Below are 117,897 nucleotides of genomic sequence, written 5' to 3'. Positions count from 1 at the left end.
GGTGTGTTTATTAGGGAGAGAGCATTTATTAGAATCAGTATGGCAATGAAATTTAGACAGTGATAGACTGGTGACGGAACAAAAAAGTTATAAAAGGCCTAATAGAATTTGATATTATTTAGTTGAAAATGGCAAGTGTATGCCTGGGTATAGTTTAGTGATTGTAGCTTGTAGATTTAACCATATTTTGCATTTGTACATTGTTTATTAATATAGTTATTGTTATATAGAAGAGTGTATTATGTTTAGGTGTTTTATTTTCTTTCTTATTCTGTAACTTAAGTGCCTTTATGATTGATATATTTGTTTTTAACTCAGGTTTAGTAATGGTGATATTTTGTTTATTTGAAAACAAATGACCAGATATTTTTTTTCATTTGATTGTTAAATTTTTTGGGTTTTTTATGCAAATTTTTAGTCATGTTTGGTCATATCTCAGCAGTCAGTCCACTTAACTAACTTTCCAGGATAACTAACCAGTTACCCTGGATAACTAACAAGTTACCAATTCCTGCACATATGACAGACTACTAATTCCACATGATTTCTGAATCAGCAGTAAGAGAAATGACTATTAAACACAATGTCCCCAGATAAATTGTTCTGAGAAAATTTCACCCCATCCCAGGATCAAACCAGCGACCATTGGATTAATAATCCCATGCTTTCCCTTTTGAGCTTAGTGGGCGAAAAGTTTTTACTAATGTATTTAGGTTTGATTGTGTTGCATTCCTAATTCACGCTTTCTAAGATTTGAAATGATTAAATATACATGCATTTGGTGATAAACATACAATTGGCATTGGCAAGTTAACAGTGTATTATATATAAAGTTTTTCTGATTGATATATTTTAAGATAGCATACATAATGACAGTCATATTGTTTTGTCATTAGGATTATCGTCATTTATTTTAAACACAAACTTTTTCTCTTTCTTTGATTATTTTGTTACATATCTAAATGTCTGTGTTAGATTTATTGTTATGTTTTCATGATTTGCATTTATTATATAAAGGTGCAATATATATTTACATATTACTGATAATGTTTTGTTTACATATATGTTTTCTTCCGAACAAAAATGAAAAGAAAGACACAATTATTCAAGTATATGTTTACATATTAATTATATGTTTACATAATAAGTATTTGTTTACATATTGTTCAAAAAAGTGATGATTTATCTGTAGTGTCTTACCCACCATTGCAAAGTGATCGTACATAATGGGATGTGCATTCTGGCACAAAACAGACGCATGGTTGTTGATAAAATGAGTAATGTTAAAGCATGTAAAGTTATGCCAAGTTACTCAAAATTTAGACAAAATTTTAAGGTGCAGATATGTCAATGTTTTAACCAACATTGTGAACTGTATGACATTTAGAATGTTTTTGAATGTTTTATACCTAAAGAGTTATAAGAAATTTTAATTATTGTATGTGTTGGAAACGCAATCCAGCGATCTTAGAGCTAACAAAATTTAATACACCCGAACCGAATTGTCAAGGTCTGAATCATAATAATCTGAGTGGATTGAATCATTGTTACAGCCAAAGGTATGTTGAAGATTGCCGATTATGTGGAAATTAAAATGTATCTGATATGACATACATGTACATTGATACCATTTGCTGAAAGAAAGATTCTTTTTATGAATGAAAATAAAATCGTTTTTGTGTTTTTTGTTTTTATTGAAATGATTATGTAAGATGTTTTTATGGAATTTGAGAAGCCTATACTGTCACACTAAAGAGGAAATTAAATTTTTTATCTTTTTTCCTACAGGAAAGCAATCTCATTCTGTTTTTGTTAATCAAATTTGAACAACTGAAGAGAGAAAAAATGATTATATGTGAAAAAAAAAATATGTACAGTGTAATAATGCCAGCAGCTTGCATTTCATCAAATGTCTATATATTTGTTATATACATGTATAATGAAAGGGTCTTATTTCCCATACTGACAGAGTACCATATTTATTAATTAGAGATTAAATTATTATTTCTACAGTTTTATTTGTTTACGAAAAAAGTATTATTTTTTTCTCTGACAAAGGTTGTTAAAAGAGTTACTGTTCAAGTTGAATTTACTGTTCATTTTTAGAAGGTTGATGAAATATATTATTTTTGAGGTTGTAAAACAATTATGTTTGATATAAAATAAGATTTTTGTTCAAACTAAATTGGACAGTATTTTCTGATATCAAGTAAACAACAAATTTTATCCATGTAGCATTTACTTCAAGTATCATAGCATTTATCAAAGAATTGCTAAAACAGCAAAATTTGTAACATACATGACATATTTCATACTTTTTTAGCTCGACCTAACGAAGTATATGGAGCGCTGTCCTACTCGCCCCGGCGTCCGCGTCCAGATTTCAGATTAAAGTTTTGGTGCAGTAAAATATTTTTCACAATAACTTTTTCATTTCTTAAGGTATCAACTTCAAACTTCAAATATATGTTCCTTATCATCAACCCAATCTTATGTGACAAGGTTCATAACTCTAGCACCAATATTTTCAGATTTATCTCCCCTTGAACTTAGAATTTTTCTTAAAAAATATTTTTTTTACTGTAACTTCTTTATTTCTTAAGGGATCAACCTCATACTTGAAATATATATGTACCTTATCATCATCCTGATCTTATGTGACAAGGTTCATAACTCTAGCACCAATATTTTCAGATTTATCTCCCCTTGAATTTAGAATTTTCCTTAAAAAATACTATGTTTTACTGTTGCTTCTTTATTTCTAAAGGGATCAACTTCATACTCCAAATAAATGTACCTTATCATCATCCACATGTTATGTGACAAGGTTCAGAACTCTAGCACCAATATTGCAAGAATAATCTCCCCATCAGCTTAGATTTTTTACTAGAAAAATGTTATTTTTTACTATAACTTTTTTAGTTTTAAAGGTATCTACCTCAAACTTCAAATACTTATTCCTTATAATCAATTATATTTTATGTGACAATGTTCATAACTCTTGAAGTAATTTTTTAACAGATTTATCTCTCTTTGACTTAGGATTTTCTTTAAGAAATATTATAACTTGTTACTTTTTAAGGTATCTACTTCAAACTTCAAAATATACTTCTTAATCAATACATACATGTTGTGTGTGACAAGGTACATAACTCTCTAGCATCACTATTTCTAGAAATTATTTCCCTTGATCTTGGAATTTCATTTTTAACAAATGTTATTTTTTTTACTTTAACTTCATACATAATTATACATAATTGATTTTTCTTTCATAGTTTTGTCCTCCTTACTGCGTCCAGTATTTTATTAGTCGAGCTTTGCTGACTCCTGTGACAGCTCTTGTTGTACTTTTTAGAGTGCAATGTTTAAATTTTTGCATTGAACTTTTATTTTTAAAGAGTTTTAGTATTTACAATTAGTTTATTTACAATTAGGCACAGTTTTTCTTTTTTCTAACGATGTGATAAAACTTTGTGCATTTATTTAGAAGCAGGGTTCTATAATAGTTTTTCTTCTTTTTCCAGTTGGTTGGTTGACCCTTTTGAGCATTTAATTTATAGAAGCCTGTGATGATTTCTAATATCAGTAGTTAGAGACATGTGACCATTTTTACATATGTAGGATGTTTAATGTCCAACATTTATTAAAGGGGACTCAACTGAGATTTTCTTATGTATAATGGGGACTGGAAATAAGTTTTTCAGTTAATGTTCTATTTGACCAATGGTATTGGGTCTTTAGTGAATAACTTGTTGCAAAAAATTTTCAGAGGTCTTTGTTTTCCCTGTTTTTTTTCTAGAATAATTTTTCTACTTGTGAAAAATAACTCAAAAATAAAAAGCAATTTGCAATGCTTTTCACTCAAATTGGGCTAAAGATAGCACAAAATTACCATTTTCAATTTATTTCTGAAAATGTTTCTTTTTGTTTTAAGTGCCACTGTGCTGACCTTATAAGAAATTCAAATTTTGTGCTTTTAGGCTTTTGCACTGATTAAGTATATTACCATGTATTTATATCTTTTTAGTATTAAGTATTTTCTACCATGCATGAAATCATCTAAAAGAATGTTACTGATTTGGTGAATCCATATTGGCTTTGCTATTTGACTGAGGGCTGTGGCATTAGAACAAGGTCCTGCTTCTTAATAACATAAAAATGTTGTATTTTGGTATGAGCCCAGTTTTTTTCAGTATTGGCTGTTATATTTATATCGGTACTAACCATTTTGTACTTGCCTTGTGTTAAAGTATATTGGCTTCATAGCTATTTTATAACAGGCAGGGCAGGAAAAGCTGTTACAAGATTGTATATTTTTCATAGTTAATAAAAATAGAGATAGACCTTACATGTTTGTTAACATTACGAGACTCCTCTTTAAGTATCCTAGTTTCTTGGTTTATTAACATTTTTGGAAATCTTGCAGAAGTTTTGGAAAAACACCTGTATATGTAAATATGTCCCTGTAATTAAAGTTCCTATGAACCGGAACTTTTCTTCAAGTTTGATTAGATGAAACAATACATTAGTGGACCTAATTTTTGGTTGATTTAGTGGTAAGTTTTTAAGTTATAATAGAGAACAATGTACACATGTATGTTCTAGTATCCCATATCAAAGTACTATCAATTATTGATACTGAGAATTATTTTTATTTTATATTTTTTGTTTTGAGGTTTCTTATTTTTTACTGTTGAAATGAACATCCTAGCCTGTAGTCATATATTTACACACATGTATATTATAGGTACTTTTGTATCCCCTATGTAAAGTTCAAATAATTAAAATTAAAAATAAACAGAAAACCCTTTTATGTGTGTTTTACTGTTACTACCATAAGGCAGTGATATTCTTATCAGCGGGTGAATACCTAGGACAAATGTTTTTCAAATAAAAAAAGTTATTTTTCCCCAAAACCTGGAACAAAAAAGGGGCCGATTTTTATATATTTCCCTCCCTTGTAAAAAGGGGCCCAGCCTTTTTAAAGGGGTTCAGTTTTGGGAAAAATTATAAATATACTTGACAAAATAGGGAAAAAAAAAATAGACAGCTGATTTATGTGTTTGGGTCAAATTCTGTTAAAACATATGCACCCAAAAATTTTAAAATTATGACACCAATATTTTTAATTTTTTTATGAAGACAAATTAAAATTTAAGAGTTTTTTATCTAAATAAAAATGCCCCTGCAAAAAGGGAGGGCCCAAGGGGGGGTTTAAAAATTTGAAATGTGAAAAACATCTAAATGTCAATTTTAAATGTTTTTTTTTAACCCTAAAACTAGTTGAAGAATAGGGAGAGCTATTGTACTTGCCTTGCCCTGGCGTCACACTTTAGTTAAATTTGTTGTATGGTGTCTCCAAAACTACTGAATGTGTAGACAAAAATGGCCTTGTCTATATGTGGACAAAAATGGCCTTGTCAGTATGTGACATAATGTCCAAAAAAAGGTCTTTTCTATATGTTGGCCAAACTGGCCTTGTCTATATGTGGAGCAAAAATGGCCTTGTCTATATGTGGACAAAAATGGCCTTGTCTATATGTGGACAACAATGGCCTTGTCTATATGTGGACAAAATGGCCTTGTCTATATGTGGACAACAATGGCCTTGTCTATATGTGGACAACAATGGCCTTGTCTATATGTAGACAAAATGGCCTTGTCTATATGTGGACAACAATGGCCTTGTCTATATGTGGACAAAATGGCCTTGTCTATATGTGGACAACAATGGCCTTGTCTATATGTGGACAACAATGGCCTTGTCTATATGTAGACAAAATGGCCTTGTCTATATGTGGACAAAAATGGCCTTGTCAGTATGTCCAGGAAAAAAGTTCTTTTCTATATTTTGGGCAAAAAAGGCCTTTTCTATATGTGGAGCAAGAATGTCCTTGTCTATATGTTGAACAAACTGCCTTGTCTATACATGTATGTGAAGCAAAAAAGGTCTTGTCTATATGCGGAGCAAAATGGGCTTGTCTATATGCGGAGCAATAATGGGCTTGTCTATATTCGGAGCAAAAATGGGCTTGTCTGTATGGAGCAAAAAAAGGCTTATCTTCTAAGTGGAGCAAAAATTGGCTTATCTATATGTGTAGCAAAAATGAGCTTGTCTATATGTGAAGCAGAAATGGGCTTATCTATATGTGGAGCAAAATGGGCTTGTCTATATGTGGAGCAAAACTGGGCTTATCTGTATGTGGAGCAAAAATGGGCTTATCTGTATGTAAAACAAAAGTGGGCTTATCTGTATGTGGAGCAAAAATGGGCTTATCTGTATGTGGAGCAAAAGTGGGCTTATCTGTATGTGGAGCAATAGTGGGCTTATCTGTATGTGGAGCAAAAATGGGCTCGTCTATATGTGGAGCAAAAATGGGCTTATCTGTATGTGGAGCAAAAATGGGCTTATCTGTATGTGGAGCAAAAATGGGCTTGTCTATACATGAAGTACAAATTGTCTTGTCTATATGCAGAACAAAAACAGCCATTTTCTTACATGGAGCACAAATGGCCTTGCCTATATGCAGAACAAAAACAGCCTTTTCTTACATGGAGTACAAATGGCCTTGTCTATGCGTGGACCAAAAAACGGGTTTGTTTATATGCAGAGCAAAAGGCCCTTAAGAGTGTCAGAAAATTTGGTTTTGCACAACGTCTCAATAAAGTAAATTTTGAACCAAATGTTATGAATATCAATAATTCTTCAAGCAGTTTAGTATAAAACTAGAAATGTGTCCATAGGACACGGGTGCCCCCACCGCGCCACTGTTCTGTCAATCTTTTTACTAAGTCAAGGGAAATAACTGAACCTACAAATACTGGAAATAAATCCCCCACAAGCGAAACCCCAGGGCAAATCTAAATATGCTGAGCAACCTGCCCATAAGGTTTCATGACTACGTCAAATCCCTTTTTGAGTAACTTGCGACACAAGTTGAAAATTGCAAAAATTTTCTAAGTGAAGGGCAACAACTCTAAAAATACTATATAAATCTCGACAAAAATACCTGGTGCACAGCTGCACATGCTGATTAATATTCCTGTAAAGTTACATCACTCTAAGTCAAATACTTTTTGAGTTACATGCGACACATGTTGAAAATTGCAAAATTTTACTAAGTCAAGGGCAATAACTCTGAAAATACTACAAATAACCAGACGAAAATATCAAGGTGCACAACTACACATGCTGATCAACATTCCTGTTAAGTTTCATGACTCTAGGTTAAATACTTTTTGAGTTTAATGCGACACAAGTTGAAAATTGCAAAATTTTACTAAGTCAAGGGCAATAACTCTGAAAATACTAAAAATATCCAGACGAAAATATCCAGGTGCACAACAACACATGCTGATCAACATTCCTGTAAAGTTTCATGACTCTAGGTCAAATACTTTTTGAGTTACATGCGACACAAGTTGAAAATTGCAAAATTTTACTAAGCCAAGGGCAATAACTCTAAAAATATCCAGACCAAATTACCCAGGTGCACAACTTCACATGCTGATCAACATTCCTGTAAAGTTTCATGACTCTAGGTCAAATACTTTTTGAGTTACGTGCGACACAAAAGTGAACGGACGGAATGGCGGACGGACAAGGGTAAATCTAAATGCCCGCCATCACTAACGTGGGTGCACAGAAAAACATATCAGCATTCTGATGGAACTATTCAAAGTGTCTCGTTTTTCAACATTCTGTTGTTTATTGATAATAGATCTAAACATTTTAACTCATAAATCTGTGCAAAAAAAGATATCTTAAGAGTATTTATTCATTGAATAGCATAATTATTTCAAAACAGATTCTTGAAAATGATGTAACATAAATGAATCTAAACAAAAAAGCATAAGACAAATACATGTAGTATATATTTAATTTATAATAATTTGTTACACTGTTATTAAATGACAGCATAAAATAGTCTTCATCAGTTGGTAAAATATGAAATGCACATAATAACAATTCCATCAAGAATATACATAATTATGTAGTTTATATAAAAATTTCTGGTATATCTAACAGAACATATCAAAATAAAATATGAATTTGCAATCACTTGCAAAGTACAGATGAAATGTCTTACACAAAACTGGTAATGTTAACTAACCTCTTACTTGTTCATTAAACTTAATACATGTACATAAATATCAAACATAACTAATTATAAATAATACCATAGATTTCACCTGATGAGACGGAATAAACAACACTTTATGCAGTGTCATTTTCACCCTTAACACACTAAATATCTTAAAAGGACTTGTCCATCTTTCACAACGAACAAGAAATTAGTACTGACTGAAAAGCAAACGGTGTAGACCACGATCAGATAGAACAAATGTACTTTCAGGTGAAACAGACGTTAGTCTACACTGAATCTGTTGTTGTCAGCAAGCTAAAAACTAATATATGTATACTATGCATCTTGCCAAAGTAGTCAGTCTTACATTATGAGATCTTTTATACAGTAATAACTATGTATTAATAGTAATGCAAGAAATAGTCTCTTTATAAAATATAGTCTCTCTACACAAATCATGATGTTGCTTGGAAATAACCACAAATTAATTGAAATTTTCAGCTTCATAAATATATTGCAGATATTTGTTACATGCTTTTAAGTAGATTACCAATCATGACAGTACCAACAATAGTCAGACAAGCTTGAATAGCCCTGCAGTCTATTGACTGCTCTTTGGTACAGAGCTGGAACTGAAACCTTAAAACAAGAGCTGTCAGTAGGACAGCAACGCTCGACTATTCTTAGTGCTTGACAGTAAAAAAAATGCTTGATACAGCTACTTCCTCCTGTTTACAGGTTGGGGTCATGATGGTGAACAAGTGTACAAAGTTTCAAAGCCATATGTCAATGGACTTTGAAAATATTTGAACTATTACAAAAACTTTAACATAAATTCAAAGTCGAAAAAGGGGCATAATCCTGTCAAAATGCTTGATAGAGTTACCTCCTCCTGTTTACAGATGGGGTCATGATGTTGAACAAGTGTGCAAAGTTTTAAAGCCATATGTCAATGGACTTTGAAAATATTTGAACTATTACAAAAACTTTAACATAAGTGGTTACGCCGACGCGGACGCCGACGCTCGGGTGACTGCAATAGCTCTATTTATTCTTATCGAATAGTCGAGCTAAAAATAGCAATGGATAGTTTAAAGTTAATACAGCCCAAGTCCATTCTATATGTGTAGGGGTTAAAGGGTGCACAACAAGTCATCAAGTATCAGGACTGTTCTATTTCAACTTCTGATTGTATTGTCTCCACTTCCTCATATACCATCTGACTTGTGTCAGCCTGTGGAATACATATTGTCTGTGCTTCAAACTGCTGCGCCTCCCCGTCTGGCAGTAGAGTCTGGTACACCACGTTACTACCTATGTCCGACATCTCATAGTTAATATTGCTATTATCTGTGGCTATCACTAACTGACCGTTTTGTAATGCACTTTCCAGATCGAAATGATCGGCTGTGATAACATTTGACATGTTACCTTCGTTGATTATCAGGTTAACTCCTTGGGAGACTTCCATTTCATTTTGGCCATCATTTGAAATATCTTCAAAGTGGTTTTGATTATATTCTGTTTGATCCCTGTTACTATAGTATGTATAAGAAGGTTTCGGCTCGTGAACAATGTTATGAACTACTTTCTCGTGCCTCTGTAAATGGTGCTTCTGTCTGAAGGCATATCCGCAAACTTCACATTTAAATGTACGCTTTGATCCATGACCTTGAATATGGGCATCACACATGACCTTTGAACGAAAGCGCCATGTGCAGCCTGCAATCGAGCAACCAAAAGGTCTAGCCGGGTCGTGAACTTGTTTATGTTTCTTCAACGTTGATTTATCACTGTATGCCTGCCCACATATTTCACATATCAGACTATTGCCACTATGAATTTGACGATGTTTGTGAATAGCAATGTTAACGGCTGATTCAAAATCACACTCCGGACATTTATACGGCTCTTTCTCTTCATGCGATTTCAAATGCTGAATAAGATTTCTCTGTGTTTTAAACGTTTTGGAACATAATGCACATAGAAAATCTTTGTTTCGTTTGTGACTTTGTAAATGCATCCGCCAATATCGTAACCTATTAAACACTTTCCCGCACTGTTCACAAGGATATTCTCCAAGCATATCTTGTGTCTCAACCCCACGCATTCTCTTATTTGGCTTTTCAGCCGTTTCCAATGCTATATACTCTGTCATTTTCATCAGTTTCCCATTTTCTGTACCAAGATGCAATGGAGTTATTAAAGCGGCACCAGATAGCAGCTCCTTATCGTGATCTTCTCTCATATGTCTGCACATACTATTTCTCCACCGTACAACATATGTACAAAACAAGCATTTAAACTGATCTTTCCCAACATGCATGCTCTTCACATTCTTTCCCCCTTTTGTTACAAAATATATAAAATAAAAATCGGGCATATCTAACTCTTGTGGAATCTTTCCTGGAACAGGTGCTAATTTTCCTCGCTTTTTAAAATTTCTGGTACAGTAAGCCAAGCTTTTAGAAGGGGACACATTTCTAGTTACAACATGATCTTTTTTATTAATTTCATCAGTTTTAGAATTTTCCACTTCACTTTCCTTTAAGGAATCAATACACTCATTAGAAAAGTTTTCTTGATTACCAATTTGTTCATTTGTCAATGGTACAATGGTCTGCAATGAATCTTTTTGAGATGAATGTGATATTTCACCTGTGAATAAATCTATTTTATTAGCAACATAACTGTCAGTAATCGATGAAACTCCATTCAAGCTAGCTGTCTTCTGATCTTTTTTTCCTGGCACTACTTGCCTATAAGCTTCAGTTCTGTTATGAGAAACTGGTTTATGAAAACTTTCTACATAAGTGGTTTGCTTTCTATCTAAATCACTGCTTTTATCAAAGTAAAAATGTTTAACAACTTTCTCATTGTCCTGATTATTGTGACTGTAATTTGATTGTAATAAATCATTCAGTGATGAAGATGATGGTGACTCTGTTAATGATAATCTTTCATCTGATTGCGTAGAAGAGACTGATGTTAAAGCTGAACCTGTCGGAGGTCCCATGACCAGTATAACAGAAGAGCTGGTCAAATTCACAGATCCGGAGAGAGTTGGTGAACTAACCAATAATGAAGAGCCTGGCACAATTGTGTTGTTGTAAACAACAGATTCAGAAGATATACATGAAACATCTTGTGTGTGGTATGAGCTAGTCAATGATTCTGCACTGACAAGTGTTGTAGGCTCATTCACTTTTGTAGCTTCATGCAATTTTTCAATATTGTCCACAAAGCTGTTACTGTATCCCAAATTGACATTACAGCTTAGACCATTTGGTAAACTGATTTCTGCTGTTGTTTCTATCTGTTCAGTAGCACCATCCAATAGAGATACTCCAGTTTCTAATTGAATTTTTGACTTCCCTCTTACTTTCTTTGCTGTACCTTTAAGTTTAACTATGTTCTTCAGCCTTTCAACTTGTACATCTGGCTTTTCTAATGTTGTATCAAATACAATATTGTGTTTACGACGGTAATGTTCATATAAGGCAGTCTGTCTTGAGAAACCAAGCTGACACACTTCACAGCCTCTCCCCTTTCCACGGTCAACATCTGAAAACAAGTGTCACAAAACATAATTTTCATTGTTTTTTTTAGAACTTTCTTGTTTACTTTGGAATTAGAATTTTTCAACTACATGTAAACATTGCCTATAATTGATACTTAAAGGACTTTTTAGTTGAAGAAAAATTAATAATACATATTTTATAGATGTATTCCAAAACATTGTAAACTGCATTGAAATTTTTTATCATTTGCTATTTTCTACATAGTTATATCATTTTATTTTATATAAACCTTGAAGGATAAAATATCATGTCCTAGTGCAAACTACTGTAAAACTGTCCAAGGGAGAACCCTGACTGTTTTGACTAATATCAATATGTACATAGAATTATTTTTAACAAGGAGTATGAAAATAAATGTGTTTTTTTTATGAACATAATTCAATACTTACGCGTAATCTTATGTTGTAAAAACTTCATCACAGAGTCACATGTTACTTCACATACCCCACACTTCAGCTGGTCCCCGTCTGTAATAATCGGAATAGTTGTTTATTTCAAAATACATGTATATTATAAATGTCAGTGATTTTTCTAATTCAATTGGGAAGAGGCCTTAGCTTCTAGATTTTGGGAAACTTATTGCTAAATTTGCTAATTTGGGAAGTAAAAAAAAAAAACAGCTTTAAGTTCAGATGTTTGTGAAAACTGCATGACTTTAAAGAAAATTTCAATTGGGAAGAGGCCTTTTATCAGAGTCTGCAATATAAGCAGGAAAATCACTGATATTATATCAGTAAATAATTGAAAATGAGGGATAATAGCAAACACATCAATTATGCATAAAATATTTTAAATCCTTACCAAGCAGAACACTTGCTGAATTGCTCTCATTTGTTGACATGCTTCAAATATGTATGTTCTCGATAATGATCTGCCAAACTAAGCAGTATGAGAATTTCCGGTCATGTTGCTGCACTATCAGGCCAACACTGCTTTAATATTTCATTCTTTGTTAGTTTTGTCTTTTGAACAGTTTTGTTTTCAGATAACAAATTTCAACTTTAATCACAAATTTCACTTTTAAAATATGTTTAAAATGTTACAAAATTTTATGTTTTACAACTTTATTCGCTTTTACTTGAATTTATTTCACATAATTAAAGAGAACTCATTAAAATGTTTTAACAAGTTCATTTAACAGTTGTGGTACAAATGGGGTGTTTACATTAAAGGGAAACAACTCAAAATAAGATTATTGTTATTCTCGTATAGTTCCGTACCTTACCGAACAATTTTCTTTTGGTGACATTCATTTTTATTGATATTTTTGGTGACAAATTTTCTTTGTGTTTCACCAGGAACGTTTATATATCATATCCTAACATATCACAGAGTAAGTGAATACTGCCCGTTGCTTGGTGCCGTAATGTAACCAGCAACTTGCAGCATCGGTGACACAGCATAGTTCCTTTTTTAAAATAATTTTATTGCACGAAATAGGTTATAAATATAAAATATACTATGGAATGCCGGTAGGGACCTGCCAATTTTCTTATTTGCTAATTGCCGATTTGCTTATTTGCCAATGGCTGATAGGTTTAACAACAAATCTGCTTATTTGCCAATTGCTGAGTTGCTAATTTGCTTATTTGTTAACCGCTGGTTACGTATTTGCTTATTTGCTAAATGGCAATAGTTTACACTGTGCCGGAAATATATGGAAAATCTGACAACAGACAACCAGTTGAGTCAAATCTGTTAACTTTTACTAAAAGTATTTTTGTAAATTCAGTGTTTTTCCAAGAATACTGTTGGTCAATGAATTTAGTTGCAGTGATGCCTACGCAAATATATGTCTACAACTGATGGCTGACATGTCGATCCTTGAGAACACAGCCGTTTTGAAAAAAAATTCATATTTCAACATCTATAATAATATTATTATTGATGTTTAAATATGAAATTTTTTCAAAACGGCTTATATTAAGCTTTTTTGATATATATGATCAGTACATGTGCTGGGATTGACAAATATGCATTTTATTTGGATTTTAAAAGCGTTTTGAGCTCCAAACCCCAAGTGTCTGTGGACCGAGCTGGGAGATCGATCTCAAATGTTTATAACCGCGAGTCCGTGCATGTCATGTCCGTTTTTGCAAACAAACAAAAAGGTGAGCGTTGCTCAAATTGCCCCATACGCGGCGATTTTTTTCACTGCACGAGTGAGTGTCGGGATAAATATATAATGTTCACATTTGACAAGACTTAGTGAGTCAAACATCCTGTTCGGTAAGCTGGTAAGCTCAATATAGGTTCAACTTTGGATTGTGAATCAGGCGACCCGGATTCGATTCCCGGACCGGGCAGGTCACTCTCGTTGTGATTGATCATGAAATTCTTTCTTAGGCCATTCGCAATGTACCTCTGCTCTGGCATGAACAGAAGATCAGTTCCTTTAGAAAGTGGAGGCAACAAGTATTAGTTAACTGCTTGCCAGCCTGACTGGCTGAGCTGCGCTCTGGTAAATTCAATGTGGCTTGCTGTCGTGATCCGGAGGTTATACTGCCCGCACTTCCACCGTGCAGTGCGTCAAACATACGTCGACAATGTATTTATGCCATGCGTCATTTAATTACGTTTTGGAACGAAATACTGAAATAATTGAGGCTCGCTTAAGAAAATATGAAACTGAAGATTGACGAATTTCTACATGCTTCGTTTTTACGGTGTTTCAAATATGGAAATTTGTCAGTAAAAATATATATGTAAAAATGCAGACCGACGGAAATTGTCACCATGTGTGATTTCATCGTAATAGTGTGTCAACTTTTCGAGATGTCGACTAAGTCCGGGAACTTTATTACAATACCTGTTTGTGTACGAAGGCAAATAATTTAATAATTTTAAAATGTAGAAAGCTTTTTTAAAAGATATAAAGCTTTCTGCATATCTTATGAAATATTCTGATAAAATTTATCAACTGCTACAGTAGAATAATACTGTTTCAATACTCTTATGTTCGATCACGGATTTTTATAAATCCGTGGTTCGATTAATGTAAAAAGTCTAACGCACATATAGATATTAACGTATTATCATGGAGCTAAATATAATATAAGATATTGTGTTAGATGTGGTATTACTAAACAAAATAGAATGTTCCGAAACAAAATATTATTCTGCTGTTACTTTGTATAAGTAGGGTTTTAATCGTTTGGCCTGGGACTTTGAATGATTTTGTGCATGTTCGTTCGCTTTAAAACAATTTACCACCGTATTTATTTCATACAAGCATTTTGAAGTTTCTTTTTTTTTAATTCGAATATTTTAATTTTTTTGTAGCGATACAGTCTCACATCGCAATTCCGTTTCGCACATTTTGGCTGCATTTTCAGGGATAAAATGCCGTTAAAATGTATATTCATTTCTGGTGAAATGCTGAAGATGTTTAATGTCGTTTAAGACGTTTCTTTTTTTTTAAAGAAAAACTTGATTCTGTAGATTAGTGTAAATAATCATGTATGTTAAAACTGGGACTAATAATGTAATTATGTGTATCTTTTTGTCCAAGGTTAAAATATATTACACAAATAGCTCGAATGTTAAAGTACATCTTTTGTTGTGAGTTACATTTGAGCCGCGTCACGACAAAACCAACATAATGGGTTTGCGACCAGCATGGATCCAGACCAGCCTGTGCATCTGCGCTGTCTGATCAGGATCCATGCTGTTCGCTTACAAACTGTATAACAAGTAGAGAAACTGATAGCGAACAGTATGGATTCTGATCAGACTGCGCGGATGCGCAGGCTGGTCTGGATCCATGCTTTTTTTTTTTTTTTGGAACCACGTTTAAGGCCCGTTTATTTTACATTTCCTTTTTACATAATACATTCATTTTACATATTTCAATTAATTATGTTACATAACATACGTTACAAACTAATATATATGTTGTTGTAGACATTTTAAATAATTTCAAAGAGCATATAAACGTGAATCTCTTTAAGAAAAAGTTAAGAAAAAGGATATTATATTTTTAACAAGATAAAGTTTTGTTAAATCAATTTTTAAAGATTTCCTTGAGTCAGTTGAAAAAATGCTGAAAAATTTGGGGAGGTGCTAAAATATAAAAGTATAATTTGCAAGAGAAAAAAGTGTAGTAAACAAAAACATATTTTTCCAACAAACTACGATAAGATAAAAAAAAAGGTAATATTAAGAAAGAAAGAAAGGCTGCTTTGGTAATATACTTCTGACATATCATCAATCAGTTCTTATAACATTATTAGAAAGTTATTCCATTTTCTGTTGAAATCATCAAGAGAATCATTTTGAAATGCTATGTATTTTTCTAAAGATATTCTATCAATCAATTTTCTTTTAAACACAAGATTATTTGGTAATTTCTTTTTTGTTTTACAACTATATATATAATATTTGGCAAATAAGAGAATATATGATAAAATTTTATTTTGTGAATGAAAAAAGGACAAAAAATTGTCTTGGGTTGCATGTATACCAATTTCTACCAACCATTTGAACAATTCATTCCAGAAAATTTGTGTTTGTTGACAGGTCCAAAATATATGTTCTATGCTATCTATTTCCATATTACAAAAATCACAAAGGCTAGATTCCACTAATTTACATCTAAAGAGAAATTTGTTAGTTGCAATATTTCTATGTAAGAAATCAAAATAAAAATTTTGCAAAATATTATCCTTACAAATATCAAACGCATTTAAATATATTTGTTGCCAATTGAAATTTTTATCTGGAAATTCTGCCTCCCATTTTAACTGGGATTTTAGTTTTTCATTCTGGTATTTTAGCCTTCTTTCTTTTTGAACCTGTGTTAATTTTTTATTTAGGAGATGTGTTTCTGTTTTTTCTAAAAAGCTCATAAATATTTATTTCCTCAGTTGTTACAGAAAGAATGATATTATCTAATTTTCTTTTCCAACATGTTGGAATTGAAGAGATAAGTCTATGGTAATTTAAAAACTCAGTATTAGGGATGTTATATTCAGTTTTTAATTGATTAAAAGTTTTAAATTTTTTTGCGTTTGTATCATAGATATCTTTTACATGGTATATATTTTTGTTTTTCCACTGTCTGAAATAGAGAAGGCTATTGTTATTTTTTATGTTTGAATTTTGCCAAATAATTTGTTCTGAAATATTTTTCGGATTTTCATTAAAATTGATTTCACTCCAAGCTACTAATACTTCGTGTATAAATTTATTTTTGATTTTAAATTTCAATATATCTTTTGTGTTTATATTGCATTTAAATAAAGATATTCCACCTAAATGATTAATATTTTTCTTTATTATTTCTTTCCATAACCCATTATTTGAATCGTTTATTATTCTTTTTATCCAGTTCGATTTTATTGAGTTCAAAAATATAGGAATGTCAATCATATTTAGACCTCCGTTTTTGTATTCCTGTATTATCACATCCCGTTTGACTTTATCCCTTTTTGAGCTCCATATAAATTCATAACATTGTTGTTTAATTGTATTTACAGTATTATTTGGAGGATTAGGTAGAACAGAAAACAGAAAAGTTAATTTTGGAATTATTAATGATTTCAATACTGAGATATTACCAATTGTTGTGAGATGTCTAGCTTTCCATCTGTTTATGTCTATTTGGAATTGAGATAATCTGTTATCATAATTTAATTTGAGGATATGGTCAGTTTTTGAATGAAATGTTATTCCTAGTGTTTTTACACTTTCTGATGTCCATGAAATATTACTATATTTTTTTCTACAATATATAAGGTCGTGCTGGTTTCGCAGTGGGCCTATTCTTAGAGCTGTACATTTACTGTAATTAAGATTTAGACCTGAGATGAATGAAAATTGTTCAAATATATTTAACATTTCTTTGTAGCTGTTATTTGTACCATCTAATAATATTGTTGCATCATCAGCAAACATGCTGTTTTTTACTTCTATATCAAATATTTTAAATCCTTTAATATTTGTATTCTCTCTTATTGCTATGGAGAGGAGTTCAATTGCTAAAATAAAAATGTAAGGAGATAAAGGACAGCCTTGTCGGACTCCTTGTCTGATATTAAATGAGTCCGACAAGAAACCATTGTAAAGAATACAACTTGTTGGATTTTTGTATAACAATTTTACCCACATTTTTAAATTTGGTCCAAAGTTAAATAGATCGAGGGTTTTTAAAATAAAATTATGATTCAAACTATCGAAAGCTTTTTCAAAATCAGCAAAAAATAATATTCCAGGTTTTTCGTTTTGTTCTGCGTACTCGATTACATCATATATCAATCTTATATTTTCACCAATGTATCTGCCTTTAATAAATCCAGTTTGGCTATTGTCGATCAAGTTATTTAGTACACGTTTAATTCTATTAGCAATTACTTTACTCAGTATTTTATAGTCAACGTTTAATAAACTTATTGGCCGCCAGTTTGAAAGAAGTGATAACTCTTTTTTTGGTTTTGGGATTAAGGTAATTAAACTCTGTGCCTGCAACTGACTTAAAGATTCGGTTTCGAATGAATAATTAAGAGAATTTATTAGATCTTTTTTAATTTCATTCCAAAACATTTTATAAAATTCAACGTTTATACCATCTGATCCAGGACTTTTCCCATTTTTCATGGTTTTAATTGCTTCGATACACTCTTCTTCTGTAATAATTCCTTCACATAATACTTGCTCGTTTTCGTTTAGTTTAGGGATTTTATTTTCATCATAAAAGTCATATGTTGAGTCTCTTTGCATCTTTTCACTGTACAGACTTTCATAATATTTTTTTTGCTCCTTTAGAATTTCATTTTGGTTTGACGTAACATTACCATTGACATTTAGATTATTAATAAGTTTTCTTTCAGCATTTCTAGTCTCTAAGTTTTTTAGCAATTTAATGTTTTTTTCACTGTTGTCTAATTTAAAACTTTTTATTCTTGTTATGATTCCATTGATATTTTCATTATTAAACTGTTCTTATTCTGATTTTTTTCAGTTCTTAATTTCTAATTAAATTTTCGTCAAAATTGCAGGCTATCTCAGTTTCAAGTTTTTCGATTTCTGTCGTAAGTTTTTGAATTTGTTCTGTTTCTGTTTTCTTTTTATATTTTGAAAATCGTATAATTTCATTTCGTATTGTACTTTTAATAACTTCCCATCTGACTAAAGGGTTGGTGTCTGTATTAAGAGAACGTATTTCAGTTATGGCATTTTTAATTCTGTCTTTAAATTCCATATTTAAAAGTAAACTATTGTTAAGTTTAAAAACACCAGGTCCTCTCACTATAGGATCAAAATTTAAAGTTACATATGCTATTGAGTGATCAGATTTAAAACTAGGCTTTATACCGGATTTTTCAACAATATTTACCAAATCATTTGAAACAACAAAATAATCTAATCTACACGCTATATTTAATATCCATTCTGATCGCAAACCCATTATGTTGGTTTTGTCGTGACGCGGCTCAAATTTTAATAAAGACTCGAGAAGACAATGTTAAACAAATATAAATTCATTCCAGCATCGACTTTACAATTTGTCAAAGATAAAAATCAATTTTATCTAATTGTTTCAGTCCATGTTAAAGCAAGTTTACCAGCATTACCACTTGACAAATCTCCGACAGTCGCTGTCACTTGTGCTCCACAAATATTTGCTAAGCTTCTGAAAAGCCACAACAATCCAAGAGATGTTTAAATTACCGCCAATTGTTATAGTGCCATAAAATTGATATTATTTTGTTTGACTTTCATTCTGTAACGAGAGATTTTGGTGCGTTGTTATTGTTGCTGTTGATGATAATGATGATGATAATGATGATGATGATGATGATAATGATGATGATGATGATGATAATAATTATAATAATAATAATAATAATAATAATAATAATAATAATAATAATGATAATAATAATAATAATAATAATAATAATAATAATAATAATGATAATAATAATAATAATAAAAATAATAATAATAGTAATTGTGATCATTCTAATATATTTCTTCTTCATATCATCATAGCCATCTTTTTTATAATCATCATCATCATCATCATCATCATCATCATAGCAGTTTTATCGCATTCAACAGATATATGAACATTGCTTTTCTTTGTAATATATTTATTGCGACTGAATGTAAAATGAAATATAGATTTTTGTGTTATTAGTTTACTAATGCAAGGGTCTCAGCCAAATCTATAAGACCGACCACTTGCTACTAGTATATTAACTTTATTTTCATTTTTTTATTATATATAGTAAGTAATAGAAAATTATGTCTCATCCAATTTTACTATAAACGAATATAGCCTGTTTTCCAGATATAACTCAGAATTATTTTAGATAATATGTTTAAGACTAACTAGTATACACAGCCATTAGTTCATAACTATATAAACAGATGTCTTCCTTCATTTTTACAGAGACATAGATAGTTATCTTTGTCTTTGATTTTTATGCGGTATACAATTCATTTCAAGATATAAATTTAAAAGGATTATCTTCATAACCGCACTTAAAATACGTTTCATTAACGATAATTTTACATTTATAATGTATTACATACGCCATTTCAATTCATGTTCCGATGTTTACATGTCCGTCATACGCTAAGTGTCAATAGATAGAACGATTTTTAAATAAATCTTTGTTGTTTATGAAATCATGTATATCATCAATATGTGACCGGCAATAAAATAAAATTTATGCAAATCCCTAGACACATTATCACAGTGTGTTATACGCGAGTTACCGATATGTCATCAAATAAATGGACATCTATTGCTGTTAACTGTACAATGAAATATCGTTTTTATATCAACAGTTTGTTATAATGTGATAAACCATCGCGTTCTGGCGTTCTGTCTTTGTTACAATACCACTTGATACTTTATCTGTCTCATTTTGATGGCAAGAATTTGATTTTTTTAGTATCGGTTAACAGTTGCTATAAAACATTTTGACGCGGCTTTTTAAATGTACTTTTAAACTACATACCAGTATGTGTATACATTGTTATTAACTTATATACATGCAATTAAAGAAATAATTGGATATTAATTGGATTTTCCAAGAACAAAATAGAAAAGAGGTGATATTTGAGAAACGATGCTGAATAGTAATAACGAATGAATACGAGAATATTAATAAACATTACTAATTGAATATCACACATGGACGACGAGTTTAGTTCCCGAAGAGTTAATGGACCATGCAGAAAGAAACTCACGAAGTCACGCGAGATTAACAATAAATTAAGGAAAACAAACATATTAGAAATCTTTTATTCCAAAGCAAATTTTTTAGTAATAAATCTTAGTTAATTTTCGTTATTCGCCACCATTGTTGTTGTTGTATTCTGGAATTATAGAGCCAGTGTTAAAGTTTTGTTGAAATTCTGTAGAAGACATCAATAAAGAAAGCACTGGTAATTTAGTTCTCTTGTTCGTGACTTTTCACGCGGGAATACCATGAATATATCTGTTAACAAATTACTATGAAAAAGGAATTAGTCAAGTTTCCAATACGGACTTTGAAGCCGTCTGTATCTAAAATATACTGGATGATTCTTACTAATCGATAACCTCTCTTGAATAGAATTGCACGTTTCCATGGAAACGTAACAGGTAACACACGTAAACTCTTCATTATGAAGTGAAAAAGACAAAATGACACTAATGAAAACCTGGAATATAGAAATGACAATACAGTTGCCGGTTTGATGAATAATGGCGGGCTTTTTTCCCACAATGTCGTCTGCCCACACGAAATAAAGGTTAGACATTTTTATTGAGATTACTATGAAATTAATATTGTATAAAGTAAATCAGAGTTCTACGATCATAGATAGCAATTAAGCAGGAAGAAGGGTTATCGAGATATTGCGAAACGTATGGAGTTCAATTTTGTCCATAAAATTAGATTGAATAATATTAAATTGTTATAATGCATATACATTTATAAACCACTTTACAAATTACATTGACTATTTTTGGCACTTTTGTCTTGAGAATGAAAATGGAAAGAAAGAGAGAGAAAAAACACATTATTTATAAATGTACTATAAGTTTCTACTTTGATCTTAAGCGCTTTTTAAGACTTGTACATCGCATATAGCAAGTCATTCTATATAATTATCATACATGTATATCGGAGCGTAAAATATAGAATTATTAAATCGACATAATATAAGAATAATGATCAGGTGAGTGAACGTGGCATTGTAACAATGAATTGAAACTTCACCTATAATCTGATGTTCAAAGCATCAAGCGATCTCACTCGGACAATTCATAAGGTTGGCACGAAAGCGCTTGATTAATAACATAATGTGATTTTATTCATCGATGTTTGCGTTGCCTTTATAGTTGAATTCCTAAGGGCAACTTTGATATGAATAGGAATAAAAAACGACTTAGCATAAAAATTATTATATTTTTATACTGTATATAAAAGGACCTTGATGTTTATTTGTATTCTATTGATTCCAATTTCTTTTTACTACAATAGATTCGCTGTATTCTAAAACGCGTAGTTAATCGTTCGTATAAACCGACCGACCAACCGACCGACCGACCAACCAAGTACCCGACCGATCAAGCGACCGACCAAGTGACAGACCGAGTGACCGACCGACCGAATTCTATAATGAAACTGTGTATATACAAATGGAACAAAAGTAACAGAAGTTAATTAAGTAACTAACCTAATTATATATTATCGCGAAAAAGGCACCGGGCAGCATATTTTAAACAGGTGAGAAATCAGTAGAAAAAAAAAACTTTTCTGCTGACGATTAAATATATACCTTTAATATACAAATGGACGCACCTATAAGTAAATAATTACTATTTTGGCCACAATTGAGGGATGAAAATGTTGAAGTTACAGGTCTAGCAATTAACATAATCAAAGGCTCGTGTTCATATAAACATAAAAATAGGATAAACATCAACTAACTCTATTCTCTAATGTATACTTTCACAATCAAGTTTAATTTTCAGAAAAATAAGAAGGTTATCGCAGCATCATGAATTTTTTTGAAAATGTATTGATGTTGACATTAAGTAGTTGCACAGCAAAGAACTTTTTTCTTTAAATTTCTGGATGGGAATACAAACTGAAAACACCATTTAATCCACATCAGGATTAACGGTAAGACCAACGACACATCAGAACATTAATAAAAGCACAGAAGACGCTTGTTTGTTTGTTTGCTTGTTCATTTTACGCTTTTTCCCAACAGTATTTCAGTCATATAGGCGGGTAGTTTCCTAACCATCGTTCCTGGAGAGTTACACCAGTACTAGACTACCTTCCTCCGCGCTAAACTACCAAAGCATCTCCCGGGGATCGAACCCACGCCAGAGAGGTCTGAATTTGTTTGGGTCTCAGAATGTCAGAAAGGTGAAGGTTGTGAGATTATAAACCAATTTGTTTTTGTATACATGTAGTTGTATATATGCTTTCCAGTGTTTTAACTGAAGTAAATTGGCTATAAGACTAACTGCAACACTGATATTCAATTCAATGTTTATTTGACTTAAAAATTAAAAATAGAAATGAGTTGCCTTAACTGAGATTTTAACTCCAGACCTATCGATTCCTAAGCCAGCGTGCAAACCCCTCGGCCACGGTGAAGTTATATGTTAACGGCCTGAAGAAAACCATATTATTCTAAATTAGGGTTTGTAACTCTTATTATTTCGACGCTAAACCTGTTGTTTAACACAGATGTAAATAATCATGGAGCTTATTATAAGCATGTATATCTATTAAGAATAAAACAATTTTAGAAATCTTCGACAATTCGGGAACTATTTTGCTTGAAAATTAATGCGCCTGTCATTTGACAATCTTTACGCAGTGATCTCCCCTGAATTTTTTCGGCGTTAGTGTACATATAAAGGGACGTAACCGCTTCAAAAAAGCGGTCTTATTTCAGCATTTGCAATTAACAGCATCATGATCTGAAATTTCGCTACCATTATTTGTTTGGTCTGACGACCCAAACAAATAAAAACAACACTTAAAATACAGTTTTTATCTTTAAAAAATCACCATTTTATGTCATAATATACATACTGCTGTAGTGACCACTTGACATATCAGCAAATAAATAATTAGGAAAGAATAGCTTTGAATTTTAATCCTGAACTTGATTATATCAGAAATAGAAGTCTCAAAAGAAGGAAGAAGAAAATTGATTGAAGATTTTTATTGATAATTCAAAGATTAATGATAATTCAAAGTTTAATGATAATTTAAAGTTTGATGATAACTTAAAGTTTAATGATAATTTAAAGTTTAATGATAATCTAAAGTTTAATGATAATTTAAAGCGAATTGGAACATAATTTCAGGTCTGTAATACCACCATTAATTATGTTGATAGTATAAGTATCATACGTGATAATTAACCACAAAGAAATTGTATATGAAATGTTGTTGGTTAGTGTGACATAATATGACATCTATAAATAGCAGATAAATGTTCATTTTATATTTGAGCCGTGTCACGACAAAACCAACATAATGGGTTTGCGACCAGCATGGATCCATGCTGTTCGCTATCAGTTTCTCTACTTGTTTTAGGGTTAGTAAGCGAACAGCATGGATCCTGATCAGACTGCGCGGATGCGCAGGCTGGTCTGGATCCAAGCTGGTCGCAAACCCATTATGTTGGTTTTGTCGTGGCACGGCTCATTTGTGTGTATGTATATAATTATGTGATAATTGTATATGTGTGTATGCATATGTATATGTGTGTATGTATATGTATGTTGTTTCACGAAATCGTTCTTATTATTTTATCAATTATGTCAAAATATAATTATGTGTATCTTAATTTACTTTTATTAATGTCTTGTAGATATTGTACAACGCCATTGAATATGTTTTATACGTAGAAATAGGCGTTTAATCAATTTATCAAATTTCAAGTTAAATCACTTAGCACTTTATAAACATTTCGTGTTTTTTTTTTCAATAAAGATTTTAAAAAAAATATCCAAACGATAAATTTTTTATCGGCTTTTATCAATATTTTGAAATACTTATATGCCCCCATAGTAGACCGATCCACTTTAATAAAACAAGGTAATTAATGCTGGTAATCCAAATGAAACTGATATGTTGCTTTTAGATTTAGTGTACTAATTTGATACTAAAGTGCATGTCCTTATATCCGTTGTTTGTTTAATATAGTGAATTCTCCTGGTTACTGATTGCATTTTATTGCTTAAACGCCCATGTTGTTTCTATATAAAAGCATGGAATCTAATTGTCAGGAACTTGTAGTAAAAAGCTATACAATTTTCGTCAATAAAATGAGAGCCCTGTTTGTACTGACACATTGATATCATTTAATGTTTAGTTTCTAGCGTGTTAAAGGTCCATTATGCCTCAGATATACTATCATTTTTATTTCTCAAAAACATTTTATGTTTGGTATTTTGTTACAGTTTTCGAAACATTACTCATTCGCCACATATATTTGCTTCTTTTGTGCTACATTAGCTATTGGGTATATTCATAGTGAATTTGCATTTTGTATGGAAGTTCAAAATACTACTTTGTTTAGAATTTGCTACCTTTGTGGCGCATTACTGCACGTTCAACTCTACTATCTTCATGTGTTAAACATCTAACATACTCTAATTCTATTATTTTTAAACACAACAGCCTTTATGACATTTCTAAAGAATTTTAAAACATATATGGATTTCTTATTAATTAGGCATGATGAGCCTTTAAAAGTTCTGAGACATAGTGCACCTTTAAATAAAGTACAAAAAGGGATAATCCTCTCATTTTCTTATTATTAATTGATGTCTGTAACTCTTTTATTCTGTTACTTAAGCACCATTAAGTTGTGTGACTATGTCAATGTGACACGAAAACTTCAGCGAAAAACTCAGATACTGTTTCGTGTATTGTTTCAAACATGAGCAAGCACCTGAGTAGAATTACCGGTCTTTTATGTGGGACACAGTACGTGTGGCAATACCACGTGACGTTGACGTCATTTTCGGCATCATTTCCAAGACAAATGTTGCTAGATTCGGAAAAGAAAATAGCTGTAAATATTTTGGGATAGCTTAAAGTCACTGGCAGGATTCGAACCCGTGCTTTATTTCACACAAGTACATGCATATGAAAAGAACCGTAAGGGTTTCCTAAAACTAGACGGATGACTTCCGCACAAACACATTAAAAAGTCTACAGCCGTTGGCGGGATCAAATCCACACCGAATAGGGAATCATGATTTGTCCATGTTTATTCAGTTTTAATATTGTATCCACGTATTAATGTATTCAGTTATCTCATTTTGATAAATACAAAATCACAATACCCATTTTCAGGCTGATATCAGATAAAAATGTTCGTTCAAGAAATATGTGAAGAGTGACCATCTGCCACTGTCACCGAAGGTGTCTTATCTACTTTAAGAAGCCGTCCTTATCATCCATTGGAAGACGGAATAAACCACACTCAACAATGTGTGACCAACATAAGTCCCCGAGCAGGAACACTAACAGAAGCAATAAAAGTGATAGCAAAACACCACTTATACAGGTGATTAACGTTTTTGTTGTTGTTTTTTCTCAAGAATAACGCTTGTTTTAACCAGATGTTTCAGGGATTGCAAAACGTAAATGGAATTACAAACCATGATATTGTTTCAGTTTCTTACATGAAAAACTACAGGATAATTGTTTTTGATATAAGAACACTTTAAGGATACTTGATCTATGCAAGGAGACAAAATTCATTTATATATGCAACTATAGTCACTAGTTTATGGACAAGACTCGATGTGGTCAATAGAGCGAAATTGTTCGAACTTGGACAAAATGGCGGCACTGTCGTCAAACAAGATCGCCTGTGCTCTATTTACGTCCGCGTGAGTTTTTATAATATTTATAATTGTGTATGTGTCTGAATAAAAAAAGTCACGTACAAAATGTAAATATTTTGAGGTCTGACACTTGACGATTTTTGTCCGTGTTTTTATTGCTTATTTATTCAATCGACAAATTTCAAATGTAAACTTCACATTGGATCGAAAGTCCTCTGAATTTTTGAATCGTGTTTATTTTCTTTTAAAATAATTATACACTGTTTAATATGTAACTCTTGTTTGTTTCTTTAATATGCAAAGTGTAAAGAAACTATCATACGGGTTCTCGGATTTGAGTCACATCTGAAGCAATACAAGTTACTGTAGTAATTAAAGCAGAAAATGGAACTAGCAAACGCCTGCAGATGCATGTGAAGTCAGACAGTGTACGTTACCAATAGATAACCTCCCGAAATCTCTTCATTGAAACCAAACTGTATACAAATACTTTAAATAAAAAACCCAACTTTACCCATCAATATCAAAACGTTTTTTTTCTTAACAAGGTGACTGAAGTATTCCACCCTGATGACACAGACGCTGACAATGTTGTAAGTCCACGCCGTCTAAACCGCACTGATATCCCAACTATTGGTATCGACAATCTGTCCTTTGATCCGTGTGAAGACCATTTACAACATGTACATGAAGACTATCAGAACCAAAGGGAACTTGCCGATGTTCACACGCCCCTTCCAAACGTTCCATTTGTGTTTGCTTCTAACAGAAGGGGGAGTAACTCTAATGTGTTTGTGTTTGATCCAGACTGTGTTAGCTTATATTCTAGAAGAGGAAGTGGTACATCACGGAGAGGTAGTGCCACGGCTGGTATTGATAAATCAAGTCTAGCTGTTCCAACTTTAAGACGTAAGTAAAAATGTCTTAAATTTATATTAAATCTCCCTTTCCATGGACACTTTTGTTTGCGTGTAGAATGTTTCATAAAATTAGATCTTTACAAATTTGAGACCTTTTGCCTGCAGTTTTTGCAATTTTCAAACAACATTTCCAACCGTTTTAAATTGCAAAAAAAATGTATTAACTGTTATGTTGCACGGTAGACAGTTTATATATATTTTGTTGACCAAAATAACAACCGGCATCACTTTTTCTTACCAGCCACGACTACGTCTACGCCGATGGATGTTACTAGTATATTTCCGATCCTTAAAGATTGTTCAGCACGACATAATTGTTGTACTTGTGTGTTATTTTAGTTTTTTTCTATTCGGCATCTTTCTTATTGGGTGGTTCCAGTATTCCTAACTTGAATACTGTTGAATCACCCTTAGGATATGTGGCCTGCTTTTTAAATTTGTCTTTTGACGTCATATCTGTGATATGCAGGCTTCATAACCTTAGATCCCCTTTCAAAATTCCATTTTCGCCCATTGTTTTCTCGTTTAGGGCACATGCATTTTTTTACTTGGGGACCATATGCCGCTTTTCATGGAATGGCACTAATGTGTCACATTGAAGGTTTTATGATAACCGCCATATGAACACATTTGCGTTCTAAATTTTACCAGTTCATTTTATATGTTTAATTCTGCTAAAGACGGTGATAAGGGGCGTGGACGGTAGTTTGCACTTTACAGTACCGTTCATGATCAGGCTCAGTCAATCCGAGATTGCCACATTGTCAATTTTGCCGTGTTGGACTTTCTTTACGGATTCTTATTTCTCTCTATTTTATTTGACAAAGACCACACATTTACGACTGCAAGGACGACTTTGACCACAATGATTCCGAACACGACTATGACTCAAATTGCTTGATTTTATTGCCGAGAACTTTAAGCGTAATTTGTACAAACACGAATTTATTGAAATTTAAAGAATATGAATACGGCAATTTCAATAGCAAATAAAACGTCCTTTTTTATTCTAGTGGTCTTTATATATACACAAGGGAAACAACTATGTAGAAAATGAAACTGTCAACAAAATATCAAAGTTACTAAAAAAATATTTCTAATAGATCTGTCAAGTGTATTAAAGACATTAATACACGTCACAGACGGGTCTGAAAGTGATAATCGGACCTTAAATGAATAAGCCCATCGGGCTAAAGCCTGCGGCCCTCACGCCATTATGCACATTTTCGGGCCATTATCGCTTAATGGCGTACAATGTGTTAACCTCTAAATATACGTCGTACGCTATTTACGTCGTAAGCCGACGTAAACTACATTCATCGTAAGCTGCATGCGTTGTAGGCTACATACGTCGTAAGCTACATACGCCGTAAGCTGTAAACGTCGTAAGCTGTATACGACGTAAGCTACATACGTCGTAAGCTGTATACGTTGTAAGCTGTATACGTTGTAAGCTGTATACGTTGTAAGCTGTTCGCGTTGTAAGCTGTAAACGTCGTAAGCTGTAAACGTCGTAAGCTATATACGTTGTAAGCTACAGACGTCGTAGGCTACATTCGTCGTAAGCTGTAGATGTTGTAAGCTGTAAACGTCGTAAGCTGTATACGTCGTAGGCTACATTCGTCGTAAGCTGTAGATGTTGTAAGCTGTAAACGTCGTAAGCTGTATACGTCGTAGGCTACATTCGTCGTAAGCTGTAGATGTTGTAAGCTGTAAATGTCGTAAGCTGTATACGTCGTAGGCTACATTCGTCGTAAGCTGTAGATGTTGTAAGCTGTAAACGTCGTAAGCTGTATACGTCGTAGGCTACATTCGTCGTAAGCTGTAGATGTTGTAAGCTGTAAACGTCGTAAGCTGTATACGTCGTAGGCTACATTCGTCGTAAGCTGTAGATGTTGTAAGCTGTAAACGTCGTAAGCTGTATACGTCGTAGGCTACATTCGTCGTAAGCTGTATACATTGTTAGCTGTAAACGTCGTAAGCTGTATACGTCGTCAGCTACATATGCCGTAAGCTGTATGCGTTGTAAGCAACATACGTCGTAAGCTATATACGTCGTAAGCTACATACGTTGTAAGCTATATACGTCGTAAGCTACATACGTTGTAAGCTTTATACGTTGCAACATTGCTTGTCTAGTCGCTCCTTTATTGTAATGTGAGCAATTTTCTAACTCAAGCATACTCTCTTGCGCATCGGTCGAATTTTCCACAAACGTTCATTTTCTTAACGGTAGTGTATTTAATTAGCTGCCAAGGGAGCGTAGCGCAAGCATAGGTTGCTTTTGCACAAGTGTTATAGTGTTTCTTAACATAAAGTATTTGTGCATTGGATTTGAAACTTAAGAGATTTCAATATCAAAATACAAGTTTTGAGCTTTTAACAGAAAAGAGTCAAGTCAAACTGCACGGTGGTGCAGGGTGTCATGGCGCTATACAGACATGCGGTTCCGGCAATTTGGGGTGAATGTCCTTTTTAAATGTAATGTTATTATGAAGGACAGCATATGACAAAGTTATGCATACAATTTAAAAAAGAAGTAAATCTCAAGTTAGACTCGAGTTTCATATGTCGTTGATTTTGCACGGAACATCTTGTCCAAATTATGTTTGTTTGGTTAGCTTTACGGCGATTTGTAATATAATTTTGGTCGAGCTTTCCTGACTAACTTACAAGTTATTATTGAATTGTCCAAAAGCAACCGGCTAATAATTTCACAAGATTGACAGACAAATGCATTTTATACCCAATATCCGGTTGTGACGAAAAGGGCAGGACAGTTGTGCGAGAACTGAAAATCATTTACCAAGAACAGTAAATCAGACCAAATTTATTCAACTGTTCCGTCCGTGTTATCCTCCTTATACATTTAAAAAAATATATACTCTATTAAGCTACACTTGCATTTGGTTGAAGAATTATATTCTCTTTACTACTTATTGCCTATAGAGGAATAATGTATAATTTTTTAAGTATTTAGATGTTTTTTCTCTTCATCGTATTATTTAAGATATAATTATATTTAAGACTTTCGAAGTACAAGTATACAGTAAAGCAAAATGATTTATGCCTTCATTGTCATTAAATCGAGTTCTTTTAAAAGTACGTTTTCAACATTCGTCAAGAAAATGTTATATATCATATGTAATTAAAAGCTTATAGAACTGTAATGCACAATTCAAATAGTCCCCGAGATTTGAACATCTGTTACAAGCATGTATGGAGTCGTGTGTTGTCGTTTCAAAAGAGAAAACGATCAATACCTACATATACTGGAAGCAATATACATTATGTATATTTAGTGACATCGTTCATATTGATTTGTATATCGCACAAAAATTTGATTCAGATTGTTATTAAATTTCATTATATTTATAGGCAATTAATTAGACACTGATCATATGATACTGTCAAGTTGATGATTAAGGTTATAAAGTTCTTTGCTCAATGTGAAATGGAGAATATGGCGTACAATGAGGGTCAAAAGTATAATATCAGTTAAAAAGAGAAAAAATGTTTAAAAATGTTATTTCATCCTTTCATTATTTGAATTTCGCTTACCATTTTTTTTTATTTTCTTGAAAAACGCTGGTAGATATTCTGTATCTGCAACATGTCAAGCTTCCGGTCGATTTATCTTTATTTATCGTGTCCTTAAAGGTCATACAGGGAAATGCGAAATGTTCGAATTATTTTACAATGCAGGTGATATATATATATATATATATATAATATATATATATATATATATATATATATATATATATATATATATATATATATATATATATATATATATATATATATATATATATATATATATATATATATATATATATAACAACAATGTACATATATATTTGTATAAGTGTTTTCTACTACGGCGTCGGACTAGTATTCTCAGTATGCTTGCCGCGTGGGTTCAAACCCCATTAGGAGCAGGCCATTGTTTCCTTTAGCAAGAATCTTTACACTGAGCAAATTGGCTCCATGAACAGATGCGAGAGTTTGTCTATAAGCTTACAGCTACACAAACGACCTAAAATATATTCTGTGTAAAATAAAGACTTGTTATAATTGAGTTTTACTATCATAAGTATGTTTATTTATTTATTTATTTATTTATTTATTTATTTATTTATTTATTTATTTATTTATTTATTTATTTATTTATTTATTTATTTATTTATTATTCTTTTCCACTTTGATCAGCTTTTAATTAAATACATGTATATTGTATAAACTAAAGCCGTCCATATGGCACATACGTCGAAAATAACAGGGACGGCATAAGCCGTCCCTATGTCAGTGAAAGGGTTAAGCAAATTTTCTTTAAAAAAAAAAAATGGAAATTGCTCCATTAATTGGGAGAAATCAAAGTTTTTTTTACCTGATTTGACTTGTTAGCACAGTCGTTGATATTATTAGTTATAAAGATCATTGACAGCTTATATGGCCCTTTATAAACGGCTATTTGTAAATATAACCCGAGCCGCTAGGCGAGGGTTATATTGCAAATAGCCGCTTATATACGGCCATATACCCTGTCAACAATCTCTATAACGAATTTATAATACAATACGCATCATTTTTTAGTGAAAAAGTAAGATTTTCTTCACAAATCGACAGCAACCGTGTATATAAAACTATATAAACGTCACGATTATCCAATGAAAAGTGACGTTACAAACGTGCAGTATTATAAAGTTTATACGATTATCAACGTGAAGTATTATAAATAACGTACTCACATGTAGAGAACGTGTTTATTATATCACAATCTAATATTGTCATATATACAGTGTAACTTCTGAAAACCGAACACTTGTGGGACTAGCCAAAAAGTTCGGAATTTGGAAGTTTCCGGAATTCAGAAGTTCGAAATTATCTGAACAAGTAACATTGAACATCAAATGATAAATGATATAGGAACTTTATAAATTCACAAAATGGCAAAATTGTATGACTTTTTAAAAGTTATATTACTACATGTAAATTGTATATTAAATTTATTATCACCTAGATACAAAAGCATAATTTCATGATGTACCAGCAATCAATTAAGTAAATGTTTTGTTGTTCATCACAATATACTTCTCATTTTCGATTTGTCCCACTTTAATCAAGACATATAATGACATGCCTGACAAGTTGTGATTGTAATAGGTGTCAAGATAAATGGTTTTTGCTGATATTTTGAAGGTTTTACGATCTCAATTATAAAGTATTCCTTCACACCTTTTTAAATTTCCGGATTTTGGAAGTAAATTTGAATTGATATAACTCATATAACCTAATCTTGTCATATATATATAATGATATGGTCAACGCACGGGGTATGTTGGTTATATATCTTAACCAAATCTTGTCATATATATATATATATATTGATATGGTCATCGCACGGGGTATGTTGGTTATATATCTTAACCAAATCTTGTCATATATATATATATATTGATATGGTCATCGCACGGGGTATGTTGGTTATATATCTTAACCAAATCTTGTCATATATATAATTGTATGGTCATCGTACGGGGTAAATTGGTTATATATCTTAACCAAATCTTGTCATATATATAATGATATGGTCATCGTAAGGGGTATATTGGTTATATATCTTTACCAAATCTTGTCATATATATAATGATATGGTCATCGTACGGGGTATATTGGTTATATATCTTAACCAAATCTTGTCATATATATAATGATATGGTCATCGTACGGGGTATATTGGTAATATATTACACGATTCCAATACTTTGAAATAAAGACATCATTGAATATTCATTGTATAGAACAAATATTTCAACATATTCCTATTATTAATATAGATAAAGCGTTTCCCTTGTATTCATTACATTTTAATCAAAACCTATCCTTCTCAAATAGAAACCATTCATTATCTAAAACGAGCATTAAATGCTTTTATTCTCAAAGGGGCTATTTGAAATACATTGTAAATATTGCTTGCAAAATTAATACGTGAATCAATTGTTTAAAGTGTTCTTGGTTTATTGTAAACACTGCTTAATATAGAATCACTTAATCGCCTCATATGACCAACGATCATCGTGAAACATAGGGAAAAGATTAGGGCCAGAGATTTTTTTTACATTTTTTGTCACCAAACATATTTAGGAAGGGAGACTTGCACATGTTTCTGACTATGTCTTTATTATTATCGCTCGTCAGTTACTAGTACTTTGATAAAGGCCCATTATACCCAAGAAATGCAATCATTTTTATTCCTCAAAATTTGTTTATTTTTGGGATGTTGAGGGGAACTGGTATTTTGTATGGAATTCAAAATACTACTTTGTTTACATTATGCTTCCTTTAAGACATGTAACTGCATGTTTGGAGCTACTTTTTAAGTTGTAAAACATCAAAAATACTCTTGATACATTACTTTACAGATGTTTGACCTTTTTAAAAAAAAATGGATTTCCGACGCATAATGTGTCTTTAATACATTATGTAGTAATATCTTGTGTTGTAATTATTTTAACGTAAGGTGTCTTTAATATTTTGCAAAATTCTATAAAAAAATACAATCAAGGTAGTAAGTTTCCATTCAAAAAAGTATTACGAGCAGTGAAAAAGACCATTTCCTTATTATCACAGGTTACATATCTTGAAAATTAAACTTTAATATAGTAAGATTTATTCTGTTAGATTTGCAAATAAAATCTCTTGAAATCTTGTTTCTTTTTTTTATCATCTTTTTGGTTAATACAATTCCAGCCTTATAGTTTAGTTCTATGTGACGATGTCACTAACGGAGCACCATACACTTTATATACACATAGAAGAGCTTAGCATCACACAAATCATGAATTGTTACGGCACTATTGTAAGATATATTAAAGGACATACCATTGCAATTTTCAAAACGAAAGAGAATACAAAATTGTAGATACATAGATATATCTTATCTCGCAATCTACTCTCTCATGCATATTTTGTCAATAGCAGTGTGAGAAACAAATACAATAAAATAGCTTAGCCTGGAAAAGATATCATTTCTGAAAACACAATTTATATTGATTGGCGCGTTGCTTTTCCCGGACAATTGTTCGGTGAATTACTTAAGATAAGTTGACTTCTGGGATTTGTTGAAGGATACGTAATATTCGTATAAACGATTTTCCGAATGTGTATAAACGGATTAACGGATTTGTTTCCATTTATCAAAACGTTGTTTTAACTGAATGAATGAGTTAGTGACATTTTTATTTCATCGTTTATGGATATGTTAGCGGAAGATGAAATTATTTGCGACATGAAGTGTGGCCTGAAAATGTGCTTTGGATTAATGCTGAAATAAGCTTAGAGATGGTGAGGAATAATTCACCCTAATATACATGTTCAAGTCGATGGTTATTTGATAAAATTTAGAGAAGGATGTAGAAATATGTTAATGACTCTTTAAAGAGGGCTAGATTACGCGGAGTTCGATAAAGTACATAATTATGTTCAGCACATTGCACTTACAGTCAATCAGAAAATAAAATAGAATATATAAAGTGAATCTCAAGTTTCTGTAAAACTATTTGTCGATTCCAAGTCACTGTGACGAAATAGTTTAAGGAAGGGATTAGTAAAAACTTAATTTCTGGACCCGAAAAGAACGATCTGAACCCGAAACCTGGAGGTTCCGTTAAAGGGACCTCTGATGATTTGGACGACTCTAATGAAGGCCTTTTGGCGTACAGATTCTAAAAAGAAAGAGTACCGTTCCGTAAGCATGGTTGCCTCGGCCTGGCATTCTGAAGATGAGGACGACATAAATGACGTCATACCTTTGCACGATTTCGAGACTGTTCAACAACCGCTATTGTCACCGGAAACTGGTATGTTTGCACGCTAAGTATACGTTTTTGTGGAAGGTTGATAGGTTTTCAAAAATTTAAGATTTGAAATTCAATACCTTTCTTCATATACGTTTTTAAGATTGGCGTGATTGCTGTTCTAAATCAGAGTAATTATGTTTTACGCTTACTGTTGTAGTAATAAATGCTTATCAGAACAAATTATTTGTCTCATGCTAAATGGAGACACAAGTTTGTCTGGTAAAAAGCTGTTATTGCCTTATTGATTCCGACATAAAATAGACAGTCAATTTTCTTAACTGTTGAGATGTTATCTGCATAAATCAATATTATCCCATTATTTCGTAGCATCAAAAATTGACATATTCCATCAAACCAAGATAATAAAGCCATATAAATTCTGTCCTGCTATATAAAGAAATAATTCGGTCAATTTTACCGTCTTCTGAATTATTGCTATACTTATTCATAAGATATTTCGTGACAAGATTGATTAACTTGGAAATATTTATTAAGAACGCGGTATACATTTGTATTTCCAAAATTATATTTTGTCTTTGGCTATATAATACATGTGTATGGTACGTACAAGACGCGTTAGGCTGTAAAATATTTTTGTTGCTTTTTTATTTTAATATGAAAAAGGTTACCTTTGTATAGTAGATCTACCTTGATTATTTCTGTATGGGCTAGATACAAGTTTAGTTTATACAGAATTTAATTTATTTCGATTGCGTAAAAAGCTTTTAGTACACGTTCAAATTCGTTCCTGACACTAACCTGTACTGAGCAATGATTTTCAATGAGTTTCTGGCTCAAGAAAACAACACCTTGGTCATGACTGGGAATGAACCCAGGCGGCTACTGATAATTAGATTACTTTTCCGACGTGTTAACCACTCGTCCGTGAAGCAACTAAACATGCAAGACTGACGTATGACAGAAAAATAATAGCCAATAGTTCTACAGTTCAATTAAAATGCTATATTTCTTCTCTCCGGTCTATGATCATTTAATTATGTATGGTTTCTTTTTAAAAACATTTTTAATTTTTTTTTAAATTTAATTTTGAGTTATTATTTTCTTATGTGGACACTAACCTCTCGTGACAATACTTTTTACAATCAATATAACTAGTTAACACCAAAGATTGCAAAGGTACTGTGACCAGATAACAAAATACTATACTACATATAAATAATGCTACAACAACTTTAGATTCAGTATCACAATCTGTTTAACACATTTACCACTAGAAATATTGTTTTTGTACTATCATGGCAAATTATGTATTCAGAATTTATTTATTTATCCAGAAGTGTACGAAACAGAGACACATATCATTATGTATGGCAACATCCGCTTAAATAGTTATTTTCTAAAATCGTATATTTTTGTGATTCGTATGTTTTGAAATACAAAAATAGATATAATGATATAATGTCCTTGAACGAACACCTGTTGCAAGGAGATATACATCTTATCATATTAGCAACATATTTGTAGAAACGTTGATTGATTGATATATTAATTGATTAATTGGGTAATATTTTGATTGATTGATTGATTGATTGTTTTGCATGTATTAAAGCTGTTAAACCTAACCGCCGATGGGAATATTAAGATTGTGCTTGTGGCATTGATATTCGTTCTGTAGTTTGATATAAGATATTCATTCCTTTGCTAATTCATAGTTTCAATATATGATCATATAAAACATGTATTTTTACGATGCAAATTTCAGAAAAGCTAGTTTTCATAGAAGGTAACACTTTAGGTGCATATATCTCCCTCTCAGACATATGGCTTGTGATTTATCACAATTTTATAATGGTTTCCCCTGGAAATGTAATGCTCAACTTGTAATTATCATCATATAAATCATTGTATATATGTAGATATATAAACAAAACATATCATACGCGAGGTTAACAACAACCGGTGAAGACATTTCAAAATCTTGAATTCTAGGGTTCATCCTCATCAATCCACCATTTCAACTTCATGAATTCGCGATTTCAACGTCCACAATTCACGAATTCATGAATTCAAGATTTCAATTTCATTTATTCAAGGTTTCAATTTCAAAAATTCACTATTTCAAATTTACGATATTAATTTTACGAATTCAAGTTCATGAATTTACGTTTTAAACCTCACGATTTCAACTTTGTGAATATACGATTTAAACTTCGAGAAATAATGAAATCTTGAACACGTTAAGTTGAACTCGTGAATTTGTGAAATTGAAATCGTGAATTCATGAAGTTGAGCTCACGAATCCCGTATGTTGAAAACGTGAATTTACAAAAAAGTAATAACAGTGAATTCAACGAAGATGAAATCGGGAATTCATAAAGTTAAAATGTCGCCTAACGGTCTTTCTTACGAGATAAAGGTACTGTATTACAAACAAAAATGTTTTCCATTTCCCCTCTTTAATCTTTCATTACAGGTTAAGTTTTAAATACAAAATCTGAATCTTATCTCAGTAACATTACACCAGTCATTCATAATTTAATATATTCCTATATAACATATTCATTGTAAAGAATATATCTACTTATAATATTTTGATAAAATACTCCATAGCAACACATATAATTCTGTCATATCGTACGAGTATCTAGCAATATTATTCTCAAAGGGGCTATTTAAAACACATTGTTAATATTGCTTGGCAAAATTAATACGCGGATCAATTGTTTGAAGCCTTTTGTTTATTGTTATCAGTTATGAATATAGACTCACTTTAATATATCAGCTCTTATATCAAGCCAACATCGTTTAACATAAGGAAAATGTATTAGGCCAAATATTTAAAATCGTTCTATAAAACAACATAATGCATTTGTTATGTATTGATATAGTGCGTATTTTTATAAGAATTACAAAACAATCATTTACGCACAAAGTTATATTTTTAACGTGGGCAATAAGTACCTTATATAATACCTTATAAGTACCTTAATAAACTTATTAATTAATTAATGTATCGATACGTTTGTTACAGAATGGTACAAATTTGGTCAAGTAGTACATCCTAAAAACTGTACTTAAGCCTTGATAAGTAGAATAACAGTCTATAAACTGCTTAATTCCTGCCATTGATTTGCCAACTATGCATTTTTTTTGAATTGCCCATTATCAATTTTTGAAATAAAACGATAGAAACTTGAACCTAGCCAGCGAGAAGTATAGAGTCTAGCCAGATTGTACGGATGTGCCAGTTGGTCTGGCTTTATACTGGTGGCGATAGCTTATCACTTTCAGCTCAAGCAGGGTAAAAGTCGTGGACTAAATGCTTGGTCCTAGTTGTCTTTGAACACTAATCTTATCTTAAAGGGACTCCACTGAGGCTTTTGGACATGACAGCACTGAAAATGATTTTTCGATATAAATCTTTCATCGGATATAGATTTAGACCAGTAACTTGTGTGCATAATTTCAGGTCATCTGCTCACGTCATTTTTACAGAATGATTATTGAAATCGTAAATATGACCCAGAATTGAAAAGCGTTGTGCTACAACGCTTTTCACTTAAATCGGGCTAAGAGTGGCTCAAAAAGACAGTTTTCAATTTATTTCAGAATGAATTTCTAAATAAACTTTGGCAGTCAGTTTATTTCAGAATGAATTTCTAAATAATTTTTTAGCAGTCTGGTAGTTTTGTTTTAAGTGCCCCAGTTGACCTATGTAAGATATTCATATTTTACGGTTTTAGACCTCAGTGGAGTGCCTTTAACATACTAGTACTTTAATATGTAATCACACACAATCACATGATGATTCGGAAACAATTCTATTGAAAATATAATACTTGAAAAAGTGGCAATCTAAGGGTGTGTGTGTTGTTTTTCTCTCTCAATAATTGGCATTATTAGTACTATTGGTACTATTATTTATCATTTTCTCTAGATATTCGTGGCGGAACTCCTAATGACACACTGTACTTTTTAACAAAGTTGAATGAGCTCTCTATGGAAAAGTTTACGGAACTGTACCTTAAATAAGTGGTCGTTAGATCTATATAGTACTCTTAATCACAGACCGAAGAAAGTAACACTTTTATTACAATCTCCTCTCATGCATGTTTTGTCAATAGCAGTGTGAGAAAACAAATACAATAAAATAGCTTAGCCTGAAAAAGATATCATTTCTGAAAACACAATTTATATTGATTGGCGCGTTGCTTTTCCCCGGACAATTGTTCGGTGAATTACTTAAGAACAAGTTGGCTCTTGGGATTTGTTTGGAGAAATGTAATCTTCGTATAAACGATTTTCCAAATGTGTTGAAATAGATCTGCACTCATACTCATTATGTAACCGCTGTTGTATTTGAACGTATGTGTAAGTGACATCTTTTTCGATCAATTGCGGAAATATTGTCAGTAATCACTGATTTAACAACCATTCTTAGTGTAATTTGACATCGGGCTACCGAGTAATCACCGGGATTAATGTTGTTATAGATTGCTTGGCATCATTCAAAACCCATATGTGTCACCAGGATTTTAATTGATGTGTTAAAAATGACCGAGAATCAAGTAGGAGTACGTTAATGAATTCTACTACTAAAGTGAGGAAGAAATTTATAGAATCTTAATATGTGGCATTACCAGATGCTGTCGGACAGAACTTAGTTAGACTGACATAAAATCTAATCTAATTTTCAAGCCTTATACGGTGACGTAAAGTGGCGGAAATTCTCTCGAGATTCTTGATCGAAGACTTTAAGAGACGAATATTAATTAAAGTTTTTTATACCGGACCAAATAGATTTGACCACGAGACCTGGAGGTTCCGTTAAAGGGACCTCTGATGATTTGGACGACTCTAATGAAGGCCTTTTGGCGTGGAGATTCTAAAAAGAAAGAGTACCGCTCCGTAAGCATGGTTGCCTCAGCTCGGCATTCTGAAGATGATGACGACATAAATGATGTCATCTCTTTACATGAGTTTGAAACCGTTCAACAACCACTATTGTCACCAGAAATTGGTATGGCTTCTATATAAATGCTTGTGTTTTTATTAGTATGCTGATCTTTGTTTTGTTGTTGTTTTTTTATTGAAAAAAGGGGGGAAACACTGTTATTTAGTTTCTTTTGCCTAAAATATCCGACTTTCATTAAGATTATGTTCTTAGTTTTAAGCGTATTGTATTTATAAAAAATGGACACTGAAACATAGAAACATATTTATAACTGTCAAGTCCGATCTCTTTGACTGGTGTCATATGGAAAGAGACACACAAAAATTCCTTCAAGGTTTTTCTGTTGCCTTATTAATTATTATACAAAAAAGTTACTCTATCATTAATGATGTCATGCTCATCTATTTAATGCGTTTAAAATTGACTATTTTCATGAGATAGGAACGTATCTATCAAGTTATACACAATTTGTAAATACGATCTCCATCTTCTGTTATTTCTATTTATTACCATGATCAACAAAAGGTATATTCTAGAGACCTGCCACTTAAAGGCACATTATGCCTAAGAAATAAATAAAAAAAACAAGAGTTATACAATTGAAGTTTTAAAGCAAGTTTTATTACTTAAAGAAAGTAGAACAAGAAGTGAAATTATTTGTGATAATAGTCTGGTATCTCATATCCGGTAATAAAACAGTGACTAGACGACTTTTATCTTTCATATTTTATGTAAATTTCACGAGCGTTTTTTCATATATGTATAAAAGCAACATAAAAGTTTTGTATGGTACAATTCAGGTTGAATAAGCATTCAGTTTTCCGCGAAAACTGACCTGATCACCTTCATAGACTAGATATATATGATCCTATACTTGTATGTTATGGTTCAATTCTTACATTAATGTCATTTTAACCCCCATCGTCGGATATCCACGGCCGAACCATTAACATTATCATGTAAATCAACCGTGGATATCCGACGATTTTTAACCCTCAACTTGCAGAAGCCGGAAGTGATTAGTCTTTGCCACCAGTATAGAGCCAGACCAGCCTATACATCCATGCAGTCTGAAAAAGTTCTACACTGCTGTTATTATGATTTTTTTTGTATTTTATTATGGAAATTCCTAGAACTTTGAATGAAATGATCCAAGGTCAAAGCAGGGTAAATCCATTACACAGGTTAAGGGTTATTATGCATGGTTGGAGAAAGAATCGGATGATGCGGTAAAATTCGTCTGAATGATTTCCATCTTGACGTATTGACAAAACATCATAAAGTACACATGTCAAGAATTAAATTTGAAACATTACCAAAAAAAAACTTATCTGGAAGGACCAAATCCAAAAGAGCAAGGCGTCAATCATCCTTATTAACTTGTCCCGAAATAAAAGCATTTTAGTTCGAATTTCTGTGTTGTAGCATTTTTTCATGAGGAGGCATGTATTGATAATCCTAACATACATTGTCCTGTTTGGAGGAATTAGAAAAAAGTTAGGATATATTTATTTGAATTGAAAATATGTGAAATTTTGAAATGAAACATTTTATTATTTTTAAAGGAACTCCATTGACGTCAAAAGGCCTAAAACGTAAATTTTAATTTTTTTTTATCTAGATCAAGCGAATCATCTAAACTGGAAAAATCTGCAAAAGGATAATAAAGACATTCACTCCGAATTATATTGAAAATCGATTTTTAGTCCGATTTAATTGAAAAGGGTTGCAACACTTTTCATTTTTGGGTCATTTTGCACAATAAAAATGATCATTCTGGAAAAAACGAGGTGAGGGTATGATCTGAAAATTTGCACACAAGTTGTAAGTTCGGACCCACATCAAATGGTACACAAACTTCGGTGAAATATTTCCAGTACTATTATGTCAAAAACCTCAGTTGAATCCCTTTTAAGAGTCCAGTGCGTATAATATTATAGTTAATCAATATTAGTTTCATGTGTATCACGGACCAAAAGTATATTTTACATACATGTATATGACTCTTTCTTTATTATGTTAGATAATAATTTCTATAATTCTGTTTTCCATTAAAATTGACATTGTGAGCATTTACCATCTGGTAACCATGGAGACAACCATGGACACTGTTAATATGTAGAGTCACAGCTGTTGAGAAGGAATTAATTGGTACATAAGAAATAATAAAATGTACACTTGTCAGTCTGACACTCGTATATCTTCCTCTTCAAGAACATTGTATTTATAATAGTGTTTTAAAACGGTATTTTCATAAAGAACGATTCTTTATGTTCTATTAATTGATTTGTAATGAAATTCAATCCCACGTTTCCACATATTAACAAGATATGGATTCATACTTGACATTAAAGAAAAGATTCTTTTTATAGCTTTTCGTACAATATCTTAATTAAGATTAACCCGTATTTTTGATATGGTACATTTCGAAGTTTTCCTTTAATCCGTATAGAAGAGGATACACGTTATACTGTTAAAAGATCCTGTTTAAACTCAAATTTTTATGGTTTGTATCAAAAGTATAATGCTCAAATGAAGATTTATCGATATTTTAAGTTCCAAAAAGCATCATTTGTAAAGGTATTACCGAATTTACATTTCATGTTAATAAAGGGAGGTAATTAGAAATTTATTTTCTATAAAGTCTAAAACAAATTTTTGAATAAGAAATAAATACATATTTTTTTTATAATTACATGTAATCTGGACAAATATTTGCAGTACATATTTAACATATTCTTCTATGTTTTTTTAAAATTGTTTGAGAAGCTTAATTATATACATATATAAAACATATATAAAACACCACTTAAGTTTTGTAACAACCTTAATTACAACATTGGAGAATGTTTCCCTTACAGATTCACCGGGGTATATCCAGTTACGCAGGAATGTGCACATAATGCAGGAATTGTGCAAAAGTAACGCAGCATTGTGCAATTTAGTGTCTAAAACGAGCACCGCGATAAGTAAATGGACCAATATTTTTATTGTACACCAAATTGGAAGAAATGAGTTAGGGCATACGGTTGCTGGGACTTTATACATTAAACCTCATCAGAAATATTTCCATGATTATTTTTCAAGATCATAAGTGAAAATGACAACCTGACTAGCGTATTGATGGCGATTTTTAGTTTCGTTGATATCTTTAAATACAATAACGTACATATAACATAATGATCTTTTTATATTCGGTGTACCTGAGACATTTTCTAATCTACTGTGTCATATTACATTAAATTTAGCAGATAAAACGTAACTGAAAGCATTTTTTACGAGGTAACGCCGAGTTCGTGAATGAAGCACTGAAACAACGGCAGTTATCACATTAAAAGTAGCTAAATCGTACTTTATCAGCTTCTTTCTCTTGTAGTTTGACAAACGTCTTGGGTATACAGAATATGAAAAAATAATGTGTTAAATGTACATATTTATTTGTCGAAACACAAAAGACACCGTCAAAACGGTAATCAGGTTGTCTTTCTCACGAATGATCTAAGAAAGTAAACAAATTCCTGAAAAAATTGTATTGCTTGTTAAAGTATAATGTAGAAGCAGTCGTATGCGCTAATTCATTTCTTTAGATTTGATTTAGAATAAAATATTTTGGTTCGTTTACGAACTGTGTTATGCGTTTTGACAATAGCGTTGCACAGATTCGGCGTAACTTTTACGATAATTGCACATTCCTGCGTTACTGGATATGCGCCACCGACAAATTTCATTACAATTAGGCCTTGAAAGAGTAGGGAAGGTTATCACTCATCATTGACAAATAAAAACAACTTCATTAGACTGTTACCCTATTAACAAATTCATATTTGAAAAATCATAAAAGCTTAGAAGCTTTTCACGGTCTCTGTAAGGTCACTTCCGGTTCAGCGTTTGTTTAACTCCGGTGTATTCTCAGAATCATATCCGGTTACAGCGTTGTTTTAAATTGGTCGACATATAAAAGGTTTTGATTTTGATCCACCCTAGACTGTCGTTATTGTCATTTGATTGTATTTACTCTGCTGGAATTGATAGGCTCGCCATTAATATTTATTCTGTAAGTATTGTCTAAAAGCTTTCACTTATTCTTTTTGTATTTTTATGTTTTGGTTGACTTTTTCATAGGCCAGCAAAAGGTGTTTAATGGTACGGTTATGGAAATTGTAGCTATCATTTTTCATGTAGATCAATTGATGGTTAGAAGAAATAAAAACGGTGCGCTGTTAGATTCTATGATTTATAAAATATGGAGGTAAAGGAATGTCAGTTAGGTATATCCATATTTTTTTCTTTTTCATCTTTTCAAAATAATGTAAACTAACAGAAATTTAGGAATAAACAATGAATTACATAATTATACACTTAAAATGTACTGATCTGTTTAATACGTAAAAGTATGTGACTAGATGGATTCTGCATGGTGTTTAAAGGTATATTTTATTTATTTTTGTAGAAAAAATAAAGATAAACATTACACTTTTTTTTCAACCAGTTGATTTTTATACATATAAAAGCGTATTGAGATATTACATACATGTAATATTTTGGAATATCTTTTTATTCTATTTTAAGCAATATGAAAAATAAAACTTGATTTTGCTGTTATGTGACGCCAGATCTCTTTCATGAGTTTATCATTGACAGAGAAAAGTTTTTTTTAAAGCAGTTTACGAGAAATAACTATCACTCCCTTAAAGTGGATAGGTCTACAATGAACGCAAATGCCATAAGTATATCAAATATTGATAAAAAAAAAACAATAGAAATATATCATTTTGATATTTTTATGAAGTGTTTCTTGGAAAAAAAATGTGAAGGAGAAAAGATTCAAATTGAAAATGTATATGAGAAATAAGGATATATTGTTCTGGAACAATTTATTATCTTCTTAATATAGATATGTAATATTGGATCATGTATTTTAATGATTACCAACAGCATCCATATATATAATTATTTTGTGATTTATTGTCATGCATTATACTAAATACTAAAAACATAGTAATATATGATATAACAGACCTTCTATTACAGGTCAATTCGCTTTAAAGACACGTTAGGCATCAAAAATCACTGTGTTTTTGTTTTTAGAAATTCTTTAGAATGGTCAAATATGTGTTTAATAATATTTGTATAATATATTTAGAGTATGTAAGCTGGTTAATAACTGAATAAAGTAAGGGCTGAATATGCAGTTATGTGTCCTGAAGATTGCAAAATCTAAACAAAGTATAGTATTTTGACTTCCATACAAAAACCATTTCACTGTAATTTTACCAATTTCCAAAGAGCAAAAGAAGCAAAGGTTAATCTATATGGAAAATGGAAACTTTTTGGAAACTGTAACAAGATACTAAAACTAAAAAGATTTTGAGAAATGAAAATGATAACATTTTGTAAAAGATTACACATGACCATTTATTTCGTGTTTATGTTTTTTTTTTCATCGACATTTTGATATTTTTATTAGTTTGATTATTATTAGTGTCTATGCTATTTTGGAAGCACGACTGCATTACAGAACTCTGATAGAGATAGATAAACTTTGTAGACTGTGTCCAGGTATGAATGTGTTATATAATTATCGCAGACTGGAATTTTTCTTGTGACTAAGAAATGTTAGGTTAAAAAATGTACGAGAACAAGACAACCAAATATTTTATCGTAGAAATTCAGAAACGCCTTCGCTCTTACAGGTCCATTTATCATGTAAATGAAGGAAAATTAGACGTTCGCATGCATATGACAAACATATCATATTTGTCTAGTCCGTAATAATGATTTGTTAATACTTTGATTTTTTTTTGGAAAGATTTTTATGCCTATTTAAGGAAATTGACGTTATTCATTTATGTTATTTTCAAAACAATATTTGTATCATGGACTTATTGTTTGTGCTAAAATGTGTATCTCTGCTTGAATATATTTTTGATGTTCCGTTCCTTCTCATATTGACTGTACGGTATAATTCGCGTGGTTGTTATCTGCGAATCATCCGAGTCTTATATGGTTTTGAAAAAAGACAAAAAGACGTATGATTTACTGTGGAATGAAAATATTATTTTACGAGCCCTCAACAAAAATACAGAGTACATTTACATTCCGTGACATCTTCGGAACCCATTTTAAAGTTCTTGCTTTGTAGCAAAACATTTTTATTTATATATTTGTCAAATGGAAAGGCATTGCTTCCTTATCTTAGTACACACTTATTGGACTTCAAAATTGTCTGATTTAATGTAGTGAATGTGCATTTTAAGTTATTCATTACGATAAAATTAAATCCTGCATAAAATAGACTGTCTCCATCTAAAATGGCTCAGTTTTGCATTAGACAAATCACATCGGTGTAAAAGCTGTTGCATTTTTATCAAACATCTGAATTTTATATCTATCCATCAATTTATACCTAGAAAAAGTTCGTTTTGAAGAAATTCATTTATATTTTTAATTTATTTGTATTGTATTTTTAGTTGCTTTAACGAGATCGTAGTTTCCAACTCCCAAACATTTAATAACCGTTATTTTTTATATTGTAACTTAGGCATTAAGGGGATCTGATCCATTACTAAATCTTAAAAAAAAAAAAAAAAAAAAAAAAAAAAAAAGCACACGTGACCTCGCCATTCTTCATCAATAAATAAATTATGTGTATTAACTGATAAAGGAAAAAAAACAGTACATTATTGTATATCATTGAAAGTATTAAAATGATAATATAGCAAACTACTTTGCCTATTTCTTAGCAATGCAGAAGTATAACGACTTCTGTCTGCCCCAAGTTTAGAAACCTTAAGATATCTCATACGGTCAATCTCGTGTTTCCTTGAGCAAAAACTTTACTTTCAATGCTTTGTACTGGTTGGATCCAGGTACAGATTCGATAGTGTTGTAACAACTTTAACCGAACTACATTGTAAAATAAATTTGCATAAACTAATCTGGTGACGATGTTGTGTCCATATTGTCAAGATGGTGTCGTGGTGCTAAACTTTTAGAAATGTCTGAAACTTTTAAAGTTTTTGCTCAAATTAAGGCCTTTTTTGTTGATACATTTCTTATTGAAAGTTTTAATATCGTTTAATTGGGATATCCAAGGCAATACGAGCATGTGAACACTTTCTTTCTTTCTTTTTTTCTTTCTCTTTCTTTCTTTCTTTCTTTCTTTCTTTCTGTCTTTCTTTCTTTTAAATCTGTGAACTTATTCTCAGGAGAAATAACCTGTTCGGAATTATCTGCTTAGAAGTTGGTCAATCATGCTAAGGATAAGCAAACAAATGACCTTTGGTGATATTTTGTATTGGACAAATCATTGAGATCACTTACAGTTTGTTTGTATTTACACGATGATCGATTTATCAAGTCTGTAGCTAGCGTCAAGCTTCTCTTGTCTTTTTTTACGAGGTCATCCGACCATCCATGTTGTGATATTGATCGGTGTTAATGTTTGTTTTCTGGCAGACGACAATCTGGTTACTCTAATCTTATGTCCGGTATAGATACCGAGAAACAAATGGCATTTATCAAAGCCAATGCATTTCATTAATAAATATTATTGTAAAAACGGAGTATTAGATACATGTAGTTTGTTTAAAAAAAATATTTTTTTTAAATGAAATCGAGAAAACATGTTTGTAGTTGTTTTATAAAAAGCACTCAATAAAAATAGCTAATCAAATTTAAAAAAGAAAAAGAAAAAAGGTGAATTTTTATCGAGGACACTATGGTAATATCCAGCTATACTGACCAGAATGCCTTTCCTTATCAAAAAGTGAAATATTTATAAATTCAGTACTTAACCCTCTTTTGATGTCATTACCAACATATTTGAATGGTTAATATTTCTATTTTCAGAGATTCGGACAAATGACTTCTACGACAGCAACACACTATTACCAGGCTACAATGACACATCCACAGACTCGAACCTGCCACCACGAAGTCCCGGACTGGTTAGCACCCACAGTGCTTGGAGTGAACTGCTAAACATAAACCCTGGAACATCTAGACGATCTTCTGAAGGCGGTATCAGTGATTTTTCACGGTAATATTTCAATTCTACACAGTAAAATCATAAAACACTCTTAAAATAATGCATAAGGCACGTGAAACAACTGATTTTATATGCTAGCATGTTACAACAATTGATTTTATGCACAATCAATGAACAAGCATGAAACACAAACGCTTCTCTGGCAGATGAATGTTTCCTTTAAAAATATTGATATAAGATTTGAAAAACAACAACAACAGTTACTCGAGTGGCGGCGTCTGACTAGTAATCTAAGGATTGCTGGCAACGTGGGTTCAAATCCCGTCCGGGCCAAGAGTAAGTAAATTAACACTCATTGCTGAGTACTGAGTACTGGTTAGTTCCAGGATTGGATTCGAGAGTGTTTAAATAAGCAAACTAAAATAGATTAGTATAAACTAAACAAAATGGCTACATATATATCATATTATAGAATTCTGCTGTTGTTTGAATGGAATGTGTGATCATGGAATTAATTTATCACTGTTTTATACCTTTTAAAAACATAAAATTATTTCTGTACAAGAACTTTTGCAGGAAATGAATGCCAAATTTTTTTGTAGCTATACATGTGTTTTTTTGTTTGTTTTTTTCGTTTTTGGTTGTTTTGCTTTACATTCAAGAACATACATGCCAGATATATTATAAACGTATTTAAAAAAAAACCAATCTAAGTTAATACTATCAATAAATTAAAACAAGTTATTTATTTGCTTTAGTGATTTCGTTGCATGAAACATTATAATATTGTAAAATGAGATTTTGAAGGGTAACACAAATTTGACACTTAATTATCTGAAAAATAATTTCATTTAATCAATCATCTGATCTCTTTTTGGCGATTAAACGAAAATAAAACCCTTACAAAATCTGCTTTTACAAGATTTTATTTTTTTGACGTAATTTTGCTTATGATTTTTTTAATAGCACTAGAAAAAGTAATATTATATGTACAAAATCTGTTTTGAGAAATGTGATTTTTTTTCTCACTTCGTTGGTATGTTTATATGAAATGAAACTAAACTTAATCCTAGATTTATTGACAATAACAAACATGTTAGTTATGTATCCAGATTTACGATAATTTCCATGAAAATTTTAAAAATGTATTTCAAAATAAACTATTTTGAAGTGAAAAAAGAAAGAAAGTTACACATTTCAAACTACACAATCCGCGGTAATTACTAAAAGAGGTCAAAATATGCAAAACATTAACGCTTCTGCGTTAGTGACGCAGTAGAAATGTGGTGACAAATACTGCATAATTAGTCATTAATCGTACATAATATGTAAAATTTTTCTTGAATCTGGTATCTTTTAACTTTTCTTAAAATCTAAGTACATTTTTGTCAAATTTAATTGTTCTTGAAATATTTTGGCATTCAGCTTTAGATAATATGAAATGAAACTTAATCTTAGTTTTGCAGAACCTTATTAACATTTTAATAGTAGCACTTCCTTGTCAAATATGTAGATATTATTAAACTCCTTGATTAGCAATATGTGCGTAAAATGTCATAGTTTGCCTTGAAACATTGAAATAATAAAAATATATGGATTGTCAGAATGGATATTGACGTACAATTTAGATACTAAAATATGTTATTTCCAAACGTTCTAGGTCAATTTCTATACCATCAGCAACGAGGTAAGACTTAATATCCGAGCCCTTTCTGTCTTTCTTTAAAAACTTAACATGTCCATTTATCTCACATTCATAGCCATTTAAGAATAACTTCCATCTGAGAGATTTTACTTGTCGTTTTTGCGCAAGTACTTACGACACGCTTTTATCAGTTTATTTGGTCAATGTTATCACAAAATAAACTTATAAAGCAAATTTGTTGTAAAACATTTATCTCATCTTATTTGTAGTGATAAAGGTCACTCATATATGTCTTTGCACGCTGTCATGTACCATCATACACTCATACACTGTTTTGTTCCATCACACGCCACATGTGTCATTTTACGCAATCGTGTGCCATTATACTACATCATGTGCCATTATACACCATCATAAGCCGTCATATACCATTATGTACCACCATCCGCCATTGTGTGCAATCATACGCCATCATGTATCATCACACGCCATCATATACCATCACACGCCATCATGTATCATCATATGCCATCATGTACCATCGCATACCACATGTGTCATCATGTATCATCAAATGCCCTCATGTACCATCATACGCCACATATGCCATCATACGCCATCATGTATCATTACATGCCATCATGTACCATCACAGGCCACATGTGTCATCATGTATCATCACACGCCATCATATACCATCACACGCCATCATGTATCATCATATGCCATCATGTACCATCACAGGCCACATGTGTCATCATGTATCATCACATGCCATCATGTACCATCATACGCCACATATGCCATCATACGCCATCATGTACCATCACACACCACATGTGTCATCATACGCCATCATGTATCATCAAACGCCATCATGTATCATCAAACGCCATCATGTACCATCCAAGCCATCATGTATCATCACACGCCACATGTACTATCATACGCCACATATGCCATCATACGCCATCATGTATCATCACATGCCATCATGTACCATCACACGCCATCATGTACCATCTAAGCCATTATGTATCATTACACGCCATCATGTACCATCACACGCCATTATGTACCATCAAACGCTTTCATGTATCATCACACGCTATCATGTACAATCATAAGCCATCATGTACCATCACACGCTTTCATGTACAATCATAAGCCATCATGTACCATCACACGCCATCATGTACCATCACACGCCATCATGTAATATCAACGCCGTCATGATTCTTAACACGCTATAACACTGACACAATTTTAGTTTTGTGCTCTTTATAGTTGTCATGTTGTTTTAATGTTTAATGTATACCTATCCAATATTTGCGGAACGAATAAAACATGCATATATCTTTATTTTTATAGACTGTAATACCCTTTTGTATCATAGTTTGGAGACCTTTCTGTTGAAAATGTGTCAGGGTTAAATCGTTTACATATACATGCACAGTGCGTTAACTGGAGTGTGGGTATTAGTTACCAGCACTCCAGAGCATGCCCATTGATTGGCTCATTTTTGTTGGGGTTTACATATTGTGACGGCAGTGAAAGTGAAATCGACAGAAATGTCATATTTAGATGCTCGTTCATTGGGTTCATTTTTGCCGGGGTTTCATATTGTAACAACAGGGAACGTGTTTTTATGTTTGACTATGATACAAAAGAGAAAGAACACCAAAACACTCGGTAATCTGATTAATACTCGGGGGGCTACGCCCCCTCGTACAAATCAGATAACCTCGGGTTTCGGTGCTCTTTCTATTACTTATCTTATTCCAATAGTGACTCCCATTTTAAGATTGATTACGACCGTTTTTATGTTATTTCAAAATTGACTATGAACGCGTTTATGTCATTTCAAAATTTACTTGGATAAGATATTCTTATATCTCATTTCATGACTGACTGTGATACCCTGATATCTTATTTCAAGATTGACTAAGATACCCTGATATCTCATTTCAATTTTGATTGTGATACCCTGTATATCATTTTAGGAGTAATCTTCTACACAACAAACGCTTTGTAGCTCATTTCATTATCGTCAGTGAATAGAAAATGTTTAGCCGGCCTGAACTATTGACCCTTAAAATTGAGCTTATATTACATGACTTTTATCATCTTCACCATTTTTTTATATAAGTCTTTTTTGTTTTGCTTTTTGATATCGCAAATATTAATTTACTGCACTCACCTTTCTGTCTCCTCCCGTTCTTTGGTCTCGTTTTTGCTCGGTGACCTAATGAGTTTCTCGCTTTTGTCCGGTGTCATTTGAGAACCTTGCTTCTGTCCGGTGCCCTACTGAGTACCTCGGTTTTGCTAGGTGCCATACTTCTGTTCAGCGCCTTACTCTGAGTACCTCGCTTGTGTCAAGTGCCTTACTGAGTACTTCACTTCTCTCCGAAGCCTTATTTATTACATCGCTTCTATTCAGTGCCTTACTCTGAGTACCTCGCTTCTGTTCAGTGCCCTATCGAGAACCACACTTGTGTTTGTTGCCTTACTGTTCCTTTGTTAGACGTCCTTCTGAGTACATTTCCGTTGAGGCATGTTTGACTATAGGCTTTGTCGAGGACAGCATTTGCTTTCCCATGTTGATCTTTGTGCTCATATTTATTTGTTATTTATCGTGCTTTTTATCCGAACCTTGTTTTAATCTACCTATTAGCTATACGGTGTTTTTGAGAAGTACCCTCCCCCTTTGTTTTATCACGTATCATTTAATATGTTCCCTTTATTGTATCTTATTTTTGTGATTGAAAGCGTCCTTTGATCAACTCAAAGAAAACAGTACAAATGCGTCAAGAATGATATTTTTTTCTAATATAACGAATCATCATAATTTTATATTGCCAAAATCTAACCACCTTTAAATTTTGTAAGTACACTTCTTGCAATAAACGAGTCTGTTAAAGGAAATTCAAAATTCAATCTGAATTGGTAAATTTTATGCAAAATTAAATTTAACTTTAGGCCATCATTTATATTTCTCTCAGGAATTATTTTAGCGTCATATATTCCGCAATTAAGTGAAATCGGAGATAGAAAAGATGCAAATGCAGTTTCTGGTAGTTAATTGCAAATGTTGGGACGCCATGGAAATCGATAAAACGAGAAATTAACCCTATTTTATTGTAATATTCAACGTCAGATATTGTTAGTACTGTCACAATTTGAATTTTAACTTAATTTTGTAATATCCTTACGGCTTTAACGGAATAAAAGATACAAATTTGCATGTTTCAATGGCACAAATTTGTTTTCCTGGCTGCGTGCCACACTGCCTGATTTGATTGCAAATTTGATTCAACTAGATTCCATGATTTAAATACAGTTTAAAACACGTATAAAAACCAATTTTGTGTCTAGAAGACATTGCTTTGGAAATGAAAAGTAGTAATTTTATTTATTTGTTAATTTATTATTTATTCATTTATTTATTTATTTACATTTCAAAATTTTACAGTGTGTCGAATGTTAGCAGCAGCCTATCTGAACACCTGCGGAATTTGGTTAGAGCGTTCTCCAGCCGTACCGAGAAGGTCAAAGAGTGCACACTGCAGCCACCGAGTCCGTCATCACTGTCGGATTACGCCGGCTCGGATGCTTTATCAGGTTGGTGCATATACTCAATACCAGTACCAAGAAAACATTATGTATTACTTAATTGATTACTAAATTGCAAATGAATCGTATACCATTTAACAAGGTCTGGCCCGAAATGTTCATGGTCCGAAATGTCCATGGTCCGAAATGTCCATTATATAAGTCTACTTAAATAAAGGATGATCCTATAAAAATTTCTTCCAGATAACGAATTAACTTAACATAAAAACTATTGTCGAATGTTAAATTCATGATGGCTATGTTTGAAAGGTTATTTGCTAAAATCTTATTAAAAAACATGAAAGCTACAAAATACATGTGATTTTGACGTCAAAAAACAAGTTCAAATGTATTCCATGCTAAGATTTAATTACTCCTGCATGAATATGCGTAGCTTTAAATTTGGAACAGTTGATTAAAAGGGGATTGCAATATCAAAATATAAAAAACCGAGCTATCACATATACATCACTTACACCATTCGATTCGTTTCATATTTATGCTTACTAGTTGTTTCAATAAAGGGAGATACATGTAGTACACTGAAAAACATATTATGCGACCGCGGTTATCTCTCTTTCAGTGTATTGTACATTCATTTATGTAGCTCCAGTACATACATATTGTTTGATCATATATTAAATATTTTGAATTCGAAAGATTGCATATATTTCCCAGTTTGAGTTTCGTCGTTATATGATGACCGGATGTGTGCAAACTTTAGTAGAAACACGTTTCCTATCCAGTAATTTCTACGTCAAAACCGCATCATTTAGCAATTCTTAGTTCATTTCGTGGGTCAAAAATCATTTAAATCACAAAATATGTGGCGCCATTTCGTTGTTCGATTACTATAGATTATAGAACTGGAAGCCCACCGACTCGGACAGTTTGGGATCTGTTATTTTTCTTTATTTCTCATCTGGGTAGTGATATATTTGAGATTTGAAAAAAGTCGTCTGCTGGGAGCCTTACATTCTGCTGGCATTAAATATTCTAACGTTGTAGATACAATATGGCTAAAGTGACTAATAAAAACACTTTGTAAAATTAAGAAATATTTTGTTTTGTAGCGAATATGACATGGTTGAAGGATTTTTTTATTTTGATAATTATCAGTTGATTTTTTTTGTTACACGTATATGTTTCTTTTTATTCAAACTTTCATTTTAAGAAATTCATGTATTGACCTGTCTTTTTGGTGTTTCCCAAAGCCATGTTTGGTTTGCTATAATTTTGGTAAGATGTGGAATGCACTTAGTTTTCGGAATGGATACCAAGAATAATTCTAATCTCTGAAAAAAATAGATATAAATGTTCAAAAAGTCAGGACTTGGATAAACCGTCAATATGCGATAATCATAGATTAGCTCCACACCAGGCATGCTCCGTATTAATGCATTCATATCAAAACTCTTTAGGTGCCAAATGTTTTAAACAGGGATTCCCCGAGCATACGTAAATAAAATGAGCAAATGAAAATCGTTTCTTTAAACTAAAATCTTATGTAAAACAACCAGAAAAATAATGAGCCGTACTTGAGGGGAAATTATTCTTATAATTAGAAGTGTCTCTTTCATATCTCACTCAACCTTGTCATCGGTTAACCATTTTTAGCTAATGATGAAGATAACGAGAATATAGACATCTATATAGAATGCCAACTGAATATTGTCGGAGAAAAATTGACTTTTCGACCTTTTCGGATGATAGTGTCAAGGCAATAGGATTACGGTGATAGATTGTAAGCGGCCATGACCCTATCAGTCATTTTATAGAAATTGAGCTATCTTTATGTAATTAACATGTCGCATATACAAATTGTTGGTCGTCAATTTTGTCGAAACGTCGATATTAGATATATATGCTTTATGGCAAATGATTTAATAAGAGTTAAATTACAAACATTTTAACTATATATGATATAGGACTTGATAAGTATGTATAATTTGTGTAAAAATATGTGAAATGTTATAATAATTATGTCAACAAATTGCTTATTTTCCTGTCTATCATTTATCAGTAATTGAACTGAATGAAAAATATCATATTCATGTATACACATGTACATTGCACTCGACAGAAAATCCATAGAAACTACAATGTATATACTCATTGTCTTGCTTGAATTAGATAATTATCTTCCGGGAGAATAAAGAAATGTTTTTGTGAAATTAATAACTTAAAGTTGACATAAGGTACACGTTATATAAAGTTTTGCATCTTCTCTATTCGTAAATTGTCTTGAAAATGTACATCTGATAAGGAAAAACGAAGCAAGCCGCAGAGCAGAAGGGGAATTCATTTCCCAATGTTGATTGTTGTTCTGTTTTTTGTTTGTTTTTTTTTTTTGAAATCTTTGTTGTCTACAGTTCGTGCCATCAATGAATTGTATAAATATTTTCTTTTCTGAACGAAACTTTTAAATAACTTATACCGCCGGTATGCATCCACTCATTAAAGCTGTTTGGTTCTTTTATATGAGATGTGTGTTTCAGAACTAATACATCTTATTCAGTTATCATTTTTTCTAGACAACTTGCAATAAATCATTTACTTTATGTACAACAAATTACTCTGGTATTGCATGCTCACAAAGTTTTATTCCAATCTTCCATTGAAAATGAACTTTTTCAGCAATTGATATACCCTAATAAAACTAGAGAACCCACTAGTCGCCTGCTTTATGAGAGCTATAGAATCTGCCAAAAGACAAAAATAATTTCATAAATGGAGAAAGGTATGGGCCAGGTTTTGAGAATAAGCTTTATTAGTGGTTCTATTCCTTCATTCCTATACAAGTAGCGTGTCCGGGCAATGTAGCATTGTCACTGAAGAAGGAAACATGTTCCACACCATGATCGCTTTGTCGCCTTGTACAATTGTTTGTGATCCACTGTTGGTACAAATTCTTACAAAAATACTTATCGGTGACATTTCATCATATCGAATCAATAACTTTAAAAGCAGGACCATGTATAGAAAATAAGTTGGAATGCAAAACTATTCGCCGAGTGTGAGATACATGCTCATTTTCAAAGCAGAAAATAGAGTGTTGTAGATATTTTGAATGACCATTTATCTGATGAATGATATAACACTCTTTTATGTGCTTTTAAATATATGCAATATCGGATCAATGCTCAGCAAATAACAAATGTTCAAGGTAATTGAATTGCCCATATTAAACTAAGATACTTTGCAAACCTGGTCAAACTAATGCACACAGGTTCAGCATCAGTTATAGGTCTAGAGAAACAATATTTGGTGTAGACGCAATAACTGTTATGTATAAATATGTGACTGACATCGCTTCCTGTTCATTATACCATAAATGTGGTATTCAGAGAGAACAAATCGTATTTACTTCCAGTTCCCAAGCTCTTTTAAGTTAGTTCTTCATCTGATACCTACTAGAGTGAAAATAAAAATCTACATAGTAATTGTGCCTTTTAATATTTCTTAAGTCTGGAAATATCACACACTACATACAAAAACGTGTTTTAACTCTTATATTTAAACTCGAATTTTCTAAGTTCTAATGAAAGAGGAAATTCCAAAGCTTCTGTGAGTATTTATTACCACACCGACTATATTTACAAGCAGTGTTATTATATATATAAACGTATTTAAACAGCTATGACTCTATTGGTATAGAATTGTTTTCTTTGAGATGATGATTTTGATTAAATATGAATTGGAATAACTTCATGTTTCTTTTGAGATTTTATTGAAGTTGCATAAATAGTGAAACATCCCTTTTGCTAAAGAGTTAAAGGATAAGATACACATGGTTTTCCTTATCTACGAACAATGATTTATTTCTCTTCTTTTTACTTTTACCAGACAAAGAAAAATACTGGCCAGTAATCGATCTTGATTATTTCTTTCAATCGATCATATCCAATAGAAATGAAAAGACATTTGCTGTTTTGTTCTTGTTTTCAACGGACCCTCGTATTTTATCCCACCGTTAATGGAGGTTTTTATGGTCAGGTTATAGAAGTTTTATGAACTGCTCGGCATTTTAGAAATTTTATTAGTTAATACCTTTTATAAACTTCCATCACTGCAATATTGTTACCATGGCATATGACTTGCTTTAAGTATAATGATAGAGATTCTCCCCAATTTCCGAAAAGATAAATTTATATATAGGCCTATTTGGAGAGGTATTAGATTGATTGTCACCCGGGAATTCTATTGAGGATTTTGTAATTATATTCCTTAGGCCGAACAGAATGTGTCACGTGGATGAGGTTAAATTATCTGAGATTTCCGTTTTCATTACTTTAGTGTTCACTCCAGAACGTCAATCCATGATGTGGATTTTAAGATACGAACAGATAAAACTAGAGCAGGTTCTCTAGGGTGCAGTAAGGCACTGATTATTTGAATATAGGCAAAGGCTGACTCTCTGTGGGTTTGTCAACTCTTTAAACACCGCATTTTTGGATTATTAGAAATAACAAGTGAAAAAGAGCAGATGTAGACCTATTTTGATTATGGTAAGAACTGTGGTTCTGTAACATATCACGATAAATGATTTGTAATAAAGGTCGCCATGTTGGAGCTGTGAAACTAGCCGGCTGCCAAAAATCTATAAGTACTGATGGAATTTGTTATTATAGAGAGGGAGATGTTACGTTAGGGTTTACTTTGGCTAGAATAGTCAATGAAAGAATTGTGCAATATCTGAATGTAAAGTTTTGTAGTTCCTTTTCTGTGTGAATCAGAAGTGTTATTCAATTGGAATCGATGTTTTAATTTTTCAATTGGTTTTATTTGGAAAATTTATTTCAATATTGGATGCGATTCAAATTTTAAGAAAATTATTACAACCATAATGGAAGGACAAATGAATATATCTTTCAAGCAGACGATGGATTTAAAATTAAAGTTGGTTAAATGAATTTTGATTTAAAGGTAAACGTGTCGTTATTATGTTGATTGAATGAGCATGTAGTAATCTTATTTTTTTCTAAAGAGGAGAAGGAAAATGTTTTACATTATAATAATTTTCTTCGAACAAAAATCTATAAAGACATATGGAAATTTTCTTAAATTTATTATTTTTAGACTATGTTATGGGTAGGAAAACATAGCTTTGCCAATGAAACATTTATGCTTGAAGAACTAAAATATAATGCATAAACACAATTGAAAATGATTTAATTGCAACATGTAATGATATGATATATTGAAATATTTTAGTCCCATTTATTGAAGGCATAGTTTATAGATGAAACATTAAAACTGGTTTGTGCCCGGCTTGAAACATGATTTACACTCTTTTAATTATCATAACATACAGTGTAAGCTATTCAGTCAATACCTTTGTTTTTAATTTTCTTTCGCTGATGAATTGGTGTGTAGATTGAAAGATGGAGAGGCCAATTTAAGATATCTAGTATGGTAAGAGTTAATTATGTTGGGAAGGAATGAAATCTGACAATATTATGTTCTGACAATGTATCATTTGAACATTTTTTTGTTAATATATCAAAGACGCCTTTTTGTTATAGTATTTATCATGGTGCTATTGGTGTATTATTCCGATGTCAATTCATAAAATATTTTACTTTTAATTTGTATCGAATTGCTTAAATCTCTGAGAAGAATTATATGCCTTCGTTTTTCAAACATTGCATTTCAAACGGTATTATAAAGCTGTTTTCAGGGTCAAATATACCTATATTTTTTATCAAAACGTGTTATGTGCAGTGTTCTGTTATAGTCTCCAAAAGGAACTTATTAGCCAATTACCTAAGCCATCTTTTGCTTTTTTGGCACTAAGTACATTTATAGTATCCCGCCTATATGACTGAAATACTGTTGGGAAAAGGCGTAAAATGAAACAAACAGAAACATTTACAGTGATTAAGTATTTTGTACGGAAGTCAAAATACTACAATTAGCTATGATAATTTTACATTCAGTTCTTTCTTCAATTGATAAGCATCTAACATGCTCTAAACCATTATTTAAATGTTATAAAAATCATACTTGCATTTCTAAAGAACGAAATTAAAACCGTTTCATAGGCCTAATGTGTTTTTAAAAGGTGAAAAAAAGAAATAAAGTACTTTAGGTATTGTTTTATCAAATATCATAAATTGCATTAGTTGATAACGAAACAATATTCACAAGTACATTTCATTGATTTATTTAGATAGACATCTTAGAGTTCAAACATTTCGTTTAGACTTGTAATGACTTTAATAAAAAGAGTTTTGTCCATTTTACACTGTTTAGAAACGTCAAAATAATATTCTTAGCTTACGGTGATAGAAAAGAGAACCGTATCACTTGCAAGCTGTAGAATAATTCACATGGGAATACTGACTTTACGATCTTTACAATCCTTTGGATAACAAAAGTCATGTCAGAACTGTCGGGACTATAATGATGAATTATCTCTGGACATGAACCGTACAACCTGATTTATAGACATACAATTTATGATTTCGGTTTCAAAATACGTTTCATTACAGAATTTACCAAGTTTAAAAGACACAAAGTTATGAGATGCGTTAATGTTAACAAAGTCTCGTTACTTATCACCATTTCCCCCTGATCTTGTTGTCCCACAAGTGTGATTATTATAGGCTTACAGATATTTGCTTTATCTCAGACTTTTCCTCTAAGATATATATCTTCAATAAGGACGGATATGAAGTAAAACCTCCTCAGTCAATCATCTTCTTAGAAATGAATATGGGATAGAAAAGAACACAACAGAGGGAAACTATTTTTCTTCGTTAGTTGTTTTGTTAAATTGGCTTTTTCGTTTCTCGGGAATATTTTGGTAATTCGTGACAAAGAAACAAGTATAGCATTAGCATTGTTCAGGCTTTGGCAGCATTATAATAGCTTGAAACAGATACAGACTTCTCTCATATTCCAAGATAAAAATACCATTTAATTTAAATGCATCTTGTATTATTCAGAATTGTTTGACACCTAACTCAAAAATCGTTTTAAAAAAATTGTGATATTCGTAATATCTGAGTTAGCATTGACGAACGCCAGCCTTAGTTAAGGTGTGATCCCTCTAATGCATTATCTCCATTAAGGAGTATTCAAATAGGCTTTGGCACGACATTATTGTTGTGCTTGTGGTATTTTAAGTTTTAAATTTTTTGCATTTTCTTGTTGGGTGGTTGCAATATTCCTACTTGAATAATATTGAATCACCCTTAGGATGTGTTGCCTGCTTTTTAACTTTGTATTTTGACGTCTTATCTGTGACATGCAGGCTTCATAACCTCTGATCCCCTTACAAAATTCCATTTTAATTTACTTCCGCCCATTGCTTTCTCGTTTAGGACACACGCTTTCTATTACTTAGGGACAATACGCCGCTTTTCATGGAATGGCACGAAAGTGTCACATTGAAGGTTCCATGATAACCGCCGTTTGAACACATTTGCGGATGTTTCTAAATTAAAAATTTTGCTATTTCATGTTTAAATGTTGAATTCTGCTTAAGCCGGTGCTAGGGGCGTGGACGGTAGTTTGCACTTTACAGTACCGCCCATGAACAGGCTCAATCAAACCGAGCCTGCAACATTTTCAATTATGTTGTGTTGGACTTTCTTTAGGGATTCTTATTAGGTAATCTAATCGGAATATAATATACAAAACAAGCCCGCAGTAATATTGTAGTCAATAGAAAATATTCCTTAATTGTTATTTTATTGTTTTATACCATATAATTATGTATATCATACCATTTGCCGGAAAGACTTTATAGATAATTTGTTTATTGTCCCTCAGTGGAATTTTGTGTTGAAATTAAAGGCGTCTCTTGGGGCAATGGGAATCAATCACTTGATTGAGGCAGACGAGATTTCTATTGTAATTATTTTGATATTGAGTATAATATCTTGTTGTAGAATCTTTGAAAATAGAATATAATTTTAATGTGTTTCAGATTGCTTTTAAAAGAAAAACAACCTTTCCCTATTCAAATATCATTACTTTCAAACAATTGTTAAAACTTAATCGCTATGATGACTCTATATATTTTTTTTTATTGCGCAGCGTTCATGTAGCCGTTAAGCGTCTGGCGTCATCTTGTTTACGTGTGTCCATTTCTCGCGCTTCTTTGAAAACAGTCTAAAGTTGGTGAAGGTTCTTATAAACTTGTCGTCAATAACGATTTGCGTTACTATAAATTCGTTATACAAGTTGCTAAAGAATGTAGCCTTGCTTAAAGGAATATAACCCTTGGTCATATTATATCATTCAGGCTATCCCGTATATTTAATTCGTAAGCAACTTGTATAATTAATAGTGTATGCAGTGGATATAATCTCTATGATTCCAAATATTTTTCTGAGATTCATAACTGGAATTTGATAAAAAAAAATATTTACAAAGGTAAATCAGTAAAGTGCAAAACATTTTTTGAATTCATTAAACACCCGTTTTTTTACATGTTTTAAAATCTTCTTTTTATCTTTACGTATGTGTTGTTTTGTGAAAGTTTACGATATTTGTTATTGTTTTGTTTCCTTTATTTCAAGCCTGACTGATGAATATACAACTTAAATATCAATAATGTTGGGAAATATTTTTTTTATGTCAGACTGTTTTAAAGTAATTAGATGTAATTTAATAACGTAACTGATGACTAATAAAGGTGATTAGATTTATAATTCTGAGAATAGTTTCCTGTTTGAAGTTATTTAATCTTGAAACTAATGACGTCATTATGATTCTTATTTATTATATCTTGAATAACATTCTTTAAGTAATCAATATTATAATGAAATGATCATTATTTATTTATTCTTTGTGTTTTGATTTTATAACTGTTTGCAAATACAAATTTATGGTTCTGACAATGGTTTATTTAATTTATGCATGGAGTTTGATGAGGAGTGAAACACAGTATTTGAGGTTCTATTATGTTTTACAAGACAATTAAGTTTTCTAAAGTTAATCGTAAAACAAACTCAAAGCAATGCTGAATTTGATTTAAAGATTTCAACAAAATTGAGTTGGCTTTAATCATTGGTTTAAAGTGCTTCCGTTTCCTGTAAATTAGTTCGACAAGAGTTTGATAAATTAAATTGCTAAATGAAAGGACTTGATCTGACGGAATTTAATTTAAATTTACACAATTATCAAAATAAAGCATCAAAGTATTGAGCCGCAAGACACTGGTTGCGTTTAATATTTTTACAAAATGTCTGTCAATTCGTTAGTTTACATAATTTTTGTGACGTAGACTTTGTAGTGGAAATAATACACTTCAGAGATCTTTATTATACCGTTGTCCCATTGGACATAGCTTTAACAAAGTAAAGGCAACAAGAGAGAATATATGACAGAAAGAAAAAAACTGTTAATGTGTTAGTTTCTAATACAAAAGTATTATAAATACTAGTATTTGAATTTGAAAATTCATCAGAAACAACGACAATAAAACTCCACAAAAAAAAAAAACAACAAAAAAACCCCAAGAAACCGGACATTATATTTGGAGACCATTACCCTTTCAGACTTTCATACTACTATGTTCCGAGCTTTTGAATATTGATACACTTTACATGATTGTTTCTGGGAGAGAATTTTAATAAGCAATAATATTTATGGCAGATGAATGACGCTATGAATTCGATAAGCAAGAATGCATTTGCTAAATACAACCCTTAGCCCGCTAAATATCTCAATTTGTCCTCCATCCAATCTGGCTTGTGTCATCTGTACTGATCGCATGGAATAAAGCAGTTGCCGCAAGCAGGATTGTGGTTTAAGAGAAATGAATTTGATGCCAAAGTTCTGCTTCGCAAAAAATTTGAGTTCTGCCGTTTTGCATTGTTTTGATTGTTTCTTTCAAAATTAACATTTACCGCAGTCATTTCACAGAAAGGCACGTATTTCATAAATTAAATGATTTTATAGATTATAACTTGATGTATAAGAATGTATCAACCGAACGTGCCTAAATTGTCTAATATCTATTTTCATATTTTGGTAGTTTCTATAACAAAGTGAACATGTAGTATTTAGAGTTTTTAAATGACCACTTTCTATTAGATGTTTCATTTCTAACATGTTTCACTGGCGATGTTGTATTTTAAATCAGACCTTAATGAAAAGTGTCGAAATGATATTGCTTTGTTCTTTATATCTTATTAAAAAGAAAATGTAATATTTAAACAATACTTTTGACTTTTGTATATTCATCTTAGTCAAAAAAATTAAATTATAGCATTGACGCTTTACATCATTTATCTGACAAGGGAATTGCATCTCATATTAACAATAGCATTGGTCCTAGAAGTGTTATTTATTAAAATATTTCATACACAATGAGGTAAACAATATACTTCCCAATTATGTTAACAATTAAAAATAATCCAATGGCGATATATCTGTTTTGTTTCATTTTCAAAATCATATTGTAAACCTGTAACTATTTTATCTTTTTGTTCATTAATTCTTTATTGTAATAATGAATTTTCCTGTTCCGATTTTCATACAATATTTGAATATGAATAGTCAATAGATCTAATTTCCTTTTCTACAAAGCAAGAAAGGGACATTCCTTTTATTCCGGAAATTTCGGTGTCCTTTATTTAGCAATGTCTTGTTATAACGAATATAGAAAATATAGTGTGTTTCCTTAATGCATTCATTGACATTTGTTGTATAATGATGAATTTTGCCGCTTCGTGATTCTCTAAAGGGATTGGGTGTCATTTGCTGCTCTCTGACTCTAAATTGGAAAAGCAAAAATGCAAGGAAAAGGGACGGAGAGATTTTTGGGTCTATAATTTGTTTTGATTGCACGTTTTGTTTGCTATAGATTAGATGCGAAATGAGACGGCTGGCAAAGCTATTTTATACAAGTCTACATTAGGAATAGTCTATCATAGCTAAGGAATTATATAATCTTGTTTTTTTTTTGAAACTGTAGATCTAATGTTAAACAAAGTATGTTATTTACTTTGTTTTAATTTCATAATTATGGAAAATACATGTATTTGTACATCTTCTCTGTGTTTCTAATTTGATTGCATATTTTAGAAGAATTTGCAAAATATATTTCATAAATGGTCGATGATAAAAGCATAAAATATATATTATTCAGTAGATATATCTTATTTCACAGTAAAAACAAACGAAAATATATTTGTGATTGTACGCACCAAACGGGACAATAAACAAATTTCTAGTCATCGTCATATCTATGGTCATACCATCCTATAAAAAAGGATGTGCAAAAACAAAACATAAGATATACATGTACACCCTTTCAACGTTTTGAAAAACAAAAAAGATAGGGCAGTGTTTGGTTAACAGTATGCTTTTAAATACAGATTGATAAGTTTCTTCTTTTTATTACATTTTTTAATTCATTAATACTATATTAGGTAATTTCAAAGAAAAAGTTGTATACATGTATATTTTTTTGCTATTCATCCTAAAGGACAATTCAAACGCGAAATTCATCTTCAAGAATAAATCATGTCCTACATTTCCGATCGTCAAAGATTATAGCTCTAGGTTTTCCGCAATCAAGTTTCAAGTCTGTATATCAAAACTGTAAGCCGAGAAAATGCAATTCAAATTTATTTTTCAAATTCAAAAGTTTATGATCTGCAAATAGAAATTATGGTTAGTTCATACAATTCAGAGAACTTTTTTGACTCTTGCCTTGACTAAGAAGTTACATCGTTTAAAATGTCTTTTGTTTGTTTGTTTGATTTTACCATTTTTTCAACAGTATTTCAGTAATATAGGCGGGTAGTTTCCTAACCATCGTTCCTGGAGAGTTACACCAGTACTAGACTACCTTCCTCCGCGCTAAACTACCAAAGCATCACCCGGGGATCGAACCCACGCCAGAGAGGTAACTGGATTAGAAGTCATTGACTCTAACCCCTCGACCACGGAGGCGGTATTTAAAATGTCTACTATATCTTGGATGGTCATAAGTAATTGGTTTTGATCTACATAAAATGGTACAAAAATATTTCCATTCCACTTATGTGATAAACCTTAGCGGAGTTCCTTTATTATAAGTAATTGTTTTACATCAGTTTCCAAATTTTCGCCAGTTTAAACTTTTCTAAAAGTCATTTTGTTGTTCTTATTTTAGACTTACACACACGTAATTTCATCATCTCAATCTTTTTGTTTTTTTGAAATTGTGTTTGGAACATATGCTTCCATACATTAATGTACTAACCTCTTACATTTAACGTCTAACATCATATATATATATATATGTAAACCACATATCTCACTTAGATATCAAATGCTTCAGACAAACATAGGCGTTCATATTGGTTAATAATACCGTGCAATACAAAAATGTTATTTAAGTTATCTTTCCAAAGTATGGTATAATGTCACCCGGTGCTTCAATAACTTTATAATCACTCATGGAACGTAGGTTTGGAATGCCGACTTTTTGACCTTTTCTTTATTTTGAATTACAATACTGCTGTCTGTTCAATGATAAATTGTCCCCCGGGCATGAACCGGAGAGTCTGGGTTAAGAAATATTTGTTGTTATTGTGCAATTTATTGTTCCGCTCGCAAAATAAGTTGCATGTAATTCTCGTCATTACCGACATCAGTAAAAATGTGACACAAAAAATATTTCCTTGGTAACCCAGGCTATTTACTGTATGAATTATATACGAAATGCGTACCGTGGATTCCGACGATCCAAAAACATGACTTATTGGAATTGTTATTTTCTCAGATATTATCAAGTATAGAATTATATATATTTATATTTGTATCATATCTACTCTTTTTGCAGTCGAACTACTTTTGTGTAACTATATTTTTGAAGTTTTCTAAGAAATAAGATGAGGAAGGAAAAAAAAGAGATTATGAATAAGTCAATAATGTCGTTTGAAATTCATGGTTCGAAAGTAGTATTTCCTTTACATAAAATTGGCCGCCTGCTAAGCGTAGTAGGTAGACTCTTGGATTTGTTTTCCAAAGGTCCCTGGTTCGACCAACAAACTGGGCAAAAATTCGCCGTGACAATTGATTTCGGACATTAAATATAGTAGGAAATTTGTCTCTAACGACTAATAAAAAATCATGTAGGATGAATGATCGGTCACTTGCGGAGATATTGGTTATAAGTGGTTAGTCTTCCAGGAAAACCGGTTAGATTAACCTGTCGTCAAGATATGACCATAATGATTTAAAATTGGCATATTAACCAGACAGACGTTTGAAAAACTTTTTGCAAATGCTTTTCATCTTTGTATGTTACTACTAAAATATTGATGATTCCGATTTTTGCAATAAATGATATGCTTACAAAAGACTAACACATTATTCTGGCGCGCAATTGAATTATTGAATAACTTTTAAGTGGTCTAAAATCAAACTTTCGGAGCCGATTGTCTAAAATAACAAGTTCTATAAAATATATTCATTTTTTTCGTATACCACCTGCCGCAAAGACACTTATTTATAACAAAGAAATTATTTCATTGTCGTTTTGAAGAATTGAGTGGAGAGTTTGGTAATAGTTTTCTAAAGGCGAAGGAAAATTGTCAATTGAATAAGGCAAATTCTCTCATGTTTCCATTTTCATTACAAGGTAGTTACAGTGATGCGTGCAAGCTTAATGAAGAAAAAAATTATATGAATCATTCTCGATGTTTTTCTAGTAAGATGAATGCACAAGAAAACGGGACAATTTACTCCCACCCTTTAGAAAGGATTGTTATCTTGAAGGGCAATTGTGATAAATGATCAACATAAGATAGGGTTTGACTACACAGACACTCAAAAATTTCGGATGTTTGGATTTAGGTAAAATGGACTTCAGAAAAAAATTAATACTCTCATTGTTTAAATGGAAATACATAATTTTCAAGGCATTTATTTGCTAAACCATGGTAGCAGTACCATGGACTTATAGTTAGGCATCATGTTTTTTTTTTTTTTGTAAATCTTAACATATTTAATTGATTGTTTAAGTAGTAGATATTTGGTCACTTGTTTAAACGTTTTGAACATAAAAGCAAGGTAACTTTACAATCTTTCTCATTACTTGTTAGTTTTCTTTTTAAATTTAATTGACTGTGTATATTCTGATACATACATGTATATTACAATCAATTAATACTGGGAAACTTACATAAAGATTCAGTAGAGAATTTTCTTTATTTTTGTATAATTCTTGAATATGTCAATAGGATGAAATATAATTCCTCCGAGTACCCTGACATTTTTATTTTTCATTATTCGAGAGTAACTCTGATGCGTTTTTTCTCTCTCGTACATTCTCGTACATTCTCGTAGCATCTTTGACATGAACGCAGGATATAATTTGTCACAGTGATATACAATTGGAATACAGAATAGCAAAGGGAATGCATTTTGAAATTGTTTTTGGCTTGTATATTTTACGACAATTGTCTAGTTAAGTTTTCAAGGTAATACGATGTTTTGTTCAGAAAAACTATTCACAAGTGTTTAAAAAGTATACTTAAGAGGATATCATTTTTATACATATATCGAGTTTCGCTTTTATGACGTATTATAAATTTTCGTTAGGTTTCCCTGACACGTGATAAATTTTCATAAGACAAATGTTGCAAGAAATATTGCTTTGCAAGTACATTAGCGTGACTTTTAAATGGGAAAAAAACTGTATAATGCTATAAGGTTCTTGTTGTGAGTATTTAACATTATGACACTTATAGATCGAGTGGCGTTTTTATGACGTATTATACATTTTCATAAGATTTCCCTGACATGTGATAAAGTTTCAGAAGGCAAATGTTGGAAGAAATATTGCTTTGCAAGTAAATGCATGACTCTAAAATGTATAAAAAAAACAGTATTTATAATAATATGAGATTCTTTTTGTGAGTGTGTTTAACCATACAATACTTGGATGTAATGGTCAAATTTCTGGAAAGTTTTGTATTCTTAATTTATAATATGTGTATTTGCAAAACAAAAGGCGATTTCTTGAAAGCAAATGAATTAATATTTCCTGAAGGGATATGTATATTGATTGAGTTATTATTGATACAAGTTTTATAAAGCAATCAAGGGAAATATATTGTTTTTTTCATAAAGCTGAGTGAGACTTTCAGTGGATACCATACCATTTTATCTTTCAATAAAAACGAATGCTGGCTAAATATAAAGTTTAAAAATATTTCCAAGCGGTTGAAGTTCGGATAAAGTAGTTTAACTCATTTATTTTAATAAAATCCAATAAAATGAATATTTCAATTAGACTGGGAATCGTGCGCGTGAAAATTGCATTAAGAGAATAAATTGGTCTATGTTGAAATGTGTAAAGTAATGATAATGTTCATGTTTTATTATTAAATTCTTGAACTGTTTTCTTCACAGTGAAGTCCTTTATTACATTAGACTAATGAAATGGATAGATCGACTTAAATCTAGATTCGAATTTAGATAGATATTGTAAATTAAAAAGAGAATATCAAAAAGAAATCACAAAAGCAAGAAATAAGCTAGGGAAAATTATTGTAGCATATGTTATTCTTTACAAAGGCAAAGTTATTTCTAAGAAAATTCTATTTGCAATAATTTACTACGCTAGTATGGACGTTTGAAACTTGTTTCCCTCAATCATGAAAATGTATTGACGCTGTGGTTTTAAAACAAATGAAAGTACATTGTGAGACAATGGTTTGATAGATTCCTAGAGAAACAAACATATTATAATTTACTTTACACGTACAAAAGCAGATGAAATACTTGTATCCGAATATATGATATGTTTGCAGCCATTTCCACCGGGCCTCAATGTTTAGAAACATCAAACTTTTTTGAGCTTATGGTGAAAGAGAATAACCCTATCACTTGCAAACTGTAGAATATAATGCATGAGAATACTGACTTTTCGATCGTTTCGGTCCTTTTGATAACAAAAGTGATGTCAGAACTGTCGGACTATAATGATAAATTGTCTCAAGACATGTACCGAATAAACTGATTTTGTAAACATGCAAATTATGATTCCGGTTTCAAAATACGTTTCAAGACAAACTTTACCAATTCAAAAAAACAACAAAAGTTTGGTCGGTCGGTCGGTTGGTCGGTCGGTCGGTCCAGACGTCAATTGCGTTTTCCTTGTCCGGAGCATAACTTGAAGACTAATGGTTGGAATTCAATATAACTCAATATGGAGTTCAATATAAGTGCAGTGCACAAAAACCATAATTCTATCTTGACTAATTACAGAGTTATTGCCCTTTGTTACTTTTCCTTGTCCGGGCCATAACTTGAAAATTTAAAACAACTTCATACAATTGTCAAACACAATAAGTGGAAGTGCAGTGCACAAGAACCATAACTCTATCTAAAGTAATTACAGAGTTATTGCCCATTGTTACTTTACCATTGCTTTCTTTTGTCCGGACCATAACTTGAAGACTAATTGTTGGAATTCATTATAACTTCATACAATGGTCGAGCACATTGAAAGGAAGTGCAGTGCACGAGAACCATAACTCGATCTTGACTGATTACAGAGTTATTGCCCTTTGTTACTTTTTCTTGTCCAAGCATAACTTGAAAACTACTGGTTGGAATTAACAACAACTTCATACAATTGTCAAACACAATAAGGGGAAGTGCAGTGCACAAGAACCATAACTCTATCTAAAGTAGTTACAGAGTTATTGCCCTTTGTTACTTTTCCATTGCTTTTTTTATCCGGACCATAACTTGAAGACAAATTGTTGGAATTCATTATAAATTCAAACAATGGTCAAGCACATTAAGAGGAAGTGCAGTGCACAAGAACCATAACTCCATCTTGACTTATTACAGAGTCACTGCCCTTTATTACCATTCCTTGTCCAGAGCATGATATGAAAACTACTGTTTGGATTCAAAACAACTTCATACAATGGTCAAGAACAATAAGGGGAAGTACAATACACAAGAACCATAACTCCATCTTGACTTATTACAGAGTTATTGCCCTTTGTTACTTTTCCATTGCTTTTTTTGTTCGGAGCATAAATTGAATACTTATGGTTGGAATTCAATATAACTTTTCATACAATGGTCAAGAACATTGAGAGAAAGTGCAGTGCACAAGAACCATAACTCCATCCTGACTAATTACAGAGTTACTGCCCTTTGTTATTTTTCCTTGTCCAAAGCATAACTTGAAAATTACTGTTTGATATTAAATACAACTTCATACAGTTGTCAAGGACCTTAAAAGGAAGTGCAGTGCACAAGAGCCATAACTCCATTTTGACAAAATACAGAGTAACTGACCTATGATACGTTTCGTATTCTGTTTCTAGTAACATCCTCATTTCCGAAGCAGTCTTGTGGGGGTATTAATCACATTTAGTGATAGTTCTAGTTTATCACCATTTTTTCCTGATCTTGTGATTATTGTAGCTTTATCTCAGATTTTTCTCCTAAGTAATACATGTTGTATTTCTCCAATAAGGACGAATAGGAAGTTAAACTTTCTCGGTCAATTATATACCTAGAAATAAATATGAGACAGAAAGATAACAACAGAGGGAAATTGTTTTCTTTCGTTAGTTGTTTTGTAAAATTGACTTCTTCGTTTCCCGGGAAAAAATATGGTAATTTCTGTCATAGAAAATGTATAGTTTAAACATTGTTTCCATGATTTTCGTCAGGTTTTGGGAACATAATAACAGCTTGAAATAGATACAGACTAGAGTTCTCTCATATTGCAAAATAAAATACCATTTAATTTAACTTCATCTTGAATTTTTTTAGAATTGTTTGACACTCAGCTCAAAACTCGTTTGAAAAAAGTGATATTCGTACTAACTAAGATAGCTTTAAAGGGCACGCTAGCATTGTTTAACTTGGCTGCAATGTATTTTATCTGAATATATTACAAACAAGTCAATAGATAATCTTCCTAAATTGTTATTTTATTGTTTTAAAAGACATATTTTTATATATCATATCATCTGCCGCAAAGACTTTATACTTTATTTGTTTATTATATTGTCCCTCTGTGGAATTTAGTGGAGAAATTAAAGGCGTCTCCTGGGGCTAAGGAAATCAGTCACTTGATTGAGGCTGAATTTTCTGAGATTTCTCATTTTCTTGTTTGATATTTACTCTGAAACGTATTGTCTTCTTGTAGAATCTTTGAAAATAAAATAAAACTTGACTGTGTCATGAGATTGCTTTCAAAGGATAAATTTTCCACAAGCAGATTAATATTAAAATGTTTCTGAGAAATAAAGTCATTTATAGTGATGCAAATGAAGTATTTGAAATTGATTGGCTTAAACACTTTGTTAACGTGTCCGTATTAAGCGCGAAGGACCGAAGCACGCACAAATAATCCATTTCTATTTATATCCTAGATTTATTGCGTTTTGTTCTCGATTCAAATGACATTACTAAAAAGTTAATAGTTACATCGCTTTGCTGACTTTATCTTTGGATTATTTTATTGTGCAGCGTTTTGCGTAGCCCTTGACTGGTTGTCGTCATCTTATTTACGTACGTCTTTTTCACACTTTTTTGAAAACAGTCTAAAGTTCTTGAACTTGTCGTCAATAACAATTTCGTTATTCTTAATTCGTTATACATGTTAGCCTTTTTGACATAATAATAACCCTCGGTAGTGCCTCGGTTCATAGTTATCTAATCAAGGCTATTAGTATACCGTATATTCGCCGGCAACTTGTATAACTAATAGTATTTGAAGAGGATATAAATTCTATGATCCCATTTTTTTTCTTTCTGAAATTCATCATCGGAAAAATATTTGCAGAGGTAAATCAGTAAAAGTAAAAACTTTTTTTTGAATTCATTAAAAACCAGTGTTGACATGTTTTAAAATCTTCTTTTTATCCTTTAATTAATGTGCTGTTTTGTGAATGATATTTAGTATTGTTTTGTTTCCATTATTTAAACTTAACTGATGGAAATACACCAAAACTATAAATAGAGATCCTTAGCCTATAAATTAAGAACTAGTTTTTCTGTCTATACTGTTTTAAAGTAATTTAATCTCGTAATTGATGACTAATAAAGATGATTAGGCTTGTAATTTCTTGGAATAATATTTCATGTCTGAATGTAGTTATTTAATCTCGCAACTAATGACGTCATTATGATTCTTATTTATTTTGAATAACATTCTTTAAGTAATCAATATTAAGATTTAAATGATCATTATTTATTTATTTTTTGTTTGCTTTTATATCTGTTTGCAGATGAAAATTTTATTGGTCTGACAATGGTTTATTTTATCTATGAATGGAATTTGTTTATGAGTGAAACAACACGTTTGAGGTTCTATTATGTTTTAAAAGACAATTAATTTTTCTAAAGTAAATCGTGAATCAAACTAAAAGCAATGTTGAATTTGATTTAAAGATTGCAACAAAATTGAGTTGGCTTTAATTATTGGTTTGAAGTGCTTCCGTTTCCTCTAAATTAGTTTGACAAGTGTTTGAGAAATTAAATTGCTAAATGAAAGCACTTGATCTGACAAAATTTAATTTAAATTTACCCATTTATCAAAATAAAACATCAAAGTATTAAGCCGCAAGGCACTGGTTGCGTTTGATATTTGCACAAAATGTCTGTCAATTCGTTAGTTTATATGATTTTTTTCCACAAAGACTTTGTTTTAAAAATAATACACTTCAGAGCTCTTTAATACACCAGTGACTAACCATTTGTTACATGCATTGCCATAGTTGGCATTGCTTTAACAAACTGAAAGCAACAGGATAAAAGACAGGAAGATTTTTTTTCTAATATTTGAATTTGAAAACAAAGACACAAAAAACCCACCCCATAACGGATATTACGTATGTTTGGAGACCATTACACTTTCAGACTTTCATTCTCCTATGTTTCGTGCGTTGAATATTGATACACTTAACATGCTTGTTTCTGGGAGAAAATTTTAATAAGCAATAATGTTTATGGCAGATGAATGACGCTATGAATTCGATTAGCAAGAATGCATTTGCTAAGACCCTTTCCACGCTCAATATCACAATTTTGTCCAGCTTTCAATCTGGCTTGTGCCAGCAGATCTTGGTCTGTATTGGTCGCCCTGAATGAAACAGTTACCACCATCAGGATTGGGGTTTAAGAATAAAAGGAAATGAGTCCGATACCAACAAGTACTGCAGCTCAAGATTTGTACTTAGGCCTCTGTTACAATTAGATTGTTTCTTCCAAAAGAATTAGGCCTTTTTTTTATTTACAGCAGTCATTTCCCAGTAAGGCATGTATTTTTGTTTTTTGTTTTTTGTTTTGTAAATTATTTCTTAAGGCATAAGACTATATCAACCAAAAGAGGCCCAATTTTCATTATTTGCTGGTTTCCATAATAAAGTGAGCCTGAAGTAGAGTTTTTATAATGTCCGCTTTCTATATTTCATACGTAACATTGGAAATTGTAAATATTTCACTGGCTGAAAAAAATTGGGCTAAAACGATAAATGGTAAATGTTTCACAGACTGAATTAAAATCGGGCCATAGTGAAAAAACCGTCGAAACGATATTATTTAAGATTTTATTATGTCGTTTTTAATAAAAAAATGTAATATTTAGACATTACCTTTGACTTTTGTATATTCATCTAAGCTCATTATTTTGAGTCATGACATTGATACTTTACATCATTTATCTGAAAAGAGAATTGCATCTCATATTAACAATAGCATTGGTCCTAGCAAACAGTAATAACTTCTGTTCTGTTCTGGTCCTAGCAGTGTTATTTACTAAAATAATTTACCTACAATTATGGAAACATAAAAATCCAAGGAAAAGGGACGAGCAGAGCAATTTTGGATCTCTAATTTGTCTTGATCAAGACTTTGGCACATTTATTTTGCTATAAATTACTTGCGAGACAAAGCCCTTATAGACATGTCTACATTAGAAATAGTTTATCAGAGCTAGGGAATTATAAAATCTTCAATTTTTGAGACTGTAGATCTAACGTGAAACAAAGATTTTTATTTACTTTCGTTTAATTTCATAATTATGGAAAATACATGTATTTGTACATCTTCTCTGTGTTTCTAATTTAAATGCATTTTTTAACATTTGCAATATGTTTCATAAATGGTCGATGATAAAAGCATAAAACATATATTATTCGGTAGACAGAATTTAGTTCACAGTAAATACAAAACGAAAATATATTTGTGATTGTACGCACTAAACGGAACATTAAACAAATTTCGAATTATCGTCATATCTAAATTGTATATACATACCATCCTAAAAATATGGATGTGCAAAACAAAATATAAGATTTTCCCGTACATCCTGGCAACGTTTTAAACAAAATATATAGATCAGTGTTTTATGCTTTAAAAAACATATTGATAAGTTTCTTCTTTTTATTCATTATCCTTTAATTCATTAATACTATATTAGGTAGTTTCCAAAAAAAGGTTTTATATATTTTATCTGTTCATCCTTAAGGACAATTCAAACGTGAAATTCATCTTCAAGTATGAAACATTTCCTACATTTCCGATCATCAAAGATTATTGCTCTAGGTTTTTTGCCTTTAAGTTTCAAGTCTGTATATAGAGACTCTAAGCCGAGACAATGTAATTATATTTTTTCTTTTTCCTTTAAATTTTATTTCAATAAAAGTACTTCAAAAGTCTAAGATCTGCAAATAGAATCTATTGATGGTTCATACAGAGAACTGTTTTTGACTGAAAAATTACATACGTTTACAATTTCTACACCTTGGATTATGATCATAAGTAATTGGTTTAAAAAATACTTCCAGTCCACTTATGTAAAAAAAACCTTAGCAGAGTTCCTTTATTATAAGTAATTGTTTTTCATCAGTTTCCAAATTTTTGCCAGCTAAAACATTTTTAAAATTCATTTGTTGATTTTTTAGACTTATACACATGTAATTTTATCATCTTTATCTTTTTGTTTATGAAATTATGTTTGGAACCTAGTCTTCCATACGTAAATGTACTAAAGTCTAACATTTTACCTCTCGCACCATATATAAATATTTAAACCACATATCTCAATAAGTAAAGCTTCAGTGAGGTCTAAAAAACAAGCAATGATGTTCATATTGGTTTTCAACAAAAAGGTAATAGTACCATGCAATACAAAAATGTTATTTAATTCATCTTTAAAATGTATGGTTTAAAATCAGCCAGCGCTGCAATACTAGTGGAATATAGGTTTGAAATGCCGACTTTTTTTACCTTTTCTTTATTTTGTATTACAATACTGCTGTCAGGACTGTCGTAGTTCAATGATTAATTGTCCCCGGCATGAACCGGAGAGTCTGGGTTTTGAAATATTTATTGTTATTTTGCAATTTTTGTTCCGGTTGCATTATACGTTGCATGTAAGTTTCGCCGATGAAGGTTTTACTACCGACACCAGTAAAAAAACATGACGCCGCTTAAAAACATGACTTTGTAATTGATATTTTTTCATATATTATCAAGTATAAAATTATCTATATTTATATTTGTATCATGTCTACACTTTTTGCAGTCGAACTACTTTTGTGTTGCTATATTTTTTGGAATTTTCTGAAAAATAAGATGATGAAGGAAAAACAAAACGATTATGAATAAGTCAATAATGTCGCTTGAAATTCATGTTTTGAAAGTAGTATTTTCTTTACATAAAATTGCCCGCATGGTAAGCGTATAAGGTAGACTTCCAAAGGTCCCTGGTTCGACACACAAACTGGGCAAAATTTCTCTGTGACAGTTAATTTCTGACATTAAATATAGATATGATTTGTCTTTCATTGCTGATAAAATCAAAGCACAGAAGGCGCTGAATTTGTTTGGGTCTATGAATGTAAGAAAGGTGCAGGTTGTGAGATTATATGTATAGTGCCACCAATGCTTTCCAGCGTTTTAATTGTAGTAAATTGGCTATAAGACTAATTGCAACACTGATATTCAACCCAATGTTTATTTGACTTTAACAATTTGAAAAAAAATGAGTTACCTTTACTGAGATTTGAACTCCAGACCTCTCGCTTTCTAAGCGAGCCCGAAAACCCTTCAGCCACGGTGAATTTATATGTGAACGGGCTGAAGAAACCCATATTATTCTAAATTAGGGCTTGTAACGACTTTAACTATTGTTTAACACAGATGTAAATAATCCTGGAGCTTACTATAAGCATTTATATTTATAAAGAATCAAAGGGCTGTAAGTTCTGTGGTATTTTCTGATCTTTGCAATCTAAATCGTACTGTATATCTGTATGCATTTTCCTGTATAGGTTTATTTCTATGTATTATAGTTCATTTTGCAAGGCACCAGAGTTTGATACATACGGAATTCTGCATAACTAGAGTTGCATCAAAAAATCATTTATGTTCTTTTTTTACGACAGCCACACTTTATCCTTGCATATCATGGCTACTTCCTTAACAAAAACACTTAAAAAAGAATTTAACAAAAAAAAGTTTCCTCGACTGGGATTCGAACTCGAGACGTCTCACTCACTAAGCCAGCGCGTTACCACTATACCACGGAGAAGTTATACACATAGATATTGAATAATATCAAGTCATTCTAAATTTAGAACTTCCATTGCATTTCGGGTTTGTAATCCTTATTAATTTTGAGGTATTTTGTTCAGGGTACACCTGTTGTTTAAAATTGAAGTAAATATTTTAGCGAAAATCCTCTCGCCCAAACAGTCCGACGTGTAGAATCTATATATTCCACTACTCGGTTTGTGTAGTATTCGGTAATAAATAGCTAGTATTTTCATTGATAAAATCATATTCATCCGCGTAATTTGTGATTGTGCATTTATTGACAATTTTATAAGCCAACGCTATTGTTTAAGTTTAAATGCGTTGTAATTTGTTGGATACTTGTAACAAAATAAAATATTTCTTTCTTTTAAATCGCTAGTTTTAAGCTGTTTTGAGAACTACTTGTTGTTAGGTTTGTTGTAAACTTCTGTGTCAGAGATTGAATGTCCGCTTTGTATTTAGTTATTTTCGATCAGAAAATACAATAAAACAATATCAGAAATCTTCGACCATTCGGGAATTTCTTTGCTTGAAAATTGATGCGCCTGTCTTTGACCATCTTTACGCAGTGATCTCCCCTGAATTTTTCGGCTTTAGTGTACATACAAAAGGGAAGTAACCGCTTCAAAAAAGTGGACTACTTTCGGCATTTGCAATTAACAACATTAGACTCTGAAATTTCGCTACCATTATTTGTTTGGTCTGACGACCCAAACAAATAAAAAACCATGTGGTATGAGTGGTCGGCTACTCGCGGAGAAATTGGAAATAAGTGACTTATCATCTAGGGAAGATAGTTAGGTTAACCTGTCGCCAAGGCAGGACCAAAATAATCAGACTTGTAAAGATCTTTTTGCAGAAATATATTTCATCTTTGCATGTTACTACTAAAACTTTAATGATTCCGATTTTCGCAATAAATATTATGCTTACAAAAGACTAACACAATCATTATTCTGGCGCGCATCTGAATTATTAATAACTTTTAAGCTGTCTAAAACCAAAATTTCGCAGCTGATAGTCTACAAAAACAAATTTTATATTCGTTCTATAAGATATATTTATATTTACCGTACCAACTGCCGCAAAGACATTATAACAAAGAAATTATTTCATTGTCGTTTTGAAGAGTTGAGTGGAGAGTTTGGTAATAGTTTTCTAAAGGCGAAGGAAAATTGTCAATTGAATAAGGCAAATTCTCCCATGTTTCCATTTTCATTACAAGGTAGTTACAGTGATGTGTGCAACTTGTAGAAGAAATAAATCATATGAATTATTCTCGACGTTTTTCTAGTACGGCATTTGGCTAGATGAATACACAAAACGGGGGACAATTTACTCCCATCCTTTAGAAAGGATTGTTATCTTGAATTGAATTGCAATTTTAATAAATGATTAACATCATATATTGATTGACTACTCAGACACTCAAAATTTTCGGGTGTTTGGATTACGGAGAAAATGGACAATAAGAAAAAATAGTGTGCTCTTACAGTTTAAATGGAAAAAACATAATATTTGAGGAATTTCTTGAAAAGTTGCGGATACATTGAAAATCTATTTGATTAATATATTTAGCGATACTAGCTGTTGCCTTGTCCTGAACCTTTCTTGCAGTACGTTGGACCTATAGTTAAAGGCATCATATAGATTTTACTTTACTTCACCATCGGAAGCATACATGTATATTACAATCAATTAATACTAGGAAACTTACTTAAAGTATTCAGTCGGGATTTTTCTTTATTTTTGTAATTCTGGAATGTGTCAAGCGGATGAATCAGAATTCCTCCGAGTACCCTGACATTTCTATTTTTATTATTCGAGAGTAACTCTGGTGTGGTTTGTTTTCTTGTACATTCTCGTACATTCTCGTAGCATCTTTGAAATGAACGCAGGATATAATTTGTCACAGTGTTATACAATTGGAGTATAGAATAGCAGAGGGAATGCATTTTGAGATTGTTGTGCATTTGTGTTTTTCTTACGCCAATTGTTTTGTTTAGTGTTTTTCAAGACGATATGCTATATTTATAAGAAAAACTTTTACACGTGTCTAAATAGTAAGCTAAAGTATAATTTTTCATCATTGATCGAGTGTTATTTTCATTACATATGATTTATTTTCATAAAACAAATGTTTGAATAAACATTGCTTTACAAATACATGTATAACTTTTACATGAATTAAACAGTATAATGGTGTGAGGTTCTTGTTGTGAGTGACATTTGGACATAATGGAGACATTTGTGAAATTTTTTGTATCTTTAAATATTATATGTGTATTTGCGAAACAATAAGTGATTCCTCTATAGCAAATGAATTAATATTTCCTAGAGGGATATGTTTATTGATTGAGTTATTATTGATTCAAGTTTTATATAGCAATCAAGGGAAATGCATTTGTATATTGTTTTATCATGAATCTGACTTCTAGTGGTGAGAGTCTCAGTGGATACCATTACATTTTATCTTTCAATAAAAAACAAATGATAGCTTAATATTTAGTTTGAAAAATATTTCCAAGCGCTTTAAGTTCGGATAAACTAGTTTAAGTCATTAATTTTAATAAAATCCAATAAAATGAATATTTCAATTAGACTGGGAATCGTTCGCGTGAAAATTGCACTACGAGAATAAATTGTTCTACGTTGAAATGTTTTAAGTGCTGCTACAAGTATATGTTTTATAATTAAATTATTGAACTATTTTCTTCACAGTGCAGTCCTTTATTACATTAGAATGACAAGTGAAATAGATAGAACGAATTTAATTTAGATTCGAAATTTAGAGAAAGATATTACAAATTATAAAAGGAATATCTAGAAGAAAATACAGAAGCAAAAATAAACCGAGGAAAGTTATTGTATCATTTATCATTGTTTGTAAAGGCAAAGTTATTTCAAAGAAAATTCTATTTGCAATAATTTACTACGATAGCATGGATTATTTAAACTTGTTTACGTCAATTTGGAACATGTATTGACGCTGTGACTTTGAAAAAACAAAAAAGCAAAGTTCATTGTGAGACAATGTTTTGATAGTTTCATAGAGAAACAAACATATTACATTTTATTGCACACGTACAAAAGCAGATGAAATACTTGCATATCCGAATATATGACATGTTTGCAGCCATTTCCGCCGAGCCTCAATTCCGTCATCGGCTGGACTCGTTCCTGCCAGACCAGCCCGAAGGAGACACAATCTCTGAAATTGTGAGGATAAGAAATGAGTTCGAGGAAGAAGAGAAGAAGAAATTCAAGCTGCCAAGATGGATCCGAAGGTTAAAATTTCCACATGTCATTGAACCACAAAGTAAGTTCTACGTATAGGTTACAGATGTTTTTTTTTGGTTTCCGGGCTTTTTTAATGGATTGCAGGTGGATTATTTTTACCATAGCGAAATGGAATTTTTATATAATATCTACCATAACTTAATCCTAAAATACTGTTATATATCAAATACAATTATTTCGACAATGTTTATAACAATGATAGAGAAAACCTGGAAAACCTTTTCAGAGGTGTTTGATATTAAGCCAAGAAAACAATCTGTAAAATGCAACCGTCTTTTAATAAATATTCAACTTATTAATTATACAATACCTTTTTTCAAAATTTATTTACTGTCATAACTATGTTTCTATATTTCAAAATGCAATTCAGGTGAAAAAGGGTTTTAATAATACAAAGCCTTCATCGTTCATTGGTTTAAAAAAAGGAGTTTGCTCGCAGCTTCTTTGGCAAGCTTTTGTTTTTTTTACTTTTTGTTAACGCAATTTCTCAAATTTATAGCATAGGTTTTGTTTTGTTTCTAGCGATCAAAGCACAAAACTATGCTTCAACATTTAAGAAAAGTCAGAATTATTTGATATCTTTAAGGACTATGTTGTGTTTCTTCTTTCACCACAATATTTTGATTGAGATTGTCTAGAGGAGTTTGCGTCAAAGTGACATGAAACGTCGGTTTGATTTCTGAAGTCCAGTCGAAAATAATTGCACAAGATCTTGTCAGTTGGTCAGTCCGTAATTACATCTGGACAGGAAATTGGTATCGTTGAGCGAAGTGTAAAAGACGCTATTTGCATATTTGTTTGGAGAATTACATTCCGATATGAGTCTGGTTAAATAGCAGCATTTATTACTAATGTATTGAAACCCTGAAATAGCCATCTTCCCATGTATGCTTATTTAACCATTTACCTCAAATATACGCGAAACAACGCACTTTTGACCCCCCTTTTTATAGGGGGAAAGGGTTAAGACTGACTTGTGGAATAATGACTTCATTTATCAAATTCGCTATAAGGGCAATGTCAGTGAAACAAAGTGCGGGTGTATTCATTCAAATAATATCTGTCTTAATTATTTATGTAGTTGTTAAAAATGTGCCCACGAATTAACATATTCTCAGTAAATTGGAAACAACCTATCCAAATTTAATTGTTTTACGCGACTATTTTGCCAGAAATAATTTAGGAAGTATTTGAATTAAACTTTAAAAGTTGCGAACTATGTAGTGGATTTTCGTATTTTCGATTTTACTATACATGTATTTTACAATAATTTTATAGCACCTTGTTCAAAATAACAATCACAATCTGCGGACATGTTTTTATACTTTCTATGTTTTTTCAGGTAAATTATATCTACTATGGTTATTTATAGTAACATTGGCGTTCATGTATAATGCATGGGCAATACCGTTGCGGGCAGCCTTTCCTTATCAAACTCCGGACAATGTTAAATACTGGTTGGCGTGTGACTATTTTTGCGACTTTGTGTACATAGTTGACATTGTACTGTTTAAAATGAGGATCAGCTTCCTAAATAGCGGACTTAAGGAGGTATATAAATATGTTTTATCAATTTTCATACTACTTTACACATGACATAGGTTTTTATCAACTTTCGTACTTCGTTGTACTTTAAATTTGAAATAGGTTTTATCAATTTTCGTACAACTTTACACGTGAAATAGGTTTTAGCAATTTCATACTTCATTGTGCTTTACACGTGAAATTGGTTTGATCAATTTTCGTACTTTATTGTACTTTAAACTTAAAATGGTACTTTATTGTACTTTAAACGTGAAAAAGGTTTTTAGCAATTTCGTACTACTTTACACGTGAAAAAGGTTTTATCAACTTTCGTATTACTTTACATGTGAAATAGGTTTTACCAATGTTTGTACTACTTTACACGTGAAATAGGTTTTATCAGTTTTCGCACTGCTTCACACGTGAAATAGAAATGTGAATTTGCTTTCATAGAAATCGTTTTAGCGCATTATGTTATCATAGGCTAACAGGCAGACAGATGGTTTTGATGCGCATTAACTTCCTTAAACAAGACATATTTGCACCGATGAAATGATACGTTATTTCGCCTTTTCCCATTAAGTACAAAAATAGCTATCATATTATGTAGACATCAGATTCATTCTTTCCATATAGAATTAAGTCTTCCTGAAAGTTGCAAGAATAAAATTATTTTTGAAAAGTTTTTAGTATTTTTTCTACAGGAACCGTAAATTGACTTAATTTCGCGGGCATGAAATTTCGTAGTTTTGTCAAAATTACATTTTTTCGTTTGTTCTTAAATAAGTGGACTGTCTAGTTTTCCAAATGGTAAAATGTTAATAATGTGATGCAAAATAATCAATTTCATTGCATCTTAAATCCATGGATTGACCTGTCCACAAAAACAAGAAATTGTGACCAACGAATTATAATAATTTTGCATTAAATTGCTGTAATTTTTCTTTTTTGATGCAGTCTTCTGTAAAGTGATTATTTATTGCAACTCACTTCTTGCTGTCTTTTAATGGGAATTTTTCCATAACAGTTACTGCTTAATCATATTGTCATTTGCGCAGCTGAATTAATGGGTATTATAAATGTAAAAGCAAAGTTCTTTAATATATGTTGAACAATTATACACATATGCAACATTTCATTTGTATATAAATAAAATGCCGACCTTGTTAGAATGCTGTTTTATGTCTTCAAGCTTATCACCGTATGTTATGTATATATTATGCGGTTTTCTTATTTTAAAAATTTTGAACTGTGAAAATTACCATTAGTAAAGAGAAAAAAACCTTACACATCGTGAGGTAGCATTATATAAGATGGACTGACGGAAAGTGGTTTGAGAGAGAAAATCTACGCTCGATGTTATTAAGTAACTTATTCCTCCAATAGTCATTTAGTAGTTAACTGCCTTCAAGAACAGATGTGTGTCTGCTAGATAATATCGCTAGATTATGATATCAAGTTGTGATTTTTTAAAAACAAAACTGATATAACAAGAAAAATATTACATACATTCGTATGTAATATAGGTACGATTGCATACTACTTTTTGTGAAGACTTTTTATGTTTGCTGCATTAAAAAGTAATGTAAAATGAACAAACATGTCATGAGATATTTCATATCTTTAATCATTTTCATGGAATGTAATCAATGTATCATCATATTGAAGTTGCATGCCTTCAGATGAGAAAAATGATTTCAAGAAAATCAAAATATAAAAAGAAAATTTACGGTCAATTGACTGCTTTGAAGCATAATCACAGAATAAAATTACAGGAAATTGAAATTATTTGTTATATATTGATAAAAAAAAAACTCCGAAAGACACAGTTTGTAAATAATTATTACAATAAAATGAGAAAGGTATTTTCCATCCTATGCGACGCGCCAATGTTAGCTATATTTAGGAAATAGATATCAATTCTGAGTGCATTGTTGTAGAATAATGCACGGTTTGAGTTCAAATGCGAAGTAAGATAATCACGAAAGCCGATAGGCCTGAGTGATTAATTACAAAGCATTTGAACGAAAAACGTGCATTATTATACAATAATGGACGAAGAATTAATATCTATTTCCATTCTAACACGCCCAGAAAAAATATAATTATAATTCTTAAGTTGGACTTTATGTTTGGTGGTTAAATTTGTTTTCGCCTCAGAGTTTCCAATAGAAACGTTCTTTTAAGGCTGTTCCAGTGGTTTGAAAAAACTGTCGTTAAATCTACCATGTGTAGCAACATTTTGGGAAATAGAGGATATTGAATGAGTGTAAGTTCAATACTGAATTTATTGCACGAGTTGAATAAAATTATATTATGCGAGCCTCTGTCGAGCATAATATTATTTTATTCAACGAGTGCAATACTAGTAAATTCAGAAATAAACTTACACGAATTTAATATTCTATTTATCACATACACAAAATAAAGACCGTTTAAAGTGAAATAAGAGTCATTTTCATTGACGCGCCTACAGTATAATGCTAACATTCAGCGCGGCTTTACACTATGTCTGTATAACGCTAATGACGTCACGTCAAAATATATGCACGGCTGTGCAATACCATTTTTACGGAGTCGCAAAATCGGCATGGGTGTGTGATAATAACGAATTTTGGAAACGTTGATAAAACTTTGTTTTTATGCCCCCGCCATGTAATCTCCCCAACGGTACGACACATTTAACTCAAACTTGACATATGGATATGTCATGAGAAAATACAGGTCAAGTTCGAATTTGGTCATGGTTCGATGATTTTTGGCAGAGTTATGCCCCTTTTACTTTGAAATTAATATGAAATTTTCAGTTTCCGTTCAATATCTCCCCAACGGTACAACACATTCAACTCAAACTTAATATATGGATATGTCATGAGAAAATACAGGTCAAGTTCGAATTTGGTCGTGGTTCGATGATTTTTGGCAGAGTTATGCCCCTTTTACTTTGAAAATAATATGAAATTTTCAGTTTCCGTTCATTATCTCCCCAAAGGTACAACACATTCAACTCAAACTTGACATATGGATGCGTCAAAGGAATGCGCAGGTCAAGTTCAAATTTGGTCATGGTTCAATGATTTTTGTCAGAGTTATGCCCCTTTCACTTTGAAAGTAATATGAAATTTTCATTTTCCGTTTATTATCTCCCCAATGGTGCAACACATTCAACTCAAATTTGACATATGGATATGTTTTTGGAATGCCCAGGCCAAGTTTGAGTTTGGTCATGGTTCAATGATTTTTTGCAGAGTAATGCCCCTTTCACTTTGAAAATAATTATGAAATTTACAGTTTCTGTTCATTATCTACCCAACAGTGATACATATTCAACTTAAATTTGACATATGGATATGTCAAAGGAATGGGCAGGTCAAGTTGGAATTTGGTCATGGTTTGATGATTTTTTGGCAGAGTTATGTCCCTTTCACTTTGAAAATAATATAGATACATCTTAGGAATAAGCAGTTTAAGTTTGAATTTGGTTGTAGTTCAATGATTTAAGACAAACTTATCTTTCCTGAATGTTGGAAAAAATTTGAACTTTCAGTTTCAGCACTCTTACTTTTAGCCATTATTTTGGCTACAAATATGCAATATGCTATTTTTAAAAGGTTTAGACTGAATAATTTCAGTGCCTTGAACATTGTATGAAAATGGTTTGTGTTAACATTGAAAAGTTTTAAGGGCTTTGAACTTAAAATGAAAAAAATAATTAATGCACCATCTGAAATTTTGGCTGCATGCGGGGGCATCCGTGGCATGATGACACATTTCTAGTTTATTTTATTTCACTCAATAATTGTTCAAGCGAAATACAAATTATTTAAAGTGAAATAAATGTAAAACTTAATTCGTTTGCGACATTAAAATAGCGTACTTGATGTTTTCATTGGCTTAAACCATTACGTTATCAATACACATAAAGGTGTGAACTAATTTCGTGTTCATTAAAATTAATCCGTTAATAGACATATAACAATCTTATTTACAAATGCATTGATAAAACAACAATCCCAGAAGCATTTAAGATAATATCAATCATTGGAAAAAAATTAATGCATAACAAAACATAATAGACTCAACCAAAACAAGCGTCTGCTTCTTTACCTAACTATGTAGTTGCATGATCATGATCAGCAATCGCGAACCAAATCTAAGAGCTAAAGCTATTGTAAAAATAATACTATGACCACAGCAGATTTCGTACAGAAAAGATACTTTAAACATTTATTTATATCAATATACGGTGAAAGGCTGCAACAGCCAAGGCGTTTACTTTTTAATACAGAGTAGATGCTTAATGTAAAAGTCCATGAATTTACAGTAGAAATAAGTTGATCTTGGATCACATAATCTTTTTAAAAGTATGATTTTAGAGAAATAGAAATTCTTTCCTTTTAAGTTGAAAATGGAGAGGTCAAAATATTGAAGGACTATTGAAGGTACGTTTAATTAATTTAACCGTTGAAGGGCTAAACTCACGATGTAGTCATTTCATAAATTGAAAATCGAAAAAAAAACAAAAAAACATAAAAAACCAAACAAAAACAACAACAAGTAACAAATTAAACGAATAACAAATAAAATGTTTGTAAATGTAACATAATTTTATCCCCTCTCTCTTTTACAGACGCATCGATCGAAAACAAGAGCCAATTACATGGCAAAGAAAATGTTTAGAGTAAGTATGTTATGACTAAAAAAGATCGTTAAACAATTTCGGGAAGACCCAACTCAATATCCTTACATTAGTAAACACTCTTACTCCATTATCGTATGTCTTTCATTCGTAAATTGGTTGACAGACTCCATTGAAGATTATGTTAAGCTACCTATAAGTTTCCCTTTCAATAATGGATACTCTAAGATTGATTATAGAAACCTTAATCCATCATTGCCAAGATGTAATTCAATTTTGGGAGAACAAATGTGAAGCCAAGAATTTCATCATTTTTATTGCCATCCATTGTATCTTAGTGATCTATTTATCTAGACATTATCTTAGGATATTTCGGAATTATATTTTGTTATTTTGTTTGCTTGTAGATCAATGTCTGGTTTAATTTTAACGGTCTCTGTTCAATATTTACGGGTTTTCTTTTTTCCGGGAATTATGTTTATGATTGGTAATAAAGTTCTTTCGTATCATTTTTAAACCAATTTTTGAAACAAAAACATTTGTCTCGGAATAGTCTTCATTTTACACAATAAGAATGAAGACCATAAAAGGAGTGAATGTACAACCGTAATTGCATGAACAGAAAGTTTGGGGGCTCTGTGTTTTCTTATACCGCAAAAAATACCGTTTTGCTTATCATACCGCAAAATAGAATCGTAAAAAAATATGGTCAGGTTTCCTTACCAGACCAAAGTTAACATCAGATGTATAGTATATAGGAGATTAATTAACGAAATGTCGAGGCTATAATTATATATATTCTACTCGTCCATTCTAGTCAACAGTAATCCGGCTCTAAGGTGTAATTAAATACAAGACAATTTATCAATAGAATACTGTTAAAAACGTTTACTTTATTACGAAGCTATTATCTAAATAATACTTTATCAGAAGTAAGTTAAATGTTGAGGCTTTTATAGAAATATATTTAATTTTAAAGCGTTTATGGAATATTGTTTAATGTTATAGCTTTGTCTTATTCAATTAAGATTTTTTCTAGATTTCAATAAATTCCTGCAATGAATAATTTGGAAATATTTGACCGCATAGTATGTATACTAAATTTTACATTTTGAAACATAATATTTCTACTTTGTGAAAAATCAAAACATCAAATTTGAGTATAATATATCTTTAAGTTATATATAAAGGGGACATCTTTTTCAATAGTACAAAGTAATACTGGACTTTTTACATAGAGAACTTTCCGCTTTTTGTGATGATCCCGACAAAATATTTCAAGTTACTTAACCAACAAAATAACAATGTGCTTGAAAGTAGTCTTTTACTTTTCGAGCATTGTTTCTGCAATAAATGTTATTAAATGTTCAGGCATAATAAATATGGCACCTCTCTATTAAAAATCAATTGTTTTGTACTTAGTTTAGTGTCTGCAATTATGTTATTACCATTTCAGTCACAATAAATATGGCATCTTTCCTTAAAGAAACAACGTTTGTCATCTCCTTCTGTTCCGTCCAATCATTTGTGCTCTCAAGAAAAAAATACAAATTGCGTCTGTATACAAATCATATTACTCATGTTAACGAGTACAAGTATTTGTCATTTGTTCTGGTAATTACATTGGGCAGCTGTTCAGTTGTGTGTTTAATTCATTTTATCTTTTTTCTATCACCAGTTTGATTGTCTGTCGTTATTACCATTGGACCTTCTATATCTAATAGAGATGAAAGTAAACCCTTGGTGCCGGTTACCAAGGGTCATGAAGGTAAGCTTATATTTACCAAAAGTAGATCAAATATTTTTTATAACACGCAATGATTTCAGTTTGTTTTTGTAATCAAGTTATAAAATGTATGATTATATATTATTACATATATTATCATATCAGAATTTGTCTTTGAATTTGGGAATAAAAAAGAGACGATAGTAAAAAGCAATGATAGTTGTAGGCCAGTTGTTTGTTGAAACAGTTGATTTTAATAAAAACGTTCAAATGAGAGCCATTATTTTGCATGTTTTCACTTAATACCGGAAAGAAACCCTCCTCTATATGTGATTCTCCGTATCTGTAAAGCAATAATACGAACATGAATGGCATTAATTTGCAAACTGTACAGCTGTGTTTAATCCGTTACATTAAACACTGTTACAATAAATCCTGTTACAAAGAAGGTATATTGCAATGATGCCGTCTGCAAATGATAATCCTACTTTAATAGCCAAGGTGAGCCGTACGAATACATGAATAATGACAATACGTTATAGCAACTTTCCTTGTAGCTAGCACAATTTGATCTGGGTAACTTTTAAAGAACGTAGCCAATTTTATCTTTATAATATGGTGTTTTTTATAGATCCAGACATTTTGGGAGTTTTATTCGAGATGTGACCATTTGGTTAGATCAGCACATGCAGTGAGGTATGTAATGATATTACTTTAAAGTACTATAGGTATTGTTCCTTATTACATCAGAGATATATACTTTCTATTTTGCAAATCAACATGCTGTCTGTAATCTGTGATCGTATTTAACTGGTAGTCTAGAGTATGATGTCCAAAACATCTTGATCTCTCGGAAGCTACGGAAACAACAATATTGTATGAAAAATGCAAGATCTGCCTGACAGTGTCTGTTTATACAACTTTATAAAGTTCAACGGTTTAAGTATAGAAGATAAGGTGATGTCGTTGATAGTCCTTCAAAACATTACAACATTAGTCTGTCTGTCTTTTACTGGGGTGTGACGTCATTATAGTAGTTTGCGCTTGCTGCAGCCTTTTTCAATCATAACAATAGATGTCGGTTGCTTGCATGCAAGCGGAAAATTAAATTTTCGCTGCAGTTAACTAACGGAAAAAACAACGTAGTTATACTTTAGCATTTTGAAACCAATGATTTCATTGGCTAACCAAAAAAGTCAAAATATGGTGACTCTTTCGCGATGTCATTGATTTATGTAACAGAAAGAATTGAAGCGTCACTTACATTCTAACAAAATTGCTTCTGCTGCTTTCTCTACCAAATATCAACACGTTTCTTTCCTGCTCCTGTCTGTATCACTCAATGTTAATATTGTGAATATAAGAGCTTTAGAATGAACTTTTGCTTTGGAAGTCAATATTGAGAGAGAAAGTTTCTCGATGAATTTTACACCATGCTTTGATTAAATCAGCAATGTTCCCGGAAAAGCAGCCACACGAGGCAAATTTTATCACATTTAATCTAAAGCTGTCAATATCTTGTCATAATCACACTGAATTCAAGAAGTTTTTTAGTGTCAGCATAATGTATTAGATTTCGTTCTTGAAGCTAGTTTTAAGCGTTCTTTACATTTAAGAAATCCTGGAGGATTATTTTGACATCAAAAAATTCTGATGCATTGGCATGCGATTATTTTGACATCAAGGAATTCTGAGATATTGGCATGCAGTTTTGTTGAAACATTAGTTCAAGTTATTAAATTGGATTGGTCTACAATGGGCATATTTTCTATAAGCATTTCAAATATTGATGACAAACATAAACAAAAAATATTTAATTATTATAAAATATTTCTTGGAAGAAAAAATGTGGTGGGAGTTTAAAGTGTTTAACCTTTCACAAATGCTGCAAATATTGCATTTTCCTGCATTAAACGAGTTAATTCGATCATTAGGTATCATGGGGGAAAAACATAAGTGGGGAGGGGTTTATATTCTACACATGGAGAAATTCGCGGAATTTCTTTGGGTATTTTGACTCACAAAATAATTCCAAAATGGTATTATGTAAGTAATGCAAAGTATTGAAAAGAAATTGTTATCTTTACATTTCGTTTTAAAGCTTACATTCATTACTCTTTTATATTTTTTTTTAGCTAAACTCCATCACATCGAGTTGACTTCCTGCAATTGTAAAAGGAAAAACTGAATACCATGTAAATCTCATTGGTCATTTAAAATTACAAACTGAAACCTTTAAATCTCATTGGCAATTTTTATATTAGTAAAGTAATGTCCAGGAAGTTTGAAACGTGTACTCATCTTATTTCATGAATCATCTTAAGGGTTTTCGGAAATTATCCTTCTAGACTGGTTTTTTGGGATACTTCATGCTTCCTCACTAAAAATGTTTTATACCGCTTTTAAAATTTCCTAAAATTTTCTAATGAATATTCTTGAACATATTTACATAATTTTACTGAACCCTTTTCTGATATCCTCAGAATATCTTATTTAGTGAACTTTTTGGTTTTCCGTTGATGTCTTAAGTTTATCACCAAAACCTCATTTACATGTAGATAGTATTGCTAATATCACAAAAAGGATCGCTAAGAAAAATCTTCAAATTTATTTATTTCAAAACTTACTCAAACAGTCAAATAGTGTGTAAATCTTCCGGCCGTTTTAAATTTGGTGTGCAGAAAGTGACCAACTTGCAGTATTTTCTTTTTTCCTTTATAATATTGACGCTTACTTTGACTTTCATCGCTTACTTTGACTTTCATCGGAAGCATTTCAAAGTGTCAAAATATAATGATTGCCACGTTGTAACGTAACAATATTTTAGAAATTGTATATATCACCTACATATTAACAAAATAATTTTTTTTCATTTTCAGAATAATGAAAACATTCACATATATGTTATTTCTGATTCACGTGGAAACATGCGGGTATTATGCTATGTCGGTATATGAAGGAATTGGTATAAATGAATGGGTTTATAACGGAGAAGGAAATGCGTAAGTTAGATGTTTTCATTTCTGTATGCACAGGCAAATGTCGTTTTTTTACATAATGAAAATAAAATATTAACCAAGTTGTGTATCAGTTTGAAATTTTATTGAATGAAATATTTTAAATATTTACAATATTTGTAGCGTAAAAAACATGTTTAATCATCCAAAAGCAAGGAATTAACCTAATAGGTCAGGTCAAATAGTCTATGCTTAATGAAGGTCCATCCGCCCTTTCAGGCACTGAGACCCTGGACATGTCACCAGTCACACCCTTAAATAGTATTTAATTTCTAAAGTGGTGACCTATTTGATTTGAATTCAGTAATTCACTGAATGTGTTTCCAAATAATAGTGCAATCATTTTCATGTGTAGTCAGAATAATGCACGAGAGGCCAAAAAGGCCATTATACATATAATAATGCTGTATATAATTTAATAAATTTAACAACTAGAATGAATACACTTATAAATGCATTTTAAAAGTAACAACAATTGACTTTTAAAAAAATTTATAAGTACACAATGATTATTATTTTCATATAAATATACCATCTATAATTGATACTGTGTTGAATTCATTTGTAAAATGTGCTCTGCAGATAGATAACGTTATTACGGGAGGATTAACATATTTCAAAATTTACCGTCCCAAAATATGGAACACATCTAGTTTAGCGGAGTCCGGGGGATAAACAATACAAGCTGGATCTGCTGGCCCCACAACCCCTGCATTTGAATATTCAAAACTACAACAAAATTCAGAAAAACACTTAGAAACAGAATCAAAAATCATAAAACTTTGCAAAATAGCATGCACACAGTTCTGGAATCCGCTAAACTAGATCCTATCCAAAATATGAAATTGCCATCTTGTTGAAAATGTAATTACTCTGTCATCAGAAAAGTTATTTTACTGTTAAATTTTTTTAAGCAAACTGATTTTCAATCATTTCAGAAAACTAAATTACAAATAGAAAATTAACTTAATCAATATTGGCAGAATAACATTTGAATGGTATTTATAGCTTTGCATGCAAGGCATCAAGAAAGTGCAATATGGTTAATGTTTGTTTCCAGCTAAAATTACTAGACATCAGTTTGTGATTTGTGCATCAAATGATTAATATCCGTAATTTATGAATCATTCTGTCAGACGGTGATTCATAAAAAAATAATCTGGCTTCTAAATGCTTCCCATTTACCATTTTATCTGCAAATATTTTATTCACCAGATATTTATTTAATGACCATTACACATTCAACGGAAAACCAAACAGATAACCCATCAGAAATGTAATTTCCGCTGAATGGAGAAATTTATAATTATAGAATATTCTGGTTTAAGAAAAGAATACCATTTAAATAAATAGTTATTGGCGTTTTCGTGTATAAATGTACTTAGATATTTCATTGATGATATTATATGTACGAATTGTTAATTCTTTTGTAAACCAACATTAATATCGCTCTATCCGTTTAAACGTTTTTAGCGGCCATGAGTCCTTTTTAATATTACCCTTTAGCCAGTTGTCGGAAATAGATCCTACCCTTGCTACTAGTGCAGACCAAGATCAACCGGAGCTTCCGCATAATCTGATTATGGTCTGCACTGTTTGCTTTTCAGTCAGTACATATTTTGAAATGTTCGCAAAAGCTAATGAATGCGTGTGTCCATATGAAAACATAGGTTTAGATTGATAACGATTGAGAATTCCTAACTATTTAAGCAGCGAAATGTAATAGACTAAACAGAATAGTGAGATTTGTGATTTGCGCGTCCGTTGCTGAATGGTTTTGGTCGTTGACTTCAAACCGCTTACACGTCACTGTTGTGGGTTCGAATCCGGAAGGACCTTTGCTAGTTTCACCCACTAGTAAAGCTGGAGTGTCACTATATACAATCTTTAATGTCTCTGTGTAAAACCAAACCAAAACAAAAAAAAATATATTTTGAAAATTTTGAATAATCAAATTAAACAATTATTTCATGTTCGTCTGTATTTTACGTCATGCACTGCAGAATTTGCATACCTGTAAAAATCTTTTATGTCATATTTCAGCTACATCCGGTGTTTTTATTTAGCAACAAAAACGGCGACATCTATAGGTAACAATCCAACACCACAGAACTCAAACGAGTACATGTTTATGACGGTTTACTGGGTATCAGGAGTATTCGTATTTGCTTTACTTATTGGTCAGGTAAAAATATTTACTTTCTGTTGTTTTATAAGATTGTTTTGCTGTTCCTGTCATATCAGTCATTTTTTTGAAAATAAATGTTAGCCTGGAAATAAAAAAAGAAGAGTGCGCTCCAAATCTTTTGTTGCAACCTTTTAGACATGTCGTATTCAAAATGACTGTATTCAAAATAATTGACATTTCATGTTCCATACACTAACTATTTGCACTATGACTTTTTTTTCTAAAATAAACAATATGAAATATGGCCTTACTGCATTTTGGTTACGAACCCTACCTTGTCTCGACCGTGCTTCATCATTTGACATCTAAAAACTTCCATCATCATAAAGGTGAATATTAATGTTAATACCGACAAATAATGATAAAGTAAGTGTAAAAATTGTTTTCTCTTTATCGACGTTTATCAAGTGTAGTTTAATGGATTGTGATGTACAGAATGTTAACATTTTCCTCTTAAAATATACAAATGTATTTTGACAACAAAATATTTATTTTTATTGTTTTAAAGATCAGAGATATATTCGATGCTTCCAACATGGTAAAAACGACGTATAACCACAGAATGGATGGGGCTCTAAATTACGTGAAAAACATGAATGTACCAAAAGATACACAAGACAGAGTCCGGACTTGGTTTATATATAATTGGCAACAACAAAAAGTAATAGGTAGGTTAAAGTATATAGAGTAGTTTCCTTTATGAACTTTCAACATTTTTATAAGGCCAGTAGCTAATGATAGCTTTACTACCTTTGTATAACAATCTTAAAAGCATGTATGACAATGTACGTAAATAACATAAAACAATTGACCTATACGTAACGTAAAAAAATAAAACAATTGACCTTTACGTTACGTAAATAACATAAATCGATGGACCTATACGTTACGTAAATAACATGAAGCAATGGACTTATACGTTACGTAAAATTACATAAAAACAATGGACCTATACGTTACGTTAATAACATGAAGCAATGGACTTATACGTTACGTAAAATTACATAAATACAATGGACCTATACGTTACGTTAATAACATGAAGCAATGGACTTATACGTTACGTAAAATTACATAAATACAATGGACCTATACGTTACGTTAATAACATGAAGCAATGGACTTATACGTTACGTAAAATTACATAAATACAATGGACCTATACGTTTCGCTAATAACATAAAACAATGGACCTATAAAACTTTCTAGTCTATTGTTACTCGTAATAAAGGAAGTGAGTAAAATATCCCTTTGATCAAGTTTGTCAAAGCTGAAAGTGCATGTTCTCTTTTTAAAAAAAATGCTTAAAAGAATATTTTATTAAACAATTTTGATTTTCACATTCTATTTTGTATGCAATGTGAAATTTACCATTTAATTAAGTGCATTGTTTTAATTTTACTTGCCGTTACGATGTGTAGGATGTTTGGAAAATACTGCATATTAAATAAGTAGATATTTGTGTTCAAAACACAAGCAAACAGCTTTGCTATACATATTTATCATATCATTCACACATTATTTATATAAGCAATATATATATAATTAACATAGAAAATCTTAAAAGATACGCAATTTCACAACTTTACCCAAGTCACAGTTTCTTTGACCACGGAATATTACACAGAATATGCAATAATTGATTGATATTTAAACAACCAGCCCTGGAGAGCCAGTGATTTGCATAGATTGTTATTCAAATGGCAAAGAGTGTTAAGTTTGTATTGATGGATTGATAAATAAACACGAAAATCTCATACATTCGTAATGTTTGACAGACCCAATGATGGAAAAATTGCCAAGAGGAATTTGCATTGAAATATGCGTTAAATAATGACAGGGCTTGTCTTGTTCTGCATATTTTATCCCTTTTCTATTCATATGAAAATAACAATAGGAATATTACAACGGAAACGCTGTGAACGCTGGAATAATTGTCCTTCATTTCTAGGAAAAATGAAGAAATAAAAAAATGGTGCATGTTATTGCATGCAAGACTGTAAATATAAGACTAAAAAGAAAAAAAAATATTTTTCCTGGTAACTTGCCTAGAATGTAATCATTTGTAAAGCACTCTTGTCTGTTTGAACGATGTTTTTTTTTTTTAGATTGTTCAAGAACCTGTTTCGTAATAGAACCTAAATGAATATTAAAAAAAAAACTCTAATGATAAAACTTAAGTACGTAAATAAGAAATGTAATTATTCTTTCATATTCTTGATGACATAATTTTATTTACTCGCAGACGAACGATCCATGATGGACGCCTTGCCGATGAAGCTTCGTAAAGATTTGGCAATACATGTACATTTTAACACTTTGAGTAAAGTGAAGCTGTTCTCCGATTGTGATAAAACTCTGCTGTATGACCTCGTTTTGAAACTCAAACCGGTGCTATATTTACCTGGGGACTATGTCTGTAAAAAGGTTAGTATCAGACTCATTATAAACGAAAGCTCATTTCGTCTAATTTATAAACGAAATGTTCATTTCGTCTTATTTATAAACGAAATGTTCATTTCGTCTAATTTATAAACGAAATGTTCATTTCGTCAAATTTATAAACGAAATGTTCATTTCGTCTTATTTATAAACATAATGTTCATTTCGTCTAATTTATAAACATAATGTTTATTTCGTCTAATTTATAAACGTAATGTTCATTTCGTCTAATTTATAAACGAAATGTTCATTCGTCTAATTTATAAACATAATGTTCATTTCGTCTAATTTATAAACGAAATGTTCATTCGTCTAATTTATAAACGTAATGTTCATTTCGACTAATTTATAAACGAAATGTTCATTCGTCTAATTCATAAACGTAATGTTCATTTCGTCCTATTTATAAACGAAATGTTCATTTCGTCTTATTTATACACGAAGTGTTCATTTTGTCTAATTTTCAAGTGACTTTAAGTCTATTTAATGTGCTTGTTTAAATATTTTGATACGTGTTTTTAAAAACTATAATCAATCAAGTTGATAAAGTTAAGCGTCTCTTTTAATACTCCAAGGCACATGTTTGAAATTGGCATTGTTTTGCATTGTTTTCGCCATGTTGAAGAAGATTTTCTTACAACGTATTTTGTTTGCAATCTATATTGTTATGATAACTTTATTTTTTTTTGCTTGAAAATTATTATCATTATCAGTAAAGCAGAAAGAATGTGTGATTTATAAAAAAAATAATGACAAAGAACCAAATGGCAATATATTTGCTTTGAATACAGACTATATTGTAATGAAATCTGGACAAAAGGGGCGTTTTTCGTTATAATTATGATAAAGTAAGGGCATTAATCATGTAAATAACCGATTTAACCACACACAATGGGGCTTTTACAATAATGATATGGTTTCGTGATATACATCCATTATATATCAAATACACTGCTCCATGTAGGTATATTCTTAATAAATAAAATTACAGGTTTTTTCCCTACAAAAGACAATTCATTATTTTCTACAGAAAATATAGGATGAATGATGTTTAAATTAGTATTGTATTTCTTTGGAAACGTGATTTTCAGATTTCTTAAGATATTTTAAACATTGCATTATTTTGCATCGCAAGTTAAATGGAGATGTTTTGACTGTTTATTTTATTGTTTTTAATGGAAAGGGAAATTGAATGGTTTTCTTGGATTGATTTTTAGCAAATACTGACTTCAAAACGTCTTATAATATTGAAATAATGTGATTGGTAAACTTGATATAGTAACGATTCACAATTATATGATAATTATAATTATTTTCAACAAAGCTTTAAATGGACTTTTATTGTATGTATGTGGCCGAATTATAAAGGTTGTTAACTTTAAACTACTTACTTATCACCGGTTTTGGTTCGAATCCCGTCAGGGTTTTTGTATTCTTTCATGTTACGGAGGAATCAAACTAGCTCACGGAACAAAGATTGTTCTACTTAGGTGTCCGTTCGATCCCGTTATAATGTACGGAGGCCCACATGAGGCCTTTCTCCACCAGTTGAGCTGGAACGTCGCCATATGATTTCTACACTGATTGTGCTAAATCACTTAAATTAATTGACTTAAAATCCAACAACAAAATATAAATGTTTTACTTAAATATATTTGTTATTGTCTTAAATGATTTGAGCCGTGCCATGACAAAACCAACATAATGGGTTTGCGACCAGCATGGATCCAGACCAGCCTGCGCATCCGCGCAGTCTGATCAGGATCCATGCTGTTCGCTTACCAACCCTATTACAAGTAGAGAAACTGATAGCGAACAGCATGGATCCTGATCAGACTGCGCGGATGCGCAGGCTGGTCTGTCTCCATGCTGGTCGCAAACGCACTATGCTGGTTTTGTCGTGACGCGGCTCAATGTTTTCTATACAGGGCGAGATTGGTAAGGAGATGTACATTGTGAGTCAAGGGATAGTAGAGGTCGTTGGCGGTCCCAACAATTCACTTGTGTTAGCAACATTGAGGGAAGGGTCCGTGTTCGGCGAGATAAGGTAAATACAATACATATATACACTACACTATAATATAAACACAACACAACCGTTATAACAGATAGATTAACACGGTTTTGAGTTATATACATGTATAAACTGTAAAACCTTAGGCGTTATATTGGCCAGTGTAAACGGTTATATGCTTATATGGTTATATGCATATATAAAACTTGTCTCAAGATATAACCACAAGCCTTTTATATACGACCATATAGCCTGAATCGGATGCATTATACCTCAAATGTCCTTTGTTTAAATATAAAAAACTACATGATTGCATGAGCAGTTTTAAAAGATAATATAAATGTCAAGTCACGATTTTTCAATGAAAAAGTGCTGTTTAATGAAATAAAATCATTGTAACTTTATTATTATTAAAGTTAATACAATAACGATATTAAATTACAATGATATAGTTGAACATGTAATGTAAAAGTTTTATACTATAGTTTTTAACACATTTAGATATTACAAATTAAATAAGTATAACTTAGAAATGAAACGAAATGATTCGGACTTTAAAGTCAATATATAAAGCTAGTCTAGTTTTCTTTTTAACATTTCCAGACAATTATTGTTCAAATTTGAAAATCTTCTCAGAAAATAGTATCATCAATTATACTTAATAAATAATACAGGTATACTTTAATCAGTCTTTTTGTCTAATGCATTTTTGTTCTGTAATTAATAACATGTACTAAGAATTGGCTTCGATGAAATGCAGTTTAACTTACGAGTACGATCAATCGTAAACCCTATAGATACATATAAATTTGAATGAGGTTTTTATATTTTCTGATTGAATTGTATTTTCTGATCGAAGATCAGGAAATACAAAGCTGGCATTCAATCTCTGACACAGCGGGTTAACGACAACCTAACAACAAGTAGTTCTCAAAACAGCTTAAAACTAGCGATTTAAAAGAAAGAAATATTTCTTATTTTGTTACAAGTTTCCATCAAATGACAACGCATTCAAAGTTTAAAAGTAGCGTTGTCTTATAGAATTGTCAATAAATGGACAATCATAAATTAAGCGGATGAATATGATTTTAATCAATAAAAATGCTATTTTTAACGATGTCGATTACCGAATACTACAAAAAAATCTGACTGTCGAGTAGCGGAATATATAGATTCTACATGTCGGGCTGTTTTGGCGAGAAGATTTTCGCTAAATTATTTACATCAATTTTAAACAACAGGTGTATCGTGAACAAAATACCTCGAAATTAATAAGGATTACAAACCCGAAATGCAATGGAAATTCTAATTTTAGAATTAATTGATTTTATGCAGGCTTTATTCATATAACTTCTCCGTGGTGCAGTGGTAACGCGTTCGTTTAGTGTGTGCGAGGTCTGGGGTTCAAATCCCAGTCGAGGCAACATTTAAAAAAAAAAATTAAGTGTCTTTGTTAAGGAAGTAGCCACGATATGCAAGGATAAAGTGTGGCTGTCATAAAAAATAAACATAAATAATTATTTGATGCAACTCTAGTTATGCAAAATTCCGTTGTATTAAACTCTGGTGCCCTGCAAGATGAATTATAGTGCATAAAAATAAACTTATACAGGAAAAAACATACAGATATACACTATGATTTAGATTGCAAAGATCAGAAAATACCACAGAGCATGCAGCCCTTTGATTCATAATAGTAACGCCACTTTATAATAAATGGATGGATATTTACGAAAATAATAACATTAGCAATGAAGATGCGCAAGGACATAAAAAAAAAACCTTTCAAAAATAAAGTGACATCATGCCCATCCAAGTACACAGGGTTAATTTATAGACAAAATAATTCCCATGTGGCCAAAATTGTTTTAAATTCCATAGTTTTACTTCACATAAAAAGGAATAATCCACGTACGTGGCTCTCGAAAAATAAATTCTATAAATATCCTTCGGAATGCATCGGTTATGTACAATTTATAAAAAAGAGTGGGCAGTATTTTTATATTTTGTACAGTCTTTAGTCACTTTATCGTAAACGATTTTTAATTAATTATCAGTTCCTGGAATTTGTCAATCGCCATGTTAATAGTAAATCTTTCAAACGTACAGTTAATTCTGCCCAACTTGACAGCAAAAAAAATGAGCATAATGCCACTTTTAAAAACATGTGCATTGAAACAATCTTACTTTGAACTGTTGTAAAAGTACTAAAAATTAATTTTATTTTACAGTCTACTTGCGATGGCTGCCGAGGGGAATAGACGTACTGCTGATGTTAGGTGTAAAGGTTTTACCAATTTATTCATACTTTCAAAGACTGATTTTGAGAATGCTATGAAAGATTACCCAGAGGCTCACAAACTGCTAAAGAAAAGAGCGAAGTAAGTCATGGAATTTGAAGTCCAGCGGACTTTCTTGTTGTCAAACTGGATTCTATAGAAAATGAAAACTATTACCGTGATTTTTGCTGCATGATACTTATACATAATATCCATTATACTACACACTTATAACAATTCCTTCTCATATAGTTGCATACAACACATGTTAAGTCATTTTTAAACTCAAGATTTAGATAAAGTTCGTTAATGTTTTGTAATTGTTTATTGGTGCTGAATTTTATATTATATGTAAACCATCATCAAATACTAGTACACAGAGATAAATAGTCGTTATTTGACTTACACATGAATATTCTGCAACATCTTTACGGCGATCAACATGAATGTCAACAACCCAAGTGAATTGTTTTGAATATATACGCACTTGTTCTTTGCTATTGAAGGAAACTGCTACGTATGAACGCTAGAATTGAACGACAGAGTCAATGTTCTGTAGACCAGTCAAAGATAAATGCAACAAACATAATACATACACCTCCGGAAACTCCTAAACTTGTTAAGACTGTCATACAGGTATGTCTGGCAAAAATAACTCTTTTGTAGATGAATTTATAAGTGATATGCTTCCAGATTTAACAGCGAAGATAAATTGATGACACAAGATCTTATACCAATAATATAAAACAATTCTGAGTAGTCTGAATTGTCACTTTAATGTTGACTGCTCCGTTTAAGTATTTTGATATTGAAACTCAGCAAACTGTTAGTTTATGGTTAACTTTTCTTTAGCACATTGGATAAAATATACATAATGAAACTGTGTTGTTCAAGATTCAATTTGATTTTGTTTCGCTCATTGTTTTGTTTTTCGTTTATGGCAAATGCATACAAAGGGACCTTATGCTGTTTTTCATGGAATGTCACTAATTTGTCACATTGCAGATTCCATGATATCTGCTGTATGAACTTACAGTTTTAACATTTCATGTCGAATGTTGAATTCTACTTAAGCCAGTTCTTTGTGGCATGACGGTTGTTTTCACTTTTCCGTACCGTCCATGAATAGGTACAATCAAATCGAGCCTGCAACATTTTCTATTTTTGCCGTTTTGCGCCTTCTTAAGGAATTCCGTTTTTCTCTTTATTTTCAAATAGACTTGTCATATCTTTAATGTTAGGGTATGAAAATTATCAAGATTATTATGTTAATCAGTTAAGTTTTTTTAATATTATGATAGATTTGTTTGCAGGTAATGGATCCAGAATCATCTCTTTTACGGAAGCTTAGTACGAGAAGGGGAAGTAATAAAAACACTAAGAATGACGAGGATCCCAATGTAGCTGATAATGGAGCTTATGAATCAAGTCCTGATGTATGTACATTACTATCAACACGTTACACAATTTAACTTGTGTTCTAATATCTGTTACAAAAACGAAGTTTTTATTACATGCTTTTCGGTGGTTTATAGAAATATATCAGTGATATAAAAACTGGTAATTTCACTGTTTGAAACAGTGAAATTACCACTTTGATAATTTCACTGTTTTGAATTTAAGCCCCTTACGTTGTTTCACTGAAATACCAGCGTGCACAGAACGGGTACCAACTTAATGACGTGACGTCGTAAATGACGTCACGTTGTATTATTATTTGGCGCGCTTTTCATTCAGTATTAGGTTAAATGTCTTTTTAAAACGTTTCTTTGCATATAATAAAAAGAAAATTTGTTTAGTTTAGTGTAAGATCAAAATATATTCCACCTTGTGAACACCAAAAGTTCATATTTCACTCGTGGCTGCGCCACTCGTGAAATATACCTTTTGGTGCTCACTCGGTGAAATATATTCCGATCTTACACTGAACTAAACAAATATCCTCTATGTCTTTTGTTAGTACACACTATTTATTAAACTGACGTTCTGGTATATCAGAACACAGGAACTTATAATTCTATTAATATAAAAGATAATATGCAAAATATGGCCCCATACTGTATAGTATTTATAGTATATAGGAGGTATTTTTGGATATTATCATTAATATTGGTTTTTTGATAGAATTTCAAGTTTCTGTGATCAGAATTATTTTAAAAGGGTCGCATGTAATAATTTTTTCTTTGCACTATATCAAGAATAACACCTGTCTTTCTTTTTTTCTCCCTTTCTTTTTTTGGGGGATATCGGAAGAAAAATAAATTTTAATTCTATTGAACTATTTTTTTACTAATACTTTGAATTTGAAATATGATCATTTCATGGAACGGAAGGGTTGTTTTTAAAAATTCATTTTATCTTTTTCATTTTCTCTGTCGAAAAAATAGGAGATTGGGTATAGGAAAATTTTGCACCCTAGTAACACATATAACATTCTATTATCATGTTCGTATCTCTTAATATACTTATTTATTTAATATACATGCATATTACTTTTGTGTTATAGTTAAACAAAAGATCAAAGTCAAATTCCTTAAAAGATGAAGCCGAAGAGTTCTATGACAAGATGCTTTCTGAACGGGACTGGCCCGACGAACATGTGGAAGTGGAAAACGAAATACTTGCTAAAATGGGTGGCCGAAGCGACAAGTTCAAAAAGGAAGAACCCGAGAAAGATGGCGGGGGAAATAATGAGAAGGGAACCAGTAAAACATCGGAAGTTAAAAGTCCTGGTTCCAGCTCACAGGCGAAGAAAACAAGCGACAGTAGTACGAGTAGTTTTGATTCTGGTACATGTAAAACTCGAACATGTAAACTATCAGTAATAATAATACCTAATATCTAAGAGATCATAGTGCCTTAATTAGGAACTATTTTCATGGTATCTTCCAGTGAATCTTTAGGCTCGTATGAATTGCGTAAGATCTTTGTAACTATTTTTATCACATGTTTTCAAAAAAATATTATTAAGATATTCAAATGTTTTCAAAGAATGGTAAGCCTATTATCTTCCTTCGTTGTACATGAGAATGTTATATTTAGCATTGCTTTAAGTGTGACTCCATAAAATGTTTGGTGCACAATATTCCTGGCAAGGCCCTTAAATGGTGAAATACTAAACTCTTGCCTCTTCGCCCGCCAAAATGTACTTAAAGACGTCTAATTCAACTGTTTTAATTGGTTTATTTACAATATTGGTTTATTTACAATAATTAATGAAAAATGTATGAATCGGTGAAAAAGCGATATTTTCTACTTTGTGATCAATATATTTGCAAGCGTTAAGAGGCATTGCCCAAACACTGTAGTGAGTTTAATCCCATTGATATTACCATACTACAAGGTTGCAATACTCTATGAACGTACAGTAATTTGTTGTTAATTTTAAGCAAAGACTTGGAACTTTCATACAGATAAAGGACTTAAATCTCTCATATTATTTCCACTCTGAATAATGAAGATTGTTGCTCTGGAGTTATATCTTGATGATCAACATGCCATTAAGGAGTTATAAAAAACTAGAAATGTGTCATCATGCCACGGATGCCCCCGCATGCAGCCAAAATTTCAGATGGTGCATTAAGTATTTTTTTCATTTTAAGTTCAAAGCCCTTAAAACTTTTCAAGGTTAACACAAACCATTTTCATACAATGTTCAAGGCACTGAAATTATACAGTCTTAACCTTTTAAAAATAGCATATTGCATATTTGTAGCCAAAATAATGGCTAAAAGTATGAGTGCTGAAACTGAAAGTTCAAAATTTTTCCAACATTCAGGAAAGATAAGTTTGTCTAAAATCATTGAACCACGACCAAATTCAAACTTAAACTGCTTATTCCTAAGATGTACCTATATTATTTTCAAAATTAATTAGGGACATAACTCTGCCAAAAAATCCTCAAACCATGACCAAATTCCAACTTGACCTGCCCATTCCTTTGACATATCTATATGTCAAATTTAAGTTGAATATGTAACACTGTTGGGTAGATAATGAACAGAAACTGTAAATTTCATATTATTTTCAAAGTGAAAGGGGCATTACTCTGCCAAAAATCATTGAACCATGACCAAATTCGAACTTGGCTTGGGCATTCCAAAAACATATCCATATGTCAAATTTGAGTTAAATGTGTTGAACCATTGGGGAGATAATAAACGGAAACTGAAAATTTCATATTACTTTCAAAGTGAAAGGGGCATAACTCTGCCAAAAATCATTGAACCATGACCAAATTTGAACTTGACCTGCGCATTCCTTTGACGCATCCATATGTCAAGTTTGAGTTGAATGTGTTGTACCTTTGGGGAGATAATGAACGGAAACTGAAAATTTCATATTGTTTTCAAAGTAAAAGGGGCATAACTCTGCCAAAAATCATCGAACCATGACCAAATTCGAACTTGACCTGTATTTTCTCATGACATATCCATATGTCAAGTTTGAGTTGAATGTTTTGTACCTTTGGGGAGATAATGAAGGGAAACTGAAAATTTCATATTAATTTCAAAGTGAAAGGGGCATAACTCTGCCAAAAATCATCGAACCATGACCAAATTCGAACTTGACCTGTATTTTCTCATGACATATCCATATGTCAAGTTTGAGTTGAATGTGTTGTACCGTTGGGGAGATAATGAACGGAAACTGAAAATTTCATATTATTTTCAAAGTAAAAGGGGCATAACTCTGCCAAAAATCATCGAACCATGACCAAATTCGAACTTGACCTGTATTTTCTCATGACATATCCATATGTCAAGTTTGAGTAGAATGTGTTGTACCGTTGGGGAGATAATGAACGGAAACTGAAATTTCATATTATTTTCAAAGTAAAAGGGGCATAACTCTGCCAAAAATCATCGAACCGTGACCAAATTCGAACTTGACCTGTATTTTCTCATGACATATCCATATGTCAAATTTGAGTTGAATGTGTGCAACCGTTCTTAAGATAATGAACGGAAACTGATGATGACGGAATGACAGAATGACGGAAGGACGGAAGGATGGAAGGACGGAAGGATGGAAGGACGGAAGGACGGAATGACGGAACAGGGTAACACTATATGCCCCGGCCATTACATGGCGGGGGCATAAAAATGGATTATGTGACAGGGGGGTTCACAGTTGAAAGAAAAAATTGTACCCTTTTCATGATATGTGTGTTAAAAAAGTGCTCAATGAAATCATAAGAATTTACTTTCCTTTTTCAGGTGTGAGAGATACCAAAGTGACAAGTCCAGGGTCAAGTTCCGTTCGTTCACTTAGTAATAAAGATAGTAAAGAATCCTTTATTAGTGCTGATTTAGGTTCGTAAGATTTTACATTTTGTCGTTTTCAGATTGATAACGTTTTCACATATAAACTACCAAATACATTATTCAACTTGTGTAGTTATTGTTCTAATTTGCCTGATCTAGATACGAGTTCAGTACCGCTAAGGACAGTGTTAAAAATAAATTGGGTCAACAATGGTCACATTCTCCATAAGTATTTCAAATATTGATAAAAAAAACAATAGAAATTAATCATTTATAATACTATGAAATATTAATTTGAAAAAAAAAATGTTGATAAAGTTCTTAGTGATTTAGTTTAGACATTTATATGATCAATAATATTATTTTATTCTAGAACATTTTATTATCTACTTTGTAAATAAATGCAATATCGAATCTTTTATCACACACTATACAATGTATATGTCATCCTTACATGGTTTGCTGTTATATCTAATACCAAATACTATCAACGATATTATTTATTTCACTTTGAAACACAGTAAAGAGTTATAATTCATTAAGCTCACTGCTGCTGTCACTCTACATTTCAACGTGTAATAACAAATTATAAATGCTGTCACAATGCAAACATTATAATTGGGCGAGGAACATTCATTGAGAAAAATGTCACATTAAAAGTTGGAAACTTTTGCTTTTCATTTTTGAATTTGCAGTATATCTTTTTATAAAGACCATTTCAGCAATGCGTAATCGTTTAGATGTTCTTATTTGTGTGACCTTTAAATGGACTATCCGAAAATTTTAAATCACAACTTGTTCACTATATAAAACAAAATGGGAATATATTTTACTGACATCAATAACATAATATTGAAACTTTACCTAACGGAACGTAATCATTATTTGATAATTGGCTTTAATTGCAAAAGCATTACTATTTCTTGAAAAAGTTTATTTTCTGATTACTTCAAGTTATAAATATGTGAATTTGTTTAATTTGAATTTATTCTATTATTTTGTAGCAGGTATATTGGAGGATGACTCGGGGGGTAGCGATAGTACTGAACCTACCACAGAATTAGACCATAGCATTAACTACACCGCAGATATGTTTGGTGACATAGAGTCACAACCAGCTCGTGCAAAATCCGGCCGTCATAAACGAACGAAGAAGTCATATAGAGCTACAAGCGGGAAAATTGGAGGTGGATCATCACTTCTTAAACGAAACGATGAATACACGAAGGCGTTTGCAAATGGGTTTACAATAATCATAGATTCAGTAGATGACAAGGAAAATTACTCAAGAGATTGTTTCTCTCCCGAATCTTCTGATTCTGGCGAAGAGGACTCATTCGATTGTAACGATTTATTGGAAGACGATGACGATGAACTAGATAAGAAAGAACAGATTGTTAAAACAGTGACATTTGAAGATACCAAAGAAAAAGATAGTAAAGAGAACATAAAATCCTCAAATATCAAACCGTCGAGTGCTCCTGCACCGAGAACACCTAGTGTGTACACTATGAAAGCCGTTAAACCATTGGCTAAACCGTTATCTGCGGGCAAGAGCAAGGCTAGTATACAAAGTAAAAATAAACTGGGATTGAAGCTTAAAATAGAAAATGAAAAGACTACTGATTTCACACCTTATCTGAAATCATCCAGCGGAAAGGGTAAGTCTCAAACAAATAGAGCTCGACAACAGTATAATATTTCAAAACAAAAGAACTTGAACAAGACGGCATCAAATGGTACTAAGCCTGTGTCAGGGTTGGCTGATAAATCCAAGGTTGACAAACAGAACGGAGATAAAGCGGCGTCTGTTGACGGTAAACCAGCAGACATAGTTAGAACAAATTCTGGCGGAAGTGTAAGAAGCATTTGTGTAGCAGAAGCAGACGACCATAAATCAATTAATAATGTCGCTGAACAATCACAATCACCGAATCAGGTCACGTGCTTTGCTGACGTACACAGAGAAAAGACAATTTCTTCGAATTCGAATCAAGAGGAAATGACCACGTTGTTTTCTCCGGATATGGTCCCGGCAGGGAGACAACGTAAAATTAGTGTGATTTCTATTGGTTCCGTCTTAAAAGACAGTCGAGAAACTCTAGTCTGATGTAATAAAATATAATCATATTCCCTGCCAAAATTAAATAAAACATTTGTCTCACATACAGAAATCCTTTATATGTCTAATTATTTGTCAGATTGTTTTTTTTCTATGTTCTTTTAAATTTGTTTTTTTTTTCTTTTGCAATGTAATTGCATGTTGATGTTTTGTTTGTCTATGAATAAATCTAAGTATTTTGATTACGTGTGTAAACCATAACACTTCATGGAGGTAAATTAATAGCATGCCTTCCTTACAGTTATGTCTAACAAGCTTACAATGTGTAAAGCATGACAGCTAAATCATAATAATGTTTTGTTTGAATCTGTGGCTCATTTTTTGTCACCTTATCAAGGTAGACTTTTATGCTTTAAATAGTAGAGAAAAAAAAACCAACGTGTTTCTTTATACATTATTTGAGACAAAAGTCGTTTCCTACTTTCGGAGAATATCAAGGAAGAATAATCCTATATCTGATAACTGTAATATAATTCTTGAAAACTGTAATTTTATTTGCAGTCATTCCTACTGATTTAATATAAAGAAAAATGATTACTTCAATTATAAATTTGAACATTTGAAAGGTAAACCAATAGAATAATATGGTTGATAAAATGTTAATTTAGAATGTAAATGTGCCGGTCGCATTAATTTTTTTGTAGACTGATCTGTCTTTAAACAGGTTGGAAAAGAAGACAAACTTTATTTATCTGTATGCTTATCAAATATTGTTTCCAATTGTGTTAAGTTTTTTTTTCGTTAATAAAATGTGATGAACTTTTATTTAAATCATTTATCCTGCACAAAAGTATATCATTGACAAAAATACTGATCCTTCAAGAGCAATGGTAGCAATAAATAGTCGATTGAGACAGACTTGGTTTCATTCAGCGTGTTTATAAGCAAATATAAAGAGTGTGCATCATTTCAGGCACCCTAGCACCGACCTAAAACGCATTGGAATCAGTGATATAAAAATCTTTTACCAGCTGCGGCACTATACTCAACACTTGAAGCTTGTGTAGTTTGTCATCTTGCTATTTGCCTAGTACCTACAGTACCCACTCTTGTAAAAAGTATCCAAAGGTGCCCGAAAATACTGAACGGTCTGCGAGAATTAAACACGTCGTAAAAGAATTACGTAATGACTTTCTTTCTTTCGATTGTATTCCATTTCTGCACCCTCACCTTTCTTACCACTATTGCTTGGACTTAAATCCTAAAAAAATGAGAGTTAAGATCAACAAGGTAAGGCGATGTTCACATAACGCAGCCCCCCCCCCCCGACACATTCTTATAAGAATAAGTCAATCGACATAATTGTGTCATTCTTGTTCGGGTTCAGCGCTTGATTTATCATCTTCCAGTTTTACGACATAAAATAACAGGTGGATTGTGGCAAACATTTTACATTTTATTCTTTTCACAGAGCGAAGGTTGTAGTATTAATAACAATGTCTAATTACATGTCACGAGAATTGGGAGCATGGTTATAGATAATTACAGACCTGATTATGAGAGATTGCTGTTTACAATCTAAAGCACTGGTTGCAATAGAGTGTAGAAGAATCCTTAAAGAAAACCCAAAACAACAAAATTGAAAAAGTTGCAGGCTCGGTTTGATTGAGCCTGTTCGTGGACTGTACTTGAAAGTGAAAGTTATCGTCCATGCCCTTAACACCGGCATGGTATTGGCGAAACGATGAATTTAGAAACATTCGCAGATGCAGAAGTCATGTAAATAACTGAATGGTTGATTTCTTTACACATGTAAAACATGAAAGCACGCATAATGCTCAATAATCATTATTTGTAAACATATCTGCACAATACATTGACAACATAACTGTGTCATACTATTTTAGTACCAATAACTGGTAGGAAGTCGGATTTCCAGCCACTGGAGCCCTGGAAGTTTATGACGACATTCAAACCATTGTATCATTTCCGGGTAATGGTTTGTCTCCTAAATAAAGAAGAAGAAAAAAAGAACCAAAAAAAAAAGAAGATCAGTTTAATATATCATCATTCAAGCTTAAAAATGCGACGTCCAGGATGCAATATTTATGTAGATGAAAATCTTGGCAAATGTTCCTTTAAAAGTATCAATTATCATTCCCAAAATATCTTGCTTTGTGCCTTTTCAAAATTTCATAATTTTAGTTTATAGAAATCAACATCCTTCTGAAAAGAAATATTAGGAGCTAATAATGAATAATGTAAAAAAATAGTCCAAGATCAACGACATTGTGAAACATTCATAGACATAAAGTCATATGAAATAGTACAAAAGACTGGTAAGGCCATTTCATCTTCATGAATTCCCGATGTCATCTTCATGAATTCACAATTCAAACGTCGTGAATTCCCGTTTTCAACATTCGGAATTCACGATTTCAGCTTCATGAATTCACGACTTCAATTTCACGAATTCACGATTTCAACTTCATGAATTCCCGATTTCAACTTCACGAATTCACGATTTCAACTTCATAAATTCACGATTTCATCTTCACGATTTCAACTTCACGAATTCACGAATACAACTTCACGAATTCACGCTTTACACTTCACGAATTCACGATTTCAACTTCATGAAATCAACTTCACGAATTCACGATTTCAAATTACTATTATGTTGTGTTCATCTCAACAGGAACTGGTTCATAGGCATAAATATCAATCAGATTACATGCCAACCAAGTGCAAAGATTCCAAAATTGTAACATTTTCTTTGCAAAAGTCGATAGAATACTGTAAGTCTTGATTAAATTGCTATTTCGGCACAACACTCTTATAGAATTTTTAGGAAAGACCGCAAAGAACTTATTGAAAAAGGTGGAGGCGGAGTCATGGTTTTAGTTAAACCGGGTTTAGACTGTGAAGACTGTCCAGATTTAGATAGTAACTGTGAAATTAAATGGGTGAAAGTCACAACTTCAAAACATTGTAATATACTAGTGGGTGCATTTTATCGTGAACCCAAGTCGCAAATCGAAACACTGAACGAACTTGATATCTCGCTTGGTAAAATAGGAAATAGTGAAAAATATCGGAATTGTAAAATTTTCCTTGGTGGGGATTTTAATTATGGAGATATTGACTGGGAGTATGGTAATCCTACGTCGGGTGCTAAAGATAAAGCACATTGTGAAAAATTATGCTCAATATTAAATTTGCACTTTATAGAACAGGTAAACTTGCTACCTACGAGAATGAATAGAACTCTAGATCTTTTTATAACATCACACCCAACTTTGATTGAAAAATGTTCCACAGGACCTCCACTCGGTTTAAGTGATCATGATTGCCTGTTTGTTACATCAAAATTACGTGCAGTTACCAACAAGAAACAAGATAGAACTGTTTATAATTATAAAAAGGCAGATTGGCAAAAACTTAAAGATCTGACAAATGAATTTAAATCTGACTACCTAGCTAAATACCAGAATAACAGTGTAGATACAAACTGGATACACTTTTCAGAAACATGGACAAATGTATTCCAACTAAAAAACTGAAAAATAAACAAGATATACCATGGTTGCATAAAGATACAAAAAGAATGCTTCGTAAAAAAAGCGTCTGTACAAACGCGCGAGGAAAACTAAATCGAGTGAAGATTATGAGGAATTCAAACTTTTCCGAGTGAAAGCAAGGAATAAACTACATAGTGACTATCATAAATATTTGAACAACCTATTAGACCCGGAACAAGATTCAACATCAAAGAAATTTTGGAAATATATAAAAGCCCGGAAACAAGATTCAGTCAGTATAGGTACATTGAAATCCCAGGGTGTTATAGCAGATAGTGCAGAATCGAAAGCCAACCTTTTAAACAGTCAATTTAGTTCGGTATTCACAAATGAAAACTTAAAAAACATTCCAGATAAGGGACAGTCCCCATACATACCTATGAATGATATTATCATCAGCGAAAATGGAGTAAAGAAATGTATTGAACGGCTAAATGAGCAAAAAGCTAGTGGTCCGGACAAAATTCCATTTAAGTGTTAAAAACATTAGCATTTGAACTGGCGCCCATCATGACTAGTATTTTTCAGCAATCATTGTTAACTGGTGAAATTCCTCTGGACTGGAAACAAGCTAATGTAGTTCCTATCTTCAAGAAAGGTGATAGATCAAAACCTGAAAACTACCACCCAGTCTCTTTGACAGTCGTTGTATCAAAAATTCTTGAACATATAGTTGTGTCACAAATTATGAATCATCTTGATTCTCAAAGTATTCTACATGAAAATCAGCACGGATTCCGCTCGAAAAGATCTTGTGAATCTCAACTATTAATGACAAATGATGACATTGCAAAATCACTTAATTCCGGTACACAAGTGGATATGGCAATTTAGACTTTTCTAAAGCATTTGATAAAGTTTCTCATAGACGTTTATCACACAAACTAGAGTATTACGGTATTTCCGGTAATACTAGGCGTTGGATTGATTCCTTTTTATCTAATAGAACACAACAAGTAGTAGTGGACAACGCATCATCTGATATAGCCTCAGTAACATCTGGTGTACCGCAAGGAACAGTCCTCGGACCAACACTCTTTTTAATCTACATAAATGACATCGCAGATAATATTACATCAGGTATACGTTTATTCGCTGACGATTGTGTGTTATATCGGCCGATAAGTAACCAAAGTGACAACTTAGCTCTCCAGGAAGATCTTAGTAACTTGAAAATTGGTCGGACATTTGGCAAATGGAATTTAATGTTAAAAAATGCGCCATTATGCAATTTTCATCTTCTCCACACAGAAAGAAATATGACTACAAAATGAAAGGCGAAAGCTTGGAAATAGTCAACCGGCATCCATATTTAGGGGTTGAATTCAGTGATAATTTGAAATTCAACGACCATATTTACAACATCACAAAAAAGGCAGCAAGTACACTTGGTTTTCTAAAGAGGAACTTAAGATACTGTCCTCCCAAAGTAAAAGAAAAGGCTTACATTAGCTTGGTCAGACATAAACTGGAATACGCTTCTCCAATATGGAATCCTTTACAAAAGACTCAAGTTAAGCAGATAGAACAGATACAAAGAAACGCAGCAAGATGGGTATTGAATAGACCGTATAACCCACACAATCCTTCTAGTGTAACTGAACTAATAACTAAATTACAATGACCCAGTCTTCAACAACGTAGAGTTTGTGCAGATGTGACTCTCATGTAGAAAGTGGTTAACTACTTAATAGCTGTACCAGTATCGTACCACCCCACTATTGCCACAGTTCGTTCAACCCGAAGAAGTCATAGTATGAAATTCATCCCAATCCAATCTAGAATCAACGTTTATCAACACTCATTTTTCCCAAGAACTGTTAATACCTGGAATATTATACCGGATTCTTGTGTTACTTCTGAGAGCCTGGAGGCGTTTAAATCTTCCATCCAGCTCGTTCCAGTCGTACCATCATATGTTTAAATGGTCAACATCTTGTAAAGTGTAAATACATGTTGGTCAAATGACTTTTTAAGGGTGTAGTGTGGAACATCAGTTTGTCAATGGGACAGTTGTGATACAATTGTGTAAAATAGTTTTAAAAAATTTATGTCGGAACACGCCACTCTACACCGATGTACAGTCTTCACCTCCTCGACGTCGATGTCTACTTCGTGGATTTTGTCGAGAAAACCCGTTGAAGTTGAAGTTGAACACATTTTTTAATCAATACTACTTTAATTCACTTAAGGTGACAACGGAGTCAATTATCACTGAAAATTGCTAAAATGAGATTTTTGCTAAGTAGATTTATCAACCTTTTCTGAACACATTCGTGATTTAATTTTGGAAGCAGTTAGTCCAAAAAATGTGTTTTTAAATATTTTAAAACGGTACCTATACTATTTGTATCTGCTATTCGCGTAACCTGTCGATTATCGATAACGCTCCGCCCCCTATTGAGGCATCAATGAGGGAAATTGGTAGTTCCATATATCCGTGAATTACAGGTCCATACTGGTTCACGGGGCCTCCGTGGCCGAGTGGTTAAGGTCGCTGACTTGAGATCACAGGTCCCTCACCGCTGTAGGTTCGATCCTCACTCGGGTCGAAATCTTTCATGTGAGGAAGCCATCCAGCTGGCTTACGGAAGGTCGGTGGTTCTACCCAGGTGCCCGCTCGTGCCTGAAATAATGCCCGGAGGGGCACCTGGGGTCTTCCTCCACCAATAAAGCTGGAAAAAATCGACGAAAAATCTCGGCGGGACGCTCTAGGATGGCCCGACTTGAGTGTACGGTCGCCCATATGGGCATTCCGGCGGCGACCTTAAATAAACGCATTGAAAAAAAAAAAATACTGGTTCATACTTCTCGTAATACGTGTATCGTACAACTACCGGACATCTTTTATGAATATCTCAACATTTAGCCTTTCTATAAATTAAGAAATTGTCGGCCAATGTACGTTACATAATGTATGAAACATAAATAATTAAGCATAGCGGCAAATCGCACGACCACGGGGTTGATTAAAAATGTAGTTGCTAAAATATCCATAATGTGTGAAAATAAATTGTCTGTCCCGTTAATCTGATAGATATTACATTGAGTTAATAGACGTTTGTACGGATTCAAGGGCTTACTTTACATTCAACCTCGTTTTCTAACAATGTCGAGTAAAACAACAACAAAAACAGACAATATTTTTTATCTGAACGCCTATATGACTTGTGGTAAGGTGTCCCTGACAAATTTCTAAACCATTTTAGATTGTCTAAGGATGATTATTTCTCTATGAATAAAAAAAAGATATTAAAATATATTTTCAGCGAAAATAAATTGTTCACCAGTAAATCGGACACAGTACTAATAAATCTGGGACAAAGTATGAAATTTATTGTCTATCCCGGTAGAAACTGGATCTCTATGCCGTGCATAGATGATATTCATAATAGAAGTCAAGAAGGCCAGATCATAATGATCGAGTAATACTTTTTATTTCTATTAAAATGTGTGAAGCGTAATCAATTTGGTGGAAACAATATATAATAGCCCGTTCTTATTTGTACATCTACCATGGACTTTATAAGACTGTCAGAAGCTCAGTTTTTTGTTATTTTATTTTATATCTTAATGGAATTTCATACACGAATACACAGGCAGAGTGACACTGGTATAAAACAATAATAATGCTGATGATAATAATAATAATCTTCAAAAAGGAAACAATTAAATCCCCCGCTAGCGGTGCGCAAAAATGCGTTCCATTTCCCCCCCACTGAGTGCCTCAAATTTTACTGATAGTCACGTGACGTGTGCGACAGATACCAGACGGACAGTCAATCACGTTAAGAATTGAAGAAATTTCGGCTATAAACTGATATTAATCAGCAGCTTTTTAATTGGTCAGATGTCACCGGGTCATAAAATGTTGAAATTGCAAATTATGACCCTCTCTGGTGCGATATTTGTGTATTATGCAATTATTTAGCGTGAAACGTAGGGGTTCGAGAGAGAACAGCCGATTTATGACACTTCGTTTAATGCGGGTCGGACTAACTTTGAATCGGCATAACTTTTTTAATAGTCAAGCAATTAACATGCGGTTTAAAGCACATGAAAGGAAATTCATTTACGGAGGGAAGCGTGTCAGGGACTTTTGTTTGCTCAATTAGCGACTAAATTATCTTTAATTACGTAATATGTATGGTGAAAAAAGTCGCATAAAATGTTTGACGTACGTAATATTTTTTTGAGAAAAGATAAAAATTTGAGACACAGTTCCCCAGATAATAGAAGTAAGGTTATTTTCCAAATGTTTGATGACAAAAAAAAATGACTTTGATATGACGATTTAAAATTTTAGGATTTTTATTCAAAATCAATCATTTACAAAGGCATTTTTTTCAAATATGTTATTTTTTATGATGATCAACGACATTTAATGAACAAAGATTAAATAAATAACAATTATTACTAAAATAACTTGGTTTTAATGACATTTATGTGAGTACCACGGAAAGTGTCTGTTGTCACCTTATTAACTATTTATTATCTGCCTTCTTGCATAAGGGTCATGGAAGTGAGCCTCATTTGTGTAACTGTTATATTTCCTTAATTAACACGAATAATTAGTACTTAACATAACAAAATGATGTGTCCGTAAACATACTATTAGCTCCTGCTAGTTGTTTTGTTAATTTTTATTACGTGTAAAACAAACCTTAATGTTTATTTTATAGTCATCGTCGGAAAGCCATACTGGAAACTCATGGAAGGAAACATTTAGATTGTCATTAGTTATACCCACAATGACATGTGATTCTGATTCGTCGACATATACCACACGGTTAAACAGCGATTCTGAAATATATTCATTATGGGTATTTATAACGACATAACCCAAACCACTGAAGAGCAGATGTGCCGAAAGTTCACATCCATCTTCACTACCCATCAGCGTGTTCAACTTTCAATGCTTAATATAAATGGTTCTTCATATCCAAAGGGATTATTCTTAGAATACATAAATTTAAATTGATATAACATAATATATTCGTCTCTGTTTACATCTCTTAATCCGTAATCCCCCCACAATACATAAGTATCATAAGAGTTTGGAATGTCTCTTCTATCTTGACTATTGGTCGTTATAACTTTAAGACTTGTTTAAGTCTTAATAAAGAGAATCATAATAACGCTTATTTAATGGCAACTAGGACATAATTAGAAAGATATACAGTTGCATGTTGCATTTGTCAAGGCTACGTGTCCCATGTTTTAAGATTAAAGGTATTTCAGACTATTTGTTAATTATTTGAAATAAGATATGAGAGAACTAATTAGTTTAATTAGAAACGACGTCAACGCGAAATGAAACAGTAATTTTAACACGACCTGCATTTTTCCCTATTGAACATAGACATGATAGACGAACCGAAAGTGTGTGTTATTATGCTATAAATTCACTGTTTGACGTTCTATATTTAGACATGTGACGTAATCATTATACACGTGACGTAACCACTAAAAATGTGACGCGCTGACAATAAGTACGGACACAAATCAGGCGCAATTTAGCGAATTATCATGTACGGGCAGCATTTATTTGTTGATGTCGTGTTAGAATCAAAATAATATATCCAAATCGGTGATTTTATTGCTTGATAACATTACTGTTTGTCGTTCGAATGCCCATCATTATATCACTCGGGCTACGCCCTCGTGATATAATTCCCCGCATCCGACTCCAAACAGTGATGTTATTGAGCAATAAAATCACAGTTTGGGATATATTATTTCTTAACTATATCATAAAGTGTAAAATGAATGAAGTCACGATTTCAGAAATGTTAATGACGATATTTTACTAATCGAGGGACATGGACAGAGGAGGTAAAATAGGTAAATAAAGTATTTTATTATATACTAATAAATGAAATATTGAGAAATATTGATGGAATAAAATGCGTATTTTCATTTTGAAATTCGTATTTTCATTGTAAAAAATATTTTTCACTGCAGTGAAACGTATTTTCCGTATTTTCACTGGTGTCTTACCGGGCTACTAGCAAATACACAAAATAGAAAAACAAAGAAAAATCTACATAATCAACATTTTCATCTTGGGGTATGGAAATAATCATATTTCACTCGTGTCTATACAGCCATATTTATTTTCATACCACTTGATGAAAATAAATCTTGTATTTGTAGAAAAAAAACATAAATATCCTCTATAGTTTAAACATATTTTATTGTATATATATATATAATATACTTACATAAATATTCACAATTATACATAAATACATTAATGTAAATATACAAAAGGACTGGGCCAAAAGTTATAACAACATTATCGGGGACCCTCCCCTGAAATACTGACTGCAATGTTATTAAAAATAGATGTGAAAAAGACAAATGTAAAGTATGATTAGTTAAGTTGAAATCTAAGAAAAAAATAATTAGATAAAAAGGTAAATAAATAATATATTTTCTGATATTTGAAAAACCACGTCGCCTACTCCCTACAATAGTTTAACTATGAATTTTGACAGTTGACAATAGTCTAACAATTTGTATAGAACCATAAAAACAAAGTATAAAAGAAAATCAAATGTTGTTAAACTATATTAACTTTAATAAACCGATGAACATGATGAAATAAAAGCATATTTTGAGAATTAGTTAAAGTATTTATACCAAAAAGTAACTTTTGCATACAAACCGGATGAACTTCTCTTGTATTTCTAAAAAGTTCTATCCTCTGATGATTAAATTTTTTGCATTGAAATAAAAAATGTTCAGCGTCCTCTATTAAAGCACTGCAATGTGCATTCACAAGCTGGGTTTTGTATAATATGATTGTTATTTAAGTCCGAGTTTAAATTACTGCAATTATTCCTAAGACGTGTATGGTATACTGTTGGTGAGCGCTC

General features: G+C 31.8%; 2 protein-coding genes across 2 annotated transcripts; one reads left to right on the top strand and one right to left on the bottom strand.

The window, feature by feature from the left end:
- Positions 1-9,247: 9,247 nt before the first annotated feature.
- On the bottom strand, positions 9,248-12,556 carry LOC132727073 (zinc finger protein 37-like). Its single transcript, XM_060712485.1, has 3 exons — positions 12,470-12,556; positions 12,058-12,135; positions 9,248-11,651 (listed from the first exon to the last, which is right to left on the bottom strand). Exons 1-3 carry the CDS (start codon positions 12,507-12,509, stop codon positions 9,250-9,252), a joined length of 2,520 nt encoding a protein of 839 aa, XP_060568468.1. The 5' UTR covers positions 12,510-12,556; the 3' UTR covers positions 9,248-9,249.
- An 8,491-nt stretch (positions 12,557-21,047) lies between these two features.
- LOC132727059 (uncharacterized) lies at positions 21,048-107,483 on the top strand. Its single transcript, XM_060712469.1, has 22 exons — positions 21,048-21,415; positions 26,005-26,218; positions 27,050-27,410; positions 48,050-48,239; positions 53,306-53,454; positions 80,114-80,296; positions 81,620-81,828; positions 86,432-86,482; positions 88,119-88,208; positions 88,798-88,862; positions 91,046-91,168; positions 93,227-93,368; positions 93,880-94,039; positions 95,617-95,798; positions 97,742-97,860; positions 100,059-100,208; positions 100,613-100,742; positions 101,420-101,542; positions 102,613-102,895; positions 105,326-105,421; positions 106,378-106,947; positions 107,131-107,483. Exons 2-22 carry the CDS (start codon positions 26,141-26,143, stop codon positions 107,481-107,483), a joined length of 3,807 nt encoding a protein of 1,268 aa, XP_060568452.1. The 5' UTR covers positions 21,048-21,415; positions 26,005-26,140.
- Positions 107,484-117,897: the final 10,414 nt, after the last annotated feature.

This window comes from Ruditapes philippinarum, unplaced genomic scaffold, assembly GCF_026571515.1.
Source record: "Ruditapes philippinarum isolate M1 unplaced genomic scaffold, ASM2657151v2 ctg123_1_1_1_1, whole genome shotgun sequence".
In the NCBI taxonomy this organism is placed as follows: Eukaryota; Metazoa; Mollusca; class Bivalvia; order Venerida; family Veneridae; genus Ruditapes; species Ruditapes philippinarum.
The sequence above is the reverse complement of the archived record's forward strand: the minus strand, read 5'-3'. Positions and strand labels throughout refer to the sequence as shown.

What these genes read in the sequence shown, in the direction of transcription:
- LOC132727073 (XM_060712485.1), bottom strand. Translation starts at nt 12,509, where the DNA reads ATGTCAACAAATGAGAGCAATTCAGCAAGTGTTCTGCTTG. An exon ending in TTCAGCAAGTGTTCTGCTTG is followed by an intron (nt 12,136 to 12,469) that starts GTAAGGATTTAA and finishes CGATTATTACAG; the next exon opens with ACGGGGACCAGCTGAAGTGT. An exon ending in TTTACAACATAAGATTACGC is followed by an intron (nt 11,652 to 12,057) that starts GTAAGTATTGAA and finishes ACTTGTTTTCAG; the next exon opens with ATGTTGACCGTGGAAAGGGG.
- LOC132727059 (XM_060712469.1), top strand. Translation starts at nt 26,141, where the DNA reads ATGTGTGACCAACATAAGTCCCCGAGCAGGAACACTAACAGAAGCAAT. An exon ending in ACATGTCATTGAACCACAAA is followed by an intron (nt 80,297 to 81,619) that starts GTAAGTTCTACG and finishes ATGTTTTTTCAG; the next exon opens with GTAAATTATATCTACTATGG. An exon ending in CTGCTAAAGAAAAGAGCGAA is followed by an intron (nt 100,209 to 100,612) that starts GTAAGTCATGGA and finishes TTGCTATTGAAG; the next exon opens with GAAACTGCTACGTATGAACG.